Source organism: Miscanthus floridulus, chromosome 15 (genome assembly GCF_019320115.1).
Source record: "Miscanthus floridulus cultivar M001 chromosome 15, ASM1932011v1, whole genome shotgun sequence".
In the NCBI taxonomy this organism is placed as follows: domain Eukaryota; kingdom Viridiplantae; phylum Streptophyta; class Magnoliopsida; order Poales; family Poaceae; genus Miscanthus; species Miscanthus floridulus.
Window position 1 is genome coordinate 28,836,567 of NC_089594.1, and position 144,179 is coordinate 28,980,745.

At 45.5% G+C, this 144,179-nt stretch overlaps 3 protein-coding genes and 6 pseudogenes across 5 annotated transcripts; 3 read left to right on the forward strand and 6 right to left on the reverse strand.

Moving 5' to 3' along the window:
• Positions 1 to 41,390: 41,390 nt before the first annotated feature.
• LOC136507274 (putative F-box/LRR-repeat protein At5g41630) lies at positions 41,391 to 43,284 on the reverse strand (annotated as a pseudogene).
• A 228-nt stretch (positions 43,285 to 43,512) lies between these two features.
• Positions 43,513 to 52,463, forward strand: LOC136509329 (uncharacterized; annotated as a pseudogene).
• Positions 52,464 to 60,988: 8,525 nt separating this feature from the next.
• Positions 60,989 to 67,437, forward strand: LOC136508461 (protein-tyrosine-phosphatase PTP1-like). 3 transcript variants are annotated; one of them, XR_010771983.1, is made up of 10 exons: positions 60,989 to 61,467; positions 62,199 to 62,280; positions 62,401 to 62,477; positions 62,594 to 62,731; positions 64,957 to 65,082; positions 65,641 to 65,783; positions 65,858 to 65,999; positions 66,370 to 66,439; positions 66,551 to 67,125; positions 67,215 to 67,430. XR_010771983.1 is itself a non-coding variant. In XM_066503140.1 (9 exons), the coding sequence occupies exons 1-8, from the start codon at positions 61,009 to 61,011 to the stop codon at positions 66,436 to 66,438; spliced, it is 1,236 nt and encodes a 411-aa protein (XP_066359237.1). In that variant the 5' UTR covers positions 60,989 to 61,008; the 3' UTR covers position 66,439; positions 66,557 to 67,437. The 3 variants fall into 3 exon arrangements, 2 of the variants coding, with proteins under 2 accessions (XP_066359237.1, XP_066359236.1); XM_066503140.1 differs by having other exon boundaries at positions 66,557 to 67,437; XM_066503139.1 differs by having other exon boundaries at positions 66,551 to 67,432.
• A 1,781-nt stretch (positions 67,438 to 69,218) lies between these two features.
• LOC136507275 (uncharacterized) lies at positions 69,219 to 71,081 on the reverse strand (annotated as a pseudogene).
• A 20,119-nt stretch (positions 71,082 to 91,200) lies between these two features.
• Positions 91,201 to 93,214, reverse strand: LOC136507276 (F-box protein At3g26010-like; annotated as a pseudogene).
• A 6,987-nt stretch (positions 93,215 to 100,201) lies between these two features.
• On the reverse strand, positions 100,202 to 102,188 carry LOC136508276 (uncharacterized; annotated as a pseudogene).
• A 136-nt stretch (positions 102,189 to 102,324) lies between these two features.
• Positions 102,325 to 108,792, reverse strand: LOC136508277 (uncharacterized). The gene is made up of 6 exons (XM_066502929.1): positions 108,451 to 108,792; positions 103,927 to 104,080; positions 103,194 to 103,330; positions 102,945 to 103,094; positions 102,809 to 102,868; positions 102,325 to 102,616 (listed from the first exon to the last, which is right to left on the reverse strand). The coding sequence occupies exons 2-6, from the start codon at positions 104,078 to 104,080 to the stop codon at positions 102,440 to 102,442; spliced, it is 678 nt and encodes a 225-aa protein (XP_066359026.1). The 5' UTR covers positions 108,451 to 108,792; the 3' UTR covers positions 102,325 to 102,439.
• Positions 104,719 to 107,724, forward strand: LOC136508279 (uncharacterized; annotated as a pseudogene).
• A 22,613-nt stretch (positions 108,793 to 131,405) lies between the features above and the next one.
• Positions 131,406 to 132,331, reverse strand: LOC136508920 (dirigent protein 22-like). Its single transcript, XM_066503699.1, has one exon. It carries the CDS (start codon positions 132,167 to 132,169, stop codon positions 131,633 to 131,635), a length of 537 nt encoding a protein of 178 aa, XP_066359796.1. The 5' UTR covers positions 132,170 to 132,331; the 3' UTR covers positions 131,406 to 131,632.
• Positions 132,332 to 144,179: the final 11,848 nt, after the last annotated feature.

The window sequence follows — 144,179 nt, forward strand, 5'->3', positions numbered from 1 at the left end:
TTATTCACTACCCCAGATCTGGACATCACTGTCGGTTCAAAAACCCCCTTCACTGCCGGATTTTGAACCGACAGTGGCATACCGGCAGTGATGAGGGGTTGACATCATTGTCGGTTCTTAAAAACCGACACTGATCTGTAGGACACAGTGTCGGTTTCTGGCTCCACCCGACAGTGTATAGTTGAACAACACTGCCGGTTTGTAGTCCCAACCGACAGTGATGGCTGCTTCAAGAGTGTCGGTTCTTGGCTCAAGCCAGCAGTGTTGAGCAAGCCTACACTGTCAGTTCATGGCTCAAGCCGGCAGTGTTGATCTAGACAACACTGTCGGTTGATGGCTCAAGCCGACAGTGTTGAACAAGACAACACTGTCGGTTCATGGCTCAAGCCGGCAGTGTTTTGCAAGACAACACTGTCGGTTTGTTGATAACCGGTAGTGTTTTGCAAGACAACACTGTCGGTTCGTGGCTAACCGGCAGTGATGGCCCATTCGCATTTTATTGTTTTATAATTGATTTTAATTTATATTTTTTCGTGGAATCGGGTTTTGCTTTATATACGCTACGTAGACAACAGGTCCATCAATATTAAACATTACAAATGTTACGGTTACAGTTCAAATGTTCTTATCCAGATCTCGGTCCCATAAAAAAAATTGTTCTCAGACTTCACAGATTGTGCAATGCTTCTCGGACTTCTTGCAATAATCTGGCAAGCCGCTCTGGGCCATACTGGTCCTTGTATCTCACGGATTGTGCAATGGAAAATACTCCATCATTTTCCAATACCTCGGCTAAGATGAATTTTACGAGCTCCGATTGCAGTGCGACGATCTCCATGTTTAACAACCTTTGGTGGTTATATTTCTTGCGCTGTCGTTCAAAAAAGATGATATCCAAAGAGGAACATTAAATCATTTTGTTGAATTATTAACAGACATAAATGAAATGGGGATTATACACACCAACTTATTGGCTTCTTCCGATTTCGCATCGATGTAGCGAAGCATTGCCCACATTACATAAAACTCGTATTCATTGTTTCCCGCCGGCTGTGACAGATACTTCCCCTCCATTTCGACAACCTTGAATGGGACCGGCGTCCCACCGATATGTCTTCTTTGGACACTGAGCAACATTAAAGGGAGAAACATTAGAAAGCGGTATGTGTGATTAGAAAATAATATGTTATTAGGATTGCTTACTAATTCGGCACTGCCACCGGTGCATCCAGATGATGACATGATTTTTTCTTCGAGACCCACACCTCGATCAGATTTTTGGCAAGATTGACACAAATGAAGACGAAATGGTTGCTACAATCACACAATCCTAATTATCGAATAATCTTAACGAAAAAAGAAGCATAAAATTAAAATCCGAGAACACATACTCGCAGTTGTAGGCTAGAAGTATGTGGGTTTTCTTCTTCATCATGAATTCGTCGAAAACAGCAATCAATCTCTGTTTTAGGTCTTCCACGTCACATCCATAGAAGCCTAGACATGTACTCTCATTGACTCGCAGGGGGTCCAAGAAACCTATGTAATCCCATTTGCTTTTTAGAATGCAAAATTTTGCTATACACCTACATAAAATCATGGGAAGTGCTCAAAAGTTAACAATTTATCTTGAGAGAGTAGTTAATTGTAATATCGTGCGTGTAGGGTACTTACATAGTCCACAGCGTCAACATTTGAACATCGAGAGAGCGTTTCTAGTATAGCTGAAACAAGCACTCCCACTCGACATTGAACTTATCTTCTTTAGGATAATGGAAAACATGTGGCGAACAGATAATAACCTCAAAACCAAAGTCGTCCGTCTCTGTTGCTTGAGCCATGTAATATTCATGCAACTGGCGTATATATGTTGTCAGATTTTTATACTCCTCATCGGGAACCAAAAGATTACCACTTTCATACTTCATTGCCGGTGTTGTCATCCCTTGTACATCATAATAGATGGTCGTGGCCTCTTCCATGGTTAATCATGAGTTGTCTTCGACGTACTTCTGTATGTTTCTTAAATCTTTATTGTGTATTTCTTCGTCTCTTGTTATAGCGTATTTATTCTGTGTTTGCCTTTCGAATTCAGACTTCAACAAATACGAAGGCAGTGAGGCACAGAGATTAAAGAAACTAACACAATCTTCCTTTGAGATGTGTGGTGTAATTTTTTATTTCATCAAGGTGGTAACGCTGCCACTGAACGGCCTTTTTCTTTTCTGTTGGTCCACTTTGGGAGCATTAGCGACCGAATCCAAGGACCTTTTCTACGACTGCGAGGATGTCCTTGATCTTGTTTTGGGCTGAGGTGGAGGAGGAGGAGGATGACGACGAGAATTCTGTTTCCCGGCGCTGATGAAGATGGAAGAGGAGGGGGAAGAGGAGGAGGAGTCTCTTTTCTCAGGGCTGATGAAGATGGAGTCAGATGAGGAGGAATAGAAGGAGACCTCTATCTTCTTAGGGGTGATGGCTCTGGAAGAGGAGGGGAGTGATCTCTGTTGGGAGATGGTGAGTGATCATCACGGGTGGGCGAAGACTCACAGTCGTCCTCATCATCAGAGGACAATTGATGGTCAATCTTAATGAAGCGCTTGCGCTAGGCCACTTGAGAGCCCTTGTTTTGACTAAGTTTCGGCCTGTCTTCTGCTACGAGGTACTCAATGGGTATCTTGTTAAACTTCTTATCAAGTATTCGGTCAATGGTGATGCGAGCGTACCCTAGTGGAATTGGGGGCCATTAATTGTCCCATCTCCCATAGGCTAGGCCTGGCCGAGCGCCACCTTGTCCTTTGTCCATTCCTGACGGATGTACAACCTGAGATTGATGGGTTCAGTGATGTCGTCCACCGGATGAGGCACATTCGCCTCTTCTTCGTCGAGCGGGGTCGATCCATAGCTGTTGCGACCCCTAAACTGTGGGCTAAAGGCAGTAGGAGTAGGGTTTTGTGGTACTACTAACCCCTTGGACAACAAATTTTGCTTGACTTATGCTTCAACGGTCGCCTCAATCCGTGCTTCCATTCTATCTTCCATCTCTTTTAGTCTCCTCAAATACTCTGCCTCCTATTCCGCTCTAACCCTCGAGCGGCTCCGGTAAGTGTTAGATTTTTGGGGGAATGCTAGTTTCCCAGGAACAACACCGGTTCCTCTAGTGCGACCAGGGTGCTCCTTGGTTCCGAGTGCTTAGGTGAGCATGTCTTTCTCCCTATTAGAAGTGCGAGTCCCTTGCCTCACCTCCTTAGTTACCTAGGAGATCCTCTGGATGAGTTCGCTCATGGGTTGATTTGAGGAGCTAAAGCTCACATCCTCGGCGTGTCGTACATTTCTCCCCATACAGTATAATATCGATTTGGGCTCCCAATTGGTGATCTCAACCTCAACGCCGTCCTCAGCAAGGCGATCCATCTTTTGAAGTTCTGCTTCAAATTCTAGCATCTTTTTGGCGTAGCCACGAGAGCCGAGATGATGAGGATTCATCGCTTTCTATGAATTCTCCTTATTCTTCCTACTTAGTTCTATGTACTCCTCGGATAACCTGTATTCCTTGAAATCCTGCCAGAAGTCCTTCTGCTTGCTAAACTGTCCATCATCGAAATCTGGTTCTTTATTTTGGAGGACAAAATTCTTGTACAATGTCCCCTTGAAATTCTTGAAGCATGTCCCCATGATTTCTTTTGCTTTTTTCTTAACTAACTCCCTGTCATACTCGGCTAGAAAAGTGAAATACTCTGGGATCTTGACATCCCATATGTAATCCTTCTCACTTTCGGGAACCCTCCATCGGTCATCATCTTTCCCAATCCACTTCCTATACTTAATCGTGATGAAGTCCCTAACAAGTAACCCAATGATAGTCTTGTATTTGGTCAAAGCTATAGGCGGTGAGAGTGGGTCCCCGATTTCATCAAACTCAGTAATGTGCCAGTGTGCATTCCTACCAACAGGAATCTTTGACACGCCTCGCTTGGATCTGGCCTTCCTGCTACCTGAACCCTCTAGCTCCTCAACCGGTGGAGGCTCCTGCTAGAGACACCAAGTAATCTATGACCCTCTCAATTGATTAGCGTGTGTGGCTACATAGTCACATGATACCAAAGTTACCTGGCCATCTTGGTCATTTTGACCTAGATCGAGCAGGTCGGATGGGGTCCATGGCTGCTCATTCTCATCGACCTGATTGACACCATCACCGTCACAGCATGTATATACAAGGATAGCTAAACCAAGGAGTAATAGCATGTAACTCAATCGAATAGGAATCGGCTGCTATTGGGAAGACAACAACCGTGGGGCATTTCATCAAACACTAAGCTGGCAGTGAGCCACACACTCACCGTGGGGGTGGGAAAGCAGCTGTCCGTGCGCTCCTAAAGGCCTCGGTGGTGCTCTAGTGTGGGGTGGTGGATGTCGTGGGGAGTGCTCCGACGTGGGGCGGTGCACGGGCGTCGGCATCGAAGAACAGGAGCACGGGGCTAGGAACGGCGGCGCGGGGGGCGTTGGACGGGTGCTCCGGCGTGGGGCGGTGCACGGGTGTCAACGTCAAAGAAGAGGAGCACGGGGCTAGGAACGGCGGCGTGGGGGTGGTGGACGGGTGCTCCGGTGTGGGGCGGTGCACGGGCATCGGCGTCGAAGAAGAGGAGCGCGGGGCTAGGAACGGTTGGCACGGGGTTGAAATTTGGATAATTTCAATCCCCGTCGAGCTTTTATACCAGACCTCATCACTGTCGGTTCTAATTATAAACCGACGGTGATGGGGGTACATCACTGCCGGTTGTAAGTCTAAACTAATAGTGATATAGAAATATCACTGCCGGGCCATTCTTTAAACCGGTAGTGATTGCCGTGTAGCAGTTCCAGCATAAGTAAGTTATCTTTTCCACTTCTTTCGAATATCTCCTACTGGCTCAACGGTTAAGATCCCACAACTTAGCCCTCGATACCCATGTTCGAATCCCGGGCGGCCCAATATTTTTGGTTTAATTTTATAATTTACTAAGCAGTCTAAAGGTCAAAAAAAACTTGGCACACATCATATACTAGCACAGTGGTTAAGTCTCTAAACTCTGTAGCTCGAGACCTGAGCTCAAACCCAAGGGCTAGCACAAATTTTTTTAATTTTTTGTATATCACTGCCGGTTTTCAAAATAAACCGACAGTGATAACCAGTATCACTGTCGGTTTCTCCTCATCACTGCGGGTTTTTTAAACCGACAGTGATGTTTATATATATTAAAAAATTCTTTTATATATTGAATAAATAGAAGCATATGTATTCCTATGTCAAAATGGCTTAAAATTTTTTTGGCAAGCTTGTACACCCAAATTAAGATCTCACAAAGAATCTTAGGTTTTTCTAATCATTTTTTTATTTATTATATTTTTCTGTGTGCTGAATGAGACAAAAGAGGGTGAATTTCATCTTGGACCCTATAGATTTTTTTCATCCACCTCCACAAAATTCTTATCCCTAGGGCACATTAGAGCCTATGTAAAAGTTTGGCACCATTCCGGATCTTTTCGTAGGTAGACTCAGTTCAACCTATAATTAATCGGTGTCGTCGCGCGGAAATTCAATTAAACCTCAGAAAGTAGCAAACCATCTCCGAAAAATCCCAAACTATGTGTTTCCTTCGCACATGGCACGTGCAAGCCTAAGAAAAAGTTTGAGACCAATACGACACTGGAATGCGTATGAACCACAGAAACCTTGATAACCTATGTGTATAGTCATGGTTCGATGAAAGGACATATGTACCTCTATGAAGCATGTATACTCCTCCTATTTTGAAATGACTTGAATTTTTTTATAAGCATGTACACCCAAATTAAGACCCCACATAAGATCTAAGGTTTTTCTGATCATTTTTTTATTTATTATATTTTTCTCTGTGCCAAATGAGACAAAAGAGGATGAATTTAATCTTGGACCCAATAGATTTTTTCATCCACCTCCACAAAATTCTTATCCCTAGGGCACATTAGAGCCTGTGTAAAAGTTTGGCACCATTCTAGATCTTTTCATGGGTAGACTCAGTTCAACCTATAATTAAACGGTGTCGTCGCGCGGAAATTCAATTAAACCTCAAAAAGTAGCAAACCATCTCCGAAAAATCCCAAACTTGTTGTTTCCTTCACACGTGGCACATGCAAGCCTAAGAATAATTTTGAGACCAATATGACACCGGAATGCGTATGAACCACAGAAACGTTCGGCCTCTATCTTCCCGTCTCACGGATATGGTTCCAATGATTTGCACCCCTCAAAGGGATGGAAAAATTGAGTTCACACGTCCATAGCTGACCACTTGCATTAGATGGCGTGTTCTCGATGATGTCCGAGATAAAGAACCAGCTAAGTGTTGTTCGCAACCAATCTATTGGGGATATAGTCTGCAACATATATATATGCAACAATGATATTAAATTAATTACACTTATTTGTTAGCATCAAAAAACAAAAGATGTTGGAAAATATTTTATACAACATCTGGAACAAGGAACCGTGGAATGGCCACATTAGGAGCGAATGGCTCATCGCCAGGGTGGAAACCTAGTTCTTGTGGTGGGGGAGGTCTGTTGTTCATACCACCTGATCGATAAAATGCCAAAAAAAAGAACATAAAATATATGCACAAAAAATTCTTGGAGCAACATAATTAAATATAGATCGAATGCAAGGAATAAGAATATATATAAATGTAGAATGCAAAGAAACATGAATATAAATATAGATTAAATGAATATAGATAGAATATTGAAGAAGACAACATATCAATACCATTGAAAAATGCAGGAGTCATGACCAAATCACGTAGAGAAAGAGTGGATTTCTTGAGAAGTGAGAGTGAAACGTGAGAAATGAGACTGTGAGAGTTCGTGGGTGGGTGGGATCGATGTATGTGGCCAGCGGTTTGTTTTATATATGGGGGTATGGACATCACTTCCGGTTTTTAAGTAGAACCGACAGTGAAAGTTAATATCACTACCGGTTTTTAAATAAAACCGACAGTAAAAGTTAATATCACTACCGGTTTGTAAGTAGATCCGACAGTGAAGGTGCATATATGTAAATGATATATTTATTTAGATAGTACAGTGGAAAAGTTTTAACAACAATGATATATTTATTTAGATAGTACAATGGAAAAGTTTTAACAACAATGATATATTTATTTAGATAGTAATGAAATACATCAAAAAATAACATAAATATTTGAAATAAATTACATATACTATAACAAAGACCTTACACTAAAATTCCATATATGATAACAAAGACCTATTTGCGTATAGGTCAATGTTATCATTGCCAGGTGAATCATCAAACCGGCAGTGATGTGGGTGTAGCAGTAAAGGGTTAAGTAGGATAACTTTTCCAATTATTTCGAATACCACCCACTGGCTCAATAGTTAAGACTCCATAGCTTAGCTCCCGAGACCCATGTTCAAGTCCTAGGCGGCCCAAAATTTTTGTTTCAATTTTATAAATTATTAAATGACTTTGGGAAATTGCTCATCACTATCGGTTGTAATTCTAAACCAACAGTGATGAGGAACCATCACTGCTGGGCCATTCCTCAAACCAGCAGTGATGTGGTTGTACCAGTTAGGGGTTAAGTAGTATAACTTTTCCCTTCCTTTTGAATTTCTCCGACTGCCTCAACGGTTAAGACTCCGCAACTTAGCCCCCGAGACCCGTGTTCGAGTCCCAGGCGGCCCAAATTTTTTGTTTCAATTTTATAAATTACTTTGGAAAATTATTCATCACTACTAGTTCTAATAATAAACCGACAGTGATGAGGAACCATCACTGCCGGACTATTCCTCAAACCGGTAGTCATGGGGGTGTACCAGTTAGGGGTTAAGTAGTATAACTTTTCTCTTCCTTTTGAATTCCTTCGACTGCCTCAATGGTTAAGACTCCGCAACTTAGCCCCCGAGACCCGTGTTCGAGTCCCAGGCAGCCCAAATTTTTTGTTTCAATTTTATAAATTATTAAATGAATTTTCTCTGTGCACCTTCTTTCTTTGTGGCCTTCTTAGCATTCCTCTTCATCTCGGCCTGATCTAGAGACTGGAACAGTACACGCATCAAGTAAAAGGATCACTCAACAGTCAACATACAAGCCATAGGCATTCCCATTCACATCTCTAGGAGCACATACATCAATGATCAATGAAGGTTGGAGGAGGAATGGAGCTACTACACCTTTGCTCAATGTCGACTGTGGGCTAGGCTCCTTCGACTATTGCGAGCAGGGACTACAAACTGGTTGGGGACTAGTGGCACTAAGGTGTTGTGGATCCCTCACTACTAGTAGTAGCTCAGAAGAGAATGGCCGCCCTAATGTCCTTCTATTGGAAGTCTAGACATATATATTTATATTTATATTTAGCTGGTGTTTAAATTCAGAGAGTAAAGTTTAGAAATGTTACGTCCGGTGTCTAATCGAGTGTTTGAATAGTAATAAGGTCAGTCTCAATGGTAGTTTTAAATAACTTTCATTCTCATTAATTGCTATGATACGTCGGCATATTTGCTGAGTTGACAGAGTATTAACAAGGAGGAGAGAGGAGATGAGAGCTTCATCAGGATCAAACATCCTTCATAGTTATGTGCATAATGATTACATAGTTAACAATAATCTAACTATCTTTACATGCATCAACAATGAGGGCCTCATTGTGATCAAGCCATACATAAGCAGGTTCGTCAAAATCTTGAACGATAGGTAGGGGTACGTTTGCCCCAAATGGAGGCATTCCCTGATAGCCCCTATAGTCTTCTTCATCCGTCACACCATCGACACCGGTAATCTTCCTTTTTCCTTCTAGGACTACTTTTAGCCTTCCTTTTGTCTTGTTGTCCCTTGCATAGAAGACTTGCATAACATCTCTTGCAAGGACGAAGGGGCGTCTCTGTATGCGGTCTTAGTGAGATCAACGGTAGTGAACCCTTCGCTATCAGTATTGATTTCCTTGAGCTAGACCCACTGGCAGCGAAAAAGAGCTGCCTTCAACGATAGGTAGGCGCACACTTTTCTTCCTTCTTCAATGTCCATGACGCAACCGAAAGTTCGAACTGGCCATTCTCGAGCTCCGCGGGATGTAGCTCCTTCCTGATTCCCAAGAGTTGCATGTCTAGGCGTGTGGCCAGGGAATCCTTCAATGTCCCCCCGGTGTCCATCAAGGTGTTAAGAGTGTTAGCGCACACATTTTTAGTGACATGCATGGGATCAAGACAGTGGTGTACACTCACAAATGGCTAGTAAGGTAGTTTCCAAAAAACCAATTTTTCTTCCAAACGCTCCCATCAGGCACTGCTACTGCATTGTCCCCCTTCCCAAGGACAACATCTAGTTTGTTGAGTTCTCAAAGTATCACAGGCCCATCTCGATATTTTGGAGCTAAGCGTTTCTCAGTAGTATCGTTGAAATCTTTTCTGTTCCTGCGGTAAGGGTGATCCTTAGGTAGGAACCTACAGTGTCCCATATAACTATCTTTGAGTTATTTGGTAGATTTACCGCATCGGTGTCGTCCAAGTACTCGACACATCCAGTATAGCCTTTTGTCTTCTCTCCGGACAACGAACCTTGACCTGGTAGGTCGGTGATTGTAGCGATAAGTACTCCCTTGATCGCAACAGCTTGGCTGACTTTGCACATGCAAACAGCCTATGCACCCAGGGAGCTATAGGGAAATACCAAATGACCTTTACGGGACCTCCTCTGGTCTTGGTACCCTCATATGATGGCCCTTCCTTGTACCGTGGAGCTTCACACTTGGGGCACTTGTCCAAGTCTTTGTATTTTTCTCTACGGTACAATATGCAATCATTGGAACACGTGTGGATTTTTTCAACCTCGAGGCCGATGGGGTAGATTATTTGCTTGGCCAAGTATGTCTTTTCTAGCAACTCATTTTTTTTGGGAGCATTTTCCTTATTATCCCTAACAACTGATCGAAGCCTTTTATCACTCAATCCGTTTGTCGATTTCAACTCTAACAGCATGATGTTGGCTTCCAGTTTGCTCATTGGACAATCCCTATACAATGGTGTTTTGCCATCTTGTCTCATTTTCTCTAGCTTTCTCAGCTGTCTTTCACTAAGACATCCGGTCTCTACATTATGTAGCAGCTGAGAAATGCCATCGTTATCCTCAGTGTCGTCAACTAGCGTGTTCCTAAACACATTATTAACTATGGCCATAGGTTCTGTGTTGACACTGGGTTCCTCGCCAGCATCGTGGATGGCTACGTCAGGCATGTCCACATCATCATCGTTTTCTTGCAAAACATTCACACCAACCTCGCCATGCATAGTCCATATCGTATAGTTTGGCATGAACCCCGTGATAATCAAGTGCGATCGTATAGACTCAATTTCATGAAAGTTCCTTTGATTTTTGCAATCTTTGCATGAGCAGAGGACATGGTTCCCATTCCCAGCATGGGCTTTGGCATCGGTGATAAACTGGCTAACGCCATGCATGTACCGCTTATCCGTTCAGGACAGATGCATCCACTCTTGATCCATCTCTACACAAAAAAAAATACTAAGACAGTAATTACAAAGAATTAATAAGAAATCGAGCTTCATGAACAACAATTGTAGCTTGAAAGTACCATTTTTGGAAAACATTATTGTACACTAATTATTGGAAAATTGAAATTGGTAGCCCCGGCCCTGTAAATTGAAAATCGTAGTAAAAAACATTTATTGCACAATATTGAACAACAACTATTCTACTCTACTTCTAAGAACTAATTATAGCATCACATACTAACAATGATGATCTTGACCACCATGGAATAATTAGCTAGGAATTTAAATTTGTTCATAGACACCAACCGTTTGGATGATGGATTCACCACAATTTGAGCCTTGCACAAATGTCCTATTGGAAAAGTGCTCTCTAGAATGGAGAAAGAATTAGAATGAGAATCAAGCAATGTAGCCATCAAAACAAAGCTAATTAAGCAACAAAATCAAAGGAGTGGATGTTTGTTACTAACCTTAAAGCAAAAAGATCAAGCCATTCTTCAAAATCCAAGCGCTAGCTTCATGGTGAAGAGCAGCCGCAACAATGGAGGAAAGAGCCCAAACGCGCGCCTCTATTCTCAGGATGGAAGAGAGGAGGAAGAAGAGGATGGTTGTAGCCTTTTATGTTGTAGGCTTATCACCATCGGTTCTTAGCTCGAACCGACAGTGATAGAGCCAAATCACTACCGGTTTGTGGCTTGAACCGACAGTGATAAGTGCCTGCAAAAACACTGTCGGTTCAAGCCACAAACCGATAGTGATGTGGTGCTTCACTGCCGGTTTTAGCCCAGCCCCCAATCATTTTTGCATTTTCAAGCTTATAACCGGCAGTGAAGGTACATCAGTGCCGGTTCTCACAAATCTGGCAGTGATGAGGCCAGCAGTGATGTCCAAATCTGGTGTAGTGACCTCCACATGCCGACGAGCCGCTATTCGCTTAAGTAGTAAGGTGACATTGCGCTAAAAGTGTATGTTGCAAGCATAAGTGTTTTAGGTGTTTCATCTAGATATTGCATGTGTTTTATCTGAATGTTGGAAAAGTAGATCGAAATGTTGTACATGTTGCAATGGCTACACATATGTTGCAAGTGTATGTTCTAATAGTTGTTTCGGCTATTTTCAGATGTATGTTAGAAGTGTATGTTTTCTAAATGTTTTAGCTGTTTCACATGTATGTTGCAATTGTTTTATCCAACTATTACAAGTGTTTAATCTAGATGTTGCAAAAGGAGATCTGAATGTTGTATATGTTGCAATGACAATATTATTATGTTTTAAACATATACTGCATATGTTGCAATAGTGGACCGATGTTGCAGAGGAGATGAGATAAGACCAGAGCCACGAGCGCTTGGACCTAGCGACGGCCTCGAACGTCGGGTGACATTGAAGTTGCTCTCCATCTTGGCGTAGTAGTCACCATGGCCTCCTCCGCCTCTAGCACAGCCAGCGATGTGAGCATCTTGGCGATGGACCACCCTTGTCTTCCTCAGCGGCCAGGAAGAGGGAGGCATCGTCGGCCAGCCACGATGATGGCACTCGCATGAATCCCTCGAGGTCCGGTGCGGCTGTCTAGGTCCTTTCGATTCCAAGTGCTTAAGTTGGGCGTAGGGCAGCGTTGGAGTAGCAGGGGCCAATGTTGGCCTACGAATGGGGATGGCACGAGCGGTCTCAGAAGCAGCGTCCAAATGTGCGTCCTATGGCCGAATGTCCTGGGGCTGGCCCTTCCGGTATTATTTTGTTACCCTTGTAATACATGGCTATGAGTTTAGCAAATCTACTACCACCTAAAAAAGGAGAGGCGGTTTCATGCACTTTGTGTGCATGCTCGGCCCCTGGCCCCTGGCCCCTGGCCTAGAGGCTACGATCGTGTGTGTGCTCGCTTCAATCGCTCACCCATGCTATGGAGTCTGTCATCTAATCGTATGCTAGCTGGAATTAAATATGCAAGCGTGCACATGCACACCGCAAGGAGAGGCTATTAGATTAATAGGATCCACTAGCCATAGATCCAGTGGGTCAAACTAAAATTTGGGATATGGAGTAAACCCTAGAACTTGATCTAGTGTGAGGAAACAGAGAGAGAGAGGTTGCGGAGGTGCAAATCATCGGCCGCCTTCGTAGAAGACGAGCTTGCCATGGGGTGCTTGTCGTGCAGAGGCGGCGGTGGCCGGTGGTGGTCTTCTCGTCGCTGGCAACGCCCCCTCACTAGATCGGCTTAGGGTTTAGGGACTATAGGTGGAGGCTCAGGTGAACCTCATGCCTTGTGCCTTGGCCGCCACCTCCCTTTTTATGGCGCTATGTGACGGGGGCCCACCAAGCATGGAGCGGTTGGGCGCCCCCGGTCAGGGCGTGGATCAAAGGGCCCAATTGGCCATTGGGCTAATTGGTGGAGATCAATCTAACATTCTCCCCTTGATCTCACCTTATGACATAAACTTAACTTACTTGCTTTATCTTGTTCCCATTCCATCACAGATCAGTGCATAGAGCGTGCCTCATCATCACGGTCTGTTGCCATTAGATTAAATAGCTACAATCCATCTCTCCATTTTGAAATAGATTCTCAACTAGGCCCTCATTGTCTAGGAATCATAGGCTTTCCCTCAAACCCATGTCGGCTAAGTGTTCTCTGAACACGCTGGGTGGAATGCCATTTGTAAGCAGATCCACGAGCATCTTTTCTGTTCTTATATGGTCAAGACTAATTATATGACCCCAGACTTTGTCTTTCACAACATAATACTTTATGTCAATGTGTTTGGTAGCACCACTTGACTTATTGTTGTGAGCATAACATACTGCTGGATTATTATCACAGTATAACTTGAGTGATTTCTGTATGTCGTCTACCACTTTCAACCTGGGCATGAATTTCTTCAGCCTATTCACCTGCCTTATGGCCTCATAACATACTACAAACTCGGTATACATTATGGACGATGTAGTGACAGTTTGCTTTGAGCTTTTTCACAATATAGCTCCTCCTGCGAGAGTGAATATATATCCTGACGTGGACTTTCTGTCATCTCCCGCATAATCAGAATCTATATACCCCTCTATGTGCAGGGAATCAGATCTTCTATACGTTAGCATGAGACCCTTCATACCTTACATGTAACACAAAACTTTCTTTACTAATTTCCAGTGTTCTACTCCTATATTACTCTGATATCTGTCAAGTAACTCGGTAACAAATGCTAAGTCAGGGCGAGTACACACTTGAGCATACTATAAACTTCCGACAGCTGAACTATATAGAATCGCTTTCATTTGATCGATCTCATATTGGTTCCTAGGACATTGAAATTCCCCATATCTATCGCCCTTGACTATGGGAGCAGGTGAAGACCTACAATTTTGCATACTGTATTTCTTTAGAACTTTTGCTAAGTATGCCTTTTGTGATAATCCTAAAACCCCCTTTCTCTATCTCGATGAATCTCTATTCCTAGGATGAATGAAGCTTCACCAAGATCATCAAACTTTGAGGACAAGAACTTCTTTGTTTCTAGTAGTAGATTAGCATTACTGCTAGCGAGCAAGATGTCATCCACATACAAGACTAGGAAAATGTATTTTCCATTCTTGAACTTTGCATAAACGCAATTGTCCTCTACATTTTCTTGAAACCCAAACTTTCTTATTGTACTATCAAACTTCAAATACCACTGTCTTGAAGCTTTTTTTAATCCATAAATGGATTTCTTTAGGCGACATCCCATACGTTCTTTTCCTTCCACAACAAAACCTTTTGGTTGTGCCATATAAACATTTTCCTCCAGATCCCCGTTTAGGAACGCCATCTTTACATCCATCTAATGTAATTCTAAATTGTAATGTGCTACAAGCTCCATTATGAATCTAAAAGAATCCTTACATGAGACTGGAGAAAATGTCTCATTATAATCTATACCTTCTCTTTGTGTGAAGCCTTTCGCCACAAGTCATGCTTTGAATCTTTCTATATTCCCTTTGGAGTCATGTTTGGTATTATAGACCCATTTACAGCCTACTGTCTTGGCTCCTTTAGGAATTGTGTCGACAGAATATCATCGATAGTCCTTCGAGGGGTATCCCACAAAGGTAGATTGATCAGCAGGGGAGCATGAGATCAAGAATAAGAAGGCAATAGAGACACACGAGTTAGATAGGTTCAGGCCATCAGTATGACGTAATACCCTACTCCTGTGGTCTATTGGTTTGTATTAGCTATCATATGAGTTTGGAGGGGGTCCCTACCCACCTTATATAGTCCGGGGAGTAGGGTTACAAGTCGGTTAGATCTGAGAGATAACCGAAAAGTAATAACTGATTACAGAAATCTTGAGATCATACATATCCTAACAGATCTTGTAGTATCTTCAGGATATCTTCCAGATGCCCCATAGAAGGCGCCGACCAGAGTTGTGCCCCGCAAGTCTTCATCTTGTAGGTTGGGCCACCCCTGAGGGCGCAGCCCATGTGGTCTGCCATGGGTATCCGGGGTCATACCCCCCACAGCTAGTCCCCGAGCACCTTGTACTCGTTGTGCAACGCCATCTTGAGCTTGTCCAAGCAGGTGCGAACAAAGTCGAGTAGTCAAACTCATGGTCCGACCACCGTGATGAGTTGTCAAGCAGTTGTGAGCAGTTGCCGAGCAGCATGTGCTGTTACCGAGCAGCACAAACCATAGCCGAGCAGCATAATCCAAACACAGCTTGCCATAAGGGTGTAAGGAGCTCAACTTCAGAATCAAAAATTCCTTCGCAGTGGACCAAGTGTGCCCGCTTAGAGTCCGACCACGACAGAAAGAATTAGTCTTGTTCAGCTTCGAGAGGCACAGAGTCTTCTAGAAAAAAGCAAGCACATTCACCGCGAGGTGAAGTGTGCCCACTTAGTCCCCGAGCCTGACAGTAGATGATGTAGTCATTTGGTGCCAGGGTCCAAAGTAGAAGAATAGAGGACTAGATGAGCAGACAGCCAGTCCCTGGGCGTAGACCCAAAAAGCACATTCACTGCAAGGTGAAGTGTGCCCACTTAGTCCCCGAGCCTGACAGTAGGTGATGGAGTCACATGGTGCTAGGGTCAGAAACAAAGAAATAGTGAAAGACCAACCGACTAGGCAGCCAGTCCCTAAGCCACAAGCAGAGGTATCGGAGGAATCCAACCATGGAGAAAGAACCAGAGAAATGGTTGTACAGTAACGGTTACTGAGCCTCAATAAATGGCGGAGAAGTCGGGTATTATTCGACGAGTAACAACCAATGGCGGCGATAAATGAGCAACATGGGCTGCAGTTATGCGAAAGACCTGGCTACGGCCCATTAATCCGTGTCAGAGAATTCAGAAGGGCACAAACTACGAGCACGGTTTCCCAAAAACCCTCGAATGCGAGAGGGTGGGGAAAGTGCTTTATAACTGCGCCGCCGCATCCTGCATTCATACCTTTGCCACTCTGTCAGTCCGTCTTCATCCTCATTCCTCGTGTTTCTAGATTTGCTTCCACATTTACTAATGCCGCCAAACCCCAATCACATCGTAGAGATGGCATCGAAGAAAGGAGCTACCAAATCAAAGAAAACAACCCAAAGAAGGCGAGCATCGGCGCCCGACGGGACAAAGAGTGGGTGCCGTCGTGAATGGGAGAGGCAGAACTTAACAGATTGGTGGAGGCTGGTGTTCTTCCTAACCGTGCTACCGCCGGATGGCGGCCGGCCCTCGGTGAGTCCTTCCCAACACTTCATACCGATGAACTGGTGGTATTCGAGGATTATTTCTGGCGCAGGTTGGGATTTCCTGTTCACCCATTTTTGAGGGATCTGTTGGAGCTTTGGGTGGTCAGTCTGTGCAACCTCCATCCCAATACCATTCTGCACATCTCAATCTTTATCCATTTCTGTGAGGCATATCTCGGAATCCTCCCCCATTTCAATCTCTTCCGTTACCTATTCTGGCTAAAAAAGAGAGGCGGCGGTGGTTCCAAAGTGGTCGGCAAGGTGTACCTTCAGCTGCGCGATGGGATGGCAGGCGAGTACCTTACTGTGCCACTGAACACATCATTGAAGGGGTGGAATGCCAGGTGGTTCTACATGAAATAGAGCCACCTAGCCGTCCGCTGCGACGCCGACCACATCTCGAAGAACAAGAGGAGCTGGTCGGAAATGCCAAACAGTGTTGACATGGAGCAAGTGAAGGAACTTCTTGCCTTGATAAAGGGTGTGAGAACCAATAGTGGATTGGTAGCGGCTAGCTTTATAGTACGCCGCGTGCAGCCCTGTAAGGAGAGAGTGCATCCAGCCTTCGAGTTCAAGGGGGAAACCAACAGTACCCGGGAGAGGCCGGAGATGTTGTCAAGGAACGTTTGTGAAGAGCGGGCTATAGAACTATTCGCTCCATTTTCCTCTTTCAACATGTCAGGGTATATGAGGCCCTTTAACTACAAAAATCTACCTCCTCAGGTAAATATCTCAGTTGTGTATTCCTGATGCATTTTATCCTTCTTCATTGCCGAGCAGCAGACTAATTTACCTATGCGAAGATCCACTCATAGGATAGGGCGGTGTACTTTTCAAGTGTACCGAAGGGCAATTGGCCACCTGCTGTGGATGCACGACCAGCAACCCAACCTAAAGGAAGTGCCATCGACGTCTCGTCGGACTCTAGAGGTGCAGATGTTGGTCGGATGGAGAGTTCTCCCCCGGTGTCAGAGAAAGCCCGAGGGAAGAGGGCAGCGGCAGACGAGCTAGCCCTGAAGAGGAGGAAGACGGTGGGTTCTGCTTCCATCAAACCGGGCGCCATCTCGCTTAGCGATGATTAGACCAGTCGAACGTGGAGGACCGCTGTGTTTGACTGGTTGGATGACGGTGAAGTTTCGATGGATCCTCCACTGAGCACGAAGGAGCCTCCGCGTAGCACTCTCATGGGGAATCAATCAAGGGCATGCGAAGAAGTCCCTGAGCCGTAGATGAGGGAAGTCCCCGAGCAGCGGATGAGGGAAGTTCCCGCACAGCAGATGATAGGAGTCCCTACGGGGCAAGCGACGGGAGTCCCCGAGCAATAGGCGGAGGCAAACCCAGAGCTGCAGGTGGAGAGGGCCCTAGAGCCGCAGACAAAAAAGAGGTCAATTGTGGAGGAGCCGAGACATCCCCCACAGAGCATGGGAGTCGACCCCACTCATGTGCCTAGGGGCTCGGGCAGGCACTGTTGGTTTAAGATATTGAACCGACAGACCAAACCGTAAGTAGTCTTGTCTTGGAGTTACTTTGCTGGAGTTTCTTAACTTTTATGGTGACTGACGAGCTAACTTGATGCAGAGCAAACCGTATGATGGATCTAGTCCCACCCATCCAGTCTGACGAGCAGCCGAAGGCTGGCTCCGGGACGGAGGGAATGCCAGTGGACCCCATCCTAAAGTCCCCGGGTACTCATCAGCACGCGGGGGAGCCAATCACCCCCGTTGGCAGACTTGACGATGGTGAACAGTTATCGTCAACGGCGAACGAGTCGGTGACAGCACCCTTGACAACGACAGGCGCTGCTGGGTCCTCTCTAGTAGAAGCTATAGTTACTAGCATCACACCGGAATCTAGGGCGGAGAATCTTGCGGTGCCGAAGGAGCAGATAATGCTCCCCGAGGCGTCGGAGGGAATGGTCGGGCCTGCTATCCGGCCACCGAGTCTCTAGGTGGTGCCTCTAGCTATAGCAGAGGAGGACGAGGTGGAGGAGATCGAGTGTGAGGAGCCTCGACCCCAAGCTGTCTGAATCCTCTGAAAGCACGGTGATGACATAGTAATTGTCGAAGAGGAGGACACCACCAGGGAGTTCAGGAGACTAGAAACTACCCTTGCTAGGGTGATGAAGCAGATCAAGGTTAGTACTACGTCTGGAATGCTCCTTTTTGATGTTGGGAATTGGATTTCGACATTGTCATTGTGCATTTACAGGAGATAACATGGACTACCGAGCAGCGCCATCAGTTGATAAACAGGATGGAGCCCCTCATCGAGGAGAACAAAAAACTCAAAGAGGCAGTGAACCTCTCAGAGAGAAACATCTAGAGGGCCAGGCATGAACGAGACCTAGCAGAGTCCAACATGCGGGACTTGGAATACCAGAGGGGGGTGCTGTCCGAGCGGCTAGCGGTGGCGTCTAAGCAGCTGTGGAGCCAGTCTGAGTAGCTGTAGAGCCAGTCCGAGCAGTTGGCTGCTATCTCCGGACAACTATGGAGTGCCTTCGAGCAGTTGGAACAGAAATCCGAGTAGCTTAGAAGTGTATCCGAGCAGAAAGCAGGTAGAGTATATCAGCGAATGCACTTGGTATTGCTGAACAGCCATGTTTTTAGTGATAACTATTGTGCTTGTAGAGCAAGATGCGGAGCTCAGCCAACTGTGCCAAGCCGTCGAACAACTTCGATAGGAGAAGGCAAAGGAGTCTGAGTGAGTAGACCAACTGGCTGAGGAGCTGAAAGGTGAATACCTCCTGGTCGAAATTACTGTTGAAGTTGTTTCCTTGTATGATGGAACATTGTAACGCTTGCAGGCTACCGTCATAAAGCCAAGGCATAGTTTGAGGTGCTGGTGCAGGAGGCCAGGACCCAAAGGGATAACTTCAACGCTGTAGTCGCCGCAATTAAGCCGGTGCTTGACTGCATTGACATGGTACCGGGTATTCAGCTCGATGGCAGGCGGCAACATTTGGACACCATCATCTAGAGGTGCAAGACAGTGTGGGAGAACTTCAAGAGCTTCAACCATGATGCTATACTATCCATCGCTACTCATGTCCTTATAGTTGTTCAGTCCCATTATCCGGCTATCGACCTTTAGGCGATAGGGGGCGGGTTCGCCAAAGGGCTGAGCGATGCAGAGACCCAGCAGCTAGAGGATCAGGTAGAAGACTCGGCGAAGAAGTTGGCCGGTGATATAAACCTGTTTGGCGAGACGGACGGCAACGACGGAGCACAATGATCTGCTTGGTGAATATCATCTGTAATTTCTAGACAGTGTAGTTAGAACGCGCGAAAGCTCAAAAACACTTATATACATGATAAATGTTATAAAGTACATGTGCATGCAGTTAGATTGTATTTCGGTGAAAAAAATCTTTGTAGTTGCGACCATAAGGTATTTATATGGAGTATAAGTAGAGTCCGAGCAGTTAGTTCGCTACTGACCCCCTTGGCCTCAGCTAGCCCATAGTCCATGACGTCGAGCGCGGAGCCCGTGCACGTGTAGGAGGAACAGGCATGACCAAGGAACCATAGCCGACCACCCATAACACAGAGCGCGGAGCCCATGGCATGTGTAGGGAAAGATCAGAGACTGGGTCTTTTCCATAAAGAAAAGAGCGAAACGTGTGCTGCTCGGCGGTTATCAAAATAACTTGGAGATATATATAGTATAAGCGGCGTCCGAGCAATTAGTTCTGTGCTGAGCTCTCGGCCTTGGCTAGCCCATAGTCCATAACATTGGGCGTAGAGCCCATGGACGTGTAGGATGAACAGACGTGACCAAGGAACCACAGCCGACCACCCATAACGCACAGCACGGAGCCCGTAGCACGTGTAGGGAGGGATCGGAGACTGGGTCTTCTCCGAAGAGAACAGAAAAGAAAGTATGCTGCTCACTGATCGGTGAAATATCTTGGAGATTTGGAGCAAGGTGTTCAACAACTTGGAGAAAACTTATTTGGCAATTTTAGGCAAAAATGTGTCGGCGAATAGGAGAAATTGTTCGGCGATATTGGAGAAAAACCCGTCGGCGATAATGTTGGAGATTTGGAGAAATGTGGTCGGCGCAGTTATGGCGATTTCGTATTGGAGTTCGCAATGGAGTAGCATGGAGCTTGGCAACCACAAGTGGAGATTAAACCATAATGGAGAAAAAGTGGAGACAATTAATGGAGACCAAAACTTTGTTCATCATAAAGTGGATAGTACATATTTGGGGTGTTTCAAGGTTAGAAACGTATGAGGTGCTCGATGTGCCACGAGTTGGAAACATCGATGCCTTCTAAGTCACACAGGTGATAAGACCTTGGTCAGGTGACCTCTTTGACGATGTAAGGCCCTTCCCAAGGGGAGGAGAGCTTGTGCATACCTTTGGTTTTTTGTTTTCTACGGAGAACGAGGTCGCCGACAGCAAATGAACGACCTTTGATGTTGCGGTTGTAGTACCTCCACAAGCCTTCTAGATATTTGGCTGTGTGGACACAGGTGATTAGGCATTCTTCCTTGGCCCTGTCAATGTCTTCTGTCCGAACAGCTACAGCCTGCTCTTCATCATAGTTTTCCACCCTAGGTGCTCGGAAAGCAATGTCCGCTGGTAGTATGCCTTCTAAGCCATAAACCAAGAAGTATAGAGACACACCGGTGCTACGACTAGCTTGAGGACATAGTCCCTAGACTATAGCTGGTAGCTCCTTGAGCCATCTGCCTGGGTGCCTTTCTTCTTTCTGATATAGTCTCTTTTTGAGGGCATCAAGGATCATGTTGTTCACCCATTTGACCTGGTCGTTGGCTCTAGGGTGAGCAACGGAGACGTATTTGACGGAGATGCAACGGTCTTTGCAGAAGTCACAAAAGTGATGGTCAGTAAATGTAGTTCCGAGGTCGGTGATGATGTTGTTCGGAAGACCGAATCTGTGGATGATATCTTCAAAGAGCTCGACTGCTTTTTTTGTAGTAGCCGAGACGAGTGGTTTATACTCAATCCACATGGAGAACTTATCAATGGCGATGTATACATACCGAAAACCACCTGGCGCTAGCTTGAAAGGCCCAATCATATCTAGTCCCTAGCATGCGAAGGCCTAGGAAGCTAGGATGGTTGGCAGCTCTTCTGCTGGCACGTGTATTTGCTTGGCAAAAAATTGGCATCCTTCACAACGTCGTATGAGGTCTTCTGCATCGGAGATGGCTGTGGGCCAGTAGAAACCAGCTCAAAAGGCCTTGCTGACCAGTGTTCTCGAGGACACGTGGTTGCCGCAGGAACCAGAGTGAATTTCGAGAAATAGCTTCACTCCGTCTTCATGGGTGATGCATTTCTACAGTATCCCTTCCTTGGCACTTTTCCTCATCAAATTGTCGTCTACCAGCACGTAATGCTTGCTACGACAAATTAGGCATTCGGTTTCAGTCTTGTTGGCGGGTACTTTGTCACTGGTGAGGTACTTGATGAATTATTCCCTCCAATCGACGGCCAGTGAAGGTACCGATAGTACCAACTGCTCGGCGGGGGGAACTTCCTTAATTTCCTTATCTTCCTTAATGGACGGCGCCAAGAGATCTTGAACGAAGACCCCTGGTGGGATCGTGGCACGAGAAGAGCCCAACTTGGATAAATGGTCAGCGAGTTGATATTGGTCGCGTACCACATGGTGGTACTCGATGCCGTAAAATTTTCCTTCAACTTTCCTGATTTCGGCGCAATATGCATCCATCTTCTCACTAGAGCAAGGCCAATCTTTGTTAAGCTGGTTGATGACCAGCGTGGAGTCCCCATATACCATGAGGCATTTGACGCTAAGCTCAACGGCTATACAGAGTCCGTGGAGACATGCTTCATATTCGGCGGCGTTGTTGGAGGCTAGAAAGTTTATTCGGAGAACATATCGGAGCTTATCCTTGGTCGGTGTAATGAATAGGATGCCCACACTAGCACCGTTGATGTTAAGGGTGCCGTCGAAGTACATCACCCAGTGCTCAAGGTAGGTGGCGGTGATGGGCTCTTGGATCTTGGTCCACTCAGCGATGAAGTCAGCAAGCGTCTGAGACTTGATCGTAGGCCTGCTTCTAAATTCAATTGAGTAAGTGCCAAGCTCGACAACCCACTTAATGATACGGTCGTTGGCTTCTTTGTTATGAAGGATGTCCCCCAGAGGGAACTCGGTGACCATGGTGATCTTGTAATACTCGAAGTAGTGGCAGAGCTTACACGATGTAATCAAGATGGCGTATAGAAGCTTTTGGGCATTTGGATAATGAGTTTTGGGCTCGTTAAGGACCTCGTTGATGAAGTATATCGGATGTTGCACCTTATAGGCGTGCCCGACCTCCTCACGTTCGACCACGATGGCTGTGCTGATGACGCGGGAAGTAGCGGCGATGTAGATCAAGAGAGTTTCGTCTAGCCGTGGTGCTGTCATGATCAGAGGCTTTGTTAGAAACAGCTTGAGCTACTCAAAAGCTGTATCTACCTCTTCTGACCAGGAAAAGCGCTTGGAGGCCTTGAGGAGTTTGAAGAATGGTAGCCCTTTGTCGCCGAGGCATGATATGAAGCGGCTTAAAATAGCCATGCAGCCTATAAGTTTCTGTATATCCTTGACGCATATTGGTCGTTTCATGTTGGTGATGGCGGAGACTTTGTTAGGGTTGGGTTCGATGCACTTTGAAGGGTTCAACTTCCATCGGTATTTTTTAAGGTTAGCGAACGTTTCTTCGAGGTTGGCAATAAGATTATCGGTGGTCCTAGACTTGACGACCACATCATTGATGTAAGCTTCGATGTTGCGGCCGATCTGTTGATCGAGGCACATCTAGATGGCCCTTTGATAGGTCACCCTGGCATTCTTGAGACCGAAGGACATGGTGGTGTAGCAGTATGCACCGAAGGGCATGATGAATGACGTCTTGATCTAGTCTTCTTCCTTGAGGGAGATCTGGTGATAGCTGGAGTAACAGTCAAGGAAGGAGAGCAGTTCATAGTCGGTAGTGGAGTCTACAACCTCGTCTATCCGAGGCAAACCGAAGGGGTCTTTAGGGCAGTATTTGTTAAGATCAGTGTAATCAACGCACATTCTCCATTCTTTATTCTTTTTTCGAACGACAATAGGATTAGCTAACCACTCAGGATGATACACTTCTTTCATAAATCCGGTAGCTAAGAGCCATTTTATTTCTACCCTAATAGCCTCCTTCTTATCTGGCGCAAATCGGCGGAGTTTCTGCTTGATCGGTTTGGCAGTCAGCGAGACATTTAAGGAGTGCTCGATCTTCTCCCGTGGTACCCCCGGCATGTCTGTAGGTTTCCAAGCAAACACATCAGTGTTGGCACGTAGGAAGGAGATGAGCGCACTTTCCTATTTGGGATCAAGGTGAGCCCCAATCTCCACGGTCATGGAGGGGTCGTCGAGGCCGAGGCCGACCTCTTTTATTTCCTTGGACTTGGCGGAGGCACGGGGGGCTCTAGCTCTAGGATCTCCATGTCATCGGTGGACAATGTCTTGGCTTAGGTGACCACGCTAGCCATCTGGATGGAGAGGTCGGTCGCTTCGTCGAGAGCAAGACTTTCTGTCTCGTAGGCATAGGCGATGGAGAGGTTGGCCCGCAGGCCTAGAACTCCTGCAGGCAAAGGCATCTTCAGCACCAGATACATGTAACGTGGTATAGCCATGAACTTGGCCAAAGCTGGCTGACCAAGTATGGCATGGTAGGTGGTGTTGAAGTCGGCGATGTAGAAGTTGATGTGTTCGACGCGGTAGTTGCTTGCCGTGCCGAACTGTACTGGTAGGGTGATCTCTCCAAGCGGTTTGGAGGCCCTGCCAGGTACCACACCCCAAAAGGAGGAGTCAGAGGGTGTGAGATCTAATAACCCGAGGCCTAGCTTCTTTAGGGCTCCGGCAAAGAGGAGATTCAGAGCGCTCCCACCGTCAACGAGCACCTTTCTAAAAAGCACCTTTTGAATGGTTGCGTCGAGGACGAGGGGGAAACGCCTTGTGTAGGGGATGTCCGCCCACTAGTACCTTGGACCATGGGTGATAACTGGGGTTGGCGGTGGCATCGTTCGTAGTGACAGAGAGCACCCGCCGTGCAGCGAGCTTCCGTTCTCTTCTGCTCTCGGTGGAGGCAAGGCCCCCGAAGATGGTGGCAACCACCTTGTCGTGGTCCTAGAAGGCATTGTTGTTGCCCCTGGGTGGTCGGCGGTCTTTGGCTCTGTCGTTGGTGTCGTCTTCTAGCTTTTTGTCCTAAAACTCCTTAGCCAAGCCGAGGCAGTTCTTCATCTTGTGTTTGGCGTTCTTGTGAAGAGGACATAGGCCGTCGAGGATTTTTTGGTACTGTTCGTTGTAGTTGCGCTTGGCGCGAGGTTGACTAATGGCAGCGACGATGTGGTCTGGCCGGTGGTGGCAATTTTGCCTAGGCTTTGGTCCTTCTGTTTGATCACAGCCGCTGTCATGATGGTAACTACGGTCGTCGAAGCGGCGGTCGTTGTGGCGTCGGTCGTCAGTGCGATCGTCGTAGCGCCGAGGTGGGCGATGGGTGCCCACATCCTTGTTGAAGCACACCTCGGCTTCCTCAGCATCGGCATACTGGTTGGTAGTAGTGATCATCTCGCCAATGCCTATAGGTGGCTTACAGTTGAACTTGGAGCGATGCTCGCGATGGTGGAGTTCTCGGATGAAGGCAATGATGACCTTAGCTTCTGTGATGTTGGGAATACAATTCCTCATCTCTGAAAAGCATCGAATGTAGCTGCAGAAGAGCTCGGACGGCTTCTAGTTGATGTGGTTGAGATCATGCTTGGTGCTCGGCCGAGTACACGTGGCCATATAGTTGTCGGTGAAGACTTTTTTAGCTCTTCCTAGGATTCGATGGAGTCCAGGGAAAGGCTAGTAAACCAGCTCATGGCGGGTGGCGTGAGCATGACGGGGAGATAGTTCGCCATGACACTGGTGTCTCCTCCAATGGCGCAGACAGCAGTGGGGTAAGCCTGTAGCCACTATGTTGGATTCATCCTTCCCTCATAGGGCTCGACCCTAGTGATTTTGAAACCACAGGGCTATTGAAGTGTTCGGAGCGCCCTTGTAAATGATGGGGGCCCTTCGGGGCTGTGGTCGGCGTTAGCTGTAGCATTGCCTATGTCGATTTGCTCGAGAGCTAAGTCTAGGTCTCCGTACTCCTGCTCGTACTCTTGGCGGCGGCGTACTTCATCTTCATGGCGACCGAAGCGACGTTGCTCGATACGCCGTCGTGCATCCTGGAGGTTACTGAGGTGCACTCGAGTGTCTAGTTTGACCTCCTGGTCGTGTTGGCGATGGAGTTCAGCGCGGTGTCCCCTAGCTCCCCCCTAGAGAGGCAGTGACTAGTCGGCGAAACAACTTTGACTAGGGCGGCGATTGGATCTCGGCGCAGCTAATCGACAAATCGTGCTCGTGGAGCATGAAGGTCTCTGATCCTCGTGAATCTCGTTAACCTAACAGTGTGCCGCTTTAAGCATGGCATCAACCTTGGCGAGCTTGGGTGTCTATGGGAGGTGGGCGAGCTCATTGGCGGCCACTACCAGAGTGGCGCTTGGAGTCTTAAAAACATCATGGCCGTCAACGCGGAGAAACTCTTCATCGAGGTCACGGTGGAGTGGCAGTGGCCTTCCTTGTGAGTCAAGCTGATTATTTCGAGCAGCCTTGACCCTCGCAATAGCTGCCTCGTTTTCTTGGCGCTGCGCGTGGTTGACATTTCGCTTCTCACGAGCGACATGTTCCTCCTCAGTTTCACCATTCCAAGGAGGGCTGTCGACGTTGACGTTGAAGATTGTGCCACCCCAGAAGGGTGGGAGAAGGACTTGCTCGATGAAGGTTTCAGTGAGGGTCTCCATAGAGCCCTGAGACTTGGAGCCCAGATTTTCCTCCGAGATGGTCTAGAGGGATGCCCTGGGGCACCAGCCTATGTGTAGCATATTGACGGCTGGCGAAGGCTAGACGGCGAGCTGGTCGACTAGCGGATGGGCGTCTCCCACCTGGTCGGTGAATTTTCCCCTCAGGGCGTCTTGGTAAGTAGCGGCGATGTTGGTGAGCCCGAAGGGCAGAGCCACAACTCCTGGAGTTTTCCGAGTAGCCTCCGATAGATTTTGATCGAAGGGTGGTCGGCGCTGAACCAAAGTGTCTAGGGTTGATTCAGTGACAGAGAGGCAATCGACGAGCTTCAGACCGATCCGATCGATGGATTCGATCAGATCATCATTGTTGACCTGCCTCCTCTAGTAGCGAGGAAGCAGGCGGCAGGTCATTGATGAAGGCAACCTCGGAAGTAGTTCCAAGATTGGATCTGTAGTTGCGGGTGTAGGGGTGCTCGGTGCAGAACCAATCTACACTAGCTCGAGGAGCTCTCTGACTCTATCAGCATTGATGACCCACGAGATGGATCCAACCATGAAGATCTGGCCGGGCTGCGGAAGGGACGAAAAGCCTACAAAAAAACCATCTTGTTCGATAAGGAAACAGCATGCACACCCCTACCATGTGTGCCAACTATTGATAGAATATCATCGGCAGTCCTCCGAGGGGTATCCCACGAAGGTAGATTGATCGGGAGGGGAGCGTGAGATCAAGAACAAGAAGGCAATAGAGACACACGAGTTAGACAGGTTTAGGCCATCAGTATGACGTAATACCCTACTCTTGTGGTCTGTTGGTTTGTATTAGCTATCATATGATATTGAATGAGTTTGGAGGGGGTCCCTGCCCGCCTTATATAGTCCGGAGAGTAGGGTTACAAGTCGGTTAGATCTGAGAGATAACCAAAAAGTAATAACTGATTATAGGAATCTTGAGATCATATATATCCTAACAGATCTTGTAGTATCTTCAGGATATCTTCCAGATGCCTTGCAGAAGGCACCGACCAGAGTCATGCCTCGCAAGGCTTTGTCTTGTGGGCTGGGCTACCCCTGAGGGCGTAGCCCATGTGGTCTGCCATGGGTATCCGGGGTCATACCCCCCACAAATTATTTCTAAGTCCCAAACACCGTTGGTTTTCATTGATTTCATTTCATATTCCATGGCTTCAAGCCACTTTGATGGGTGAGTGCTTCTCATGGCTTCTTCAAATGAGGTGGGATCACCCTCCATTTGAAATTCCCCTCCATTTGAAATTCCTCACATTCATAAACTTCGTAATCTTTAGGAATGGCTGATCTCCTGACTCTTTGAGACCTTCTAGGGGCCTTGTTAGATGACGCTTATTCTATATGAGATTGTTGTTGCTCTTCCTCGTCTGTGACAACGGGTTCTAAGGGATCCTAAAAGACAGGTTCCTCATGTTCATTCATTATTGCCATAGGAGAACTAACAACAGGTGATGTTGCTACAGTATCTTATACTGTTGGTACAGCAACAACAGGTAGCGTGAAGAATAGTTCCTAAACCATCGGAGTGGGCACATATACCCATTTCTCTTCAAAATTAATTTCTCGCGCTACCATGCTCCCCCTAATCATATCATCCTCCAAGAACACTGCATGTCTTGTTTCTACAAACTTCATTTGTCTATCAGGATAATAGAAACGGTAACCTTTTGAGTTTTCTAGATAGCAAATGAAATGTCAACTGACTGTCTTCGAGTCTAGCTTCCCTATGTTTGGGTTAAAGACTTTTGCCTCAGCTTGACAACCCCACACACGTAAATAGTTAAGTGAGAATTCCTTTTCTGTCCACAACTCATACGGTGTTTTGGGCACCAACTTGCTAGGCACTCGATTAAGAATATGAATGGCGGTTTTTAACGCCTCTATCCATAAACTTATCGGTAGGGTAGAGTAACTTATCATGCTTCTCACCATATCCATTAAGGTACGGTTGCGTCTTTTAGCTACTCCATTCTGCTGAGGCTCGCCCGGTGTAGAATACTGGGTAACTATGTCATTTTCCTGTAAGAACCTTGCAAAGGGTCCAGGAACTTGGCTATATGGGGTGTGTCAACCATAGTACACTCCCCCATGGTCGAACCTTACTACCTTACACTTTAAGTTGTGCTGATTTTCTACTTCAACCTTAAATATCTTAAATTTATCCAATGCTTCCGATCTTTCCTTAATTGGATAAATATAGCCAAAACAAGAATAATCACCTATGAATGTTATAAATGAATCATAACCATCCACACTTTTCACAGGAAAAGGACCACAGAAGTCTGTGTGAATTATTTCCAAAATTCATGCGCTTCGTTTGGCATCTTTCTTTATTTTCTTAACGTATTTTCCTTTTATGCAATCAATGCATTGTTCTAAATCTGAAAATTCTAAAGGCGGAAGAATTGATTTCTTAATCAGTCGCTCTATTCTTCCCCTCGAAATATGGCCTAAACGACAGTGCCATAATTTCAAAGATACATCATGCACTCTCTTTCGCTTATTTGTTACATTCATAGATGAGGAAGCATTCTCATTCTCAGTGATCACAGCATTCACATTCTCAGAAAGTGATAATAAATAAAGCTTGTCTTGTCGAAAGGCAAGACCAACACACTTATTATTAATCACAATCTGACATTTGTCATTCCAAAATGGCAATCATATCCATCATCATCTAATCTTGAAACACTTATCAAGTTTCTATGCAAAGAGGGTACATAAAGAATATCTAAAAGTTGAAGTCTAAAACCATCATCTAATTCTAGAGAGAGATCTCCAATGGCTTCAACTTCAGCTTCCACTCTATTTGCAACTTTAATTCTTCTTTCTCCTGTTTGAAGGGTTCTCCTCGTACGGAATCTCTGTAATGAATTTGCAATATGAAAAGTTGCACTTGAATCAATCCACCAAGTAGATTTTGCATAACTTAAATACAAGGATTCATCTATGAATATAATGAAATCCTCACCTCTCTTCATAAGGCTTTTCAAGAAGTCTGGACAGTCCCTCTAGTAATGTCCACACTGCTTGCACCATTTGTACTGATCTTTTTCAACTTGGGCATTACTGTTCTTCTTTATGGTGCTCAGTCTAAGGGGATTTCCCTTGAGGTTTGGCATTCTTATTGAAATTCTTCTTCTTGTTGTCCTTCACAAGGTTAGCAGAGTCATCCTGTGAGCTTTTTAGCCTCTCCTCTTCTTGAATACACATTGCAATGAGTTTCTCCATATCCCATTTATCGGGCTGCATGTTGTAGTTCACAACAAAAGTTTCATATTGTTTGGGCAAGGAAGCAAAAACTAAATGAATTAGGAACTCATCCTTGAGCCCCAAATCCATTGGCTTCAGCTTTGAAGCCATGTTGCTCATCTTTAGTATGTGCTCTCTATTACCGCCACCAGTTTATTTCTCATTGAACAATTTCTTGATCAAAGTACTGGCGTAAGCCTTTGAAGAGCTAGTGAACCGACTCTCCATTTTCTTAAGATACTCTGTGGCGGTATCATAATCTAGGATAGACCCCCTTATAGCATCTAAAATTGTGGACTTAGCCACCATCAAGCACTTGAGGTTTGAAATATCCCATTTCTTGCATTTGAGATCATATTTCATCCACACTTCTGCACAATCTCGCTGTCGAGCAGTGAAATCAGCATCAGACTGATTTTCTTCCCTCACCGGGTCCACTGGTGAAAGGTCCTAATGGCTAGAGGGGGGGTGAATAGCCTAATAAAATTTCTACAACAACACTTAACAAAAGGTTAGACAATTATGAGGCGAAGCAAGTGTTGCGCTAGCCTACTCAAAATGCAAGCCACCTACCACAATTCTAGTTTAGATAGTGTCGATTCACACAAGAGCTATGAAACTACCCTATGTTAGTGTGCTCTCAAAGGCTAACTAAAGAGCCACACCAACCAAGCAAGCAAGCTCTCACAACTAGCTACACTAAAGAGCTTGTCAACTAGTTTGCGGTAAAGTAGAGAGAGTGATCAAGAAAGTTATACCGCCATGTAGATGAAGGTACCAATCAATCACAAGGATGAATAACAATGAAGACCAATCACCTTGAAATCAAAGATGAACACAATGATTTTTACCGAGGTTCACTTGCTTGCCGGCCAGCTAGTCCTCATTGTGGCGATTCACTCACTTGGAGGTTCACACGCTAATTGGCTTCACACGCCAAACCCTCAATGGGGTGCCGCACAACCAACACAAGATGAGGATCACACAAGCCACGAGCAATCCACTAGAGTACCTTTTGGCGCTACGTCGGGGAAAGGTCAAGAACCCCTCACAATCACCACGATCGGAGCCGGAGACAATCACCACCTCCGCTCGACGATCCTTGCTGCTCCAAGCCATCTAGGTGGTGGCAACCACCAAGAGTAACAAGCAAAATCCACAGTGAAACACGAACACTAAGTGCCTCTAGATGCAATCACTCAAGCAATGCACTTGGATCACTCCCAATCTCACTAAGATGATAAATCAATGATGGAGATGAGTGGGAGGGCTTTGGCTTAGCTCACAAGATTTCTATGTCAATGAAAATGGCCAAAGATATGAGCCATAGTGGGCCATGGGGCTTAAATAGAAGCCCCCACGAAATAGAGCCGTTGTACCCCTTCACTAGGCACACTGCGCTCTGAACGGATGCTCCGGTCATACTGACCGGACCCTAGACTCAGCGTCCGGTCCACTAATTTTTGCCACGTGTCACTCTGAGTTAAAACTAAAACGTCAGATCACAACGGCTAAGTGCTAACCGGACGCTCCGGCAAAACTGACCGGACGCTGGAGCCTCAGCGTCCGGTCGAGTACAGTAAGGGTCCAAAATCAGTTTTCCTTGACCGGACGCATCCGGTCCACCTCGACCAGACATAGCCCAGCGTCCGATGGAGTACCCTAGCCACTGTACCGCTAGGTCAGCGTGACCGGACGCAGGTAGACAGCGTCTAGTGCATTCAGATCCAGCGTCTGGTCACTTGATCGGTGCTGGCATCTCCTCTGTCTTCTTCACCCTTGCTCAAATGTGCTATCTACCAAGCGTATCACCTTGTGCACATGTGTCATATTTTCACAAATGTTTTCAAGGGTGTTAGCACTCCACTAGATCATAAATGCATATGCAATGAGTTAGAGCATCTAGTGGCACTTTGATAACCGCATTCCGATATGAGTTTCACTCCTCTTAATAGTACAGCTATCAATCCTAAATGTGATCACACTCTCTAAGTGTCTTGATCACCAAAACAAAGTAGCTCCTACAAATTATACCTTTACCTTGAGCTTTTTGTTTTTCTCTTTCTTCTTTTTAAGTTTAAGCCCTTGATCATCGCCATGCCATCACCATTGTCATGTTATGATCTTCATTAGCTTCTCCACTTGAAGTGTGCTACCTATCTCATGATCACTTTATAAACTAGGTTAGCACTTAGGGTTTCATCAATTCACTAAAACCAAACTAGAGCTTTCAATCTCCCCCTTTTTGGTAATTGATGACAACACTTATACAAAGATATGAATTGAAATTCAATTGAATCCATGTTGCTTGTCCAAGTATATTTACCATGTGTAAAAGGTTATGGACAAGTTTCATGAACCCCAAATGGTAGCAATTGCTCCCCCTACATATGTGCTAAGAATTTGGATTATAGCTTGCACATATGCATAGATAGGAAATATAGGAGTCACTGTCTACCAAATGATGCTAAGGTATAAAAGATGGACCTTTGAAGCGTGATACCAATCGGAGTGCACCAATATACCATCCTTAGCACCATGGTTAGCTCAATACCACTTGGAAACATACTTTGGAAAGATATCACTTGTAAAGACATTCTTGGAAATGAAAGTTATCTAGTGATTTCATTTCATCATTTAATCTTACAACTAACATACATCACACAAGCATGGATGTTTAAATTTAATACTTGTGCCATGCAAGCAAACATATGAAATGCACATTCAAATGCACCATACAAGTTCATGAGCTTGCTCCCCCTACTTGTGTGCTCAAAAATTTTAGTTGATCCCTTTCCTTTGTCACATCTCTCCCCCTATGTCATATATCAAGATATCTTTATGTTTCTTTCCCTTTTTCACTATCTTTGCTACTATCTTTGTTTCTCTCCCCCTTTATCATCAATGACCACAAAGGTTCTAAATATAGATAGTATTACTTGTAGGGTCGAGATTATCAATGTCAATCAATGAGGTGAGGATCATTTTCCCAAATTTGGTCCAATCTAGATTATTTGCCAAAGATTTTTAACTCGGTTTGATCCAAGGACAAGCTTCTTCACACCTCCAAATAAGGGTTATCTTGTACCATGTTGAGTTAAACACTTAGAGCTCATTTTCTAGATTAAACACTAGGTTTACAAACCCATAAACATGTCATATGCTATCACTAGATCAAGTCAAGCATAGAAGCAATAGTGATATCATATAAACATCAAAATCATTTGATTTTCATGAATGAGCCTAATAAAATAGAACCACTAGAAAGGTCCTAATAAAATTGAAAATATGACTAGATGCACTAAACATGTCCTTAGCAAGGATGTATGCCATGCCAATCAACTTTTACCTTAGATCACTCGAAGGAGAGGCATGTCATGTAAATGGGGGGTGCATCAACACATATTTGAGAAATCCAATATGTTCAACTCATTCCTTAGCTTGCAAAACCTTTTCTCATCCAATGGCTTGGTGAATATGTTGGCAAGTTGATCTTCGGTGCCTACACTCTCAATGCAAATGTCCCCTTTTTGTTGGTGATCTCTTATGAAATGGTGGCGGACATCAATGTGCTTTATTCTTGCATGTTGAACCAGATTGTTGGTTAGCTTGATTGCACTCTCATTGTCACATAGCAATGGTACTTTCTTGAACTTGATTCCAAAGTCACTCAAAGTGGCCTTCATCCAAAGTATTTGTGCACAACAACTACCAGCGGATATGTATTCGGCTTCGGCGGTTGATAATGCAACACTATTTTGCTTCTTTGATGACCATGAAATGAGTGATCTTCCCAACAATTGACATGTGCCCGAGGTGCTCTTCCTTTCAACCTTGCATCCCGCATAGTCCGAGTCGGAATAACCAACTAGCTCAAACTTTGCTCCTTTGGGATACCACAAACCAACATTTGGTGTATGCTTCAAGTACCTCAATATTCTCTTTGTAGCTTTCAAATGACTTTCTCTTGGTGAGGCTTGAAATCTTGCACACATGCACACACTAAACATGACATCCGGCCTTGATGCGGTCACATAGAGTAGGCTTCCAATCATGGACCGATACAACTTTTGATCCACCATATTTCCACTTGCATCACTATCCAAGTTGCCATTGGTTCCCATTGGTGTGCTAATGACTTTGCTATCAATCATGCTAAACTTCTTGATCATGTCCTTGATATACTTGCCTTGACTTACAAAAGTACCATTCTTCAATTGCTTGATTTGAAGACCAAGGAAGTAACTCAACTCTCTGATCATGGACACTTCAAACTCATTAGCCATCATCTTTCCAAACTCATCACAAAAATCTTGATTGGTTGATCCAAATATGATATCATCAACATAGATTTGCAATACAAATAGATCTTTTCTAATCTTCTTGATGAAAAGAGTGGTGTCAACCTTGCCCATTGTGAACCCTTTAGAGAGTAGGAAATCCATCAATCTCTCATACCATGCTCTAGGTGCTTGCTTCAAGCCATACAATGCCTTCTTCAACTTGTACACATGGTTGGGCTTCTTATCATCTTCAAAACCGGGAGGTTGCTCAACATATACTTCTTCATTGATGTAGCCATTGAGAAATGCACTCTTAACATCAATTTGATAGAGCTTGATGTTGTGGGCACAAGCATAGGCTAGCAAGATTCTTATTGCTTCCAATCTAGCAACCGGGGCATATGTTTCTCCAAAGTCAAGACCTTCAACTTGTGTATAGCCTTGTGCTACTAATCTTGCTTTGTTCCTTACTACTATCCCATCTTGATCTTGCTTGTTTCTAAAGACCCATTTGGTTCCAATCACATTGTCCCTTTGGTCTCTCTACTAGTTCTCATACTTGATTTCTTGTGAAGTTATTCAATTCTTCATGCATAGCATTCACCCAATCAACATCCTTCAAAGCTTCATCTATCTTCTTTGGTTCAATGGATGACACAAATGAGAAGTGTTCACAAAAAGATGCCAATCTTGATCTTGTTTGTACACCTCTTGAAATATCACCAATAATAGTGTCCAATGGATGATCCCTTGCAACATTGGTTGGTTGGAGGATTGGAACTTGATTGCTTGCACTTGCTTGATCATTGGGTTGAGATGATGTACTAGCCGCTTGATCTTGTTCATTATCATGAGATCCACTTGCACTAACTTGATTTGTATCATCTTGCACATTTGAGTTGGAGAGCACTTGCACTTGATCATCTTCATCATCATTCACTTGCCTAGGCCTCAATTCACCAATATCCATGTTCTTCATGGCATTTGAAAGTTGAATGCCTCTAACATCTTCTAAGTTCTCATTCTCTACTTGTGAACCCTTGGTTTCATCAAATTCAACATCATGAACCTCCTCAAGAGTACCACTATCCAAATTCCAAACTCTATATGCTTTGCTTGTAGTGGAGTAACCAAGTAGGAATCCTTCATCATATTTCTTGTCAAACTTGCCCAATCTTATGCCTTTCTTCAAGATATAACATTTGCAACCAAAGACCCAAAAATATGCAATGTTGGGCTTTCTACCATTCAAGAGCTCATATGGTGTCTTCTCTTTCAATCGGTGACAATAGAGGCGGTTGCTACAATAGCAAGCCGTGTTGATAGCTTTGGCCCAAAAAGATTGACTCACATTGTACTCACTAAGCATAGACCTTGCCATATCAATGAGTGTTCTATTCTTCCTCTCAATAAGGTCATTTGATTGTGGAGTGTACTTGGCCGAGAATTGATGTCTAATTCCAAATTCATCACATAACTCATCAATTCTAGTATTCTTGAACTCACTACCATTGTCACTTCTAACTCTCTTGATGGTTGTTTCAAACTCATTGTGAATGCCTTTGACAAACGATTTGAATGTTGCAAATACATCACTTTTGTCCACTAGAAAGAATACCCATGTGTATCTAGTGTAGTCATCCACTATCACAAATCCATATTTGTTACCACCGATGCTAGTGTATTGTGTTGGCCCAAACAAATCTATGTGCAATAACTCAAATGCTTTACTAGTGCTCATCATGCTTTTCTTAGGATGGGTGTTTCCAACTTGTTTGCCGGCTTGACAAGAGCTACAAAGCTTATCCTTTTCAAACACAACATCTTTCAAGCCTTTAACTAAGTCATGCTTAATCAATCTATTCAATTGTTTCATTCCAACATGACCAAGCCTTCTATGCCATAACCAACCCATGCTAGACTTAGTGAACAAGCATGTAGATAATCTAGCTTCACTAGCATTAAAATCAACCAAGTATAGATTCTCAAATCTAAAGCCTTTGAAGATCAAGTTAGAGCCATCTACACTTATGATCTCTACATCATCTACCCCAAATATGCATTTGAATCCAAGATCACACAATTGTGCCACGGATAGCAAATTGAAGTTCAAGCTCTCTACTAGCAACACATTGGATATGCTCATGTCATTGGATATTGTAATCTTACCAAGCCCTTTGACCTTGCCTTTGCCATTATCACCAAATGTGATATTATCATAACCATCATTGCCATTGGTGTTGATTGAGTTGAACATTCTTGCATCACCGGTCATGTGTTGAGTGCACCCACTATCAAGAACCCAATGCCTTCCTCCGGCTTTATAATTGACCTACAAAAGAAGATCAATTCTTTTTAGGTACCCAAACTTGCTTGGGTCCTTGAAGGTTAGTCACTAGGCTCTTTGGTACCCAAATGGCTTTCTTCTTTGAGCCCATCCATGGTTTACCAATGAACTTAGCCTTTACACCATTTGTACCCTTAGTAAGCATATAGCATGAATCAAGCTTAATGGAGGATACATTAGCATTTTTGCTCTTGTTTTTGCATTCTTGCTCTTTGTAACCAACTTGCTTGCAATTAGTGCAAAACCGACCATTGTTCTTCACAAAACTAGTCTTGTGAGGAGCAAAGGCCGCCTTGCCTTTCTTGGGGGTATAGCTCAATCCCTCTTTGTAGAGAGAAGCTCTTTGGCTACCCAAGCACATAAGCAAGTGGTCCTCACCACCATAAGCCTTAGCTAAGGTGTGAGTGAGCTTAGTGACCTCCTTCTTGAGGTTCTCATTCTCAACCATTAGTGAGGCATCACAAGTGAGACCATCACTACTAGATGAGGTAGAAGTGGAAGTGCTACAAGAAGGGTTAGTAGTAGCAACAATGATAGGCATAGATAGTGATGTATCAATTAAATCACAAGTTACACCTACATCACAAGTTTCAACATGCTTCTTTTTATCTTGTTCATTAAGCAAAGTGGAATGAGCTTTTTCAAGCTTTTTGTGGGCCTTGCCAAGCTTCTCATGAGCTTCCTCTAGCTTCTCATGAGTTGCTTTGAGCTCATCAAGGGCTTGCCTAAGGGCTTGTACCTCCTTATTCAAGCTCTTGCATTCCCTTCTCTTAATGTCAAAGTGTTCTTTAGCATCCTCTAGCATGTCAAATAATTCATCCTTAGTAGGTTCATCATCATCACTATCACTATCATTTTCCTTTTCATGTTCATTATCATCAATATGTTCTTCATCACTTTCATCATCACAAGATTGTACCTTAGTGGCCTTAGCCATGAAGAATGATGAAGATTCGAAGAGAGAAGGCTTCTCATTGATGGCAATGCTTACAAGAACCTTCTTCTTGGTGGTCTTATGATCATCACTATCATCATCATCATCACTTGAGGAAGCATCACTATCCCAAGTGACTACATATGAACCACCCTTCTTCTTCTTGAAGGCCATCTTGTCCTTCTTCTCTTTCTTTTCCTTCTTGTCCTTCTTCTTGTTCTTCTTGTTGTCATCATCATTGTCGCTATTGTATGGGCATTGAGCAACAAGATGATCTTTGCTTCCACACTTGAAGCACCTTCTTGACTCTTCTTTGTTCTTGGATGAAGACTTCTTTCTTCTAGCACGGTAGCCCTTCTTCACCATGAACTTGCCAAATCTCTTGACAAATAGAGCCATCTTCTCATCATCATCATCCCATGATTCATCTTCTTCACTTGATGTTTCTTGCTTAGCTTTGCCCTTGGATGATGTGGCTTTGAATGCCACGCTCTTCTTCTTCTCATCCTTCTTCTCATCTTTCTTCTCCTTCTTTTATTCCTTCTCATCATCATCTCTATAAGTGTCATCGGTCATTATATCTCCCAATACTTGGTTTGGTGTCATGGTGTCCAAACCACTCCTCACTAGAATAGTGACCAATGTACCAAATCTTGAAGGTAAGCATCTCAAGAACTTGTGGGAGAAGTCCTTATCCTTCACTTCTTCTCCAAGTGCTTTGAGATCATTGATAAGCACTTGAAGCCTATGGAACATCTCCGGCACACTCTCATCATCCTTCATCTTGAAGCTTGCAAACTTTTCTTTTAGAATGTAAGCCTTTGCGCTCTTCATGGCTTGAGTGCCCTCAAATGACTCTTCCAACTTCTTCCATGCCTCATGAGCCATCTCAATATTTTTGACTTGCTCAAATATTCTTTCATCAATTGCATCATGAATAGCACTTAGAGCAATGTCATTGTTTTGGAGAAGTACTTCTTCGACCGTGGTGGGATTCTCTGGATCTTCAATCTCAATTTTTGTTTCTACCACCTTCCAAACCTTCCTATTGATTGACTTGATATAAGTTGTCATCTTGGTCTTCCAATAGGGATAGTTAGAGCCATCAAATTGGGGGTAGCTTCTTGGTGTTGTTGATTTGAGCCATTTTAACACCGAAGGTTGTTAAGCCTCAAATAACGGTGACCTCGGCTCTGATACCACTTGAAAGGTCCTAATGGCTAGAGGGGGGTGAATAGCCTAATAAAATTTCTACAACAACACTTAACAAAAGGTTAGACAATTATGAGGTGAAGCAAGTGTTGCGCTAGCCTACTCAAAATGCAAGCCACCTACCACAATTCTAGTTTAGATAGTGTCGATTCACACAAGAGCTATGAAACTACCCTATGTTAGTGTGCTCTCAAAGGCTAACTAAAGAGCCACACCAACCAAGTAAGCAAGCTCTCACAACTAGCTACACTAAAGAGCTTGTCAACTAGTTTGCGGTAAAGTAGAGAGAGTGATCAAGAAAGTTATACCGCCGTGTAGATGAAGGTACCAATCAATCTCAAGGATGAATAATAATGAAGACCAATCACCTCGGAATCAAAGATGAACACAATGATTTTTACCGAGGTTCACTTGCTTGTCGGCCAGCTAGTCCTCGTTGTGGCGATTTACTCACTTGGAGGTTCACGCGCTAATTGGCTTCACACGCCAAACCCTTAATGGGGTGCCGCACAACCAACACAAGATGAGGATCACACAAGCCATGAGCAATCCACTAGAGTACCTTTTGGCGCTCTGCTGGGGAAAGGTCAAGAACCCCTCACAATCACCACGATCGGAGCCGGAGACAATCACCACCTCCGCTCGATGATCCTTGCTGCTCCAAGCCATCTAGGTGGCGGCAACCACCAAGAGTAACAAGCGAAATCCGCAGCGAAACACGAACACCAAGTGCCTCTAGATGCAATCACTCAAGCAATGCACTTGGATCACTCCCAATCTCACTAAGATGATAAATCAATGATGGAGATGAGTGGGAGGGCTTTGGCTTAGCTCACAAGGTTGCTATGTCAATGAAAATGGCCAAAGATATGAGCCATAGCGGGCCATGGGGCTTAAATAGAAGCCCCCATGAAATAGAGCCGTTGTACCTCTTCACTGGGCACACTGCGCTCTGACCGGATGCTCCGGTCATACTGACCGGACCCTGGACTCAGCGTCCGATCCACTGATTTTTGCCACGTGTCACTCTGAGTTAAAACTGAAACGTCAGATCACAACGGCTAAGTGCTAACCGGACGCTCCGGCAAAACTGACCGGACGCTGGAGCCTCAGCGTCCGGTCGAGTACAGTAAGGGTCCAAAATCGGTTTTCCTTGACCGGACGCGTCCGGTCCACCTCGACCAGACATAGCCTAGCGTCCGGTGGAGTACCCTAGCCACTGTACCACCAGATCAGCATGACCGGACGCAGGCAGTCAGCGTCCGGTGCATTCAGATCTAGCGTCCGGTCACTTGATCGGCGCTGGCATCTCCTCTGTCTTCTTCACCCTTGCTCAAATGTGCTATCTACCAAGTGTATCACCTTGTGCACATATGTTAGCATATTTTCACAAATGTTTTCAAGGGTGTTAGCACTCCACTAGATCCTAAATGCATATGCAATGAGTTAGAGCATCTAGTGGCACTTTGATAACCGCATTCCGATACGAGTTTCACTCCTCTTAATAGTACGGCTATCAATCCTAAATGTGATCACACTCTCTAAGTGTCTTGATCACCAAAACAAAGTAGCTCCTACAAATTATACCTTTGCCTTGAGCTTTTTGTTTTTCTCTTTCTTCTTTTCAAGTTTAAGCCCTTGATCATCGCCATGCCATCACCATTGTCATGTTATGATCTTCATTAGCTTCTCCACTTGAAGTGTGCTACCTATCTCATGATCACTTGATAAACTAGGTTAGCACTTAGGGTTTCATCAATTCACCAAAACCAAACTAGAGCTTTCAACTGGCTCAGGACATGGGGAGGTAAGCGCTATGACATTTTGAGACGGCGCAAGTGCTAGTTCATACTCCTCTCGCCATACCCTATAGTTGCCCCCTTCAAGAGGCGGCATGTGCGAGATAAAAGCCATTAGGTTGAGTCCTAAAAACCACCATCAGAGATAGTGAGCAAAGCTGATATAATAATTGCATGCCTTAATTTAACATTGGTCAAAATTTAAACATACAATATTTTTATACACTAATTCTACATCACCGTTGGACAGAAATAGAATTAATGCATGAAAAACTTATGAATAAACATTATAATCAGGGGGCGGATTTGGGCCTAGGGCAACTAGGGCCATGGCCCTAGGCGTGGCCCAAAACTCTCTTATAGTATATGTGCTTGTCTGGCCCAAGTTTAGAAGTTAGGCTTAATGTCGTAGCTTTCTGGCCCAGCATAGAAAGGAGAGAGGCACGGCATCTAGTGATTCGCGAGCGCGGCGTCCGTCTGACTCCCCGACGGCCCGACCCTGTTCCTACTCTCCGTGCTCCGAACTCTGCTGGGCGCCGCCGGACCTCCGCCCTGCAGGGCTCACGGTGTAGCTGCAGTGGCCAAGCGGGCACGGCGACCGGTGGCCGGTGCCGGCAGCGGCAGGGGCATGCAGGCCAGCATCTCATCTCCGCTTTTGGCTGCGTGGGCACGCAACAGCTTGCATGCCGCAACCAGGCTGCCAAGCAGGCGGTCTGTTGTGCCTAATTGCCCCTGTTCCATGCAGTTGCCGATTGCAAATTTGCAAGAGAAGAGTACCAGCTGAGTCTTGGTATTGGACTATTGGTAATTCCCATTCTCATTCTCAAATCTAAGTTATTGGTACCGGTCTCTATTCCTTGCCAAGTAGACGGCTGAATATGGTCAATTGATTACGCCAAAATTTTTGTAGAGTTGCACAGTGAAATGAAGTGATCAAGACATTAAAATCCTTTTTCTCCTGCTAGTATGACAATTGCACAAACATTAGTTACGTGTTTTTAGTCACTTTCTTATTTCCATCAATTACATTGTAGATTTAAAGTGGAACAAGTATCATCTAAAATTATGTATTTATAAGCTAGTTTTGTTATCTATCGATATTAGATCCCATGTGAGCGGTACTTTGACCCCATATGGGTGGTACACATGTTTTGATAGTGGCCCTAGGCTTCAAAATTGATGAGCTCCGCCACTGATTATAATATTGCTATTATCAACGTTGGTCAGAAAAATAACAATATTATAATTTATTGAATAAAATTTAACTGTTTTTAAATTAAATTCTCCTATTGATTCGAATTTAATTAGAAGATAATAAACTTTACCCTTTGCAGCGGAAACATAAAAAAAATCTTTATCTACTTTTTAGAAGCATTTTACTATACTCATCTACCCTCTAAAAAAATTATCCCGTTGATTCAAATTTTGATAGAGATTTAAATTGGACAAAAAAAATCATCAAAATTTACTTCTAAAAATAAATAAAACAATAACACAGTTTTTACCGTTCATTTGGCCCAGCCTGTTGAAACAGTGCTTGGCCCAGTGGCAAAATGTCGCCCGCGCGCCCGCACTCGCTCCCCACGGCCAAGCCATAACCTGGGCCTGGGCCGAAAATCAGGACCTCATCCTTGAACCCCAAATCCATTAGCCTTCGATCTCGCGCATCAGCTGAATCTGGGTCCACATGGGGCCCTCGGCGAACCCGCACCACAGCTTGTCGATCACCGGCGCGTTGGAGAGCAGGAACTTGGCCAGCGCCCTCTGCGCGGTGCCTCCCTGGTAATGCACCAGGTTGATCTCCCTCACTTGGTTCCTCAGGCAAGGGATCATGGCGCTCGGCGTCGCGAGAACCGAGTGCGGATTGTAGCTGAGATGGTGCGCGCCAAGTAGCTCCTCCTCGCTGAAGCGAATGTAGTCGGGGCGGTCACCAAAGTCGTGCTCCTGGGGATGGAAGGCTAGTGACAGCGTCTCCAGGTTCGGGGCGTGCTACAGGACCGTGCTCATCGCGGCGATGGCGCCGGTGTTGTCGTCGGGAAGGCATCCCCTCATCTCGAGGTGGAGGAGGCTCGAGAAGGAAGGCAATCCTTTGTCGAGGCCTGAGCCGAGGCGAGCGGACTCGAGCTGCAGGTGCTCGGCGTTCACAAACAGCTGCAGAAGCTGCCTCAGGTTCATGAGCTCCTCCTCTGATGTGGCCTCTTCTTCGCAGATGTCGACCTTGCAGTAGGCGACCCTCATGGAGCCGCCGCCGTGCATGGTCAGGAACGAGCCGTCGGTCACGGCGCCCCTGTACTCGAACGCTTGTAACTCCGACGAGTCGACGGCGACGGCCGTCAGGTTGTGACAGCAGCGGAGGACCAGCCTGCGGAGGCGAGCGCCGCCGACGATGGAGAGCGCGGTCACCGTGCTGCAGGCCTCGAGCGTCAGGTCCGCGAGGCGCGGGCAGCCGGCGACGAGCCGCTCCACGTCGCTCCCGGGGTCGGAGACGTGGAACAGGAGCAGAGTCACCAGGGACGGCAGGCTGACGGTGTCGGGCGGGGCGAGCCGGCAGGAGCTGAGGGAGAGCGACCGCAGGTGGGCGCAGGAGAAGATCATTCTCGTCGCTGTGTAGTCTGGCAGGACCCACGCCACCGGTTCGGCTCGTCGTCGTCATCAGAGGAATCAGAGGAGAGGACGGCGCTGTCATCGTTGGACTCGGATCCCGCCGCGTCGATCGTTGACCTCGGTCTCTCATCAACCATGTCGTCGTCGTGCACGGACATATGGTCGTCGTTCTTGTGTTGCTGTTGGCGGCCGCAGCAGAGTGCGTAAGGGTGGTCGCAGAGCAGGCGGCGGCACCAGAGGCGGAGGTCGAGTTCGAGGCCCTCGACGGCGCCCTGCTGCACGGCCTACGAGACCCACTGGTCCACCGTCACGGAATCGCCGCGGAGACCGCGGTAGCGTTCCACGGCGACGCGGAGGGCTCGCAGGGGTACCGCGCCGCGTCGTCGTTGGCAGGCGATGATCGCGGCGCTGACGATGCTGTAGAAGGGCGGCGGCGCGTTGGGGTCCGGGGGAGGGCGCCACCCCGGGGAGGAGCAGCCGCGGTCGTCGTAGTCGGGGATCGGGCCTCTGGCTCCTCGTGGGAGACGGTGTGGACGGCGCCGAAAACGTGGCGCCACCGCGACGACAGCAGCGCCGGGCGCGCCGCCTCCTCAGCCGGGAGGAAGGAGAGGATGTGGCCGAGCGCGCGGTCCTTCAGCTTGCTCAGGCGGTCGCCGTCGCCGTCGCCGACGCCGGAGCACGACGTTGCGTGGGAGCTGTCCATCATGCCCGCTTCAATCGGTCGAGATTGATTTTAGGGACTTTTATTTATGGTTCATCGATCAGGATCGGTACATTTACTTCTGTCAATCGGAGTCCATAAAAGACGGATGCACAAAATGCGGCATCGACTTGGAGGGGTCCGATCCTCCGATGGCCAAGATCCATAAAAGACGGATCGTCGTAAGGTGAGATCGCATCACAAATTTACAACACCGCCGAGCGCCCGCCGACGATGACGACAGGTGGGGAGGACCGCTTGTCCGAGCTCTCCGACGACCTTCTCCGGCGCATCCTCTACTTCGTCCCCTCCAAGGAGGCTGCTTCCACCAGCGTGCTCTCGCGGCGGTGGGGCTCGCTGTGGCGGTCGTCTGGCGCCGTCAACCTCGCCGTGCAAGTCCACGGTTACCAAGATTTAAGGTATGGCGACTCCTACCAAGAGGCCGAGGAGGCCTTCTTCTCGAAGCAAGAGGCCTTCGTCCACGGCGCCAAGGCTGCGCTCGACGCCGCCGAGGCCCCCATCACAAGGCTCACCTTGCGTGTCAAAGATTTAAGGTATGGCGACTCCTACCAAGAGGCCGAGGAGGCCTTCTTCTCGAAGCAAGAGGCCTTCGTCCACGGCGCCAAGGCTGCGCTCGACGCCGCCGAGGCCCCCATCACAAGGCTCACCTTGCGTGTCAAGTCCAATGACCACGACGGCAGGAGCACCATCGACCAGTTCCTCCAGTTCCTCTGCCGCGGCAGGGACTGGCAAGACATCGACGTGGTCGGCGCTGTGGTCTCCCACCAAGCGGCGCGCCGCGTTGAGGAGCTCCGCGTCGCCGCCGTCGACGTCTTCGACATCTTCCTTTACTATGAGGAAGAGAACCACAGGCAAGCAGGGATCTATGGGCTCGCCTCCCTCCCGTCGTCGGACACCCTCCGCGTGCTGGACCTCACCAGGTGTGACCTCACCCTGATGGCCGTCTTCCCACTCCCACGGCTGGCGACGTTGCGGCTAAGGTACTGCTCCGTTTATCCCAATGTTGTCCAGGCCCTGCTGGACGACGCGACGGAGCTCACCACCGTGAAGCTGGAGTCTGTCTTCTTCGTGTTGCCTCCGGACTCCCAGCAGAAAACGCGATCTCACTGGCACCACCATGATGACCTCAACGGGGCAGAGCCACAACCGCCGGTGCTATGCCTGAGCTTCCAGGCTGCGACGACCACGCTCGTGCTGGCGCTGTGCGGCGTGCCGGTACAAGATTCAGGAGATCGCCGCGGCCGGAGCAGAGGGGCCATCGAGATCGATGCGCCGAGGCTGCAATCCTTCAAATACAAGGGTCTCATGCGACGATTCATTGTACGATCGGCGGCGGCACCTGGCGTTGGACGGGTGGACCTGCACTTCCTCCGGCAAGACCCCGACGACCCCTACCGCCAGTATGACAGTGACGACGACAACGAGAAAGAAACAACACGCATGCTCTTCTGGCGGTTCCTGCACAACTTCACCAATGCAAGGACCCTCATGTTAGTTGACGCCAACGGCCAATTAGGCTCTTGGATCCGCGCCCTGATCAGGGGCGTCCAACCCTAATATGGTTGGTGGGCCCTGTCGCATAGCGTCATAAATAGGAGGTGGGGGCCGGGACGCCGAGCACGAGGTTCGTCTGAGCCGCCTAGTACCCCACCTACAGTCCTAAACCCTAACCGATCACAGAGGGGGAGCTGCCAGCGACGGGAAGCACCGCCACCGTCTCTGCATCTACACCAAAGGGTTGCTACGACGCTGGGCTGCCCTGCAACCTCTACACTGACCCCTAGACGACACTGCTACTGCACGGCCGCCCTTCGACTCAGCACCGCCACCGGGTTATCGCCAAGCACTGCGATGACGAGCTCATCTTCATCCAAGGCGGCCGATGGTTTGCACCCCTTCGCCCCTCTCTCTCTCATTCTATCTCAAATCCAGTACTAGTAGATGTTTCTAGGACTCACAGTTTATTCAAAGTGCAAGTAGACATGCTAGATTTATGCCTAGAGATCATATTTTAAGTTTAACAATGGTATCAGATGCCTAACTAGGTGTAGATCTAGCCTATCGGATAAGAAAATCGAGTAGAAGCATTTAGAAGGAGGTGATAGATTCGTTTTTGGATCTAAACATAGGGTCACCGAACCCTAACCCTAATTGGGTGAAGCATAGAGAAGAGAAAGGGGTCTCGGCACGCGAAGCCGAACCCAAACTCGCGAATCATACTCGGGGAAGAAGAATAGTTAGTGAAACCCTAACCCTAACCAAACCCTAATCCCCAAATCGGACAAATCTGAGAAGAACAAAGCAAGATGCCAAATTAGACAAGGAAAGGGGAAAGGGGAAGGACTTTAGAAGATGGCTTACCTCGCCGCTGCACCGCGTTGCTGTTTTCACCGGCGCGCGGGAAGACGGCCGAGTCGTTGCTCGTCAGGTGAGTGCGAGCTCCGGCCAAGGGCGTCGCCACTAGTCTGCTCGACGGCGGCGCGCTCACCCACATGGGGAGCACGCGCGCCGGCGAGGGGGCCAGCAACGGTGCCATAGTCTCTCCTTTCGCTCGATCGCCGCTACTGCTCGTTGGACCAAGAGAGAAGGTGGAGAAGAGGCCGGTCAGATCTAGGGTTTTTGGGATTTTGAGAGCTCCTCACCGGAATCAGGGCACCGCCGCCTAGACCGCTCGATGGCGGCGCGCACACCGGCGAGGGGACCAGCGACGGTGCCATCACCGCTCGCTCGATCGCTCGCTGCTGCTGCGCTGAGAGCTGTTGCGCTGAGAGAGAGAAAGGGAAGACTCGAAATGAATTAGGGTTTGGGGGCGCCGGACGGCGAGGGGTTTTTCATCTCCCGAAGTCGACGCCTCGCCGTCGGATGCGATCTGATGGTCACCAATCACTGGACCTAAATCAGCCCAGGCGGAAAGTCGAAATCCCGGCCCAGGCCCAGGTTGCGGCCTGGGCACGGGGGAGGCGCCACGAGCGCACGCGTGCACGAGTTGGGCCTAGGCTGTGCTGGCCGCGCGCGATGCTGGGCCTCAATGTACAGTAACAGTTTTAGTATTTGTTTTATTATTTTCAGAAGCATATTTTTATGAATTTTGTCCAGTTTAAATCTCTGTCAAAATTTAAACCAACGGAATAATTTTTCCAGAGAGTAGATTAGTACACTAAATACTTCTGAAAAGTAGATAAATATTTTTTATGTTTCCACTGCAATGTAATAGTTTATTATCTTATAATTAAATTAGAACCAACGGGAGAATTTAATTTGAAGAGTAGTCAATTTTTAATCAGTAAATTATAATATTATTATTTTTCTGACCAATGTTGATAATAGCAATATTATAATGTTTAATCATAAGTTTTTCATGCATTAATTCTATTTCTACCCAATGGTGATATAGAATTAGTGTATAAGAATATTGTATGTTTTAATTTTGACCAACGTTAAATTAAAGCATGCAATTATAATGTCATATTTTCTCACTATCTCTGACGGTGTTTTTCAGGACTCAACCCAATAACATTCATCTCGCACATACCACCTCTAGAAGGAGGCAATTACAGAGTATGACGAGAGAAGTATGAGCTCACACTTGCACTATCCGAGAATGACTTAGCGCTCACCTCTCCGTGTCCTACTGAGCCAGTGGACCCGGTGAGGGAAGAAAGCGAATCTGATGCTGATTTCACTGCTCGGCAACGAGATCATGCAGAAGTATGAATGAAGTATGATCTCGAGCGTAAGAAGTGGGACATCTCAAACTGTAAGTGCTTGATGGTGGCCAAGTTCACAATCTCAGATGCTATAAGGGGGTCTATCCCAGACTATGAAACCGCCACGGAGTACCTAAAGAAGGTGGAGAGTCAGTTCACTGGCTCTTCAAAGGCTTATGCTAGTACATTGATCAAGAAATTGTTCAATGAAAAATATACTGGTGATGGTATCAGAGAGCACATTTTGAAGATGAGCAACATGGCTTCGAAGGTGAAGCCAATAGATTTGGGGCTCAAGGATGAGTTCCTGATCCATTTGGTTTTTGCTTCCTTGCCAAAGAAATATGAAACCTTTATTGTTAACTACAATATGTAGCCCAATAAGTGGGACACAGAGAAGCTCATCGCAATGTGTGTTCAAGAAGAGGAAAGGCCAAAGTCCTTACAGGATGACTCTACTAACCTTGTGAAGGACAAGAAAAAGAACTTCAATAAGAATGCCAAACCTCAAGGGAAAGCCCCTCAAACTGAGCACCATCCGAAGAACAACAACACTCAAGTTGAAAAGGATCAGTGCAAATAGTGTAGAAAGCATGGACACTATCAGAGAGATTGTCCAGACTTCTTGAAGAACCTGCTGAAGAGAGGTGAGGATTTCACTATATTCATAGATGAATTCTTATATTTAAATTATACAAAATCTACTTGGTGGATTGATTCAGGTGCAACTGTTCATATTGTAAATTCATTACAGGGATTTCATACTAGAAGGACCCTGCAAAGAGGAGAAAGAAGAATTAAAGTAGTAAATGGAGTTGAAGCTCAAGTTGAAGCCATTGGAGATCTTTCTGTAGAATTAGTTGATGGTTTTCTACTTAAGCTTTCAGATGTTCTATTTGTACCCTCTTTGCGAAGAAACTTAATAAGTGTTTCATGTTTAGATGACGATGGATATGATTGCCATTTTGGTAATGGCAAATGTCAGATTATTTATAATAATAAATGTGTTGGTCTTGCCTTCCGACAAGACAAACTTTATTTATTATCACTTTCTGAGAATGTGAATGATATAAGTACTGAGAATAAGAATGCTTCCTCGTCTATGAATGCAACAAATAAGCGGAAGAGAGTGCATGATGTATCTTCAAAATTATGGCACTGTCATTTAGGCCATATTTCGAGGGGAAGAATAGAGCGATTGATTAAGGAATCAATTCTTCCGCCTTTAGAATTTTTAGATTTAGAACAATGCATAGATTGCATAAAAAGAAAGTATGTTAAAAAAATAAAGAAAGATGTCAAACGAAGCGCAAGAATTTTAGAAATAGTTCACACAAACATCTGTGGTCCTTTTTCTGTGAAGAGTGTGGGTGGTTATGATTTATTTATAACATTCACAGATGACTATTCTCATTTTGGCTATATTTATCCAATTAAAGAAAGATCGGAAGCATTGGATAAATTTAAAATATTCAAGATTAAAGTAGAGAATCAACACAACTTAAAGATTAAGGTAGTAAGGTCTGACCATGGGGGAGAGTACTATGGTCAACACACCCTATATGGCCAAGTTCTTGGACCCTTTGCAAGGTTCTTACAAGAAAATAGCATAGTAGCCCAGTATTCTACACCGGGCGAGCCTCAGTAGAATGGAGTAGCTGAAAGACGCAACCGTACCTTAATGGATATGGTGAGAAGCATGATAAGTTATTCTACCTTATCGATAAGTTTATGGATGGAGGCATTAAAAACTGACATTTATATTCTTAATCGAGTATCAAGTAAGTCGGTGCCCAAAACACCGTATGAGTTGTGGATAGGAAAGGAACCCTCACTAAACTATTTACGTGTGTGGGGTTGTCCTGCTGAGGCAAAAGTATTTAACCCAAACATAGGAAAGCTGGACTCCAAGACAGTCAGCTGCCATTTCATTGGCTATCCAGAAAAGTCTAAATTATCACTTCTATTGTCCTGACAGACAAACAAAGTTTGTAGAAACAAGACATGCTATCTTCTTGAAGGATGATATGATTAGGGGGAGCATGGTAGCGTGAAAAATTAGTTTTGAATAGAAGTAGGTATACGTGCCCACTCCTATGGTTCAGGAACCATTTTTCACGCTACTTGTTGTTGCTGTACCAATAGTGCAAGACAATGTAGTAACAACACCTGTTGTTAGTTCTTCTGTAGCAACAATGAATGAGCATGACGAACATGTCCTTCAGGATCCCCAAGAACCCGTTGCCACACATGAGGAAGAGCAACAACAGCCTCATATAGAATAAGTGTCATCTAACGAGGCCCCTAAAAGGTCTCAAAGAGTTAGGAGATCAGCCATTTCTAATGATTATGAAGTTTATGAAAGTGAGAAATTTCAAATGGAGGGTGACTCCACCTCATTTGAAGAAGCCATGAGAAGCGCTCACTCATCCAAGTGGCTTGAAGCCATGGAAGATGAAATGAAATCAATGAAAACCAATGGAGTTTGGAAATTAGAAACAATTCCTAAAGGAACCAAGACAGTAGGTTGTAAATGGATCTACAAAACTAAATATGATTTCAAAGGGAATATAGAAAGGTTTAAAGCGTGACTTATGGCGAAAGGTTTCACACAAAGAGAAGGCATAGATTACAATGAGATATTTTCTCCAGTCTCATATAAGGATTCTTTTAGAATCATAATGGCGCTTGTAGCACATTACGACTTAGAATTACATCAGATGGATGTAAAGACGACGTTCCTAAACGGGAATTTGGAGGAAAACGTTTACATGGCACAACCGAAAGGTTTTGTTATGGAAGGAAAAGAACGTATGGGATGCCGCCTAAAAAATCCATTTATGGATTAAAGCAAGCTTCAAGACAGTGGTATTTGAAGTTTGATAGTACAATAAGAAAGTTTGGGTTTCAAGAAAACATAGAGGACAATTGCGTTTACGCAAAGTTTAAGAATGGAAAATATATTTTCCTAGTCTTGTATGTGGATGACATCTTGCTTGCTATCAGTGATGTTAATCTACTACTAGAAACAAAGAAATTCTTGTCCTCAAAGTTTGATATGAAGGATCTCGGTGAAGCTTTGTTCGTCCTAGGAATAGAGATTCACCGAGATAGAGAAAGGGGATTTTAGGATTATCACAAAAGGCATACTTAGAAAAAGTTCTAAAGAAATACAGTATGTAAAATTATAAGTCATCACTTGCTCCCATAGTCAAGGGCGACATATATGGGGAATTTCAATGTCCTAGGAATAAATATGAGATCGATCAAATGAAAGCGGTTTCATATAGTTTAACTGTCGGAAGTTTATAGTATGCTCAAGTGTGTACTCGCCCTGACTTAACATATGTTACCGGGTTGCTTGGCAGATATCAGAGTAATCCAGGAATAGAACACTGTAAATTAGTAAAGAAAGTTTTACGTTACCTGCAAAGTACGAAGGGTCTCATGCTAACGTACAAAAGATCTGATTCCCTGCATATAGAGGGGTATACAGATTCTGATTATACGGGAGATAAAAGAAAGTCCACGTCAGGATATATATTCACTCTCGCATGAGGAGCTATATCGTGGAAAAGCTCAAAGTAAACCGTCACTATATCGTCCACAATGTATGCTGAGTTTGTAGCATGTTATGAGGCCACAGGGCAGGTGAATTGGCTAAAGAAATTCATGCTCGGGTTAAAAGTGGTAGACAACATACATAAACCACTTAAGTTATACTACGATAATAATCCAGCAGTATGTTATGCTCACAACAATAAGTCAAGTGGTGCTGCCAAACACATTGACATAAAGTATTATGTTGTGAAACATAAAGTCCGGGATCATATAATTAGTCTTGAGCATATAAGAACAAAAAATATGCTCACGGATCCTCTTACAAAAGGCTTACCACCCAGTGTGTTCAAAGAACACGTAGCCGACATGGGTTTAAGGAAAAGCCTATGATTCCTGGACAATAAGGGCATAGTTAAGAATTTGTTTCAAAACACAGAGGTGTATTGTAGTTGTTTAATCTAATGGCAAGGGACCGTGATGATGAGGCACGCTCTATACACTGATCTATGATGGAATGGGAACAAGAGAAAGTAAGAAAGTTAAGTTTAAGTTATAAGTGAGATCAAGGGGGAGAATGTTAGTTGATCTCTACGGCTAATTGGGTCCTTAGATCTGCGCCCTGATCGGGGGGCGTCCAACCCTAATATGGTTGGTGGGCCTCCGTCGCACAGCGTCATAAATAGGAGGTGGGGGGCAGGGCGTCGAGCACGAGGTTCGCCTGTGCCGCCTAGCACCCCACCTACAGTCTAAACCCTAACCGATCACAGAGGGGGAGCTGCCAGCGACGGGAAGCGCCGCCACCGCCTCTGCATCTACACTGAAGGGCTGCTACGATGCCGGGCTGCCCTGCGACCTCTACACCGACCCCTGGACGACGCCGCTACTGCACCGCCGCCCTTCGACTCATCACCGCCACCGGGTTATCACCAAGCACTGCGATGGTGAGCCCATCTTCATTCAAGGCGGACGATGGTTTGCACCTCTTCACCCCTCTCTCTCTCTCATTCTATCTCTAATCTAGTACTAGTAGATGTTTCTAGGACTCACGGTTTATTCAAAGTGCAAGTAGACGTGCTAGATTTATGATTTATGCCTAAAGGTCCTGTTTTAAGTTTAACACCTCAAGCTCAAGGTGGGAAATGACATCAAGGACATTGCGGCCATTGGCGAAGCCAAGCGCGCCAGTCTCCTATGTGCGTTCCCCAGCGCCTCGAGCTAGAAGGGGTCCATGGTCCCAAGAGCAAGACGGCGGCCGTGGCCATTGCCAACATGCTGCATTGCTGCCCTGTTCTTAGTGAAATCATGCTGAAGTTGAGCACTGCGACAGCTTGCCTTGACAAGGATTCACGGTATGGACGTGACTTCTTGGAAAGGAAAGATAGATCGAATTACACCAAGTCCATGGATCGATTCGTGCGCCGCCGGAAATCAAAGACAACCATGTCCACGGAGGATAGCAGTTTTGGTGACAGTAAATATGATGATGTTCCTGGTATCACTGGTCTCAGTGGGCGCTCGTTCGCCTGCTTGCAACGCACTCTAAGAAGAGTTGGCCTGCAGTTCCGACTGGACAACAACTCCATCTCCAGCTGCCTTGGACTGCGGCTTATCAAATTCTTCGCTGACCATGCCAGGGTTCTTGAAGAAATATTTGTTGACACTGGCAACCGGAGACTAGACGAGCACCTCAACTTCAATGTGGAAACACAGATCGCACTCGCCCCTAAACCTATCTCAGCCACAGCTATGCAGCACAAGAATCTGGCAGAAAGTTCGTCGGAATTTTCTAGAATTTCTAGTGCGTCCCTTGATTCCACAACAGACCTTGCCAAGAGTACAGTCGGCTTTACGGTGTTACCCCTTCAAAGGCAGGAAAGGATGGACTGCAAGTCTTAATCCATTGCAAACTAAGATAACTAGATAAGAGATGTCACACAATGATCCATCATCCAAGATATCATCAATAAACTGCTTGTTTTGTATTTGTTTTTTTGTAAGAGGCTTTTGGAAATAATGAAATACATCTTTTTGCTTGATTTGTCCTTGTCCTACAATTTATTTGCAAGATTGTGTTGACAATGTGCACGCATGTAGAGGACAGCTTGTACAGACTGCTTATATCATTTGCCAATGTTCATCTTCGAAGTCATCAAGAACACAACAAAAGAAAACTTAAACGAAGCCTTTAGCTAGAACACTGCTTTGTGATAATTATTATATGAGTTACCATTATGGTAGTTCTAAGAAAGATACTGTAAATTTTGGGAAAAAACAAAACATAGGGTTTGATGATCACCATCATGGAAAATCACTGCTATATTATTTTTGATTAATGATAAATCTATATTACACCTTCCATCCCAAGATATAATGATTCCTAGCTATTAGATTTTATTCCAAATATAAGTATTGTCCAGATATTGGTGCTTCATTAAGGCCTTGAGGAGACACCGATTAGTTGAATATCCATGCATTAATTGCATTTGTGTAATTTTGGTGATTGATTGAGGGGTACAATATGCATGCGTTAGATGTGCCAATGTATCTTGGTGATTGGTCATTTCTCTTCTTCCTTAAGATGTTCTAAAAATGTTTGAAAATCCTTACTAATGTCCCAAATGGAGGAGTAATTAATTAATCCACCTGGAGTGACCCTCTAATGCAGGATGGTGCTTGTGCATGCTCTCCAAACAGAGCATTGTGTCATTCTTAGGTTAGGCAGTTGGGACTGATCAAGGACATCTTATTAGGTTCGATTGTTGTCCCAACGCCACAGCCTCTGGTGTGGATGTAGTTACATTCTCTGCGTTAGCTGAGCAGTCCCAAACACATATCCCCGATGATGCTTAGCAGCAACACTAAATTTGACCCATGTGTTTCGCTCCGGTGGGTGGTCCTCTCCAACTTGGGTGCTCGATGTCCTTCCCCCATCGATGTCGTTGACTCTTCTAGGTCACCAGTGGCGGCGATTGCTCGATGCTTTTACTCATCCACGTCGGTGACTCTTCCACGACACCAGCAGCGGCTTCATCCATAGTTGCTCTGACGTCCATCCTTGTCGACTTCCTTCACCAATCAATGGCAGGTGGCGGTGCATCCGTGGCTGTGTCACGGGCAGTGGCGCATCTGCGAGCGGGGCGAGGCATGTGAGAGTAGGGTGAGCAGATGGCAGCGCATCAACGGCTGTGTCAACGAACGATGGTGCATCCACGAGCGAGACGTGAGATAAATCGCCATGATATAATTAAAGCAGTCATTAATCAATCTGGCACATGCGTTTTTGTTCACTGGACGACGGAGTCGGCACAGACTCCGGGGGAGTGGCCACAGAGCCTGACGCGCGTTAGTAAGGCGAGGGGGACAAGAGCGTAGATGATTCCTTTTAGCGTTTTTTAGGTGTAGAGATATATCATGTAGATGTAGTTTATAGAAATTTAACAAAAATGATTTTACTTTTTTTTACTCTTTCTTTCCTAAAATATAAGGTATTGAAGCACTCAAAAATTATTCTAAATTATAAGGTATTCGAGGTGAATTAACTCCCAAAAACTACCAATAACATGCGCACCTGCAATTAGTGTTTACCATCAAACTCAAAATATGGTAAGCACGAGATCTCTCTACGGTTAAAGGAGGATTACATTTGTCATTTATTTGCGTCTTAATTTATCCTAAAATTGCTAGGATACTTATTTGATTCATGATCTTTATCATCTATACCGTGTAGGTTTAGCCTAACAAAATTGGTTTTACTTTTTTCAATTAATACTTGTGTGATTAGATTTAGCCTTAAAAAATTGGTTTCACTTTTTTCAATTAATAATTTATGATTTATTATTATGCATTTTGATTTTTACCATTTTTACAAAATAATAAAAAGCTAACAAAGAAAACCCTAAACTATTTTCAAATCTATTCAGGCTTTCTCTATTTTTTTGTGATTTATTATTATACATTTTGCAAGATTAAATTGATTATAGATGACGTCGAACTCTGAACAACCTAAGCAGCGCCTAGCAGCCGGTTCCCTTTGATATTTTATTTAGGAGTTGACGGTACTCTTGGACTGGGCTGCAACGGCCCAACAAAGCCACGTACTCCGTTGAAGACACGGTTTGACGTACGTAGGGGCCAGCAGGGCGATGCGAGCGCGGTGGAGGGGAGCGCGCGCACGAAAACGGTCCTTATTTTTTAGGTGGTACTATTTCGTGGAGGGTTCAGAGCATCTCTGAGAGTTTCTTAAATCTCCTCTTAATTCTAAGTTTTTAGAAAGATTCATAAAAAATTCATCTCCAATAACTTCTAATATAATCATCTAATATTGAGTTGAAAAAAATTCTCCTCATCCGCGTAACTTTACGCGCCGCAACCTCGTGCTTCAAGCGCCGTAGTGAGGACGTCGTATACGTCTGTCGGTCTGTCGGTCTGTGCCACGCTAGCTTTTTCATTCCTCCTCCGTCCTCCACACAGGAACAAGGACAGAGGCAAGATTCAGCGATGGGCGGCAGCGCGGGCGCGGGCAATCCTCCTCCTGTTCATCCACCACAGCCGCTGCCCTTCCGTGTGGACCGGGCGCTGCAAGCTCAGGGCTTCGAGTTCACCCGCGTCACCGCTGAGGAGGTGGTCGGCCGCCTCCCCGTCACCGAGACCTGCTGCCCAGGTAGGGTAGGAATAGGATACGCACGCGCGCGCGCCGCCGCCGACGATATTTTTGTTTTCATCTCATCCTTATCGACGCGATCGATGTAGCCGTTTGACTGGCTCAACGGCGGTGTCGGTGCTGATGACGGAGACGACGGCCAGCATCGGCTGCTACGACGCGTCGGGGTACCGGAGGCTGGCCGGGGTGCAGCTGTCCATCAACCACGTCGGCCCCGCGCGCCTTGGCGACCTCGTCCAGGCGCGGCCCACGCCCATCTAGCTCGGCCGCAAAATCCAGGTACTCACTCTGACGACTCTACCCCATCTGAAAAGCAAAAGCATGCAACGCCTTGCAGATGGAGCCAAATTTCTGTGAGGTTCATCAAAGCAACATCCTAGCGTCATGATTACTGTTGGCTTCTACTGTACTACCTGCCAACGGTAGCAAAGGTCGAAACGACGACGGCCTCACCACGACGATGGCGGCGGCGGCAGGGAGCTAGCGGACTAAGGGTTCAGCGTGCCTGTAGTTTCCCGTGATGGAAAAAAAAAAGCCGCAACATAATTCATATGGGTCCCAAATTTGATTTTTTAGATGTCATTTATTAGAAACACTTGGAGATAACCTTCTTTTTTCCTCCCCAAATCTTTTTAGGAGTTGCCAAACTATAAGTTTTTAGCAGAAAAAAATAGGGAACTCTTGGAGATGCTCTTAGTATGGGCCCGACCACGGGTTTAATTGATTTTAATTAATTTCGCCATTCCGACACAGCCCAGCTGCTGGGATTTTTTTTATTTTTAATCTTTTTTTATTTAATATTTTAATAATAATCACTCCTAAACTTTTTTGCTAATTTAACCCTTTTGGTCACGCCAGCGGTGGCGCGACCAGATAACGTTGTCGCGACAACATCCGCTATGTTAGACGGCGTTTCTGATGTGAAATACGTGGTCACGTCACTCTCACTGGCGTGACAGTGACAGTACATTTCTGTTGCGCCACCGGGAGTGACGTGACAAGAAAAAATCTTTGAAAAATCATAACTCTTTAATACGACGTCGGATGAAGATGAAATTTATATGAAAATTATAGCTCTCAATAAGATCTACAACTTTGTAGTTTTGAGTTTTTTTCATTTAAGGATGTTAAGATGCTCAAAAAAATAATATAACATTTCAGGAGCATAATAACCGCGTACTACTACTTGTCGCATTAGAAAAATAATATATTTTTATATTTTATCAAATGAAGATACTTTTTACATAAAAGTTGTAGCTCTTAATGAGATCTACAACTTTGTAGTTTTGAGTTTTAACATTTAGAGTCGTTAAGATGCTCAAAAAGTTAATATAAAATTTCAAGAGTATAATAACCGCGTATTAGGACTTATCGCATTAGAAAAATAATATTTTTTTATATTGTCAAATGAAGATAATTTTTACATGAAAGTTGTAGCTCTCAATGAAATCGTAGTTTTGAGTTTTAATATTTGGAGTCGTTAAGATGCTCAAAAAATAATATAAAATTTTAGTAGTATAATAATCACGTACTAGCGCTTGTCGCCCTAAAAAATAATATTATTTTTGTATCGTGTCAAATGAAGGTACTTTTTATATTAAAATTAGAGCTCTTAATGAGATCTACACCTTTCATTTAAAAAGTATTTTTATGTGACATCAAATATGAAATATACGATTTTTCTAAAAGATAAGCTTTGATGAACGATTAATATGCTGCTAAAACTTTATATTAGTTACTAGAGTATGTTAACGATCTCAAATATGAAAATTCAAAACTATAAACATGTAAGTCTCACTGAGAGCTACAAATTTGATGTAAAATGTATCTTCATTTGACACCGTACAAAAAGATGTTTTTTTAAATGCGGCAAGCGTTGGTACGCGATTATTATGGTGTTGAAATTTTATATTATTTTTTAAGCATCTTTATGTTCTTAAACGAAAAAACTCAAAACTACAAAGTTGCAGATCTCGTCGAGATCTACAATTTTCATATAAAAATTATCTTCATCCAACGTCATATTGAAGAGTTATGATTTTTCGAAAATTCAGTCTTGTCACGCCACTCCCGGTGGCGCGACAAAACAATACTGTCACGCCACCGGGAGTGGCGCGAAAAGCTTTTCCACGTCGGAAACGCCGTCCAACATGGCAGATGTTGCCTCGCCATATGCGTTGGCGCGACAACGTTGTTTGGTAGCGCCAGCGGGACTGGCACAACCAAAAGGGTTAAATCTGATTTTTTTGAGTGGTTATTATTAAAATATTGAATAAAAAATAATTAAAAAATAAAAATTCTCCCAGCTACTGCCCACTCAGGTCCAGACGAGGCCTTCTGTTGGAGTCCGATTGTTTTCTTCGATCCTCAATAGTCGCGCCTCTTTTCTCATAGGAAAACGGACAATGGCGAGTTCGGATGGCGGTAGCGCACGGAGTCTCCTCGGCCTGGCGATGCCTCGATGCTCTCCTAGTGCGGACGGCGGCAGCGGCGCACAGGATGGACAATGGCATCCAGTGGCGGTACTTGCTGAATTGGGTGGGAAAATGCTATAGAAAGAACACTGATTGATCGCATAAATTTGCCAATAATGCTTGGCTTTGCACTGAAACATCATAAAGTACACTGACTATTGTAGCCTAACTTTGATTGTTCATGGTAGCAGATAACCCATATGGATGTAACAAATGCAAGTAGTGCAATTGAAGGAACTTTGCAATCTAGGAGATCAGTACATAATGGTTGAGTTGTTTTCTGTTTGTGATGGTCTTATAAACCTTCAACTATTAGGTACTATGCACATTTATTAAATGACTTGAAATGCAGCAAGTTTTCACGGGTCAAATTACTGTCGGGGCTTGTAATGGCGGTGGTGAAGTTGCAGCTGAGGAGGAATTACTCTTCCATCTTGGGACTGCTGATGATAGCAGTTCGACTGATGAAAACACTTCATTGAATTTAAGTTTATCATCAAAGAGAGAGCATATTGCTGGTGATGTACAGAGCAATGCACTTGTAAAGCACCCCCATATGACTCTGTTTTTATTTTATCAATATCAATATCAAGAGGCCCGTCTCTGTAAATGGATTTTATGAGAAGGGCAGTTTTTGACCGTCTCCGTAAATCCATTTGATAGATGATCAATTTGTGACCCCATCCGAAAATAAACTGACTGCCTTCGAAAATCCATTTTGAAAGTCCAAAAATAAAATATCCGCCTCCGAAAATCCTCTAGTATTTTAGGAGACAAGTAAATTTTGTGATTGTCTCCGTTGATAAAACAGTTTGTCTCGCAAAACCTTTTTTTATAGTGTGTAAATGTGATATGACCCTGATGAACTTTATGGTTGGATTCGTCCCTGCACATGAGGACACACCTAGTACGAGAGGCTGGAAAGGGGAGCTTATCGAAAAGTAGAAAGGGGACACGGTGTGCCAGTAGAGCGAGACCAACAACGACACAACCTGAGTGAAGTGATCCCGCAACCAAGCTACCATTGCTAGCACGACAGCCCTGCATTAGGAATCGGCCATGTAGAGCCTATTAGCAATTAAAAAAACAATATATTTTTTCTCCCCACTTGCCACTCCCAAATGGACCACTGGGGAGTAAAATTACTGTTTTTGCTTCTTTAAAATTGCTAATGGGCTCTACATGACCAATTCCCAACACTACGACAAAGGACCTATTTAGTAGGGATCTAGATTCTTATAGAAACATTTCAGATCTAAATTCTCATAAGAAATGTTTCACATGATGAATCTAAATCATTTTGATGAAACTATTTGACTAGCAGACTAGATTCTAAATCTAGAAAACAATGTTTTTATGATAAAATATATAAATAAAGAATTTGCTTCCAAAAACATTTAAAACTTTTTGTGGGCAAAGAATAGCTTGAATACAACCCATTTTCACTTGTTGCACTTAAAAAAGGATAAGTAGAAGAAATATAGTCACGATTATATGGGAGAGACTAGAAACATAATCTAGCGAAACCAGGATTCGGCTGTTTCTCTCACCCAGGCAAAAAAACACGAATCCATGTGAAACGTTTCAAGGTAGAAACGATTCCGGTCGAACTGTTCCTGCTATCCAAACGCTGCCAAAATATATGGAATGTGGAGTCAACGTTGATGTGATATTTTTGGGTATTGATCGACTGCTCAAAGTAGTCGTCGAGACTCGACAAGTTTTGGTACTTAGTTATGCGGCTCTAGCAATAGACAATCTTTTGGTGCAAACCTTAGACTTGAATTGTACATCTTATTCCCGTAACCCTCGAAATTGTTTAGATTACCTCCGTATCTAGGTTAGAAGTACTTTTCGATGTAGTTTTAACCTTTTCAAGTTAAAAATTTTGGTAAATACATGACAAGATTTTTAAACCATGAAAAAACATCTCTAAGATTCTAAAAAATCCAAAAAAAAACCCACATATAAGATATTAGGACACAACAAACAAAAATAAAATATTTAGAGTTTGTGTAAATATCTCTAAAAGATTCCGAAAAATAAGATTCAACTCTAGGAAAATAGAAAAAATATCCAATTTTCTTTGAAATTTCCTCAAAACATTTTAAGTGATGTCTAAATGCATTTTAAAACTTTCCACAACAAAAATATGACTTGTAACCATCAAGAATGCAACATATACCAATGCGACCATGTTGGTTGCATATCATGTTTTTGTTGTGAAAACTTTTCAAAATGTTTTTGAACATCGATTAAGATGCTTCTAGAATTTTATAGATTTTTTGAGATATTTTTCCTATTTTCCTAGAGCTGACTTAATTTTTCAAAACCTTTAAAGATACTTGCACAAGCTCTAAGTATTTTATTTTGGGTTGCTATTCCTCATCTATTTGTAGAATTTTTTCTTGAATTTTTAAAAACTTAGAGACATTTTTTGTGGTCTAAAAATTTTATCATATATAACCATTTTAAAAAAAATAAAAAATAATGAAACCATCTTGAAAACCACTAAGAAGCCATTTAAATGGTTTTGAGAAATGAAAGGGTAAACTATTTGGTTTTAAAGTTTAAATAAAAAATCATGCTACATCAACAATTCTTTTTTTTAGAATTACACGGTACAACGCAAAACCTATCCTACGACAGATTCACGAAGTCACCGGAGGTGCCTCGATGTCGAGGCGAACGCCGTTTACCACTAACAGCGTCATTAAATTCTGGAATTAAATTTAGAAAAATGCTAACACTCGTCCCGGGTGAACAGATCCCACCTAAAAAAAACTCAATCTACGACCATCAGCAACTCTCACGCGCTCTAGTCACGTTCTCACCACTCACGAGAGGCCCAAGTCGTGAGAATTCGTGTGTCCTCTGTCCTCTGTCCTCTGGAATGAACATTGGCCGTGCACGGCCTACGGGCCATTAATTAAGCTTAGCAATAAAACAATTCCGCCATTTTCCTTTCTGTAATTAAAACATTAAGGCCTCGTTCGTTTTAGTCGGATTGGATCCCGGCCAGGATTACTTCCAGGTCTGGTTTGAGTGATTCCACCCGTGTCACTCAATCCGAGCGAGTGGCCAGGCTCCGTTCCGGAGGGGACGAGGTGGAGAATAAATTCGGGCCGTGAGCAGAGGGGGGGAAACCGAACCGAGCCTGTTTCTATTCCGGACCAGATCTAACCGAACAGCGAATCCAAGTCATGTCTGACTCCGTTCCCGGCCGTTCCAATCCGCCCGGATTGGGCTGCATTCCGGGCTAAACCGGCCGAACCGAACAAGGCCTAAGGGAGGAGGATTTTGTTCAATGTCTACTCATTATTCCATTTATTTAGACCCAGGTGCACGACCACGACGCTACGCCACCACGGTCCACGCCGACGTCTCCGGCGGACCTTCGCGCGCCCTCCGCTCCCCTCTACCAACGTTGCCGCGACCCCACCTCCGGAGCATATCCTCGGGTAGCGCTCTGGCTTCCCGCGCCGGCGGACGTCCTGGTGGCGGAGGCGGCGGCCTCCGTGGCATGTTGATGAGGGCCGCCGCCGCCCTTCCTCGCCGATCGCCCCGGCCCCCGGAGCCGGGGTCCTCCTCCTCCCGGGCTCCTGCCCCCGGAGCCGCCTTCGACCCCTTCGACGTCGATACCGACCCGCCACGGCGGCATGAGCTCTCGCCCGAGCAGATCGGGCTATGCAGGGACGCGCTCGCGCACTTCGAGGACAAGGGGAAGCGCTGGGATGACTTGTCCAATGAGTTCAGAAGCCTCTCGGTATGGATGACTGTTGTTCGATTCTGCTTGTTTTGCTTGCACGGCTGTTGCTATTGGGTTGCTTTAATGTGAAGCATTGGGGATCTGATCAGAGTGTGTTGGTATAGATGCCGTGTATGGGATGCTACAATAAGTTAAATGTCTTGGCTAAACTCAACTGCAATATAAAATTTTAATCACGAGTAGTTTTTTTTATATATAAAAAAAGTAGAATGTCACTGGTATCAGGTTCGAGATTGATTTCTATAGCTATCTAGAAGAAAACGTTGCCAACTTTTCTTTACTCTAGGGTATTCATAAATGTAAGGTGTATGTTTTCAGGGAAAAGTCCTCATAAGTACATTTTGATTTTTATTAGTTTCTCTTGCTATATGTTATCATTTTCTATAAGACCTTTGAGTACAAATCTATTGACACAGCGTTTTTACACTAAACACACAAAATTTGTCAAATTGTTGGTCAAAAGATGCAAGCTCTGACTATTTTTGAATCAAAATATGCCTTACATGATGGACAGAAGGGGTACGATTTCTTGATTTAGGAACCTATAAATATTTTCCTCCCAGCCATCTATGACAGATATATTTATTCATATATTTATTCATATGCCTTTCATTAACCTTCTTGTTATATAATATGCTTTGAATTTTTTTAGCAGGCTGCTGAATGTTTCTAGTCCTGATGAAATCTATGCATTCTAAGTATTTAATGTTTCATGGCCACTTTTGCAGGATATTAGACATATGAAAACGATCAGTGTAGCTCATTATCCTGTTAATAGAGAAAAGAACCGATATATTGATGTCTTACCATGTGAGGTTCTCTGCCTGCATTTGTTACCATTGTGATTATTACTCGTGTGCAACAAGCAAGATTCCCTAGAACTAAAACCATTACAAAAGTTGAATTTGATTCCTTTCTTCTTGTGTTTAGTTGATGATACCAGAGTACAGCTAAAATCCTCAGCACGACCTCCAAACAACGATTACATCAACGCAAGCTTTATAAAGGTAAAACTTGTGTATCATTTTTTTATGCTTCTCAGGTTGTAGTTTATTCCTGAATCCTGTTTGGGATAATTCAGGAATCAGGAGTAGCTTAAAGTTATGGTGTATGAAACTTGCAGGCTACTGAGGACAACAGAGTTGCACCATTTATTTCTACACAAGGTCCACTAGTGAGGACATTTGGAGATTTTTGGGAAATGATCTATGAATATCAGTGCCCTGCAATTGTCATGCTCACTCAATTCGACAGTATTAAGGTAATAAGTGCTTGCATCACATTACCTCTTTCACAACTTCCTTTAATTGACATGTTGAACAAATAAAGTATTTGTTGTATTAAGGTAATAAAATCTGTCAACTGTCATGGTGGAACTCATAAATGTATAACCTTGTGTGCTCACTGGAGGAGCCAGGGCCTGGGCTGCCCAGTCTTGGTTCCAAGCCAAAAAGGCAATGCAAATCCTCTAGACATTGTGCAAATGTCAAAGGTTCAAAATTCAAATGACTTAATCTTGTATTAACACTTGATAAGCCTGGGCCAAGCGTGTTTCTGGCTCGACCCCTGTGTGTGCTTAAATATAACTGGGATGTGGAACAATAGGGCCATGCAAATTTAATGATAAGTGTGGTAGAATTCCCATCGCAAATTCCAAGTCGTAAATTTAACCATTAGATGTACACCTAACTAATTCTCTAAGCTGAACAACACCTCTAGCCTTAGCACAGTTTCATTGCATATTTAAGCACTGCTATATGAACAGTACTATAATAAGCATGCATACCATATGAGATCTTAAGTATAAGTTGCCTTTAAAAGATGATAAAGGAAGAAAACTTAATGCAAGTTTAGAATTCTTTTGGAAGAAAAACATTAGATGCAAGCTCATGAATTATTTGTTTTTCTTTTCTCCTTTTAGTTTAGTATCCTGTTTCATGCTGTTCTTTGGATTTTGTGCTTCTGTTGAGCTAACATTGTGTTGTTGTTTTGCTTTTCTCCTTTTAGTTTGGTATCCTGTTTCATGCTGTTCTTTGGATATTGTGCTTCTGTTGAGCTAACGTTGTGTTGTAACCAGTTCCTTGTGTACTTTTAGACCTGATACTTATTTTGATGATGGGATTTCATGGTCTTTCATTCAAAAGAAAATATAATATAGAAATTGAAAAACAATGGAGGCATGAGTTCTTGGATGATCCAGATTTTCCTAAGTGCTCTCATCACTCACAAATAGTGAATCTAAGTGGTGCAGTCCTCCTCGATTGATTATACTCCCACCATTCGTTTTTATTGTACATATTACACTCGAAAACATATTCGATATAGATCTTCGCAAGTGCGGAGCTGTTTTTCTTTCTCGAGCAACAGCGCATGGCCATTCGCAGGGCTGTGGCCAAGTAAATGGTTGTCGCATGACATTGTCCTTTCACCTCCTTTGCCCTCAGCTCCATCGTTCGTTCGCCTTCCTTCTACAACTGCCGGCCCTGCTGATCAAAACCCAAGAAGCTAACTGACTTTTAACAGAAGCTTCTTTGTGCCAGATAATGATACAAAGTTAATGCACTGGTGGAAGGATGACGTTCCTTGGTCTCGTGTCTTCCCCAAATACACAAAAACTAGATGAACGGAGGGAGTAATGTTTTGTAGTGAGTAGTAGGACATTACAGATCGTAGATGAATGAAGGTAGTAATGTTTTGTAGTGAGTATTATAATATCCTATAAGTTGATTGCAGTGTTATCAAGTTGTCTGATTAATCATGATTAAGCTGACTGATCGGTCCCATGATTCCGATTATATCCACTGACGACTCCGATTCTCTGCCTTGCTCTAGCTCCGCTGCTGCTGCTGCTGCTGCTGCTGCTCCAGCTCTACTGCTGCTGCTGTTCTTGCCTCATGTTCTACTGCTGCTGCTCTCTGCTTAGTGCTTACGTACACCTGCGTGGTTGTGTGATGTATGTGCATATGTGGATATGTGGCCAACTGGCCATCAAATCTCACAAGAATCTGTGCCCTAGTGCTTTTAGATTCTTCATGCTTGCTTGGTACTATATAGTATATCGGTCCTGGAAGATACAGGACAGCTATATGGATGACTAGGCTTGACTAATCGAGCTGGTCTACGACTAATCGTGATTACTCATCTGGTCGGTCCCATGGTGACAAGGGTCGACTAGACAATTTGATAACATTGGTTGATTGTTGACACTGGTGATCAAGTAACATGATCCTTACTTTTTCAGGAACAAAATAGCTGACAGGTGATTTTTATAAAGCTTCTCTAGACTCGTACAAGTATCTGATGTGATTAGGTGTTGTTTGGTATTGGAGTCCTAGGTCGTTGGTTTTGCTAGAGTAATAGGTAATGATGATGAACTTTCTACCGTAGGAAGATCCACTGGTTTTCACTTGTGCTATACACATATATGCTTTGAAACACAAATATTTCATCTGGCCTTTTGATGAAATTATGTTTAATTAATGACAGTGTGATGAATATCTTCCACGGGGAAGTGGACGACGAACATATGGGAATTATGATATCAAGGTTACGAAGACAAGAACAGATAGCCACCATTTACAGTTGCGTGATGTCAAGGTGCAAAATAATCAGGTAAAGAAATTTGAAAGGCATCCATGTGTGTGTTACTTCATTGTTCCTCGTATTCATCTCACTAAGGACTTCTTTCTATTAAAGAAAAAAGGCACACATGGACGTCAGTTTTCTTGTTTGGTTTCTTCAATCTGTTAGTCTTTTCAGCAATAGATAAATTTATTCCAAAACTTAGTATTCGTTCTCTCTTAGGAGTCTGATCATGTTAAGTTTTGTTGTATTAGATCTCCTAGGTGGCACATGACATCCTTTCTTTTTATTTATGAATTCTCTGCTCCGTTGTTGAAATATAATTGTATTGTTAACCCAAGGTTCTTACAAAGATATCAGTTATTCATGGATTTATTATAACATTGTTTAGTGATGGTTTAAATGATTAAATTTTGTGATAATGAAGATCACAGTTTGGTCACATGTGACAAAGGATGTGGCCATCATCACTGGTAGATGTCATACTTATTGTACCTTTTGAGTGGTGGTCGAAAATCTGTATTGCTCATTAGCCTCTATAGGTATTTCATGACTAAGGTTATTCTGATTGTAAATTTCATAATGTAGTCAGGCAAGGTTCATTCTGTACTCCATTTAGCATATCTTGATTGGCCCGACCATGGAGTGCCAACTAATACCGATGCTGTACGGCAAATCTGGAAACGACTGCATCACATTCCAACGGAACATCCTATAGTTATCCATTGCAGGTTTCCTTCATCTCAGCTATGTCACCTACGCGTGCATTTTATTCTATTAACACTGTTATTGTATCTTTCTGCAGTGCAGGTATCGGAAGAACTGGTGCTTACATCACAATCCATAGTACAATTGAGCGAATTCTCCTTGGAGATAAAAGCTCTTACGGTCTTGTCGAAACTGTAAAGAATTTTAGATCCCAACGACCTGGAATGGTCCAAACAGAGGTAAGTTGTGCTTTATTTTAATTTTATTTTTAGTCATGTGACGTATTGTTGGCGCTCTTGTTGTGTTCCGTCTCTAGCCTACTGCCTACCCCAAGTCCCCAACTGCTTGAGACTAAAAAGGCTTGCTATTGTTTGTTGATTGTGCGGTCTGTTTCACCTAAAAGATATCACATGTGCAGCATAATTTCAGCACATGAAACATAGCCTTGAAAAATTGTCTCACATAACAATTTACAAAACAGTTATCAGTAGTTTCAAATGAACCTTTTCATAATGTTACAGTACAAGTGATGTTCTATGGTTTCAAGGTAAATGTGTGCATGGGCTACAAACTATTTTGATGTTTTAAAATAGCATATTTCTACTCCAGGAACAATACAAGTTCTGCTACCGGGCAATTGCTGACGAGCTGAAAGACCTGCTAAATTCAGATCATTGAGGTGGGTCACCCGAGACGGACAGCAAAATATCTTTAGCTACCATTTATTACGTCTTTGTAGACATTTATATGCAATGGTTAAGCAACTCATAAGCCTCACTTTATTTTTTAGCTGTAGGAAGATCTGCAGTGCTGTTGGTTGGTTATTCCGGTCACAGTTGATCAAATACACGTATTTGCACATGTGCCATTTTTTGTGTGCATCTCATCATGATAATGGATCGGCTGCATCAAGATCACGATGGCACCGCTGTTCCAATATGAACTCCACTATATTGTTACCACCACCTACTCGAGTATAAAGAACCAGAAGAAGTTCAGAGTTTATGACAGCTCGGCATCTTTAATTTCAAAGCAGTGTATCATTCTTCCACATGCCTATACGGAACTATGTTAGACGACGGTAATATATTGTTGCTCCTACCAACTTTGAGCTAATTGATCGGTTACATCTATTACGTCAAAATCTCTCGGTAGAGACGTGAGATAAGCGACGAGCATTTGTTGTGCGTCATGATAATAAATCCAGTGAAGGGCGGGCCTGGTGCAAGCGGTAGACTCTTACCGGCTGTGATCGAAAGGTTCTGGGTTCGAGTTGTAGTCTCCTCGCATTGCACAGGCGAGGGTAAGGCTTCTCACTAACACTCTTCCTCACATCCTGCATAGAGCGGGAGCTCTCTGTACTGAGTATGTCTTTTTTTCATGATAATAAATCCAGTGACAGCCGGAAAGCTGCAATCACTTTTGTAAGGCTCTTCCCCTGTGTTACTGTGTAGGAAAGGGGAGGCAACAGAACCAAGCGTGGCAGCAATGACAGGTTCAGCTTCAGGCTTCGTTTGGCAGTGAGGGGGTCCAACCTCATGTGAGAAGGAAAATCCCCGTCTGCCCACCTGATCCTGTCGCATATCTATTATTCAGCTTGGATAGATTACGGATGACATTGTTGGAACAAGCTCATTATTATACTAAAAATTGATCTAGAGTGCTACATTCATATCTAAAGTTTGAAAAAAAATGACCAAAACATAGCAACCAAACAATCTTTTTGTGAAATAAGAAATGGTATCAAAACTGATAACTTCTGGAAAATTTCAGAGAGAAAAAAGCATGCGCATACTTGAACATAGGACAGTGCATGATTTAAACTTGCAGAGACTCGTCTCATCCACAATTTAACAGAGCATTTTACACAGTTACAAACTAGGTTCATAGCAAAATTAAATTTCTTTGTTGGTCTTCCCGACATGCTAATACATATTGCAGCCTTGCTTCCTTCTCCTGGACAATATTGCTCCTTAGATCTGTTGCAAAGCAAGCATCAAGGGAAACTTAGTTGTCTATACTATACACAAACAAAAAGAAAGAAAATCATGTTCGCTTGAACTTATCAGTGTGACAAAAACGGCACTATTCAGCTTACCCAAAAAAACAGCACTATTCAGCTTGTTTTTACTAAGTTGTCTATACTAAGTTGAGCCGGCTTATCAGCCGTAAAAACGGCACTATTCAGCTTGTTTTTTCAGCCGCAGTGTTTTTCTCTCACAACATTTCAGCCGGAACAGAGTTTTTCAGCCAAATTCAGCCAGCCGAACGGGGCCTTATCAGGCATGAAATAATGTTTTTCTCTCACAATAAATCAGTTTCAACCGGTTTATCAGCCGCAGAAACCATCAGCCGATCTTCTCAACCTTAGAGTGAACAAAGCACTACAATTATTAAGATTTACTCGGTACAATACTGAAAACTAATTGATACAGCACTTCGTCCCAGACTTCTTAAACCCTAAAGGTGCTACTACGCACTACCAGTGGCCACACGACAACGACTACAGACAGCAGATGTGATCCACTAATCCAAGATCAATTCAGATCAAGTTTGAGGGGGCCGCGGATCCTGGAGAAGATGGTGCACCGCATATCAGTATGAACTAACAAGGCCAAAAAATAGGACCAATGCAACAGAAAAGAAATTGCAATAAGCAATGGCCCCGTTCGCTGGTCTGAAATTTAGCTAAAACTGGCTGAAAAATACTGTTCCGACTGAATTGTTGTGAGAGAAAAACACTGTTCCGGCTAAAAAAAGAAGCCGAACAAGCTATTTTTAAGATAAGCAAACAGGGCCAATGTGATGTGCTGATTTAACAAATCAAATCTTGACTAAGCGTATATATATTGGTGCTATATACTAGTGTAACTGTTTTCTCAGGCTTGTCAGTGGAAAATATAATTAAATATATCCAACTAATCGGCTTAAGAGTAGGTCTAAAAATAGTACTGACAAAAGACTTCGGCTCTGTTCACTTATCTTATAATCCGTCTTTCTCACCTTATTTTTTCAGTTGAAACAATGTTTTTCTCTTATAATAAATTAGCCGAAACAGTATTTCGATTTATTTTTTCAGCGAAGCGAACGGGTTCTTCAAACAAAAACTTCAAAACTCACAGTTCAGAGTCCAGGAAATGATGCGCTCATTTTGGAAGTCGGAAAGCTTGACCCGATTCGAACTGATTCAAGTATGTGGCAGTGCAAGATGCATGTGACAAAGTCAAAGAGACGCTAGCTTCAAATATTCAAAGCAAAGATGAATGCACGATTGTTGCTTTGCTACTACGGTACTACCAAGGGGAAAAAATAAAATCCATAGGAAAATTGACATCTATAACAGAAGTTCCTCTGTATACTACGAGGTGCAGTCAACCAAAAGAGAAAATTAACAAACACCCTTTATCTCCGATAATGATGCAATTAAGACGTCCGGACGGACATACGCCTCCCACCGCTCACTCCCGCACGCGCCGCTCGCCCAGCGACCCTATCTGCTTGTCCCATCCACGCGCCCAATGCGCTTTGCGCCGTTTCCTCTCTACGTCGCCGTGCCCATCTGCCCACCTCACTTCGCCTCGCCGCCACCGGTCCCCCGTAGTGCTGCACCCCATCCCCTGCGGCCTCCTCCACACTGCCTCCTCCGTGCTGCATTCCCCACCGGGCCCAATCTGCCTCACCTGCCTCCACCGCGCTGCCGGAAAACAAAAATTCGATCTCATAAACCAGGATCTACTAAAGTCATCAGTGAAGGTTATGAAGTATTGGAATCCGCCTCTTGCTGTTGTACTCATTGGTCCGCACACATCAGTATGTATGAGTTCCAGCAAGTCTGCCGCCCTCTCAGAAAACCTGTGAAAGGCGTCTTGGTCATCTTGCCCAGCAGGCAAGCCTCACATGTCTCGTATGATTCAAAATCAAACGAAGTTAAAAGCCCATCAGAATGGAGCCTCTTCATGCGATTCTCACTTATATGACCTAAATGACAATGCCACATATAGGCAGGACTTAACTCATTAAGCCGAGGCTTTTTAGCACTTATATTATAGACAAGAGCATCTTCAAGATTTAAAATAAATAACACATTCACAATGGATGTAGAAGCCACAAACATGCCATTTTTAGAGATCACACAACTATTGTCTTTACTCGCAAATGAATAACTATTCTTCATCAAACATGAAGGTGACACAATGTTTCGACTTAAACTAGGAACAAAATAACAATTATTCAACTCCATAATAAATCCTGACGGGAGGTGGAGTTGCATCGTCCCGATGTTCAACGCAGCAACTCTTGCATTATTGCCCATGCGGAAATCAACTTCTCCCTTTTCCACGCTTCTACTTCTTATCATTCCCTGCATCGTATTACAAATATGAGCAACCGATCCTGTATCAAATACCCAAGAATTAATATAAGAATTAGCAAGGAAAATGTCCGTAACATAAACAACAAGTGTACAAGCTGCGGGAGTACCTTTACTGCCGCGATCCTTTATGGATTCCAGGTACAACTTGCAGTTCCTCTTCCAGTGACCTTTTCCATGACAATGAAAGCACTCAGCATCAGCAGGTGGTCCAGCCTTGGCCGCAGGTGGGTTTGGCTTAGAGATCTCATCTTTAGCCTTGCCCTTTTTCTTCTTCCAAGAATTGCCCTTCTTAAACTTAGGCTTATTTTGGACCGCCATCACATGGCTACTGCCAGCACCTTTATTGATATCAGCCTCTGCTGTTTTAAGCATACCACATAATTCATTCAAGCCCTTCTCCGCCCCATGCATATGGTAGTTTCGCGACGAAATTTCCATAGCTGGGCGGAAGAGACGCGAGAATAAAATCATTAGCTAATTCAGGGCCAATTGGGAAGCCCAGCTTCTCCAACCTCTGAGTGTAACCAACCATTTTGATCACATGTGGCCCAACTGCTGCGCCCTCTGCTAGCTTGGTTTCAGCAAAAGCCTTTGAGACATTGAACCTTACAGTCCTGGCTTGAGTCTGGAACATATCATTGAGCGCCACGATCATATCGTGCGCTGCATGGTTATTGTCAAACTGCAACTGCAGATCTGGTTCCATACAAGCAAGCATAAGGCAACTCACTTCAAGATCAGCATCACATGCTCTCTTGTAAGCGTTTTTCTCTACAGCAGGTGCATTATCAGCAGGCTCTTCTGGTAATGGGGTGTCTAGAATTTCTTCCTTTTTCTCAGCCCTGAGAATAATTCTCAAGTTGTGGATCCAATCCGCATAGTTTGTTCCATTCAACTTATCTTTCTCAAGAATTGAACGCAAAGTAAATGGTTGATTGCTAGGCGCCATTTATCTACAACAAAAGTAATGCAAAATACTAAGACAATGTATCCAAGACAGAGTAAACAATATTAAACCTTTAATAGAATCTACTCCCACTAAAATCAATATCCCTCTCTTGAAACTTAGTGATTCAAGACCCACAACTAACAAGTCTACTAGTGAGCTTTAGCATCACCGCTAGAAGACATGGTAGATTGGTAAGCAACTCTTTGCTAATCATATCACATATGACTCTTGTTGTTGAGTAGCATCTCTATGCTTTGGTGCCCAACTACTCATGCTCCAAGGTCCCTAACCGTTAGCTACTGATTTTATTCTCGCATCTCTTCCACCCAGCTATGGAAATTTCATCGCGAACTACCATATGCATGGGGTGGAGAAGGGCTTGAATGAATTATGTGGCATGCTTAAAACAACACTGTAGGGTTATGAGGATGCTACGCTAGCCGGAAAATAAAAATTTGACCTCATAAACTAGGATCTACTGCTAGTTATAGATCATGGGATTACCACTAGACGCGTAGGTGCAGCGGAAGCGACTCGATGTAGTCAAACGCGTTGTAGCAGTGCCGTGCAGTTGCAAGGTCGTCCATACGTCTGTCCTCTTCGTGCGGTTCGTCCTTGTGCTCCAGATGCAACATCTTCGAGGTATCCACACGTACAGGGAGGAAGCGTCGTGCCTCCGGACTGCTAGGTCCGCGAGGAGCAGCAGGCGCGGGCGTAGGATGGGCAGTGGTGGATGCCAAAAAGGCGTGGATACCTAGCTCCGTTGCCCACCCCACTTATTTATAGGCATCCCTAATGAGCTCCCGAGTTGGAAGCCCATTAGTAACCCTAAGCCTTGTCTAACTCGGATCCAATCCGAATTAGGCTTCCAGCCCCTTAAGCGTGCGACCCTGTGGGTTCACACACACATAGACATGGCCCGAGTACTCCTACTTGGCCATTAGTTAATAGCAGCCTCTAGCAAGGCATGTCAACTCCTATGCGTATGCAAAGATCATATCAGACGAACCACCACAAAACCACATACTTGTTATTCCCTTGCCTCACGATATTTGGTCCAACTCATAGGTTAACACTTAACCCAAGCATAGCCATGCATTTCTTGATCTAATCATTAGAGTGATCCAATAATATCTCTCTCATATAGAGAGGAGCAAATTCCTTCTTGATTGTCTATGTCTCATAGCATGTTTCCTGACAAACCCAAAAAACCACCTTTATAACTACCCTGTTATGGAGTAGCGTTTGATAGTCCCTGAGTAGGTCGTTTCACATCTTGAATACATACAACAATCTCAGGTCTAAGGACATAACGTACATGATGTGAATAGAGATAATAACAACATCTCATGTTGGGTCAGTCCAGCCCCATGTCATACATGTGCCCACATTATTCGTTTGACATCTCCATGTCTATGACTTGTGAAACATAGTCATCAACTAATAATGTGCTGATCCATCATTCATGTGTGTCCTCACACGAACTCTGACTAGGGACAACATTAGAATAACCATACAAGTAAAAGAGTTTCACAAATAATTCACATAATTGCTAATCGATACAGGTTGTCTTTAATGGAAATTCAATGAACTCATAATATATCAAGGATACAAGGCAATATAATCATCTCTATGATTATCTCTAGGGCATACTCCCAACAATCTCCCACTTGCACTAGAGTTAATCTCGACGATATCTAATGCCCATAGCTCTCATGTGCGCCTCATGCTTAGGCTGTGGAAGAGCCTTTGTCAAAGGATCTGCAACATTCAAATCTATGTGTATCTTGCACATCTTGATCTCATCTCGTCTAACAAACTCTCGAATGAGGTGAAATTTCTGCAGTACATGTTTGTTCTTTTGGTGATTCCTTGGCTACTTAGCCTGCGCAATTGCCCCATTGTTGTCACAATGTAGATTCAATGGGCTGGACGCATTCGGAAACACACCAAGTTCAATGAGGAACCTCCTCATCCAAACACCTTCCTTCGTAGCTCCAGAAGCTGCAATGTACTCGGCCTCTGCTGTAGAATCGGTCACCGTCTCTTGCTTGGAACTTTTCCAACTTACGGCACCACCATTTATTGTGAACACAAAACCTGATTGAGAATGTGAATCATCCATGTCAGTTTGGAAGCTAGCATCGGTGTAACCATTTACAACGAGCTCCTCCTCACCTCCATAGATTAGGAACACATCTTTAGTCCTTCTCAAGTACTTAAGAATGTTTTTAACAAGTGTCCAGTGACTCTCTCCTAGATTAGCTTGGTACCTGCTCGCAACACTTAGAGCATATGAGACATCTGGGCGAGTACATATCATGGCGTACATGATGGAACCAACTGTCGAGGCATATGGAACCTTACTCATGCACTTTCGCTCATCAGCTGTCGAAGGACACTGTTTATCACTAAAGCGCATACCATGTGACATAGGCAAGAACCCTTTCTTGGACTGTTCCATGTTGAATCATTTCAACACCTTGTCAATGTACATATCTTGGCTTAATCGTATAAGCCTCTTCGATCTATCTATATAGATCTTGATGCCCAAAATGTATGCTGCTTCTCCTAAATCCTTCATAGAAAAATTATTATTCAGTGAAGTCTTTATAGATTGCAACATAGGAATGTCATTCCCAATCAATAATATGTCATCCACATACAAGATCAGAAATACAACAGCGCTCCCACTTTCCTTCTTGTAAACACAAGGTTCTTCTTCATTCTGACGGAAGCCAAACCCTTTGACCACTTCATCAAAACGAATGTTCCAACTCCGAGATGCTTGCTTTAACCCATAAATGGATTTCTAAAGCTTGCAAATTTTTCCAGCATTGTTTGGATCAACAAAACCTTCAGGCTATATCATATACACGTCCTCATCCAAATTTCCATTTAGAAAGGCTGTTTTAACATCCATCTGCCATATCTCATAATCGAAATAAGCAGCTATTGCTAGAATGATCTGGATAAATTTAAGCATCGCTACCGGTGAGAAAGTCTCGTCGTAGTCAATTCCTTGAACTTGCCAAAAACCCTTTGCAACAAGTTGAGCCCTATATAGATGTGAATGTTTCCATCCATATCCTTTTTCTTTTTATAGATCCATTTGCACTCTATGGGTCTAACCCCATCAGGCGGGTCAACCAAGTTCCAAACTTGATTGTTTCCCATGGAATCTATCTCGGATCTCATGGCACTTTGCCATTTCTCAGAATCTGGGTCCATCATTGCTTCCACATAAGTCGCAGGTTCGTCATCGTCTAATAATAACAAATCCCCACACAACTCATGGATTCTTGCTGACCTTCGTGGTTGTGGCGGTGTTTCTATTGCCACGGGTATCTCAACTTGTTCTGCTACATTAGCATCACTCGTAGAGTCCTTCCCAACTAGCTCATCTTGAACTTCTTCAAGATACACCTTCTGTCCACTTTTCTCTCTTTTGAGAAACTCTTTCTCTAAGAAAACATCATTCCGAGCAACAAACACTTTGCCCTCTGATCGGTTGTAGAAGTAATACCCTAAAGTTTTCTTCGGATATCCCACGAAAAAGCATTTGTCTTTTTCTAAAAATTTGGGGTTGTGAAGTTTATGTCAAATGACTTATGACAGATAAACTAACACCTAGCAGCCCGTTCGCCGCGACCTCCTCCACCGAGCTGGCGAGCCACGGCTGCCGCCATTGAGCCGGCGAGCCTCCACGATGGATGCTCCAGCAAGCAGGCGAAGGGGGCGAGATTCATGTGACGCTACAGCCATCGACAAGTTGCCTGTGTCGCTATCGCACATCGAGGTCCATGTGTCGCTGTTGACCTCCGCGCCGACGTGCCTCCATTCGTCTAAACAAAGCCTATATTGCAAGAGTATGTTTCAAGTGTTTCAGATGTTTAATCTCGATGTTGCAAATGTTTCATCTTAATGTTGCAAAAGTAGATCGAAATGTTGCACTTGTTGCAGTGGCTATACACATATGTTTTTAAGTGTATGTTCCAAATGTTTTATCTCATTTTCTAGACGTATGTTTGCAAGTGTTTCATGTGGATGTTGCATGTGTTTTCTCACATATGAAATGTTTTGAGTTATTTTTTGCATGTGTTTGTTTCAAATGCTTCAACTGTTTTGTACGTATATTAAGTGTTTCATCGGGATGTTTCAAAAGTAGATCTGGTGTTGCAGCTAGTGTTTCAGAAGCATGTTTCATGTGTTTCATCTGCTTTTCAGATGTTTGTTGCAAGTGTTGCATCTGGATGTTTCAAAAGTAGATCGGGTGTTGCATCTGTGTCTTCGCTTTTCTGCTACCTCACCTTTGCCTCGGTGTCTCCTCCTCCTCCCGACGCCGGCTGGGCATCCGTTGTCCCCTCCCCCTCTTCTGGATGCTGGCGTAGCCACCTGCTGCAGTTGCTGGCCGCGTGCATGCGTGTGAGAAGCATAGCGGGTGTGAGTGGGGACTTCCCATGTGCAGTCGGACGGGTCTGGCCCCACGTAGGCGGGCGTGGGATGCAGGTGCCTGGCGGGAGACGGAGTCCAGATGTAGGCGTCAGGGCGCTAGCACTGCCGTTGTATCTCACCTGTTTATCTTATCACCGGAGATTTATTGGGACCAAACTTAAATTAGTTACCCTGGACGACTTACACCTGACGCCTTCACCTATCCTGGCACGAAATGTCGATCACTGTAGTTAATTTAGTTTTAGAAGAAACGTTCAGATCATGCTTACAACAAAAGCAAGACTATACAGAAAAAAACAGTGTAAATTAAATTGCAGATAAAGCTTGCCTCAGTTTTTCCCTTCTCCAAACCCCACTCATGTGGGAGCCTTCGGCATTGGGTCCGTGCCCCCTCCCCTCCCCCTCCTCCTCCGAGAAAGGGTCATTACTAATAAATAAAATAAAATAGAATGCCCTAGCAAAGAGATTGACCATGCAATGAAATGATTAACTAATTAATTACTTAAAACCAAAAAAAATATGATCAGTTTGCGCGAGGAAACTACTTGTTCTGTTAGAACTACAAGTGAAAAGAGTAAACTATAAACTACAGGGAATTTGGCATGCTGCAATTTAATTTACATTGTGCAAACTGAAGAGAGTAATAAACTGCAGAGGATAGGGAATTTATTAATGTAACTTCCACTAATTCAGATAAAACCACCAAACAAAGTTTCCTTTTTCTTAGCAGAATTAATTTCTATTAGAAAAGATGATGCAAGGCTCGGTAATTTGAGAACATCTGCCTCTCCACTAACCTTCGGTAAGGTGGGTTGCACACAAGTGATGGGCAATAAACAAATTGTATTGAAAAAACAAAACGTCTAGCACCGGAACGTCCGGATGGAGCTAGCGTCCAGACAGCCACGCCTATTGCGTCTGCTTTATGTGGGGCTCACGCCGCTCCATGTCCCGCGCCCAAATTGTGGCGCCCCCTCCACACCCACGCGCATGCAGAAGGGCCCAGCAGCTGCAGCACGTGGTTGCTGCAGATGGGTCCCACTGCAACATGTGCATCACCAAAATCTACTTTACAACATCTATATGAAATACTTGCAACATGCGCTCGAAACAATTGAAACACTTGCAACATACTTCTAAAACACCAGGAAAACACGTTTATAGCCATTGTAGACACATATGCAACATCTAGATAAACAATTGCAACATACGTATGAAACACCCAAAACACTTGAAAACATACCGTTGCAACATGCATGTATATGCAAACATCCAGATCTACTTTTGCAGTATCCATATGAAACAATTGCAATATACGTCTGAAATAGATGAAACATTTGGGACATACACTTGAAAACACCATTGCAACATGTGTAACATCACGATCTAATTTTACAACATTGATATAAAACACTTGCAACATATCTCTGAAACATTTGAAACACTAGAAGTAGACGCTTGCAACATGCAGTTTCAGCGCAAACATCTCCTTGCCGCTTGGGAGGATGGATCCTCGTTAGCGTGTGGAGTTCTATCTAGGCCGTCGCGGGCTGCACGCGAGCGAGTTCTGCCCTGGCCATGGCGAACTGGGTAGGTAGGCACGAGGACGTGCATGGGCAAGCTCCGCTTGAGCTGTCATGAGCTGCACGTGGGTGAGCTCCACCCCCAGCCACAGCGAGCTAGGCAGGCGGACGCGGAGGTCTTCTTGGCCGCCGACTAGGCATCTGGCCCCATGGTGGAGGCGACAAATGGTCTCCCTTACCGTGAGTAGGCGGTGCAGCACGACCGGTGGAGCTCATGCATACGCGGCTAGCGGCGGCACTCAATGCTCGTGCATATGCGGACGGCGGCAGTGCTCGTGCGTACGCAACCGAAGGGTGGACGGTGCGGTGGAGTCGATGTGAATGGGAAAGATAAGATGTCCCTCTCTTTTCTTTTCTTTTTGAGAAACCGTGTATGCTGATGAGGGAAGCAAGCCTGTGGGCCGGTCCATAGCCTAGCTAGCCGCGTCCGGATTGACCGACACGGTGAAAGCTCTAGTTTGGTTTTGGTGAATTGATGAAACCCTAAGTGCTAACCTAGTTTATCAAGTGATCATGAGATAGGTAGCACACTCCAAGTTGCGAAGCAAACAAAGATCATAGCATGATGATGATGACACCATGATGATGATCAAATGCTTGGACTTGGAAAGAAGAAAGAGAAAAACAAAAAAGCTTAAGGCAAAGGTATAAACCATAGGAGCTATTTTGTTTTGGTGATCAAGACACTTGGAGTGTGTGATCACATTTAGGTTTGATAGCCGTACTATTAAGAGGGGTGAAACTCATGTCGTAATGCGGTTATCAAAGTGCCACTAGATGCTCTAACTCATTGCATATGCATTTAGGATCTAGTGGAGTGCTAACACCCTTGAAAATGTTTGTGAAAATATGCTAACACTTGTGCACAAGGTGATACACTTGGTGGTGTTGGCACATCTACAAAGGATTCGGCGCTTTCGAGAAAATGGAATGCCTATTTTCTATTGCGCTGGATGCAAATTCTTTTGGTTGGCACATTGGAGCAAGGGTGAAGAAGTTAGAAGTGAAAAATAAGTTGATCGCGAAGACGCTGGCGTCGGTCAACTGACTGGACACTGGGTCTGAAAGCACCGGACCCTGGTAGCATGCGTCCGGTCAAACTGACGGGTCTACACAGTACCGAGGGTATTGCACCGGACGCTGGTCTATGTCCGGTCAAGGTGGACCGAATGCGTCTGGTCGAAGAAATACGCCTCGGGGAGCTTACTAGAAACGATCGGATGCTGAGGCTTCTGCGTCCGGTCAGTTTTGCCGGTGCATCCGGTCAGCTTCGTAGTCGTTGAAATCTGACGAACAGCGTTTGAAGCCGATGACATGTGGCGCACATCGCACGACCGGACGCTGAGGTCCAGCGTCCGGTCAATATGACCGGAGCGTCCGGTCGGCCCGTGTTCAGTACAGTAAAGGGGTACAACGGCTCTATTTCATGGGGGCTTCTATTTAAGCCCCATGGCCGGCTCAAGCTCACTCTCTTGCACATTTTCATTGACATAGCAACCTTATGAGCTTAGCAAAAGTCCTCCCACTCATCTCCATCATTGATTCATCATCTTTGTGAGATTGAGAGAGAATCCAAGTGCATTGCTTGAGTGATTGCATCTAGGGGCACTTGGTATTCGTGTTGCGCTGCGAATTTCGCTTGTTACTCTTGGTGGTTGCCACCACCTAGATGGTTGGAGCAGCGGTGGAGGATTGGCACGAGTTGGTGATTATTTGTGGCCATCTCCACCACCTAGATAAAAAGAAGCATGTTGAAACTTGTGATGTAGGTGTAACTTGTGATTTAATTGATACATCACTATCTATACCTATCATTGTTGCTCCTACTAATCCTTCTTGTAGCACTTCCACTTCTACCTTATCTAGTAGTGATGGTCTCACTTGTGATGCCTCACTAGTGGTTGAGAATGAGAACCTCAAGAAGGAGGTCACTAAGCTCACTCACACCTTAACTAAAGCTTATGGTGGTGAGGACCGCTTGCTTATGTGCTTGGGTAGCTAAAGAGCTTCTCTCTACAAAGAGAGATTGGGCTATACCCCTAAGAAAGGCAAGGCGGCCTTTGCTCCTCACAAGGCTAGTTTTATGAAGAACAATGGTCGATTTTGCACTAGTTGTAAGCAAGTGGATCACAAAAAGCAAGAATGCAAAAACAAGAGCAAAAATGCTAATTTATCCTCCATTAAGCTTGATTCACGCTATATGCTTACTAAGGGCACAAATGGTGTGAAGGCTAAGTTCATTGGTAAACCATGGATGGGCTCAAAGAAGAAAGTTATTTGAGTACCAAAGAGCTTAGTGACTAACCTTCAAGGACCCAAGCAAGTTTGGGTACCTAAAAAAATTGATCTTCTTTTGTAGGTTAATTACAAAGCCAGAGGAAGGCATTGGGTTCTTGATAGTAGGTGCACTCAACACATGACCAGTGATGCAAGAATGTTCAACTCAATCAACACCAATGGCAATGATGGTTATGATAGTATCACATTTGGTGACAATGGCAAAGGCAAGGTCAAAGAGCTTGGTAAGATTATAATATCTAATGACATGAGCATATCCAATGTGTTGCTAGTAGAAAGCTTGAACTTCAATTTGCTATCCGTGGCTCAATTGTGTGATCTTGGATTCAAATGCATATTTGGAGTAGATGATATAGAGATCATAAGTGTAGATGGCTCTAACTTGATCTTCAAAGGCTTTAGATATGAGAATCTATACTTGGTTGATTTCAATGCTAGTGAAGCTAAATTATCTACATGCGTGTTCACTAAGTCTAGCATGGGCTGGTTATGGCATAGAAGGCTTGGTCATGTTGGAATGAAATAATTGAATAGATTGATTAAGCATGACTTAGTTAAAGGCTTGAAAGATGTTGTGTTTGAAAAGGATAAGCTTTGTAGCTCTTGTCAAGTCGGCAAACAAGTTGGAAACACCCATCCTAAGAAAAGCATGATGAGCACTAGTAAAGCATTTGAGTTATTGCACATGGATTTGTTTGGGCCAACACAATACACTAGCATCGGTGGTAACAAATATGGTTTTGTGATAGTGGATGACTACACTAGATACACATGGGTATTCTTTCTAGTGGATAAAAGTGATGTGTTTGCAATATTCAAATTATTTGTCAAGGGCATTCACAATGAGTTTGAAACAACCATCAAGAGAGTTAGAAGTGACAATGGTAGTGAGTTCAAGAATACTAGAATTGATGAGTTGTGTGATGAATTTGGAATTAGACATCAATTCTTGGCCAAATACACACCTCAATCAAATAGCCTTGTTCAGAGAAAGAATAGAACACTCATTGATATGGCAAGGTCTATGCTTAGTGAGTACAATGTGAGTCAATCTTTTTGGGCCAAAGCTATCAACATGGCTTGTTATTGTAGCAACCGCCTCTATTGTCACCAATTGAAAGAGAAGACACCATATGAGCTATTGAATGGTAGAAAGCCCAACATTGCATATTTTTAGGTCTTTGGTTGTAAATGCTATATCTTGAAGAAAGGTACTAGATTGGGCAAGTTTGACAAGAAATGTGATGAAGGATTTCTACTTGGTTATTCCAATACAAGCAAAGCATATAGAGTTTGGAATTTGGATAGTTGTACTCTTGAGGAGGTTCATGATATTGAATTTGATGAAACCAAGGGTTCACAAGTAGAAGATGAGAACTTGAAAGATGTTAGAGGCATTCAACTTTCAAATGCCATGAAGAACATAGATATTGGTGAATTGAGGCCTAGGCAAGTGAATGATGATGAAGATGATCAAGTGCAAGTGCTCTCTAACTCAAATGTGCAAGATGATACAAATCAAGTTAGTGCAAGTGGCTCTCATGATAATGAACAAGATCAAGTGGCTAGTACATCATCTCAACCCAATAATCAAGCAAATGCAAGTAATCAAGTTTCAATCCTCCAACCAACCAATGTTACAAGAGATCATCCTTTGGACATTATAATTGGTGATATTTCAAGAGGTGTACAAACAAGATCAAGATTGGCATCATTTTATGAACACTTCTCATTTGTGTCATCCATTGAACCAAAGAAGATAGATGAATCTTTGAAGGATGTTGATTGGGTGAATAATATGCATGAAGAATTAAATAACTTTACAAGAAATCAAGTATGGAAATTAGTAGAGAGACCAAAGGGACACAATGTGATTAGAACCGAATGGGTCTTTAGAAACAAGCAAGATCAAGATGGGATAGTAGTAAGGAACAAAGCAAGATTAGTAGCACAAGGCTATACACAAGTTGAAGGTCTTGACTTTGGAGAAACATATGCCCTGATTGCTAGATTGGAAGCAATAAGAATCTTGCTAGCCTATGCTTGTACTCACAACATCAAGCTCTATCAAATGGATGTCAAGAGTGCATTTCTCAATGGCTACATCAATGAAGAAGTATATGTTGAGCAACCTCCCAGTTTTGAAGATGATAAGAAGCCCAACCATGTGTACAAGTTGAAGAAGGCATTATATGGCTTGAAGCAAGCACCTAGAGCATGGTATGAGAGATTGAGGGACTTCCTCCTCTCTAAAGGGTTCACAATAGGCAAGGTTGACATCACTCTTTTCATCAAGAAGATTGGAAAAGATCTATTTGTGTTGCAAATATATGTTGATGATATCATATTTGGATCAACCAATCAAGAATTTTGTGATGAGTTTGAAAAGATGATGGCTAATGAGTTTGAGATGTCCATGATTAAAGAGTTGAGTTACTTCCTTGGTCTTTAAATTAAGCAATCAAAGAATGGTATATTTGTGAGTCAAGGCAAGTATATCAAGGACATGATCAAGAAGTTTGGCATGATTGATAGCAAAGTCATTAGCACACCAATGGGAACAAATGACAACTTGGATAGTGATGCAAGTGGCAATATGATGGATCAAAAATTATATCGGTCTATGATTGGAAGCCTACTCTATGTGACCGCATCAAGGCCGGATGTCATGTTTAGTGTATGCATGTGTGCAAGATTTCAAGCCTCACCAAGAGAAAATCATTTGAAGGCTACAAAGAGGATATTGAGGTACTTGAAGCATACACCAAATGTTGGTTTATGGTATCCCAAAGGAGCAAAGTTTGAGCTAGTAGGTTACTCCGACTTGGATTATACGGGATGCAAGGTTGAAAGGAAGAGCACCTCGGGTACATGTCAATTGTTGGGAAGATCACTTGTTTCATGGTCATCAAAGAAGCAAAATAGTATTGCATTATCAACCGCCGAAGCCAAATACATATCCGCCGGTAGTTGTTGTGCACAAATACTTTGGATGAAGGCCACTTTGAGTGACTTTGGAATCAAGTTCAAGAAAGTGTCATTGCTATGTGATAATGAGAGTGCAATCAAGCTAACCAACAATCTGGTTCAACATGCAAGAACAAAGCACATTGATGTCCGCCAGAGATCACCAACAAAAAGGGGACATTTGCATTGAGAGTGTAGGCACCGAAGATCAACTTACCGACATATTCACCAAGCCATTGGATGAGAAAAGGTTTTGCAAGCTAAGGAATGAGTTGAACATATTGGATTTCTCAAATATGTGTTGATGCACCCCCCACTAATATGACATGTCTTTCCTTCGAGCAATCCAAGGTAAAAGTTGATTGGCATGACATACATCCTTGCTAAGGACATGTTTAGTACATCTAGTCATATTTTCAATCTAATTAGGACCTTTCAAGTGGTTCTATTTTATTAGGCTGATTCATAAAAATCAAATGATTTTGATGTCTATATGGTATCACTATTGCTTCTATGCTTGACTTGATCTAGTGATGACATATGACATGTTTAAGGGCTTATAAACCTAGTGTTTAATCTAGAAAATAAACTATAAGTGTTTAACTCAACATGGTACAAGATAACCCTTATTTGGAGGTGTGAAGAAGCTTGTCCTTGGATCAAACCAAGTTAAATCTCTTTGGCAAATAATCTAGATTGGACCAAATTTAGGAAAATAACCCTCACCCCATTGATTGACATTAATAATCTTGACCCTACAAGTAATACTATCTATATTTAAAACCTTTGTGGTCATTGATGACAAAGGGGGAGAGAAACAAAGATAGTAGCAAAGATAGTGAAAAAGGGGAAGAAATATCATAAAGAAAAAACATATGATATCTTGATATATGACATAGGGGGAGAGATATGACGAAGGAAAGGGATCAACTAAAATTTTGAGCATACAAGTAGAGGGAGCAAGCTCATGAACTTGTATGGTGCATTTGAATGTGCATTTCATATGTTTGCTTGCATGGCACAGTATTAAATTTAAACATCCATGCTTGTGTGATGTATGTTAGTTATAAGATTGAATGATGAATTGAAATCACTAGATAACTTTCTTTTCAAGTATTGTTTCCAAGTGGTATTAAGCTAACCATGGTGCTAAGGATGGTATATTGGTGCACTCCGATTGGTATCACGCTTCGAAGGTCCATCTCTTATACCTTAGCATCATGTGGTAGACATTGACTCCTATATTTCCTATCTAAGCATATGTGCAAGCTACAATCCAAACTCTTAGCACATATGTAGGGGGAGCAATTGCTACCATTTGGGGTTCATGAAACTTGTCCATATCCTTTTACACATGGTAAATATGCTTGGGCAAGCAACATGGATTCAATTGAATTTCAATTCATATCTTTGTGAAAGAGTTGTCATCAATTATCAAAAAGGAGGAGATTAAAAGCTCTAGTTTGGTTTTAATGAATTGATGAAACCCTAAGTGCTAACCTAGTTTATCAAGTGATCATAAGATAGGTAGCACACTCCAAGTTGCGAAGCAAACAAAGATCATAGCATGATGATGATGACACCATGATGATGATCAAGTGCTTGGACTTGGAAAGAAGAAAGAGAAAAACAAAAAAGCTCAAGGCAAAGGTATAAACCATAGGAGCTATTTTGTTTTGGTGATCAAGACACTTGGAGTGTGTGATCACATTTAGGTTTGATAGCCGTACTATTAAGAGGGGTGAAACTCATGTCGTAATGCAGTTATCAAAGTGCCACTAGATGCTCTAACTCATTGCATATGCATTTAGGATCTAGTAGAGTGCTAACACCCTTGAAAATGTTTATGAAAATATGCTAACACTTGCGCACAAGGTGATACACTTGGTGGTTGGCACATTTGATCAAGGGTGGTCAAGTTTGGGAGCAAGGGTAAGAAACTCCACCGGCGGAGTGCGAACAGTCCGACGGTGCCACCGGCGCCCTAGACAGAAAAGACGGAGGTCACTAGAAGTGACCGAACGCTGGCCTCGGTTGGACCGGCATGTCTGGTCAGGTGTAGCAGCGAAGACGTTGGCGTCGGTCAAATGACCGAACGTTGGGTCGCTCTACGACCGGACGCTGAAGGGCTGCGTCCGATCGTGTTGTCGGTCGGCACAGTGATTAGGGTTAAGCACCGGATGCTCGGCAGTGTCCGGTCAAGCATGACCGGACGCGTCCGGTCGGCAAAAACACGTTTTGGACCCTTACTATAAACGACCGGACGCTGAGGGTCCAGCGTCCGGTCAGCTCTGTCGGAGCGTCCGGTCAACATTTTGACCGTTGAGATCAAACGTTCACAGTTGAACGCAAGAGACACGTGGCCACCATCGGGCGACCGGACGCTGAGGAGCTGCGTCTGGTCAGCCCGTGTTATGCCCAGTGAAGGGGTATAATGGCTCTATTTCGTGGAGGCTTCTATTTAAGCCCCATGGCCGGCTGTAGCTCACATCTTTGGCCATTTTCATTGACATAGAAACCTTGTGAGCTTAGCCAAAGCCCCCCCCACTCATCTCCATCATTGATTCATCATCATAGTGAGATTGGGAGAGAATCCAAGTGCATTGCTTGAGTATTTGCATCTAGAGGCACTTGGTGTTCGTGTTTCGCTGTGGATTTCACTTGTTACTCTTGGTGGTTGCCGCCACCTAGACGGCTTGGAGCAGCGAGGATCGTTGAGCGAAGGGTGGTGATTGTCTCCGGCTCCGATCGTGGTGATTGTGAGGGGTTCTTGACCTTTTCCCTGCGGAGCGCCAAAAGGTACTCTAGTGGATTGCTCGTGGCTTGTGTGATCCTCATCTTGTGTTGGTTGTGCGGCACCCTATTAAGGGTTTGGCGTGTGAAGACAATTAGCGCGTGAACCTCCAAGTGAGTGTATCGCCACAACGAGGACTAGCTTGCCGACAAGCAAGTGAACCTCGATAAAAAAATCATTATGTTCATCATTGATTCCGAGGTGTTTGGTCCTCATTGTTATTCATCCTTGTGATTGATTGGTTCATTCGTCTACACGGCTGTATAACCTTCTTGATCACTCTCTTTACTTTATCGCAAACTAGTTGACAAGCTTTTTAGTGTAGTTAGTTGTGAGAGCTTGCTTGCTTGGTTAGTGTGGCTCTTTAGTTAGCCTTTGAGAGCACACTAACATAGAGTAGTGTCATAGCTATTGTGTGAATAGATACTATCTAAACTAGAATTGTGATAGGTGGCTTGTATTTTGAGTAGGCTAGCGCAACACTTGCTTCGCCTCATAATCGTCTAACCTTTTTGTTAAGTGTTGTTGTAGAAATTTTTATTAGGCTATTCACCCCCCTCTAGCCATTAGGACCTTTCACACAGAACAGACGCCCATGATAGAGCATTAGTGGAAAAAAACCCCCAACAATTGTATCAACACCAATCACTGTATAGAACGAACTTCTCGTCAGGGTGTTTAGTAAGCCTTGTAGATTGGAACACCTCCCTTACCCAATTCAATTTATATCAAATTAACTCTCTTCATTTTTCAAACAAACTCTCTTTCTCGACCAACTTCGCCCTATATTTTTATTTTGTCAACCCAACCAATTCAACTCACCAACTTTTTGAATCCTCAGGTTTGTTGTGAGAATCCATAGGTTTATAAATTTGCATAAAAGATATAGGTCCACATTAAAATTCAGACCCCCCTAGATCTAAAATCTTATGTTCACACTAGAATTTTATTAAAGTTAGCTAAAATTTATTGCAAACAATTCAATGCAACAATGAGCTATTTCAGGCTAATTAGCACTGCCAGATTAACATGAGCCCCACATTAAAGCCAAACACTTAAACTAAACCCCTGCGTTGACACCTTAAAACTTATTGGAAGTTAACATAAATTTTGTTGGATACTATTCAATATGATATGGATCTATTTTGTGCCAATTAGCATGGTACAATCTGCATGTGGATCCTGCATCAAAAGTTGATGTTCACACCTTAGAATGTTAACAAAATTGATTGAAATTTGTAGGATATGAATCAAAATGGCATGAAGCTACTCTGTGCCAACTAGCATAGCAAGATCTACCTGTGGATCCCACGTTAAAAGTCGAAACCTAAAACTAAAAGTCTATGTTTACACCATAAAATTTTACGAAATTGAATAAAATTTATTTGATATGATTCAAAATGATAGGAAGCTATTTTGTACCAATTAACATGGCAAGATCTACTTGTGGGCCTAAAAAAAGCGACTTAAAACTAAAATCTCGCGTCAAATGTTAAAATTTTAACAAAACGGACTAAAATTTGCTAAATATAATTTAATGCAATAGGAAGCTACGTAGTGCCAATTCTCATAGCTAGATGAACATGTGGGTCCCACATCAAGGTAATCTTTTTGTTAGGAACATCAAGGTAATCTATTAGCTTTAACATCTACTTCCTCCGTCCTGTCATAGTCTAGCATTCAAAATTTATCCTCGAATATAATGCATTCTAGAGGACAAAAAAACCAGTTATGTATTAAATACTTTTTATTTATTAGCCAATCACCATTAATTATGTTGATGATAGCGTATGATTAAGAAATAGAATGAGGTTACGTGCGTCTTTTATGTTCTCTCTTAATATGTCTTAAAATTCTTAGAATGCACTATATCACAGGACATAGAGAGCAGTACATTCAATGACTCAACCCATTTTAAACTAATAGATATGTATACTATACAATATATAGAAACCCCAAACCCATTCCAATCCATTCAAAGTGTACACATTTAAGAACTCAACCCATTAAACCTATTTCAACTCAACCCATTAGTAGGCATAGGTGATGGCATTAAAATGCAAATCTACTTATATTGCAAGTGCAGAATTATGTCATAATATTTTTTTTCCTTGGCAACATTTCAAGATTTATATCGAACTCAAAGAATAAATGAGACAGGTGAGCTTAGATTAGATAATAAACAACAGCCCCGTTCGCATGCCCTTAAACCCGGCTTGATCCGCTTCTTTTTTTTATCCGGAACAGTGTTTTCCTCTCATAAATTCTTCTAGATTCCTCCGAGCGAACGGGGCATTCTTTGCCTACAGTAGCTTCTTTACAGTGTTGTTGATCTGTTGTTGGGACTTTCACACATGGTCCAAGGAACGAGCGGTGGCAAGCGCCACTAGTTACACGTCAAGTCGGTGTGGGTAAAGATTGCAACACATTTTAATGTGTTAGAGCATCTCTAACAGATGGAGTAAAATTAATCCTCTTTCCCTAAAACCAGCAATAAAGGAGATTGAAGAAAAAAAAAAAAACATTGTCCACCAGATCTCCTTTCCCTAAAGTTTTTTCTCAATCCCTCGAATTCCCACCTCAATCCTCAAATGAAGGGGAACAACCACCAGTTTTCTCAAACCCCTTTCTTTCTCCTCATCTCACTGATGTCGCGGGTCCACTGTCGTCGCCGCGAGCACGCTGGTCACCACGCCGCCACCGCGCCAGGCGAATGAGCGCACGGGCCGGCCGCGCTGGGTAGGCGAGCCCGCAGCGCCGCCGCTATGCCGGTCGAGCTTGGTTGGGGCGCTTTGCCGCCCTTGACCGATGAGCGGACGAGCGAGCAAGCTGGCCACGCCGCGCCTTGGCCGGCGTGCGAGCAAGCTAAGCGGTGGTTCCGTCATGCCCGTGAGCCGAGACAGAGGATGGAGGGAGAGGAAAGAGAAAAAAGGAAGAGGAAAGGAGGGAGGTGCCACTGACATAGAGTCCCACATATGTAACGGGGATGAGTTTTCTCAGCATGCTACATCAGGTCTCCCCTATAAACTCCAAATCAGTTTTCTCAATCCCCTATAGGAGATTTTAAGGGAAAGAGAAAAGGGAAGCTAAGCCTTACCGTACTTGAACAACTCTCGCTCAATTTAAAATGTCCCCTCCTCATGCAGCAACCTCCAAGCTTTTACGCCCACAATACATGCCAATGCAAGCATAATATACTAGTAGTAGGTCCAAATAGGAATGAAAACTTTAAGCTACTATCTATCCAACACAAGCATATTCTTGTTGCCCCTATAACTCTTTCTCTCCTCTCCACTTTTTCTCTCTTAGGCCTTTAGTTCCAAAAAAGTTTTTCCAAAAAGTAATACAGTAGCAATCACGTTGAATCTTGCGATACGTGCATAGAGCATTAAATGTAGACGAAAAAAAAACTAATTGCACAGTTTAGTTGAAAATCGCGAGACGAACGTTTTGAGCCTAATTAGTCCATGATTGAATACTAATTGCCAAATAAAAACAAAAATACTACAATAACAAAATTCATAAATTTTGTCTAACTAAACAAGACCTTACGGTAAGGCTATCGTAGCTTCTGCAGGTACTACTGCCACCTACCACCTACAGAATATTCACTTTTTTATCTGAGCCTAGTTGGTCTGACAAGGCATACATCAAAGCTATTGTATTAGGGGTGCTCTTAGACCGTCTCCAACAATGAGACCTAAATCCAACACCCATTCTCTAATTTAGGTCATATACAGTAAAAAGACCCTGGTACCTAAAATCTAGATTCTCCAACAGGCCACGCAAGTTCGTGGCGCCTCACACCTCCGGCGCCTGCGTGGTGGCGAGCCCCATGTCGAAGACGGAGCAGCCGGCCCTGGCGAGCCCCGCGAAGAGCGCCGCGCCGAGCCGCGGGCCTGACAGACACCCGCAGCTGCTGGGGCTCCTGCAACTCGGCCCAGAGCCGGATCTCCTCGCGCAGCCACTCCCCGAAGCTCTCGGCGATGACCTCGACCGCCAGCGGCGTCAGGTCCACGGCACGGCCTTTCTCGCCCTCCAGCGCCGCGCCAGCGGCTCCTCGCAGCAGCCCTGCCTGGCCGCGTCGGCCGCGCGCGCCGCGGACCTGCCTGGAAGCGCCGATGGCTCCCCGCCTCGGGCTCGCCGAGCCGAGCCGGTCGCGCCCCGTCGCGAGCCGCGCCTCGCCGCGGGCCCACCACAACAGCGCCAGACATTTGTGTAGTCTCCCTCGCGAGACGCTTATTTGCCTTTCAATTGGGCTGGTACGCAAAATGCGTCCTTTGTTTGGGTGTTCCGTTGGAGCTCGTTTCTTGCTATCCAAAACACTATGCAGCACCTATTTTAGGTTTGGGTGGTATCGTTGGAGACAGTCTTACACCCTTTGATCTTGTCCTACTCCCTAAAAAAGGCCTATGCCCACTCTCTCCCTTTAAAAAGCTCAACATCTCACTATCGATAAAGGTGTTGTTACCTCCATTAATATAATGGTTAGCTTACACAGCTTATTATGCTACCTGCGCAATCGCTTACTGCGTTCACTCGCCATCTTCCCACTAATGATTATTCTAGTCACCGCGACTAGGATTACAACTATGCATATAGGCCTAGAAACTAGATGAAAAATTAAAGAGTAAGAACACACAACAAGAATGATCAAGCTACATGCTCTTTACTTTATCTAGTTGTTTGGCTGCAGTAGTTGTGAGTTAGAAATGAGTCAATCTTGCCTCAGGTTCCCAAAGATTCTCTGAAATCTGGTAGAGCTCTTGTATCATTTCAAATCTTTGAAATCAGGTAGAGATCTTGTATCATTCCCTTTATAAGACTTAAGTTTTAATATATTTATCTTCTCTATTTATCTTTGAGCCAATTTACCTTCTGCAATTCACTTTATCCTAATTGCTTCTGGAAGCGACGGAGAAGAAAGTTAATATTAAGGAAGGGATAGATGGGCCCACCAGCAAGAATTTGCTACAAACAGGTCTCCATTCCTCGTATTTTTGGCATGTTTCCTAGCGATGATTCTCTAGGTAGAAAATCATATCATGGCAGTCAATGGTCAATCCAGAGCGAATAAAACCAAGGGCCTGTTTGGTAGAGCACCACTTGATTCTGATTCTCTATGGTTGATTCTCTGAGAGAAGTGATTCTGTGGCTGAAAGTGATTCTCTTTGATTCTTTAGCATAAACTCTTGAAATCATGACGGAGAATCACTTGACAGAATCAGGAAAAGCTACTTTTTTCAGCTCTCAGCCTCCTAGTTCATTTCAGAGAATCATTTCACGGAATCAGCAGAGAATCACTTCTCTCTGAAAAACTATTTGGCAGAGCTCCTGCTCGATTCAGCAGAGAATCAGCTCTGGGCCCAATAAGTTGTCAAGTACTGGCAGGTTTCTGCAACAAAATACTCTGATAGTAACTTGTAGCCACTCTTTCAAGTGAAAAATGCGGGCATGAATATTGTTGACCATCACAAGGAATGGAATTATGTTCACATGGCTCACTGCCTCACTGATTGCAACACAAGATGTTTCACTGTTAGAACACATGATAACACAGCCAGAAACATCTAAATCTATTGATATCATTTCAAATCTATTGATAACACAACCGGAAAGCCTAATTGCGAAAATCAAGGAGGAAGCAAGAACCTGAGGCTCAAGGAGATTATCTCGAGAGACTAGTCCTCTAGTGGAGCTCTTTGACTTTATGATTTTTCCCTCCGTATTGAGCTTCTATTTCATGTTTAAACTCACTCTTCTCCTCTATGCCGGGTAGAACTCCTACTGGTCGTTTCAAAAAGAAAAAAAAAAAAGGAAATTTGGCCAAGCATCGCAGTTGACAGCACTAGATATGTGCACATAAAAAAAACAAAAATAAAACATGTTTGCATTGCTACAAGGTCAGTCCTACTAAATGTTCCTGGTGCACTCAGAATAGTTACTTGGAAATTATTCAGCCCTACTGCATAAAAATCAACATAAAAAGGCAGACAAATGACAGAAGTCAACACTTGTTCACAGATAACTTGCTTTCTAAATTCATTACATCCTTATCAGTAACAATAAAAACGTGTACAGTTCCAGAAAAGTATAATTATCAGCAAAAAATATATTGCTGGCATGATTCAAAGGCAAAAAGTCCTCATCCACTACATCGCTAATCTTGAAATAGTGCGTTTTAGAAACACATGCCTGTCTGAGGATCATAATTCAGTCTTGATGCATCTTTGATATTGCCTGATGCAGCTGATAACTGAGAAAAACATTGTAGTGCTCATAAGTCATAAAAATCGCAGATAGAAGAATGGTATACTCATTTCCATCTTTAAGGACAAAATATCACTCGATCCCCAAACCAGCCAATCACAACAAAGAATGGCTCCTCCAACACGAAACTCAATTGATCAATCAAGCTAGAAACCACTTGGAATGTCAGCTTACATGGATTCATATCTAAGCAGCATGATCTGAAGACAAAATTATTTGCCAATCTTAAACGGTCTTCATATCTAAGGCTTCTAAGCAACATGGTATGAAGACAAAAATATGTGCCATTTATCTACTGATTGGCACAAAGACATGGAGAATCAGTTTAGTCCAGTATACCCTTCTAAAGAAACCAATGACAAATCTGAGCAATCCTAGTTGACACTAGGTGATGTTAATGCCCTTGTGTATAATGGAACATATGGTAGAAACGGGAGATGCACATTGCACCTTAAATCAAGTTCAATCTTGACCACTTCTCCAAGAGTACAGATAACATGCACATCCTTGTGTTTCATATCATAGACCATCAGTGTTTTCTGCTTCCAATCATAGAAGAAAACCAAATTGGCATTTGGATGAAATGCAGCTATGCAGTAGTCCCATCCCCCTCGTGGTCCAAATAGGTTCGGCTTGTCGATGCTTTGCTTGAGGATCCATGTCCACTCCTCTCTGTCCTGATCCTCAAGAACATAGATTGACAGGTCATGATCCTGCCAACCATTATCGTACACATAAAGCAGGCGCCCCTGAGAGTGGCTGATGGTAGAGGAACGGCCATAGCTTGCATTGTGCCGCATGCCAATAGAAAAGAGGCCACCATAACTTACATTGTGCGGCACATGGGAGATCCTCCATGCCTGCACCTCTGTGTCCACCGAGATGACAGCAGCATTGGAGACGTTGCAGAAATGTAGGAAGCCACCGAAAAAGGTCATCTGTCCGGAGAAGCGGATGTCCCAATGAACCCACATGTCATTGTTTTCCTTGAAAACCCATCTGCCAGTTTCGGATGAGTAGATATCCACTGCCACGACAAAGAACAAGCCCTTGTGGAAGTAGCACTCCTGCACCAGCTGAAACACATGGAAATTTGTGGAGACTGCTGGATCAAAGCCTAGCGCTGCGGAGCAGGTATCCGGTGGACCGTACAGCCCCTGGGTGTGCCTCGGTTGGGGCACTGCAACCCACTACCCGGTGGCCGGATTGCACACGACGTAGAAGGGCGGTGGTGAAGGTCGTTCCCTTGTGTCCTGGCACCGCGAGAGGAGCAGCCCGTTGCAAGAGTCCAGCAGATCCATGTCCCAGCAGGTGGGGAGCAGGAAGGAGAGAGCCGTATCGACCCCAGGCGGAGACGTGGGCAGGCCGACGAATCCACGGGGCCAGGGCGGGTGGCTGCCGCGGTGACGGGAGAAGAAGAGCCCCGACAGCGTCTGCGCGAACCTGCCGCGGTGGTCCGGATCGGAGATGAGGGTCCGCCAGGCCCGCGACACGCACTTGCAGCGGCAAAGCGACTTGGCCGGCAGCCGCGCGAGGATCTCGGCGGCTCTCACCTTCCTCCATCCCCAGCAGCTAGGCGCGGCCGAACCTGCGATTGGGTTGAGGACCCGATTGGATTCACTGCGCTTATTTTTCTCTGGGGTTTCGGGGGATCGAGACTCACTTGATTGCTTGCTCAGCTCTCGGACGGCCCGGAAGAGGAATAAACCCCGCTGCTGCAGATCGTCGCCGGCGTCGCCAATCAACAGGCCCCGCAGCAGGATGTGTGTTCACTCGTGCGCCGCTGCCCGCTGGCTGCGGTCCGACTGTGCGAGAATGCGAGCATGGGAGGCGGACGGGCCGTGGATGAAAGAGAAACCACGGCAAGGGTGCCTTGCGTTCAGTCTTTGTCTTTGCCTACTGCTCAGAAAACTTTCCGAAACAAAAATGCAGGTGCCATGGGAACTGCTTGATGATGCTGGACATAACAAGAGCAGCAGGGGCCAGGGAAGCCTGATTGATAGTACAAAATAGGATAACAAACCACCTCTATTCTCAGTTTCAGCACAATCTTTTTCTAATATACTGTCAGGTTCCTTCAACAAGACCCCTGTAGTAATCACTCTTCAAAAAATGTTGGCACTATATCGTCTCCACAATTGCCATATTGTTTCCTACAACCGAAGATGTGTATTTGTCCACTGAGTTAGCACAATAAATTCAGTTATGCTATAATTGACTCGAACGAGAAAATTTTAATCCATGAACACCATTTCAAAAAATAAACGAATTTAAACATCCATTGCAGTTAATCAACCAGACATGATGATACACAACAAAATGGAAATTACACTATATGTTTGCATTCCCACATATGCAGTTCCACGATTGCTCTTGGTATTGCATGTTCCAAATGGAATCAGGCTAGTAAGCTAGTTACTAAAACTGAAATCAATCAGCATTGAATAAATTCTGCATATAAAAGGTGGAGAATACAAGAAACCATTCCTTCTTAATAGGCATGGCTACATAATAAATCTCATTAAAATATAAGGTTCAGCTGAATTCAAAGGCAATCAGTGCTCCTGTCACAACACTTCAAATGGTGCTTCAAAACTCGCTGTTCGGTGTTCGCTTATCTTAATCCTTCAGAACCCGAATTTCATGAAAATTCTACTTCAATCTTTAACAGTTAATGCACACATCCTTAAAATATTGCTTGATGCAGCCAGCTGACCAAAAAATGTTGATCCTACAGATTTCATCATGCCAGTCAATGGTTAATTAGCGAAAGCCATCAGTAAGTGGTTTCTTCAATGAGATTCCCTGAAGTAACCACACTTTCAAATGCCAACCATATCCATAATTGGCCATTGCTGTTTGTTAAAGCCAAAACGCTAGCATGCCTCACTGTTTGCAAAACAACCAGACAATGGTATCACCACCAGACCCATATAGATCCATCAATATCATTTCAAATAGCTAAGAAATTTGACCAAGATCTGCGGTTAGCAACAAAAAAATGCAGGTACATCATAATAAAACCACACATTGCATTACCACAAATATAATAACAAGTTGCTCCAAGTGCACTCAGAATAGTTACTAAATTAGGAATTATACAGCACCAAACAAGTGGAATAACAAAGGCAGATAAACAAGAAAACATAAAGACTCTTAACAGGTAGTCTACTTTCCAATTCAGTACATCCAGAATTACTAGTAACGTCTAAGACTTGTACCCATCCAACATAGTAAATAGAAGATACGATATATTGCCAGCATGGTTCAAAGGCACGAAGGCCTCATCTGCCATGCTGCTGAAACCAATGCTTGAAATTTCAATCTTCTTGTCAAGAAGCTTCGGAAGCACATGTCTGCGAAGATGATGCATGCATCACTGATATTGCCTGATGTAGCCAGCTAATTGACCAAAGCATTGATAGCAGCTCATATAAATTGTGGATGGCAGATTGACACAAACATATTTCCATCTCAACAGCACCGAAACCCTCTTGAATCACCAAACAAAGCTAATCGCAACAACAAGTGGTTCCTCCATCATGAAACTCCCTAAAATAATTTAGTTTACCAGCTCCTTCTGAAGAAATCAATGCCAAATTTGGACCTTGTATTGAATGTCGTGAGCATTTCTAGCTGAGACTAGATGATGGTAATGCCCCTGTCAGTAGTTAGCCTAGTGTTCTTGTTTTTCATGTTACCTGCTATAAGATATTTACTATTCTCTGTAATGTGTTTCCTTGGCAACCAAGTTGATCATGGTGCCTTGGCAACCAAGTAGGAATCATAGCATCTGCTTTATGCAGTTAGAATATGCTAAGAAGTAGGTACACCACTTGCCTATATATGCAGTGGTTAGCATCTTTGTATCCCTAAGTCATTTTTGCAATACAATCCAAGCGGCCTGTTGGCCAAGCTGCCCTCTGGCAGCCAACAATTGGTATCTAGAGCCGGTTGAGAGATAGGGAAGAGCATGGCCACCTCCGCAGAGAGAGCAGCAGCAGCAGCCGCCGCCGCCGAGCACCGGGCGCAGCGTCTGGCCGCGGCAGAGGCCGCAGCCGCGCAGGCGCAGCAGGCCGCGGAGGCCGCAGCAGCAGCAGCTCGGAACGCAGCCGCCACGGCCGCGGCTCTGCGTCGAGAGTTGGTGGAGGAGGATCCGCCGCGTGATCGCCGCCCGTTTCCGCGGAGGAGTCCGGAGCGCGAGCGCAGGCAGACGCGGTCGCCCGATCGGGATCAGGATCGCCGCCGCGGACGGGCCAGGGGCCGCTCGCCGGTGATCCAGACCGTGTACAAGGACTCTGGCGCAAGTTCCACCTGGCCGATGCTCAACAAGACAAATTACCATGAGTGGGCCTCGATCATGAAGCTGAAGCTCCAGGCGCGGCAACTCTGGGATGCGATCGAGTACCAGGACCTGCCATACCATGAGGACAGGCGCACGGTGGAGGCGATCATCGCCGCCGTGCCACAGGAGATGCAGATGCCGCTGTCCGAGAAGGGATCGGCCAAGGAGGCCTGGGACTCCATCGCCGCCGCGCGAATCGGAGTCGATCGAGTGCGCCGCGCCACGCTCCAGCGACTCCGCAGCGACTGGGAGAAGCTCGCCTTTCGTCCAGGAGAGCAGATCGAGGACTTCACCCTTCGCTTGATGGCCCTGAAGCAGCAGCTTCTTCTCCACGGCGACAACGACATCGATGAAGAGCGCGCGGTGGAGAGACTCCTGCGCGCCGTGCCGCCAAAGTACGCTCAGCTCCGGATCGCCATCGAGACGCTTCTGGACTTCCAGGACCTCACCATCGAGGAGGTGTCTGGACGCTTGAAGACGGTGGACGACATGGAGGCGTTGGACGCGGAACCGGCCGCCATCGGTGGACTGCTGCTGACAAGGGAGCAGTGGCGTGCCAAGGAGAAGGAGGAGGCTGCCGTTTCCGCGTCGGGCAAGGAACCACGACGTCGTCCACGCGGCGGCAAGAAGCAGCGCGGGAAGGGAAATCGCGGTGGCGACGATCGCGGGGTAAACGACGACACCTGCCTCAACTGTGGTGATCGCGGCCACTGGGCGCGCGACTGCCGCCAGCCGCGCCGTGGTGGTGGTGACCGCGGTGGTGGCGGTGGCAACCAACGCGGAGGAGGCTACCGTGTTGGAGGTGATCGAGGAGGAAGGCGCGGTGGAGGGCGTGGCGGAGCTGCTCACGTCGCAGAAGCAGAGGACGATGATGGTGCTCTGTTTTTCGCCCACGGCTTCCTCAAGCTTGACGAGAAGGACGAAGCCGTCTGCTCCAAGGCCACGGTCTCCCTCGACATCAACGAGCCGCGCGCGCGAGTCTTCCTCAACACCAGCGCCAACGAGGAGGCGCTCGACGGATGGTACCTCGACAGCGGGGCCACGCATCACATGACCGGCCGCCGGGAGCTCTTCGCCGAGCTCGACACCACGGCGCGCGGCACGGTGCGGTTCGGCGACTCGTCTCGAGTGGAAATCAAGGGGACCGGCTCCATCGTCTTCCAGGCCAAAAACGGAGATCAGCGCGTCCTCCACGGCGTCTTCTACATCCCAGCGCTCCGGAACTCGATCATGAGTTTGGGGCAGCTCGACGAAGGAGGCTCCAGGGTGGAGATTGATCATGGAGTGCTCCGCATCTGGGACCGGCGTAGTCGTCTTCTCGCCAAGGTACATCGCGGGCCCAGTCGGTTGTACGTCCTGCACTTGGAGGCCGCGCGGCCGGTATGTCTTGCCGCCACGAAAGAGGACGAGTCATGGAGGTGGCATGAGCGCTACGGGCATCTCAGCTTCGAGGCACTGCACCAGCTCGGCAAGAAGGAGATGGTGAGGGGGATGCCGGTGATCAAGCATGCGGAGCAAGTCTGCGACACCTGCGTCACTACCAAGCTCCGCCGCAAGCCATTTCCGCAGCAGGCGCAGTACCGCGCGCAGGCGCCCTTGGACCTCGTCCACGGCGACCTATGTGGGCCGGTGACGCCGGCGACGCCAGGAGGGCGCCGCTACTTCTTGCTGATGGTGGACGACGCCACCCGCTTCATGTGGGCGGTGCTTCTGCCGACCAAGGATGCTGCTGCGGATGCCGTGAAGCGGGTGAAGGCCGAAGCAGAGAAGGAGACCGGCCGTGAGCTCAAGGTACTGCGGACCGACAATGGAGGAGAGTTCACCGTCGGCGAGCTAGCGCAGTACTTCGCCGCCGAAGGAGTCAAGCGGCACTACTCTGCACCACACTCACCGCAGCAAAACGGTGTTGTGGAACGGCGCAATCAGACGGTCGTGGCGACCGCGCGCGCGCTTCTGAAGCAGAGGTCCATGCCGGCCAAATTCTGGGGGGAGGCGGTAATGACGGCGGTGCATCTGCTCAACCGCGCGCCAACAAGAAGCTTGCAAGGCAAGACCCCCCATGAAGCCTGGCATGGACGAGCGCCGGCGGTGAGCTACCTGCGTACATTCGGCTGCGTCGCCTACACAAGGGAGCTCGGACACCTGCGCAAGCTCGACGACCGCGGCAAGGCTGGGGTCTTCATCGGCTACGCCGAGGGCGCCAAGGCCTATCGGGTCCTCGATCCGGTGACGGGACGCGTGAAGGTGAGCCGCGACGTGGTGTTTGATGAAGGGCGCGGCTGGGATTGGTCCAATTCGGCCGCCGGGACGTCTGCTTCCGCCTCCAGTGACTTCGACATCGAGTTCTGGGGAGTCGACACAGACGGAGCCCCGCCGCACACGCCGTCACCAGCTCCAGGGGAGCATGATCCACAAGCTTCCTCTACTTCACCAGCTTCCTCTGCTTCACCAGCAGCAGAAACAGAGCAGGCGGACCCAGTTGAGTTCGCGTCACCGCTCGAGGACGACGACGATCGCCTTGATGCCTCCTACGGTGGCGAGCAGCTGCGGTACCGTACCATGCCCAACATCATCGGGGACGCACCCACACCGCTGCCGGCTTCACGTCTCTTCGCCGAGCTTCATCTCACGCACGCCGGCGAGCCAGCCAACTTCACGGAGGCTGAAGGCGATCCTGCCTGGCAGGCCGCCATGGAGCAGGAGATCAAGGCAGTTGAGCAGAACTGCACTTGGGAACTTGTGGAGCTTCCTCCCGGTCATCGGCCCATCACTCTGAAGTGGGTCTACAAGCTCAAGAAGGACGAGCGGGGCGCGGTGACCAAGTACAAGGCGCGTTTGGTGGCGCGGGGCTTCGTCCAGCAGGAAGGGATCGACTTCGACGACGCGTTTGCTCCCGTGGCGCGCATGGAATCCGTCCGAGTTCTCCTCGCGCTGGCAGCCCAAGAAGGATGGCGCGTCCACCACATGGACGTCAAATCTGCTTTCCTCAACGGCGACCTCAAGGAGGAGGTGTATGTGAAGCAGCCGTCTGGCTTCACCGTCGCCGGGAAGGAGAAGATGGTGTACCGTCTGCGCAAGGCTCTGTATGGCCTGCGGCAGGCTCCTCGAGCTTGGAACGCCAAGCTGGATGCCACCCTCAAGGAGATGGGTTTCCAGCAAAGCGACCATGAAGCTGCGATGTACAGGCGAGGAACAGGGGAGGAGCTGCTGCTGATCGGTGTCTATGTTGATGATTTGATCATCACCGGTGCCAGCACTCAAGCCATAGAAGGTTTCAAGGCTCAGATGAAGAAGGTCTTCGACATGAGCGACCTCGGCCTTCTGTCTTTCTACCTGGGAGTCGAAGTACATCAAGATTCAGCTGGGATCACTCTGAGGCAGACCCATTATGCCAAGAGGATCCTTGAGCTAGGAGGCATGGATGCCTGCAACCCTGCCCATACACCAATGGAGGAACGGCTGAGGTTGAGCAGGCAGAGCACGGCTGAAGAAGTTGATCCTACCCAATACAGAAGATTGGTGGGCAGCCTGCGATACTTGGTCCACACAAGACCTGACTTAGCCTTCTCAGTTGGCTTTGTCAGTCGGTTCATGGAAAGACCAACAGCAGAGCACCAAGCTGCCATCAAGCGCATCCTGAGATATGTGGCTGGTACTCTGGAATTCGGACTTCACTACACTAAAGCTCCAGGGAGAGCAAGGTTTGTTGGATACTGCGACAGTGACTTGGCTGGGGACATTGACACCAGCAAAAGCACTAGTGGCACTCTGTTCTTCCTGGGAAGCAATCTTGTATGCTGGCAGTCTGTGAAGCAGAAGGTGGTAGCTCTATCTAGTTGTGAAGCTGAGTACATTGCCACTACCACAGCTGCAAAACAAGCTATTTGGCTATCCAGGTTGCTAGCAGACCTCCTTGGAAGGAATGTGGAAGTGGTTGAACTGAAGGTTGACAGTAAGTCTGCACTTGCTCTAGCCAAGAATCCAGTCTTTCATGAGCGCAGTAAACACATCAGAATCAAGTACCATTTCATTAGAAACTGCTTGGAAGATGGAAGTATCAAGGCTGATCACATATCCACCACTAATCAGCTGGCTGACATTCTAACCAAGTCTCTTGGAAGATCAAAATTTGAAGAGATGAGGGGAAGAATTGGGCTCAAGCATATCACTTCCAAGGACCACAAGGCTAAAGGGGAGAATTGTCAGTAGTTAGCCTAGTGTTCTTGTTTTTCATGTTACCTGCTATAAGATATTTACTATTCTCTGTAATGTGTTTCCTTGGCAACCAAGTTGATCATGGTGCCTTGGCAACCAAGTAGGAATCATAGCATCTGCTTTATGCAGTTAGAATATGCTAAGAAGTAGGTACACCACTTGCCTATATATGCAGTGGTTAGCATCTTTGTATCCCTAAGTCATTTTTGCAATACAATCCAAGCGGCCTGTTGGCCAAGCTGCCCTCTGGCAGCCAACAGCCCCTGAGTACAACAGAACATATGGGAAAAATTTACGATGCACATCTTCTGTTGGTAGAAACTCAAAATAGGGCACTTCTAGAGTACAGATAACATGCACATCCCTGTGTTTCATATCATAGGACACCAGTCTTTTCTTTAACCAATCATAGAAGAAGATCAAATCGCTGTCTGGATGAAACGCAGCTGTGTAGTAGTCCCATACCCTTCCTGGCATTCTTGGTCCAAATAGATCTGGCTTGTTGATGCTTTGTTTAAAGATCCATATCCACTCCTCACTGTCATGATCCTCAAGAACATAGATTGACATGGCATCACTTGAGTCGAGATTGCTATCAACATAAAGTAAGCGGCCCTGAGAATGACAGACAGAACCAGAGCCACAACCATTTTCCCTCACTCGGGAGATCCTCCATGTCTGGCCCACTGTGTTCACCGACACGACTAAATTGCATATCATGCAGAAATGCAGGAAGCCTTTGAAATAGGTCATTTGGCCCATGTATTGGACATCTTGTATGTATGGGGCTTCTCTGAGAACCCATCTTCCCGTTTGGGACGAGTATATCTCCACTGCCCAGACGATGAATTCATAATGATCCAACTCCTGCACCAGCTGAAACACATGGAAATGCAGGGAGATGGACGGACCGAAGCCTAGTGCTGCTGTGCTGGTGTCTATGGGCGTGTTTGGGACCGCGTTTCTTGCAGCGGAGGTGAAAACAATCCGAGAATCGCGCCAAACGCTCCCACGGTGCGATGATTGTTTTCCTCGCACACGGCATCGAAACTGCACAAATGAACTAGCGCCTGCATTTTCGGCACCGCGCCGCGATACACGTACCGCACCGCGCGGTGGGTAACCGCGGTCCCAAACACGCCCTATGGGTGGACTGACACCGTCTGAATAGCCAACCTGACCCGGGACGCGGCTTGGTTGGGGTAAGGTAACCCACTCCCCCCGGTGGCTGGATTGCACAAGACGTAGAAGGGTGGTGGTGAATGTCGTTGCCAATATTCCTCGCTCCGCAAGAGGAGCAACCCGTTGCAAGAGTCCAGCAGCTCACAGGTGGGGGGCAGGAAGGAGAGAGCCGTATCAACCCCGGGAGGCGGAGGCAAAACCGAGGACATAGACAAGCCGATGAAGTCCCAGATCGGGCGGCTGCCGTAGGGACGGGAGAAGAAGAGGCCCGACAGCATCTGCGCGAACCTGCGTCGGTTGGCCGGATCGGAGATGAAGGCGCGCCAGGCCCGCGAGACGCACTTGCAGAGGCAGAGCGACTTTGCCGGCAACCGCGCGAGGATCTCGACGATGAGCTCGTCCGGGACCGGGAGGACGGCCGCTGCCGCCCGGCGGCTCCCTTCCTCCATCTCGACGGAAGAGGTGCAGCAGAACCTGCGATTCATGCGGCGGCGCCTGGTTACCATCGGGACCCGAATGGATTCACTACGGTTATTTATCGCTGGGATTTGGGGGGGGCATTGAGAGTCGATTGCTTGCTCACCTCTTGTGCGGACCCCAATCAACCGTCGCCGGAGAAGATGACGGATGGGAGGGGCGGGGAGCCGGCGACCGAGCGAGCCCGGGCGGTGAGGCGGGTTCGTGTATCAGGCGTCCACTGAAACGTGTGGCCACCGTTTTGTTGGTCCACCTGTCAGATGTCTCTCCTTCTGTTTACAAGAGAGTCTCAGCTGTTGCAACTCTCATGAAATCTCTTTGCTAGCCAATACTATGCCAGCCATGACATATTAAGCTTCAAACGATTAGTAACTAGGAAGAAATGCTTCGTTAAGCGGATACCAAATTCGGACCTGCACAAGCTAACAACAGTGTTCTCATGGTAGCAAATACTATGCCAGCCATTGTCTGATTCATGACTCATGAGTAATGACCAAAGTAGCTCTTAACAGGAATCATTTTGGCTGTTGCATCTATGAACAGCACTAAATTTTAGAGAAATTTGCAAATACTGTGAGTGTTTGTGAAGCCTATATGCAAGACTATATGCAAGTAACTTGCATTTCCATGCCCGCATATATGAATATGAAATGTGAGTGTTTGTGAAGCCTTTCTTTTTTAAGGCCACCACAAAGTGTACATAGATTGTCATCGTATTCTGAAACTCTGAGTTGGAAAATACGTTATCCCAATGTCAGATATGGTCAAGCCTTCACATCAAACGACCTTCATAGCATGCTCGAGGATACTTATGCTGTAGCTGGCGCCACTGCACAAAGAACTGGTCAGCTATCCGTAGCTTGTACAACAGTAAACCGCTCAATGATAGCTTCTTCACCCTTGCAATGCTTTCAATGTAGAAAATGGAGGACCATCCCAAACCAATCACCTACAGAAAGACAGCAATCCTAAACCAGTTAGATACTAGAAAATACGGCATCAACTTGAAACTTGGGGCGAAGAAATTAGCAATCGCAAGCATGATCAATGGCAATATTATCCATTTATTCTCCAAGATCAATCGCACAAGGCTCATACTGCATCAAGTAAGCAAGCATAGAAGCTAGGGTGTGAGGGCTACCTTCAGAAGGAATGCTGAGATGCATAGAGGAAAGCATGTCCCTGGACCATTACAAAATATCTGGAGGAGTATTACAAAGCTTTAGTATTTAAACTCATGCTGCAAATAGCTACCATAGTTTGAACTAGGTACACACCACTTGTGGTCTAATTCTTATTACTAGCCACATAGCATGCAATGTGGCTAGCAATGTTGTTGCGATGGATGTAATATAAGATTGGCCTACTTCACGACTACGGTATATCTGCAAGAAATGAGCATTCTCGGCAGTCTTCATTCCATCACCCTGAAACGGCACTAAATATAATCATATTCCATATTCTAAATAGTTTAGCAAGTTCCCAGCATATAATTGGCTCAATGCAACATAATAATTGACCTCCACCTGAATAAGTGACTGTTCATAGACCTGTGCCTTTTGAAGACTCATGTTGTCAGTAAGTGCAGCCACATAGTATCTAGGTGTGAACCTATCCTTCTGAAGCGTTGTTACAATATTCATCATTTCTGCAGTATGCCCTCCTAACAACCAAAACACAAAATAATACATGTTTCATCAAGCTACATATCTTACAACTTCGACACTTGATAACTCAAAGAAACGACCAAATGTTCTAGCAAGAGTGTGAACAAGAGTCCAGTAAAATAGTAATAATGCTAGTGATGTGCTATTTGATAGTAATCCAATGTGAATAGAATTTCCCAATGGGAAAAAGAAAAGCCAAGAGAAAAGCATAAATATACTTTTTACAAAGAGATACAAGTGTGCTTTGTAATTGTAAATTGTAAAATGATAAGATCCCGGCAGTTTTAATACCACTATTAAACAAGCCAATACATGATTTTGTCCCACGATCTCTTTGTGACAGTCTATCATGATTAAGTCAGTGAAAAGGCAAATCCATATATGGAGACCAAGGGTTGTGCTTTCAGCTTTCATTACCATAGAAGAAAATAAACTCGCATATGAACTTGCAGTTACCAACAATTATTCAGTATAACCACATCTTGGTACTCACACATGCTCTTAAACCTTAGTACTGTTTAATATACCAGGCAACCGTATCCAAGACTTGTCCATAAGGTATTTGACAGGAAAGACCGCAATACGTACTCACCGGAGCCAAGGACTATGAGACAACGCAATCCAGTGGCGCGCGGCTTCGACGCTGGTTGGCCACTGTGCCACAGCACATAGAAGAAGCGGACTGTGAGCACAGACATAAGTACTGGAAAGGCGTAGAAGGCGGCCGCCACGGCGTCGAGACCCATCTGCGTTGAAGTAGCAGAGCGTGAAACACGAAGTTTACACATCTATCTACAATATTACTTCTTGTTTGGCCTATGCCTTCTAACGGACATGAAAGTATTGAGTGTTTCAACTTCATCCACTTCGAAACCCACTCTGTATTGTACGTACTCTAGCACAAAGTTCAAAAAGGCGACGCCTTGACTCCACATAGGCGCGACTAGTTGCTAGTCGATAGGTGCCTGCCTGGCCTATGGGGGTAGGCGGACATCTAGGCACTAGGCGCGATTAGGCGGCGCGGAGGCGGACGCAGAGGGCGAGCGCGCGAAAAATTGCCGCAGCGGGCGAGCGCGCGAAGACTTCCCGTGCGGAGGCGGACGCCGCGGGAGAGCGCGCGCAGCTGGCTTCGGCCGCGCGAAAACAGACGGGAAGGATAAGAGGGAGAGGACGCACTTCCTGCCTGCCATTTGCTCCTCCCCGCTAGGCGCTCCCCTCCCCGCCGGACGCGCTCCTCCCGCCAGAGGACCTCCTCTCCGCAGGTCCCGCCGGTCGTGCTCGTCCCCGCCTGGAAGCCCGTCCCCACCAGCGCACCCCTCCCGCCCCAGCCCCCAAGGTCAGTCCCCCTGCTCTCTCCCCTGCATACTAAATCTGAATGATTGAAGTGATTCAAGTGAATACTGAATGAATGGATGGATACTGAATATATTCTATGAATAATGAATGAATGGATGGATACTGAATCTGTCTTTTGTGATTGCCTGAATATATTCTTTGATTGCCTGAATGTATTATTGATTGACTGAATGTATTATCGATTTCGATTGACTGAATGTCTGAATGTATAGGTCACTGAAATCTGAATGTTTGCTCACTGAACTGTATGCTCTGAACTCTTGAATGTAGGATGTCGACAACAGAAGCTTTACCTGCACCTGAAACTGAAACTGAGGGAGCGAATCTCCTGAGAAGGAATTCGGATGATGTGGGATGGGAATATGGGGTTCTTGTTGATGCTAACAACAAGGACAAGGTGAAGTGCAAACTCTGTGACAAGGTGATGCAAGGCCGGATTTATTGGTTGAAGTAGCATGTGGCCCATGAAGGAAAGAATGTGACGAAATGTAAGGCCAGAACACCGGAGGCTCCGGAGGCTAAAGAGAAGTGCAAGAAAGCACTAAATGATGCAAAAAGGATGAGGGAGGAGACGACTGTTCGTGAGCTAAAACTTAGAGAGGAAGTGAATGTTTCTCAGGTTGGAGGTGGAGAGTCAGAGGAAGTCACTTGTATTGGAAGTTCTGAGCCTCACAAATTAGGACCCATTGACAAATGGACATGTGCTATTGATCCTAAAGCAACCAAATCTGAATCTTTGACTCAACAGAACCTGAACAAGGAACTTTGGAAAGAAAGAACACATGAGGTGCATAAATATATTGCAAGATGGGTCTATACACATGGTAATTTCCTATTCTGTATTTATATTTCAGAATTCAGTAGATGCTATTATGGCTGTACTGAACACTAATCAACCTTCTTTTTTTGTAACATTGGCAGCAATACCATTCAATGCATGTGACAATGATGAGTTCAAGCAAAAGTGTGAAGCAATTGGACAATCTAGGGCTAGACTTGAACCTCCAACTCAGTATGATCCGCGAGAGAGATTGCTGGAAGAAGAATATGCAAGAACCAAGAGTTTGCTGCAAGAACATGAAGCCGAGAAGATGAAGAATGGGTGCTCTATTATGACTGATGCTTGGTCAGATAGGAAGAGAAGCATAATGAACCTGTGCACTAATTGTGCTGATGGAACCAGTTTTATCAGCTCAAAAGAGATGTCAGATATGTCACACACAAGTGAAGTCATCTTTGAACTAGTGGACAAAGCAATTGAAGACATTGGTCCAGATAATGTGATGCAAGTAGTGACAGACAATGCCTCTAATAATATGGGAGCAAAGAAGCTATTGGTTGAGAAGAGACCACAGATATTCTGGACCTCTTGTGCAACTCACACAATCAACTTGATGCTCCAAGGAATTGGCAACATGGCTCGGTTCAAGAAGATGATTAACCAAGCAAAGGCATTCACCATATTTGTCTATGGGCACACAAGAACATTGGAGTGCTTGAGATACTTCACAGAGGGGAAAGAGATAATAAGGCCAGGAGTGACTAGGTTTGCTTCAACCTTTCTCACTTTGAACAACATACAAGAGAAGGACCAATTAAGAAAGATGGTGGTTCATAGTAGGTGGGACTCATTGAAGGATGTGAAATCAAAGAAAGAAAAAGATGACACAACAATTATATTGAATCCAACCTTTTGGAAGGATGTCAAGCTAACATTGACTGTTTTTGAGCCATTGGCAAAAGTTCTCCGTTTGGTTGATGGGGATGTGAAGCCATCCATGGGTTTCGTTTATGGAGAACTACTAAAGGCAAAGAGAGAGATCAAAGAGGCCTTCGGCAATGAGTCCCGGTTCAAGGAGGTAATTGTTGTTATTGACAAGAAGATGAAAGGAAGACTTGATTCTCCATTGCATTTGACAGCTTATTTGCTGAATCTACACTATAGTTATAGTAACCCATCAATCTTTGATGAGCCCACAATAACAGAAGGATTTATCAGTTGTGTGGAGACTTTTTATTATCATGATAAGGATAAGCAAGATCAGGCTGCCAACATTGAACTAAAAAAGTTTTAGAATAGAGAAGGACCATTTAACAAGAAGCTTGCAAGGACTTTTGAAAACTTTAATTACAACCCAGGTAGAGGTACTTATTATTACATGGTTGTTTGCTGTTTTCATCTAATAATAAATTTGTTGTAACTACTAACTAATAGAGGTGTTTTTCATTTATTTCAGCATCATGGTGGCTGCTGTATGGAACTGAAACACCAGCTTTACAGAAGATGGCTACAAGGATCCTATCTTTGACATCAAGCTCTTCTAGTTGTGAAAGAAATTAGAGCGGGTTTGAAGGGTTTAGTACCTATCCGGTGTTAACATTTCAGCAGCATTACAATTAAATTGCAGACCTGAAAATGCTCTTATTTTTAATTTATAGGTACACACTAAGAAGAGAAATAGGCTTACTACAGCCCGCCTCAACAAATTGGTCTATATTCAATTCAACTCTAAGCTGATTAATAAGAAAGAAAAGATCAAGTCAAAGAAGATCAGTGATGTTCTCTTATCTAATGATACAACTGAAGCTCAAGGTTTTCTACATGAGAATGGAGATGATTGTGCATTAGTTGTCTATAGAGACGAGGAAGATGAGATGGAAGGTACAGGGATACGTTGGTCTGTTATTGGAGATGCAGTGGGAGCAGAAGAACAACTTGAGCTTTGTAAAAGTGCAAGAGTGAGACAACTTTATGAAGGAGAAGAATTTGACTACGAAGAAGAACAGTTTGATGAAGATGATGATGATTATGTGGAACCTTATTGAAGAAGAAAGATGATATGGTAGTGGGGCCTTTTTATCATGTCATGGTTTATCTTTTATGATGCATTCATGTATGTCTTAAACTTATGAACTGCTGCTGTGTGACTGTGTTTTTCTTCTTTTGTGAGAACTATGTGCTCTCTGAACAAGACCTTTATTTATGAATTGTGTTGTGCACTTGTACTGCTGTCATGTCCATTTGTTTGTGCTTTAAAATTTGTAATTACTAGCTGCTGATATGGTCTGTTCATGGATGGGAGATGGCTGAAATCATTCAGATAAGTGTCAACTTGCTATTTTCTATTTTTTTGATGAACTGCTTGCTGTCTATTGAGTATTTACAAGTTGTCAATCCTTGTTGTAGGAACTAGGAACGAGCTGTCTATTGATTATTGAGCCTAAGCCAGTAAGCCACTAAGGTATGTCTACTGCCCTCTCTTTTATATACTGTATTCAGCTACTCTATGCTTCTATTTAACTAATTTATTCAGCATTTTCTGCTATATATATATATATAATACATATATGTTGTGTGCTAAATTGGCAAAACACCTAGAACAACACATTGAAATGCCTAGGCTGGTCTAGGCTAGTCTTGGCGCTAGGCTATGGTCAGCGCCTAGAAAGCGCCTAGCGCCTTCTTGAACTTTGCTCTAGCACATGGACAAATTATATCTCAGTGATCCAAAGAATAAACTCTGCGTTGCTACTGCACTGCTGTACATCAACTCTAGGCACCAGTACCAAATTCAACAAAATTCATTTTACTGACCTTAATATACTCCGTACTGTGCTGTTGTACATCAATGTTTGATGTTTCTATTTCACTATCTCAGTACATATAGTGGAACAAAACTACAATCACTGAATCGCTGTGTGCGGAACGAGACTGCAGATTGTAGACAGGAGACGCGGAGAGAGGATAGAGGAGGCTCACCGCGGCGGCTCGGCCGGCGCACGACGGTCGGAAGTCAGCGCAGACTCGTGGCCGCGCCGGCCTCAGTGGGTGCGAGCGCGACGATGCCCCTGGCTGCTGGCCTGCTGCGGACCTGCCCCGGCCGCGGGCCGCCCAGCCTCTGGCCGCTACCCTCTGTGCGCGGCGCGGCAGCAACCGCCCAAGTCAAGCCGAGAAGAGAGCTGCCGGTCCGCCGCCGCTGCCGCCGCCGCCAGCGGATTGGAACGCAGGAATGGTAATCGGGAAGCGGGATCGCGAGAAGCGCCGCGTGCGGGGTGCGGGACGGCGACGTCTTTGGTCGTGCCTCGGTCGGCCTCCTCCGCTGCGGCTGCGCTTATGGGCTGGGCCAATTGCCTGAAGTACATGGGTCGGGTTTGACTCTATTACAGGGTATGCTGAAGAATTTCCATTTTTATATTTTTATATTTGTTTTTCTTTTGAAAAATTTGAAAAATATTGCAACAAACGATGAGTATATTTATGCTCCCGTAACCAAGCTGGGGCCCGCGTCGCCTGGGCGTGGCTCGACCGCACGTGAGGACTGCTCGCGCCCCCTCCACTTTCTACACGCATGCATGCAGGACCGTGCCCGCTCGGCAGCGCCCCAATAGCTGCACAGGCGGCTGCGGCGTGTGGGTCTCATTGTAATATTTACAACACTAGATCTACTTTTACAACATCTAGATGAAACACTTGCAACATACGTTCAAACAGCTCAAATACTTGCAACATACGTCTGGAACACTTGCAAACACTAGAAAAAACTTAAAAACACGTGTGTAGCCATTGCAAACATATATAACATCAAGATAAAACACTTTCAACATACGTATGGAACACCCGAAACACTTAAACATACGCTTGCAACATGCTTGTATATGTAACTTTTAGATCTACTTTTGCAATATCCAGAAGAAACACTTGCAACATACGTTTGAAACTGATGAAACATTTGGAACATACACTTGAAACATACGTGCATAGCCATTGCAACATATATAACATCTCGATCTACTTTTGCAACATCCCGATCTATTTTCTAACATCGATATAAAAACAATTACAATATACCTTTGAAACACTTGAAATATACATTTGCAACGTGTGCTTTCATTGCAACAACTGCTTGTTGCATCGGCAAATGGAGGCTCGTCGACGCGTGGAGGTCACCGTTGTAGAGCTCGCCGGCGGCACACAGAGGGCGGGGTGGGGTTAGTAGTATATGTAACTTTCAGATCTACTTTTGCAACATCCAGATGAAACACTTGCAACATACATTTGAAACTGATGAAACATTTGGAAGATATACTTGAAACATACATGCGTAGCTATGTGCAACACCTCGATCTACTTTTATAACATTTTGATCTACTTTTGCAGCATCAATATAAAATAATTGCAACATACCTCCAAAACACCTAAAACACTTGAAACATACGTTTGCATATATGCGCTTTCAGTGCAACATCTGCTTGCTGCTTCGCATATGGAGGTTCGTTGTCACGTGGAGGTCGCCGGTGTAGAGCTCGCCGGCGGCGCACAGAGGGCGGGGTGGGGGCGACATGGATGGCGATGGCGCAAAGGCACGGGTAGGCGCAGCCGCGATGACACAAAGGGTGGGTGTGGGTGCGGTGGCAACATAGAGAACGGGTGGGGACGACAATGGTGGCGCGGAGAGGATGGGGTGGGCATGGGGTTGGGCTGCAGCGACGACATAGAGCGCGGATGTAGGTAGCGGCGGCAGCATGCAAAGGAGTGAAGCACACGCATTCTTGGGACAGGGCGTTCGTCCGTCCGGACGGCCTGTGTTTAAACATTACCGAATTCAATTAATATGGTGATATTAACTTATAGTAAGTAAACAGGTGGAATTAGCCGATTCAAACGATGGAATTTCTTATTGCTGGACAACATACTTTAAAAAGTATGATCCTCGTTTTGGAGATAAAAAATTATATGAAAATCGTACAGCTTGATATCTAAAACTTTATTTTTTTTCACAACAGCCAAAGCCGAATTTCATTACTGATGTAACAAAATTACATGGCTCCACAGTTTAACGAGTATATGAAGCGCCGCCACCTGAACATCAAAGCGACCATGGAATTGATCACCCAGGGATCCATCCCATGATCAGACACTACTACCAAACCAAAAACGGTGACATTGAAGCTACCAAAAAAACCCCGTAGACACATCAAGCTTTCAATATAGCGCACCTGCCCAGAACAGCGTGCAGGCCGTACAAACACAACACCCTCACACTTCCCTATCCATCTTCGTTTTAACAAATTGTCCTTATTGAGTATAGCTTCCTGTAGAAAGCAGCCACACGAAGACTTTGACTTTTAACAGGATTTTGGCTTTCCAGATCTTATTGAAATTATATCCAAATTCATTCTTACAGAGTTGAGTGTAGGTTGATTTCACAGTAAACACCCCTGATTTTTACCAGTCCCAGCTGGTTCTATCTTTCACCTGATTAACATTGAACCTGTGCACAATGTCTTGCAATCTTCTCAATTGACTTTGCAGCTCCTCATGCAGCCACCTCCTAAAGGTGAGGCGCCAGTTCTTTTGTCTCATGATAGCCACAGAACATTCCTGTTCCTCACTGATAGCATACAATTGGGGAAATTTGTCTGCTAACGACACCTGCCCACACCATCTATCATGCCAGAAGCTAGTAGCTCTCCCATTGCCTGTCACCATGGACCTACGACCTCTCAAGTAGATCTGTCTAGCTTTCAGCAAATCATTCCACAGAGGGGAATTTTTGTTGCTCCTCTTAACATGAGTTATGCTACCCTTTTTCAGGTATTTCTTATGAACAATATCTTGCCATTCTCAGCTTTCCACCACCACTTAAAGAGTAAGCTAATATTCATTTTCCTAAGGTTTTTGATCCCTAATAAACCCCCTTGCCTTTTTGGTTTAGTGATCCTAGTCCATTTAACCAAATGATACTTTCTCTTCAAGGTGCCTCCCTGCCATAAGAATCTCTTCCTAGGAATATCCATCTTCAGGTACATAGACATAGCATAGATTGGTGGATTACTCAAACAGGAATTAATCAACACCAGTCTACCACCCAGACTCAAAGAGCTGCCCTTCCAACCATCCAGACTTTTATACGTCTTCTATATGGGCACCCAATAAGTGTTAATTATTTACTCACACTAGTAAACTAGTGGGTTTCAATCCCGGTTGGTAACTGACTTTTAGTCCCGGTTTCTCAATCGGTCTATATGGGCACCCAATAAGTGTTAATTATTTACTCACACTAGTACACTAGTGGGTTTCAATCCCGGTTGGTAACTGACTTTTAGTCCCGGTTTCTCAATCGGGATTGATCCTGGGTCACGCAACCGGGACTAAAACCCATCATCGGGGCTAAAAAATAGTGTAAATCCTGGGAAGACCTCTCTTGCGGTATATGAGATTCGAATCCAAGACCTCATGCCTCGGGTGTAGCTTGCTTACCAACTCAAATGCACACCACATGTGACAAAGTCCTGGGCACTCTCTTTTTGAATTCACACGTGGGGACCTTTAGTGCCGGGTGGGAGACCTTTAGTCCAGGTCAGTGACACCAAACAGGACTAAAGGGTGGCTTTTAGTCCCAGTTGGTGTTACCAACCGGGATAAAAGGGCTTTTGGTGCCTGTAAAATTTAGACCCGGGACTAATGCTCACATTAGTCCCAAACCCCAATACAACCGAGACTAAAGGTGCGAACCGAAAGTCGTTTCTCTACTAGTGTCATTATCTCTAAAAGTCACAACCTTTTCGTATGACCTTGTATGAAGATAAAATCTATATAAATATTATAGTTAGAAATGGGATCTACAACTTTAGCTCATAACTTTTTTGTTTGAAGTCATATTGGTGATGAAATAATCAATACAAGTTTCATATTTCTGTAGATCTGAGTGTTATATCAATTATTTCAGCACTAAGGTGACTTCAAACAGAAAAATTATGAACTTCAAAGTTATAGGTCTTATCGAGGTCTACAATTCGTTAAAAATTTGTCTCCATACTGTTAAGAAAAAAAGAAATCCAGATGTTTGGAACAGCGGTAGAGTCAATTCCGCCAATTTTTTTTTTTCTTTTGGTGATAAGTTAACATATCGAAGTATCAATTGGCAATGGGAGTATATATAGATGTGTAACCTTTTGTTGTGATAGTTTTGTTTTCAAAAACTAATTTACTCTCCTACAATTAAAAAGAACAAAGCGTGGACACTTTTTGGTGCGATATTCCAATGTGGATCCATCGTCCTTCCTTCATGCGATCCGACGTGCGGCATGCGGCAATCGCGCCCCCATCTCCTGCGGCAATTGATCCCTCCACCATCGACCTTCTCCTGCGGCAATCGCGCCCCCATCTCGCTCCCCGTCGCACCTGCTCTCCAACCTCACCCCATGGTCCCTGCCCCCGATGCCTCCCACCATGCGCGTGACTCCCCCACTCCCCCGACGCCTCCTCTCCCACGCACGCAACTCCTCCTCCTCAATCTCTCCCCCACTGACGAGGCACCAGCCCACCAGGCGAGGGCGCCGACCAAGGACGCCAGGCCGCCCACCGCCAGCATGGCAATACAGGCCTCGCGCCACCGGCCACCAGGGTGCAGGGCCCGCGCACACTCTCTTGTGGTGATCGTACACCATCGTGGTAGCCCTACGCCAGGTGTCCAGGTTTTCGTCAGGCCCTTTGCCATGCCTTCGCCGGCGACGAGCACCCAACAGGTACGCCCACCCCTTCCCTGCTCTCCCTTCTATGCAAAGCCGAGGACCCAAACCCTAACTTAAGCTATTTGGTGTACTCAGATCTAATCTAATGTCAACAGTGTGACGCGTCTCCTCTCCCTCACACTAACACCGACGGACCGCCCCTGCCCTGTCGTGCTAGGCGCTCAGGTCTCCGCCGCCGCCGCTTCGCGCCGCCGTTGTCGCACGCCAAGAGCTCCTGTCTTCGTCGGTCACTTCACTGGATCATCGGGCCCTTCACCTACGATGAGAACCCAACAGGTATGCCCACCCTTTGCGGACCTGAGCATTTGGTATTCGAGTCTGATCTGATCTAATTGCAAGTGTATGCAAGTATTATGCCTACGAATGGAATATATGTGTGCACTTAAGACTGCTACAGGGAGAGTAGTTCTAGGAACTCTGATCTCTGTGACCATTATAGGCTTGCGCTTGTAGGCTTGTAATTGTAGTCCAGTTTGGTCATATGCAGTATGTATCTTTCTATGCTTGATGCTGCAGGCGGGCTGAACAAACAAGGCATTGTATAACCAAAAGAATATTAATGCCTGTCATTTGGCAGATGCAGCAACGGGTAGTTTATAGTTCAGATTTAATAGCATCACTGCTCTCTGCTTATTTGCCAGCCTGCCAAACCGATGGATGTCATGATTCAAGTGTTGTCTTGCATTCTCTTCTTTATTCCATGCCCATTGCACCTGCTTTTTATCTGTTTGTCACACCGTTGTCATGGTGCGTTGCTTCGCTAGGTCCTGTGCTCCGGTGCGTGGTCGTGTGCTCAAGAGTTCTTCATCCAAAGATGCAGCAATCCTTGGAATATTTTGGGTGTCCATTAGTGGTGGTTTTACTATAATCGATTGGTATGATTCTGGCACCCGTCCCTTTTTGTCCCTTTGTTTTCTGCCGATCCTGTGATCTAAGTCCTCTTATATGGTTGCTGGTGGATGAAATTATCCTCTATCCAGTTCTTGTCCACATAGACTGAAAGTTACTCTTATGAGTCTGTAAATGCCTTCCACTATGAAATGCAGCAGGGGAAATCTAAATGATCTTTACTCTCTGGGGACTAAGTATAGAGAATAATTGGACACAAGGATTGCTTGCTTAGTTTCAGGAAATAACAAAAATAAATGCTAATTTAGTTTCAGATACTAACACAAGCATTCAGTTTGGTGAGACAGAGTGATAAGCAGAGTTTCTTCTTTATGCTCAACGGGTAGTTTATAGTTCTAGATTTCTCAAGTTAATATGTATTTTTTTATCTCATTGACATGCATGGTTATGTGCAGGAATCAGCACAGGCTGCCTATGGTAGGTAAATAGGAGCATCATACTGCTTAAGTGGATCCTCGAAGTCTTGTGCTTTTGACGGGTTCCACAACAGGCTTGGCGGCGGATCTCTTGATTTTAGTATTGCTGATTAGTTCTTAGTACTACTATAACAGTTGCCTGTATCTATCGTCAATAAAATCCATTTTTCCTACCGGTCCACATTTTTAGTACTAATGGTAAACTTACACGAAAGCCTGCTACTGATAATACTGCTAGGAAAAAATAGACTGTTGCTAATTCTACTACTACTGACACTACCAATGGTAATACCACTAATACTACTACTGCTATTGGCAAGTATGGATGGCTCATTGCACTAACATTAATACTGTTTTTTTAATAGTAATTTCATTTCTCAATGCTTGATGTGCAACTAATACTTTTTGCATCTAATAATACTTCAGTTTCTAAATTTTACTTGTAAGATCACAGAAACTACTACTACAGCTGCTAATATTAATACAATGCTAAAAAGGATGAATAGTGATAGTATGACTAATACCCTGAATACTCATGCTACATTATTGCTTTTTCGAGCCGATTGACTTCCACATATTTTAGTTCAAATGTGCTACACTGAATATAGATGCATAGAGCAAATCTCATATGGTAGCCTGTAGTACATATTTCAGTTAAATCTGCTTATACTTACTATACCAGGAAATGGTGGGCATTATCACAACTAAATCTTATGGTTGTAAATTTGATACTTGATGATACATGATGCTGCCTGTTTAGTTGCATACCTATATATTTTTACTGAAATTTTTTCTGAAGGTTTTTTAAGACCACAAGACATGTCATTCAACCGCAATTGCAGTGAGTTATATTAGGATGTACTCCCTCTATCCCAAAATAGATGACAATTGTCTAGATTGTAGATTCATAACTAAAGTGTCATGTATTTTGAGACGGAGGAGTAACTTAGTTGTCTGATAGCTTGCATTTGAGTTAAAACTATACTTTGCAAGTATCATGAGGGCATGTTTCAAAAATCTGACATGTCATTGTTTTTGAATTACAGGCTACTCCCAGAGCTGGAGGATGACCATGCAGTTTCTTTGCACCCATACAACTTCCACGAAGCAGTGAGGTCCTGGGATCGTGTGACTGGGAGGTCATATAGTGTGGAGGGGATGATCAAGGAGCAGAGCTTGTTTACGAGGGGGTGGTCGAGCATGGGATGATGCTTTGATGGTGTTGAAAACTTTAGACATGTAGAGGTTCACAGGACCTGGATGGTGCTCGGGAGGTAGTAAACCTGACAGCCATCAACCTCAATGAAGAGTTGATGCTTTTCTTTGCCAAGCAAATTTAAAAACCTGTGTTATAAGGTGGACAAAACTTTATTTTGTGGTTTCCTTAGAAGATAGTTTTCCTTGTGATATGGTTTGAAGTTTACCCCAGAAAATTTCCCATGAAATGGCATTATTTACTCTACTTGTGCATTTATTTCCATGTGTATTAACATTTGCTTCTATTTTCATTGTAATCCATTTATCTTAACAATGTTTGAGGTGAGGGCACAGTTACAGTATTTAGTAGCTTTGCGATATTGTCCGAAGCTATGAGATGATTGATGGTTTGCAATGATCCTTTCATTAATTTAGTTTTCTCTCTATGTTTAATTGTTTATTCAGTCTATTTTATAGGCACGCCGGTAGATAATGGATGATAAGATTCAAGCATCCATAATTTATCTCTTTGACTTTGAGCATGAGTTTTGTTTTATTTTTTAATTGATATATTGTCCTTTTGTTTTTACCATAGCGTTAGCACGGGCATGCACGAAAAACGAAGATGTCTTTACACTGTAGAAATCTTTCAAGAAGAACATGCATAGATTATTCTTGTATTGAATATTATATATATATACAATCACCTAAATATTCTAATTAAACTACAAAAATTTGAATTAGGATACGAGGTAAGACATGCAAATAGATATTTCAAAACTACCTGTAGAGTCCAAAGAACTTAATAAATAAATCCTTCTAGAGGCTATGCAAATTCTCTCTAATATTTCATTTGGTGTAGTTAGTGTGATCATAGTACCTGCATGTATTCATGGAAAATAAATTGTATTATTAGGGCAGTACAAGGCTTCCTCCAAAGATCAGGCAACTCCTTCAACCCTAGAAATTATATCAATTGATTGCTGAAGAGAACGATGTAAGGTAGAGATGCCAATATCCTTGAGGCAGATCACATAAAGGATGAGAGTCCCTCTATGAGATTGCTCACAAGAGACTCAAACTTATATCTAATCATGGTAATGTTGAATTGCTTTGCATCAAAAGCATCGTCAATGATAAACGGAGACGTAGGTTTTAGTATGCATAGTGGAGGAAAACTCAACCTTGGCCTTCTCAGCAGCTTTTCTGAGCCTTTGCAGTGTGTCGGGTTCATAAAGCCCGAGGTCCCTCGGGGACCGGCTTCCACACCAAGGCTCGACCCAAGAGTCTAAAATGATAGGCCGGAAGGGCGGCCCAGTCACCGAATGGAAGGTCTAGTCGAAGAGGAACAACGCCCGCTCGCCGGCTACTTCAGCCCACCTCTCTGACCGGATCGTTCGCTTCGACTCCAGCCACCTCCAGACAGCCTCTCCGATCGGAAGGCCTGGCCCAAAACGCTACTTCTGACTCCAACCCCACGTTTCCGACCCGGGTTCACAGGAACCCTGCTCACCGCTCTTCTCCGATCGGCGCACTCAGAGCCGACTGGAGCCATCCGACTAGGGACGCCCGCTCGGTAGGAACCAGGAGACGTGTGGAGAAGAGCAAGGCAAGGCTCACAAGTCAAAACCACTGTACTAGGGACCATACCCTACACGGAATAGTACTCTGCAGCCACCCTGACACAAACAATATTGTAGGCACCGACATCTCCCTCTACAGTATTATAGGCGCCGCTAGAACACCCATACGGTAAGGCCCCCCACGTGCCTCTAAGCATCGATAGCGGTATGGGCACCGGGATTTACCATACCGAGTGAACATAGTGAGACTCCTCACATGCCTTTAGGCATCAAACAGTATTTGCAGGTACCGACGTCTACCATCCCTGAAAAAGGCAGCATGACCTCCCACATGCATCTGACATTCTATAGTGACATCAATAGTATTGTAGGCGCCTACCATTATCTTGTACCCACCGGCGGGGGCAACAAGGCTTGGTAGCATATGTACCCTCACCCTCTCACTTGTAAAGCCATCCCCTTTATCTATAAAAGGGGACGCGCTCCCTCCAACAAAGGAGAGCTTCTTTAGTCTTTCTGAGTAAACCAATATCGATCGAGTTCATCAGCTCACAACCATAGAACCACTGGGTTCGTACCCCAAGCACGCGCTTGAACACTTAGCTCATAGCGTAGCTCCTGTCGCTCTTGGCCCTTTCGACCAGAGCCGACCGGACCTCTTGTATACCCTATCTTTCTCCTTCTCGTTTGTAACCTCACTGTAAATTTTGAGCACCTGGGCTCAGGAATAAAGTCACTGACCGACCCAAACTAGACATAGGGCATGTTGCCTAAACCAGTATAAACCCTGTGTCATTGAGTGCTAGGCCACCTCCAATCACAACATACGGCAAAACTACAAATATTTACTAGTTGGTCAGATTCTGCACCGATAGTTGGCGCCGTCCGTGGGGAAGACGATGTACGTTCAACACTTTTTGGTCATCGAATGGCCCACTTTTCTGCCACCCTCATCGTGGCAGGCTCGAGCGATACGATTCGCTTCGGCTCACTAGAGTTTCCCGCACTCTCACCAGCTGGGGTGCGGGCTACACCCATCTTCGAGCCATCCCAGGCCTCCCTCTTCGAAAGCTTAGACTTCATTGCCGACCGGCTCGGTGTGCTACACCTCTGTGAAGAGGCTCACGTCCTAGTACCCATCGGAGGAGCACCCTCCATCAACTCCGGGATGCATGGCTTCGACGATGTAGCATCTGCGCTTCTTTCTGAGCAAACTCTCTACTCAAACCCCGCTGTAAGCAATATGCGTACTATTATTTACTCTTTGCTTACTATCTCCCACTGATCACCTGAAGGGACTGTACCGCCCACACCAGAAACACCGTACGATCGATTCCCCTATGGCCTCATGTCCTCCATGGATGCGTATGCTCGGGGGCTCCGAAGGATGCTGGCGTCATCCCCCCTCGCATCCGAATTTGTGGGAATGGTAGGCTACGCTCCTACCGAACTCCCGGATGGTGAGGGCGAGAGCGATGGTTCCAGCATCGGCAATGTAGCACCCCGCCACCAGCCGTCCTGGGAGTGCGCTATGGTGGACGCTCTGGGACAGCCACCAGAGGTTGTGGAGTCTATGTAGACTCACACCCCTCTGGACCCATGTGTGGGGGCCCTCGCGTCTATGCAAGCGCACGCTGAGGAATTACGACAACAGCAGCAGAACCATCCGCCGCCTGCGCCGGCGCAGTCGGTACAGCACATTGCACCCCATGCGCATGGCTCGGCGGGTGGCGTTTGTGGTCGCGCCTATCAGGTCCAACATGACATTGTGAACGAGGGGAACGATCTCCCCCAATTCGCCTGGGCGGGCCAGAACATCGCTGATGCGGTAATGCTTCTGCGTGGTGTTCTCGTCGACCTCTAGGAGTGGGCAGTCTACCAGAACCTCTGGGTTCTAGTAGAAGCCGCGGCCGTCCAATAGGCGGAAAGCTCCGTGTCGCAACTTCGACCCACACCCTCTCTCCCCATTGGGGGAATATGGACGCGCCAGATGGATCGCTCTATTCGCTCGCCGCTATAGCCATCAGGTGCGGCTCGAGGGGCAGCAGCCCCGCCACGGTCCAGCCTGGCGCCTGCCCCACACCGACCACTGGTACCCGAGCGGCCCAATCTGCACCAGGACGCTCGTAGCATCATCAGCAACCGACATCGGGCCCGACACGATCATGACGTCCATCGTACGGTAGCAGGCAACACAGATCCTAGCCGAACCATCAAGGGAAGCGGTGAAACACGCCCCAGGCGCGGTCGCCGGTCAGATGACCGGAGTCCCAGCCCTGAGGGCCTAGGACCATGGGCCTTTAGCTGGCGTATCTGGAGAGCACCATTCCCGCAGCGATTCTAGCCGCCCACCAACATCGCCAAATACACCGGGGAGACAAACCCAGGCATTTGGCTCAAAGACTTCTGGCTCGCCTGTCAGGCCAAAGGAGTGGATGATGACTATTTCATCATTCAGTATCTTTCCATTTGCGTGGGGGAACATGTTTGGGCATGGATTGAATTCCTCCTGCAAGACAGCGTCCGTGACTGGGTGGATCTCAAGAGGGTCTTTGTCGGGAATTTCTAGGGGACGTATGTCCATCCTAGAAACTCCTAGGACCTTAAGAGCTATCAGCAGGAGCCCAACGAGTCCCTATGGGATTACATATGCAGGTTCTCCCAACGATGCAACTCCCTCCCTGATGTCATCGACGCAGACGTCATCAGTGCATTCCTCTCCGGGACAAACTATGAGTCCCTGATCCACAAGCTTAGCTGCCTAAAACCCTGTACCACCCGCGACCTGCTCGACGTCGCCACTAACCATGCCTCTGGTGAGGAGGCGGTCAGAGCAGTCTTTGGCGAAGGCCAAGACAAAGGCAAGGCTAAGCGCGTGGACCTAGACAAGGGCCCCTCCACACAGAGGGGCAAGAAGAACAAAAATGATCAACGCCAATCGGACAACACCATGATGGTAGCCACGGCTGATCGCATGGGCAAGCAGCCCCAACAAGGGCTGCCTGACCACTTCAACAAACTCATGGACAGCCCGTGCACCAACCATGCCTACCCCATCAAACACCTCTATAAGGACTGCAAGCTCCTCAAACGTTTCCTCTGATAGGCCGGTGGGCCAAAGGAGGGAGACGGCAAGGAGGCGGTGGCCAAGAAAGGAGGCACGGCAAGCAAGGATGGGGATGTTTTCCCCGATGTTGACGAATGTATCATGATCTTTGGTGGGTCCGACACCATCTGGTCCAAGCGATAGCACAAGGTTTGCTATAGAGAGGCATGCGCCGCTGAGATGGCCATCCCCTCCTTCCTCAGCTGGTCAAAATCTCCGATCACCTTCGATCAGAGGGATCATCCCTCCCACATCGTGAGACTGGGACGCTACCCGCTCATCATTGACCCCATCGTTCGCAAGAAGCGCCTTACCAAGGCGCTGATGGACGGAGGCAGCAGCCTCAACATTCTATACGTCGACACCCTCGATGCCATGCGCATCCTCCGATCAGAGCTCCGCCTAGCGGGCTCCCCCTTTCACGGGGTAATCCCGAGAGCGCAGGCATACCCACTTGGACAGATTGATCTACCCATCATGTTCGGCAGCCAGGCCAACTTCTGCTCGGAGAACCTCACCTTTGAGGTGGTGGACTTTCCAGGGTCCTACCACGCCATCTTGGGGTGGCCATGCTACGCAAGATTCATGGCGATCCCTAACTACACCTACCTCAAGCTGAAGATGCTGGGACCAAACAACATCATCACCGTGAGTAGCGCCTTTTTGCACACCCTCACGTGTGACCGCGAGCACTATGAGCTCGCCACCATGGTCATCAACTCGTCCGAGCTCCAGTAGCTCGGGGAGTCATCGGCTCCGGTAGTCCTAGACTACAACAAACCAACTTCCTCGATGGCCTTCTGTCCACTCGAAGAAGCCAAGGCGGTGGGAATCGACACCGCCAACCCAACCAAGACGGTCTAGATTGGGACTCAGCTCCCGACCAAATAGGAATGCGAGCTCATCGACTTCCTGCATGACAATCGCGATGTCTTCGCATGGCAGCCCTCTGACATGCCAGGGATACCATGGGAGGTCGCTGAGCACGTGTTGCGCCTTATCCCGGGCTCAAAGCCCACCAAGCAATGTATGTGTCGCTTCAACGATGAGAGGCGCAGGGCCATAGGTGAAGAGATCGCCAAGCTCCTGGCAGTAGGATTCATCAGAGAGGTATTCCACTCCGACTAGATTGCTAATCCCGTTCTTGTAAAAAAGAAGACTGGGAAGTAGAGAATGTGTGTTGATTATACTGGGCTCAACAAGGCGTGCCCAAAGGATCACTTTCCTTTGCCATGCATAGGCCAAATAGTCGACTCCACCTCGGGGTGCGAGATCCTCTCCTTTCTGGATGCCTACTCAAGCTATCACCAGATCACAATGAAAGAATCCGATCGACTCGCGACCTCGTTCATCACCCCGTATGGTTCATACTGCTACGTAACCATGCCTTTTGGCCTGAAGAACGCTGGTGCCACCTACCAAAGGGCATGCAGTAATGCTTCACCGACCAAATCGACCCGCTCGATCAGCCTGATCAAGTCGAGCGGCTGAAACCAACAATTGTCGTCTATGTTGATGACATAGTGGTCAGAACAGCCAAAGCTTGCGACCTGATCGCAAACCTAGCTGTGACATTCGTGAACCTCCGAAGGTTCAACATCAAGCTGAACCCCAAGAAATGTGTTTTCAGGGTTCCGAAGGGGAAGCTGCTCGGATACATCGTGTCCGAACGCGGCATCGAGGCCAACCCTGAAAAGATCATGGCCATCTCCAACATGGGTCCCATACGCAATGTCAAGGGCGTACAAAGGCTCACCAGCTGTCTGGCTGCCCTAAGCCGCTTTATCTCCTGGCTCGGTGAACGGGGGATGCCACTCTATAAGCTCCTCAAAAAGATGGACGCCTTCGTTTGGACTGAGGAGGCCCAGCAGGCTCTAGAAAGCCTCAAAGCATCTCCGACGTCGGCCCCAATCCTTGTTGCTTCCAAATGGGGAGAACCCCTCCTCCTCTATGTCGCGGCAAGCAACCACGTGGTTAGTGCTGCCCTGGTCATCGAAAGGGAGGAGCCGGGACACCAGCTCAAGGTACAACGACCCGTATACTTCATCGGGGAGGTACTCACCGACCCCAAGGTCCGATACCTCTAGGTGCAAAAACTCCTATACGCCGTTCTAATGGCGACTAGGAACCTCCTGCACTACTTCACCGACCATGAAGTTACGGTCGTCACTTTATACCCACTTGGAGACATCATCCGCAACCACGACGCCACGGGGTGGATCTCCAAGTGGGCACTCGAGCTCATGGGCCATGACATCAGGTATACCTCTTGTACCGCTATTAAGTCTCAAGCTCTCACGGATTTTGTCACCGAATGGATAGAGGTCCAGCTACCGACCCCGGACGTCACCCATGAGTACTGGACAATGTACTTAGACGGGTCCGTAATGGCGCTTGGCTTGAGGGCCAGAGTGGTTCTGATATCCCTAGATGGAAGTAGGCTCCACTACACCATTTGCCTCCATTTTTTAGCTTTAAACAACGTCGTGGAATATGAGGCCCTTATTAACGGACTATGCATCGCCATCAAACTCGGCGCTACGTGGCTCTATGTTCGTGGTGACTCGGAACTAGTCATCGATCAGGTCAGGAAGGAGTCTTCCTGCAAAAGCCCCCTCATGGCAGCGTACTGCCAAGAGGTGCGCAAGCTCGAGGACAAATTCCATGGGATCGAACTGCATCACGTCCCTCGAAGGGACAACGATGCCGCTGATTTCCTTACAAAATTGGCCACCAGGCGGGATCCATCCCCAAGTGGGGTCTTCATCAACGACGCCCATGAGCCATCCGCTCGCATCCTAGAAAGTCCAATCTAGACACACCCTGATGCCTAGCCAACACTCGGGGGCTCTGACCCCGACGCCAAGCTAGCGCTCGGGGGCTCCGATCTGAGTACCTCTATGACGACGTCACCCGCGAACATTGTCGTATTGACACTTGATCAAACCGACTAGTGAGTATCGCTACTTGCCTACCTCCTCAAGGAGGTTCTCCCACCTAAAAGGACTAAAGCTTGATGGATCACTCGATGCGCCAAGACCTTCGTCGCGCTCGGTGATGAACTCTACAAACAGAGTCCGTCAGGGGTACTCATGAAGTGTATCCCCACCAACCAGGGGAAGCAGCTCCTCCTCGAGGTCCACGCTAGAATTTGTGGACATCACACGGCCCCACGGTTGCTGGTCGGAAAAGCCTTTCGTCAAGGTTTTTACTGGCCCACCATGCTACGAGATGCAGAGGAGGTCATCCGCAGATGTGAAGGATGCTAGTTCTATGCTTGGCAAACACATCTATCGGTACAGGAACTCCAAACCATCCCCATCACCTGCCCATTCACGGTCTAGGGCCTCGACATGATGGGACCCCTCAAAAAGGGCCCAGGCGGTTTCACTCACCTACTCATAGCAGTCGACAAATTCACCAAGTGGATAGAGGCCAAGCCCATCACAAACATCCACTTAGAAGAGGCGGTCAAATTCTTCCTCGACATTATCTACCGGTTTGGCGTTCCTAACTGTATCATCACTGACCATGGAACCAACTTCACTGGAAAGAAGTTCCTAGACTTTAGTGATGGATACGGCATTAGGATTGACTGGGCCTCGGTCGGACATCCATGAACCAACGGTCAGGTCAAGCGCGCCAATGGCATGGTCCTCCAAGGACTCAAGTCACGCATCTTCGACAGACTCAACAAATACGTCGGACGATGGGTGGCAGAGGTCCCAGCAATCCTCTAGAGCCTAAGAATGACCCTGAACCGATCCACAGGGTTCATGCCTTTCTTCCTGGCTTATAGAGCTGAGGCAGTGCTGCCCTCTAACCTTGACCATGGCGCCCCAAGAGTGAAGGCTTTCGTCCGCGACGGAGCCACAGAGGCTCAGCAAGACGCAGTCGACCTACTCAAGGAAGCCCGCGAGATGGCCGTCATCCGCTCCGCTCGCTATCAGCAAACCCTCCGCATTTACCATGAAAGGAAGATCAGAGGGATGATACTCGAAGTTGGCGATCTCGTACTCCGGAGGACCCAATCAACGAAGGAGAAATACAAACTTTCTCCACCGTGGGAAGGACCCTATATGGTGACCGAAGTAATCCGACCGGGCACCTACCGTCTGAAGGACGACAACAGCAACGCTCTCACCAACACTTGGAACATTGAACAGCTACGTCGTTTTCCCCTAAAATTTGGTATTACCACTTTTTTAGTCAACACTTACTCCTGAAAAGCACCTCGGCCCAAACAGTTTTAGCCCAGGTCACTCAGGGGCTACATAAGGGTATAATACCGAATATTACCTCTATTTTTATTGTCACATGGTAAACAAATTTATCCCCAAATGGAAGCACATTTCTTTTTCTAGCCTACGTAACTTTGTTCTCACTCCTAACCGAACGCACCCCACCACGACCTACGACTACGAGCAGCCGAGCCCCACGGGCCATGCCCAGGTTCTTAAAAAAGTTGCAGCTTACAGAACTAACGGGCAGGTGCAAAAAAGAAAGGACAAAAACAATAGCTATGCCAGGATAAAAACAAGGAACGAATAGTGATTCTGTCATAGAGAACTGGACTGATGTGTTCATTAATACAAAAACTGTTCACATAGGAGCTCACCCACGAACGACGAGCGCGGGTCTCGATCGGACATTTCCGACTTAAGCTCTCCGAACCCCATCACTCAAGCCATCAAGGTGAGCATGTGTTCATTAATACAAAAATTGTTCACACAGGGGATCACCCACGAACGACGAGCACGGGTCCCGGTCGAACATTTTTGACTAAAGCTCTCTGAACCCCGTCACTCAAGCCATCAAGGTGAGCACTACCAACCCCCTCTATTTCCTTACAATCATTTCATACATCCATACGCGCATTCATTCCATACGCCCGAACCTCCTGGACGATTCGGGCCCTGAACCGCCCGAGGGCTCGGGAACTAAGCATCGCACATGTAGCGAAATACATCACAATGTTCCGTGTTGCATCATGAAGCGGCGGTTGCCTCATTCGACATGAGCAACCAACAGAGCCAGGGGAGAAAAACATAGATGAGCCCCGTCCGGCCCTCGCCCGGTCTGGCAGACCAGGTCATCTCAACCTTCTCGTTCGATCCTGAACCTCTCGCCAAACCCATAGAATCTCCATCGAGGGGAGGCCGTTAGGCCACCCGGGTCGGTCTCCAGAATGACCTAGGCATCTGACGAGTTGCAGGTAAAGAAGTAGTGGAATGTCACAAGAGGGCTATGCCGACCCCATCACGAACGATGGACCCAGATTCCACTCGATCACACTCGTTAGTGAACTCACTGAGCGGGTCACTCGAGCCCGAGCGATCGGGACAAGCAACAAAACTCAGCCCCTTCGGTTGTGAGAAACCGAGGATAGGGTAACACACACAACTCACACCGACCCCTACTAAGGCCCAATAGGGCTCGAGGGCTCAAGACAAAAAGCCTAGGACTGCGACCCCGAACTTGCCCCTTCCGACTGTGCTCCAAAAACCTGGGTATGCGATCCCGATCTCGCCCCATCCGGCTACGCTTCTGACTGCGCTCCAAACACTCAGGTCTGTGACCCTAATTTCACCCCATGACTCCGACTCACCCGATCCCATGGCGCACATCGACGCCAGGATCAATGAGCTCTATCTCATCCAAATCCCTTGACTGACTCCCTCGCTCGATCCCACGGCGTGCATCGATGCCAGGATCAGTGAGCTCTGTCTCGTCCAAATCTAACTGCCTCACCCGATCCCATGGCGCGCATCGATGCCATGATTAGTGAGCTCTGTCTCGTCCAAATCTAACTACCTCGCTCGATCCCATGGTACGCATCGACACCAGGATCAGTGAGCTCTGTCTCATCCAAATCTAACCGCCTCACTCGATCCCACGGCGCGCATCGATGCCAGGACCAGTGAGCTCTGTCTTGTCCAAATCTAACTACCTCATCCGATCCCACGGCACGCATTGACGCCAGGATCAGTGAGCTCTGTCTCATCCAAAACCCTTGACTGGCTCCCTCGCTCGATCCACGACGCGCACCAATGCTAGGATCCACGAGCTCCCTCTCACCCAATCTCTCAAAATGACTAAAAAATCACCTCGGCTGCACAACGACGCCTTGGTCAATAAAACTCCATCTCAAACAAAAAAACTCCCCCACTGACAACATAGGAACCCCCCCCCCCAAACGGTTCTGCCCGAACCGCCTGGGGACTCGGGGGCTACACACGCGGGTGCGCTCACGCGCACTAGCCGGCAAGACAAAAATCCCCTGGACAATTCTACCCGAATCATCCGGGGGCTCGGGGGCTCCTGTCGGGTTCATAAAACCTAGGGTCCTTAGGGGACCGGCTTCCACGCCAAGGCTCGACCCAAGAGTCTAAAACGATAGGCCGGAAGGGTGGCCCAGTCACCGATCGGAAAGTCTAGCCGAAGAGGAACATCACCCGCTCGCTAGCTACTTCGGCCCACCTCTTCGACCGGAGCGTTCGCTTCGACTCCAGCCACCTTCAGATGGTCTCTCCGATCGAAAGGCCTAGCCCAAAACGCTACTTCCGACTTCGCAGGAACCCTGCTCATCGCTCTTCTCTGACCGACGCATTCAGAGCCGACTGGAGCCATCCGACCAGGGACGCCCGCTCGGTAGGAACCAGGAGACGTGCGAAGAAGAGCAAGGCAAGGCTCACAAGTCAAAACCACTGTACCAGGGACCATACCCTGCACGAAACAATACTCTGCAGCCACCCTGACACAAATAGTATTATAGGCGCCAACATCTCCCTCTACAGTATTGTAGGCGCCGCTAGAACACCCATACGGTAAGGCTCCCCACGTGCCTCTAGGCATCGATAACGGTATGGGCACCGGGATTTACTGTACTGGATGAACATAGTGAGACTCCTCATATGCCTTTAGACATCAAATAGTATTTGCAGGTACCGACGTCTACCATCCCTGAAAAAGGCAGCATGACCTTCCGCATACATCTGACATTCTACAGTGACATCAATAGTATTGTAGGCGCCTACCATTATCTTGTACCCGCCGATGAGGGCAACAAGGCTCGGTAGGCGTAGGCAACAAGGCTTGGTAGCATACGTACCTTCATCCTCTTACTTGTAAAGCCATCCCCTTTATCTATAAAAGGGGATACGCTCCCTCCAACAAAGGAGAAATTCTTTAGTCTTTTTGTGTAAACCAACATCGATCGAGTTCATCAGCTCACAACCACAGAACCACCGGGTTCGTACCCCAAGCACGCGCTTGAACAGTTAGCTCATAGCGTAGCTCCTGTCGCTCTTGGCCCTTCCAATTGGAGCCGATCGGATCTCTTGTACACCCAATCTTTCTCCTTCTCGTTTGTAACCCCACTGCAAACTTTGAGCACCTGGGCTCAGGAATAAAGTCACTGACCGACCCAAACTGGACGTAGGGCACGATGCCTGAACTAGTATAAACCCTGTGTCATTGAGTGCTAGGCCACCTCCGATCACAACGTACGGTAAAACTATAAATATTTACTAGTTGATCATATTCTGCACCGATACAGTGCTAACTTGTTCTTACTCAGATAGTCAAGAGGTACACCATAAAATTATGCACCACTAAGAAAAGTGTCACAATTGATTGCCTTACCTGAAAAATATGTCGAAATTAAGAATTACAACACCTAATTCAATATCTTGAAACAGAAGTGGATACCTTATTCTACAATATATGTCTGTGCAGAATAGTTCTAAAACCACACATATTTATACGGTGAGTATAACATACTTTGTTTTATGGTTTTGTGAGAGATTTTTTTAAGGCACGCAGTATTATCCAAGTAACAGGCACTAATATTTATATATATACTCGAACCTGTGTGTACATGATTATTTGGAGATGTAGCGAAACTTATTCATGGATTTATTGACGCAGGAAAGAAATGGATATCAGAGAATTCTTTCTCACGGAAAAGTCTATACAGTAGAGTTTGTGAGCCTGCAACGTCGCGCTCTTCGTGACTGTGTTAATTTCACGAACTTTGCTTTTTGAATTAAATGTCACTTTAATATCGGTATTTAATTTTATAGTATTGTTATTTTATCATGCGATCCGTGTGTTTTTAATACAAAAGATTTAGTTGTCTCGCAGCAACGCACGGACACGCTACCTGATAAAAATAAAAAAATTCTGGCGATCCACAATTGCCTCTGTCGTCTTGTCGCGTTGGCAGAGGTGCACAGTGTGCCAGTGGGTGGCAGATCCATCCGGTTGTGCTCAACGGTGATAGTGATATAGTGAGAAGTTAAAAATGTACTCCCATCGCAAAAAAAATGTACTCCCACCGTTCAAAAATAGCACTATATCTTGTTGTTAATGGTTAATTTTTTTAAAACTTAACTAAATATATAAAAATGTATTAATATTGATAATGCTTAATAAAATAAATATAATTAGATCATACTGAAATATGTTTTTATAAAAATAAATTATAATAAAAACATTGGTAATGTTTTTTTATAAATCTAGTCAAACTTACAAATGAGATGTGTAATTATTTTAGGAAGAGGGAGTAAAAAAACCGGTAAACTTAGGAGAAGGCGAAGCTCAGAAACATGTGCGGTGAGACGGTGAGTCTCAGGGCTTGTTCCTCCTCTCTTTCTTGGTCTGCCACGTTAAACCATGCATGATGTCTGACATCGACTTAGCTACCCGTTAAGGATGCCCTAATAGCAAATTATTAGTGGTGGTCCATGTCCAAGTTAACCGCCAACGAAACCCTACTCTTCCATGGATTGTCATCTCCTACATTACTTAACTAGATTAAGATGTTCTGATGTCACATGGTACCCATGGATATACTCTCAGACCTTGTTTGGATGTTATCGAATTCACTTGAATCCACGTGTGTTGAAGTGGGTTGTGGTAGAATTTAGTTGAAGTCCATTTCAATTCACCCCAACACATGTGGATTGACTACCTCTAACAAGCCCTCAATGTATGTATTGGATTTTTTAGACCACGGTGTACAGAATTTAGAGGTGTATAGGCTTAAACACACCAAAGCATGACTCTTAAGTCCAGGTCTTCCTTGTTTACTCCAATTTTGGAGCCATCGAACGTTCAGTCCATAAAGTTCATGCCGTTCACACCTACGGAGTACGTGGTTGTCACGGAAGATCGCGCAGAAGCATCCATTTTGTTGTCCTTGTCCATCACAAGCCTTTTGTGACCCCTGATGAAACGACACCGTACCAGAATTGACAGGACAACATGCATGCATCCAACGCGTGGGGCCCAGCCTGCCCTGCAAGTGAAGCAAAGTGTTGTGGTCCTCTCTTCTCTCTCTGGACAAAAAAAGAAAAAGAAAAAAAAAGTGGCGGACAGGGGGAATGGGACCCTCTGCTCATACATAAACACAAACTATGACATCTGGCTACTTTCTAGCATACGCATCTTAGGGGGTGTTTGATTTCTGCTCTTAAACTTTAGTCGCTGTCTTATTGGATGTTTGACACACATATGAAGTATTAAATCTAAACTAATTACAAAACTAATTGCACAGTTTGCGACTAATTTGTGAAACGAATCTTTTAAGCCTAATTAGTCCATGATTTGACAACGTGATACTACAGTAAATATGTACTAATAACGGATTAATTAGACTTAATAAATTCATCTCGTGGATTACTAACTGATTCTATAATTTATTTTTTTATTAGTATTCAAATACCCCATACGACATCCTCGTATGATACCTTCTAAATTTTAATCACCACATCAAACACCCATTAGTCTCGTCGGACGGCCATTAATTAATAGCCATACCGTCTGCAACTCTGAACGCCTGATTTTCTTGGTTTGGTGAGAAATATTGGCACCCACCCGTGCAGCTAGGTGTGTTCTCCCATACCAAGGCCTCGTTTAGATTGTAAGTTTTTTCGCTCTCTTCATCACATTAAATTTTTGGACATATGTATGGAGTATTAAATGTAGATAAAAAAAATAACGAATTACACAGTTTGATTGTAAATTATGAGATAAATCTTTTGAGCCTAGTTAGACCATAATTAAATAATAATTGTCAAATACAAATGAAAATGCTACAGTGCCAAATAGTAATTCCTAACCCAACCTAAACGAGGCCTACTGCTGCACTGTCGGCTTGTACATGGTCCGGGTTTGACGGTCTTTGGGTAAAATCCAGCCCAAACCGCAGGAGATGATATGCCAACGGTCTGTACCCACGGTTTCAACCCGTACCCGGTCACAGGAACTCCGCCCCAATCTCCGCTCCCACGGCAGCACCGCCGTCAACGCCGATCTTGCCGCCGGCAATGGCATGGCTTACGCGCTGCTCGCCAATGATGCCTCCGCCTTCGCCTGCCGTGCGCGGCAATGGTGTTCCCTGCACCACCGCTCGCCACGCCCACCTCGAGGCCGTCCGCGTGCAGTCCGCGGCGGTGCTAACGCAGGACCATCTGATGTGGCCGGCCGTCAAGTAGGATGGTGCTCGGGCTCGGGACGGGGTCCACGGCCGCCTCCGCCGTCATCGAGATTGGTGTGCTACTGGCCGCGGGCAAGCTCGAGAAGATCGTCGGCGTGCCCAGATCCAAGCGCACCTTCGAGCAGGTGCAGTAGCTTGGCATCTCGCTGCCCATGCTCAATGACCACCTGCGCATCGACCTCACCATTGACGGTGCCGGCGAGGTCCGATCTTGTCTCAACTGCATCACGAAAGGTCGCTGAGTCTCTGACTAGCACTGGTTCCATGGGCAACTAGAGATAGAGGACCGACGGAGATGCGTCAGGAAGAAGACGACGAGCTGACGGGTTGAGCGCAAACCAACCCGGACGTGCTTTCTAACGCGGTTTGCGATGGGCTGGTTCGTGGATTGGTCCGGGTTATAACCGGACCATGTACAGGGCTACCGCACTGTAGATCAAGTGGAAAATACAAAGATTTCACTGAAAGGAAAATATAGCCGATGGTATTCTTGACTACTCGTCTAATACTAAGATTTCACACAATGCAAGCAGATCAAATGAAAAGGGGCTACAAAATTAAAACTACAATTTTGATTAAAACTACAATTTTGATTCTTCTCCATGATTTCAATTCATGCATCTTCACGTATTCACGAATACATCGTCAAATTAAAGCCGATATACGTGGATCGAGACCGAGCACGCACTCGATAATCAATGCCTGATGAAGAGGTTGTACTCGACGGTGGCGTCGCCGGTCTTGAGGTCGAAGGTGTGCGTCCGTGCCTGCGCGTACCCGCGCGCCATCCGGAACACGCCGGTGCCGCCCACGACGGCCATCTCCCGGACGGCGTTGAACACCGCGTTGCGGCCCATGATGGCGACGGTGCTGCCGTTGTACTTGCCGGCCTCGAACACGAAGTTCATGTTCATCATGAGCGACACCTCGTCCTTGCCGGCGCCGATGTAGGTGCCCTGAGCGCGGCCCAGGGGCTTGGAGGACTTGAGGTCGGGGCCCTCGGTGAGCGGGTCGTCGATCACCACCACGGCGCCGAAGCTCGTCTTGGAGGTGTTGGTCAACGCCGCGCGCGCCACCGGCACCGCTGTCGGGCTCGGCCCGCTCACCACGTCGTGCCAGTACAGCTTGATGTGCGTGCTCTTCTCGCCGCCGCTGCTGGACGCCGCCGACGCGGCAGGTGCGGTGGTGGCTACCAGGATTGGCAGTAGTAGGAGGAGCACGGCGGCGGCCATGGCGTCCGGTTGAGGCTGAGACGTGTTCTTGGTGCGCGCTGTGCTCTGTTGTGGTGTGGAGGTGTGGTGTGTGCTGATGGCGTCTGCGGAGGCGACTATTATGCGCGCGCGAGATGGAGTGGCAGGTGCTAGAGAAGCTTTGGGAAGTTGACAGGGCGGGGAGAATTATGTGCTTGGCGTGTTAGGGTGGTTGCTTTCTCGCTGAAATATTTGGTGAGATGCCATTCAGACGAGGTGTGCATAAATGTTATATTAGTCATGAGTGTAGTCAATTGTTTAATGAAGTGTTGATCGAACTAATCGACCAACCCCCTCCCTAGTTATTGATACTCATATAAATATACTACTACATAATCCAACTTCACATTAGGACAAAAGTGCTTAACCGAGGCGGGCATCACTCTTGTCTTTGTCTCTTCATCGGTGTAAATTATGGAAAACATAGACAGTCTATAATGCATGATGTGCCAGTTAATAATAAAAAACAAATAAAAATTTAGACCCGTCGTCTGAGTTTGAACTGTAGTGTTTTTTTTTATTGTAGCTCTTATCTCATAACATAATGATCTAGATTTCGAGTTTTAAATTCTGGTAGTATAATATTGCTAGTTGCTATAAATTTAGATCCTTAAACTAAATTAGAAGTCTTGTACTTATTGTACCTATATAATGGTATAGGTGGGTAATCTTGAGGCCAATTTAGAGGTTAGCACACATTGTTTTTACAATGACAGTGTCGGGTAACTTAAAAAAAAACAGAACACCTACTAAGGCTATTATTATGAATGCAGATTATAGTGGACTGGATTATAATCTTCATAATTTTTGCAAGAATTTCTAGAATCTATTTCATTGTCTTCTAGCGAATATCATGAAGGTTAACATGGAAACTCTGATTGGGATCTCCAACTAGTTATAGTAATTAAGATAGTCAACGGATGTAAATACATGAGTAATTGAGTACAGATCAAGCGGATGAAAAAAAAACTGAGTTTCAATATACAGTTTGCAAAAATCTGAGTACATATACATGCATAGACCTTGTAATGTAAAATGAGAATTGCTCCATATATATACATATACACATGTGGCCGTGTGGGCATAATGAGCCAGGAACACAGCGATACTTGCTTGGACACTTGTGTCCTCGAAACGTGAAGTCACAGGCAGGCAGGCAGGCAGGCAGCACCGACCCTGGCCACCACATGTTTTTTTTTCTCCTGTTTTTCAGCGTGTTGCTGGGGGGTTGCTTGGTTTGGTGGCCGCGCAGGTCGCTGGAGACTGGCTGGTCGCAGGTTATTAGTGGTTGGTTACTAGCTAGACCATGCTGTACTGATCACAGGCCACAACAGGCCTTGTAGGAACGTGGCAGAGACGACCGGCGGCGTCGTCGTCAATCAACCGTCCCGGGCGTTATATCGCCGTGCAACAACTTGGCCTGGTCTGGTCTCACTCCAAGAACCACGGTAGGCGTACTCCGTGCTCAGCAGATCCAGCCAGCTTGATGGTAAAACACGGCAGAGATTTTACATCATGTGTATCATGTCTCCTGTGAAACATCTATGTGGACCGTGTCGGTGTCGTGGCATTGACTGACGTCGAGGCCAAAGTTGAAGAGAGACAAGGCATGGGGAAAATGGATTGAAATTCGAGCTGTTAAAAGTTTGTTGAAAAAGAAGAACAAAAAAAAGCAAGGCATGGAGAAGACACGGCAGAGATTTTTTTACATCATTTGGAGCTGAAGCTGCAAGTCAACAGGCATGCAGGCGTGTAGCACGGATATGCGGGATCCTGTTTGTTTTTGTGCCTGTCAAATCAAGTAACCGTTCGCTTTGGCACGTCCAAACTCCAAAATGCAGCAATAGCTGCTAGTAGTACATGGAGTTGTTGACTTAGAGCATCTCCACCGGTCTCCCCATCCACACCCAACGAGAAAAACCTATAGTTTGAGGGATTTACAAGCTCCAGCAGTCCTCCAATTCAATCCCCAATGAGAAAAAAAATTCTCATCCCCCTCAAAACCAGCCCTCCATCCCTCAAAAAAAGGGGAACAATCCCTCCCCGCAAATCACCCCGCATACCTTGCAATTTTGGCGGGCGTGAAGTTTCACGAGCAACTGTCGTCGAGGTGGACGAGCCGCCGCCGTACACCGCCGTCGGGGATGGTTCGGCGAGGATGGCCACGGTGCTGGACGAGCCGCCGCTGGATCTGACGCCGGCGTCCGCGCGGAGGAGCCCACGCTCGGTGGAGGCGTTCTTCCTCGAGCTCGAGCCGGCGTCCGCCGCGAGGAGCCGTGCGCAAGACTGGAGAGGAAGTGGCGGCCGGCGGGGGAGAGGAAGCGGCGAGGGAGAGAGAGATGACCACGTGGGATACAACGAACGGAGGAAGAAATTTATCCTTTTCGCTGATAGGTGGGGTCCATCTCTTTTGGGGATTGGATTTTCTCATTCTACTGGAGAATAGACCTTCAAAACCTCCAAAACATATTTTGTATGTCCACCAATAACTAATTTTTGGGTTGAGGTTTTCTCCTACTGCCGGAGATAACTGATCGAGAGCAAACAAATCAAACCTGCTGGCTGCTGTAGTGGGTTGGACTGACCAAGATACGACCGACCACAGCGAATATGTCTTCCTTCCAACACGCATGTTCGATGCTTGCCGGCCAATCAATCCAACACCATCTACCCGGCGTGCTTGCGTTGTTCCCACGTCATTTGGGAGCTAAGCATGGAGTAATAGTTACGCCCTCATGCATATATTAACAATCCATTCGAAACAACCGAGCTCGAATTAAGCGCAAGCATGCTGAGTATAGGAATACATACACGTGTAAAACATAGGATTAAAAAACAGAGGAATTTAGTGAGTATAGTTGTTTGGATGGCCAACAAAAAAAACACAGGGTTCACTATGTCAAAAAGCATTTCTAGGGGCGGTTTGCCCAGCCGCCCCTACGTAAGGGTCTCTACAAATCATGCATTTATAGGGGAGGTTCCCAGCCCCTACAAATCGATTTGTAGGGGCGGCTGTAGTACCAGCCGCCCCTACAAACAGGTATTTATAGGGGCGGTTCAATCTAGAACTACCCCTACAGTTTGTTTTTGCCAGACGTCCCACAACCACCGTTCTGAACCGCGTTCGCGTTGCCGAACGCCCCGCGACCAACGTTCCGAACCGCGTTCGCGTTGCCGAACACCCCGCGACCGCGACTACAAGCATAAGAGTATTCTATAAACTACAATTACAAGTCCAATTCACATGAATATATACAATCCATCATTAAATATACAAATTCCATACACATTGTTATCAACGTCCTAGAGCTAGCCTTTCAGTCTCACGAAGGTATTGGTACTGAGGATTTGTACCTAACTCAGACTCTCGATCATGGTAGGCGCCTCTGACGTGTACAATCTGGTCCAATATGAAGTTGCAAAGGTCGCCGACGAGCTCTAAGAGTTGGTCATCCTTGTATGGGTCTCTTTTCATTCCTTTCTCTTCTCTCCACTACAAGAAAACAAGTTTCGGTTTAGTATTTCATACAATTTACGAAGTTTTATACTACGGGTGAAGAGGTTCAAACTTACCCTTAAGGGGTGTCTCCTGTAGGCACCGGTGTTACCCATTATAGAACATATATAGTATCCACAATGTACACTCCCAGGCTTCTGCTTGGGGCACTGTGTGTTTTGCATATGAAAATGTTAAGTAATGCTTTTGACAGCCATGTAACGGAGTACTGAAGAAGTAAGTTACACTTACCGCATATAGTGTTTTTATAGCCAGCTTTTCCTTCCTTGCTGGATCATGCCTTCCATGATGATTAGTGACATAGAACCTAAATGCCCTGTTCGAATTATTTTAGCAAATACAACTTGTTAGTATCCAAAAGTGAACGTTACAAGTATGTATACAAACATATAAGCTAATGAGGATTGTCGATATATATACGTCTTGAGAATCGATATGAAGTCTTTGTATGTCACCGTGTCCTTATCTAATGAATCAAAGACCCATGCCATGCTCCTCCCGACATCGACGGCTATACAAATCCAGTGGTTGCTGCATGAATTTAATCATAGAACTAGATAAGCCCTTTTGCATCGAATGAAATATATCGAACAAAGCTTTAAGTATAGAGTTGAGCTTACTCGAAGTTGTATGGTAGCCATATAGTAGAGTGGTGTTGGAGATTTTTGAAAGCCAAGGCAATGTATGCCGCAACCTTAAGGAACTCTTCCCTTAGCTTCACACTACGGATGCGCTCTTTCTCCCGAAGAGTCTTTGCAGCTGCTAGCTCTTTGGCATCCAGTGTCCACCGTTTAGGGTAATTAAAATTTGTTTAGGCTATAGCTTGAGGGTCTACATACCCGGCTTTCACACTTGGCATTTGTTTGACAATGTGCACTTGCATTCTACAAATCACAGCGTGGGTTAGTTACAACAAAATTCAAAGATTACATTCATATCATATCGGGAGGACAAGGACTTACAGGCACCACGTGCGAATTAGATTCATCTCCATTTCTCCCAGGTGAAAGCACGTGTGCATGTCATTGAAGTCAAAGATAATTTTCCCGGCTGGGCTTCCAAATGTGCCGGTGGGAAAGCATACTTGTATAATATCTATGCTCGTTGGGAGAACACGCAAGTACCAATCATGGAACCTTCTCATTCCAAGTGGATCACTTTTGGTATTAATCAATCATCTGGAAGGATCAAGCAACCTGGGCCCCACCCACCTATCATATCTCATCTGGGAGGCTGACCCATCCTATGTATCATCACTTGCAAGGATGACAGAATTGTTTGCCTCGATCCTACACGTAGGAGCAAAAAAAATGAGGTTGAACTGAATGAAAAGTTTTCTATGTTTTCCCTATAGAATCAGTCATATAGGAATTTTCCTCTATTTTTCCTATGGAGCATTCTTATGAACCAAACGCTACTACAACACTTCAATCCTAAGGAATCTGAATCCTGTGTTTTCCCTTTGTTTCACCTCCATTCCAAAGGGCCCCTTAGAGTGTTAGTTGTTCATCTTGCTTGGTGCCTCGATCTGTTGGTGTTGTACTGTCCAGTTTGGCTATTCAGTTTTGGAACTTATACGTGGTTGTAGTGACAAGTCAAATACTGTTAGGGAGCTCTAGATGCTGAAAATGTGAGATGTACTTTCTAATATACAAAGGACTGGCTTGAAGTGCTTAGCTTCTACCATTGTCTTTATCGAAGAGCCAGACTCACAAATTTGTGAGTTCAATTCAAATAGGGTATGCTCTTCCCAGCCGGTCACTAGGCACATTTGCCGACCGGCTCGCGGTAATGCTCTAAATCGTACGTCCACCTGGAGGCTCCATTTGCTGGGCCACGACGCCAGCCCTCTAAGGCGCAGCGCGAGGCCGCCTTCGTGGTGCACCGCTTGGCCACTGACCTGTGGCAGAACCGCCCGAAATAACACATTTACAGAGGTGCTCGTCTTCCACCAGATACTAAACACTCCGAAAGCAAGCTACAGCGGGTGGTATCCGTCGGGCACACCCCAAGAGAGAACCCAAAAGATCCATATTTTTCTTCAAGGATCCAATAATGAGAACGAGTTACAATACTTAATACATTTCATACATCCAGAGTTCTTAGAAATTCATTATTACATTGCCAAATGTCAGAGTGCGGAATATTTAATAGCGGAATTAAAATAAACATCTAGCGATAAAAAACAAGGATCCATCTGTGCCCACCAGAGGAATCCTCCACACAAAGGTACTCCTCAAGCATTATCTGCAACAGGGGTAAATAAATCCTGAGTACACAATATACTCGCAAGACTTATCCGACTATTGGAAATAATTTCCCGACTCCAAGGGATATGCAAAGCTTTATGGCTTGTTGGTTTCCTCTTTGCAGAAAGAAATACTAATAGTAAGTTCTTATTTATGTTATTATTAATAGTCGTATTAATTTATTATCTAGCCATTCTAGGTAAGCACATGTTCTACTTTCAAGCAAGAGTTGAACAATCAGTTCCACTTCATCACCTTTCAGCTTTCAGTTCTTACTACGATGCTAGAGTTAAGACAAGCCGTACTGACTCGGCGACGATTCGCGAATCAATGTACCCAGCTGGGTACCCTGAAAACACATGCCCCGTTTGTACCTCAGGCACAAGCAAGACCAACCCATCACCCTTCTATCAAGGGGTCTAGGTCCCTGCCCAAACTTGGACTTCAAGCCCCCGCTTCTAAGTCCCGGACTTAGTGCGGTGCAAGGACCTCTACCATCCCCGCCTCTAATCGGTCGGTCTGGAAAGAGCTGGAACCCACGACAAGAGAGCAACAAGTCTTTCCTATGCCCATACCCAAGTATGTGCTCAGGATAATAGATCTGTGACTTGCCTAGCGTCCATTGCAATGACCGGTCCTTAACCGACATAGACATGGATAAAGTGTAACCAAGCTATGTCCCGATAGTCGCAGGACACAACCCCTTACACCCACTAGTACCTAGACCATATCCCTGCCCAGTCACCATTTTCCTTATATTTATGCATGTAGTTTCCATAAAATGCCTGTAACATAAATGCACATCATATATATATTCAGTGATCATGAAATATGGCTTATGCTCCGGGGCTTGCCTTGGGCAGGCGGTGGGTCAACAAAGTCAGCACCAAAAGGCTCTGGGGCTCACTCCTACACGAGGATCTCCTCCTCGTACTCCTCAATGACCTCTTCATAATCATGTTCGTCCACGGGCATGAACTCTACCAACTCATGAACTACATGCATGAAATGATGATGCAACACTTAGTAATACGACAACTGTAGCTTTTAAAATAAAATACATCTATCATGTTACTGTGCTAGTCCTACCGACTAAGGTGCTAAGTCACCTACTGTTAACACTAACAAGTATGAAGCATGTCATATATTATCTTAGCAACTAAAAGTATTCTTACTCTTAATACCGATTTACTCTATATATGATAAAATAAGGGTACTAGCTACTCTATTTATTAACCTACTCTAGGGCTACAAAAATTACAGTGAGTACATAATAATCTAATGATCCTACTATAAAATTTTTATTGCTAAAGCTATCATCAATTTGTCACAAAAATTTCTACAAATATTAATCTACAAAATACTAAGCTCTCTAATTTGAATTTATGAACCTATCCTTATCATAGCTAACTATAAACTAACTACACTAACAGATAGATAGTATTTTTGTGAACCTAACAAATTTTATTTCACTATTTTTGGACATCTATAGAATTTACTATTATTTTTCAAAGTTCAGCTCAAAACTAAATTGAATAAACATTTGTTAATTCACTGGAAATTGAAAAACTAAACTTCACCGCGCGGCCCACTTCGCGGCTCGGCCCAGGCTCCTGCAACGCGCGCAAAAGCGAGCCACCAGTGCGGCCCACGCGCGAGGCGCGCAGACACGGCCCACGCAACGCGGCCCAAGGCGGAGCCCGCGTGGAAGCTGGTTCTTTTGCTAAAGAGTCCGCGTTATCTTTCCTATTCACGAAGCTCACTTGACGCTGTTTAACTAAGTCACGGTCTTCACATCTAGCACCCTGCTCTTACTTGAATTCATGTTTTCCAAGGTCCTTGGCTGGAACTACTAATGGTCGCGGCACCTTCGGCCCAAACGCTGGCAAGCATGGACCTCCTCGGCCTCAACCAACACCTCCCTAGCACTCTACGAGCGAAGCACAACCGATCAAGGTCTCACATGCCACAAATGGTGTAGCACGACGGCGTGGCCATGCGCCGCGGTGGGGTCTGGCCATGACAACATTGGCGCCGACAAAATTACCTAGCCTAACGCCTTTACCGCTACCCAATATCCATCTACAGACTATGAGCAACAACATAGAAGTCCTAATTGAATCACTACCACTCCCAATCGCGCTGCCCATGGGAATGGCATCCACACCAGTTCACCGGCGGCAGCGAACTCGTCCTGGCGACCAAGACCTCAACCAGCTCAACCACCTACCCTAGGAGCAAGAGGGCCTCACCAGAGACGCGTAGGGTAGATGGGACAAAGTCATGGGGCTCGGTAAGGTGGTTGGCCACGAGCGTGGGGTGACTCTAGTTCACAGCAAGTGCGGCGATGACATCCTCGGTGACTTGCTGCTCCACCGGTGAAGTCGCTGCATGGGCAAGGCAAACCAGTCAAGGAGACGCAAAAGCCTTGCTCAATTGAGACAAAGGAGCAAGGGGCACCATCCTAGCCAAGAGCCCACCTCGACGGCCATGGTGGACCGCCGCAAGGAGAATGCGCCGCATTACCTCACTGTAGAATGGAAGCTCACCGGAACGACTCCAATCGCTGGCTAACTAATAGGTCTAGTTGAGTGCACGGTGAATTGGAAAGAGGTGGACTACACACGACCAATTTGATGGACGACGGCGTTCGGGCTTAATGGGGTCGACGGCGGGGAAAACTCCAATTGAAGCCCCGACACCGTACGACCGCCACAGTGGCAAGCTTGGTGCGAAGCTGGACTCCAACGCGACCTCTAGAGGGGCACAATTATGAATCTGGGGCCAGCTCTATAGTTTGCCTTGGCACGGCGCCATTGCAGGTAATGTGACGGTGGCTTGGCGTGGTGCAAATTTCTAATTAGGGAAAGGACGGCAGCGCGACGGGGAAGACTCCACGGTGCGTACGAGGCTGGCATGACGACGTGCGACCACAACACCATGACATGCAAGACGACAGTGCATGGCACAGCGCGCCGCAGGGACTGGCAGCGGTTCAGGAAGGCAACAGCGTGGCGTGGTGCCGAGCGTGGACGTGATGGCGAAGTCAGGCGGTAGGCCAACGCGCATGCAGCCGCAAGGGTCAATGGTAGCAGTGATCGCACGGCAGCGACGGTCGGAGCGTAGCGTGCCATGGGCGTAGTTCGACACGATGGCGTTGGTGATGGCTCAGGTGGACACGACGGCGGGCAGAGTAGCCAGGTCCACCGACGTGGTGCTCGTGCGTGCGTGAGCGTGTGCCAGGGCGCAGTAGCAAGAGCCGTGGCCAGCAGTGCGGGCCATGCGTGCAGATGTGGGTGCATAGGCACGACGAGCGGTCTAGCACAGCACGCCGAGAGCCGGTAGGGTGACCGCGCCCAGGCGCTGGCATCGTTCAAGACATGACTTGCACGCTTTTTAGAGCTGCTTAAAAATCCAACCCGATGATCCAGTAGCTAAACCAACTATTTTATGTTTGACATGGTGTATCAAGCTACTAAAACCCACCTTAAGATCGTGCCACCACTTAACCTGATTCCCCTATAAAAATTGTCGAATTTAGCTCCGTCGAACCATTTTTTGACTTAAGAAACGACTAAGTTATTTTCTCGGATTCATGTCACTTTCAATTTCCAAGCTACCAACTATGCTATCTAGCGAACCCCATTCCTGATCACAAGTATTTCACTGCCACCTACGAAGTTTGTACTACCAACTTTATCAAAGTTTTGTCTATGCGTTCTATAGCATTCTCGTTCAATAAAAATTCATTTAGAACACTAAGTGAAACAACGCAACATAAAATGTAACATTCGTTTCATGTTTTCTGTGAACGTTTCAAGTTCCGTATATTGCTTTACACCCTATATTACACACATTTACACATAAGTATGATGCTTATGCAGTGTTTTAGCAAAAAGTTGTACAGTGTAACACCGAGGGTGTTACAAATCTACCCCCTAAAACAAAATCTCGACCCGAGATTTCATGTGCCTAGTGTGGGAAAGGAGATAGGAAATACATTTCATGTAGCAACTACCTATCAGAACCAGAGAGAAGGTGGTGGTAGCGGTTCAATATATAGCTCTCTTGTTCCCACATGGCTTCATCCTCTGAATGGTTTTGCCACTGCACTTTGTAGAACTTTACCACACTGTTCCTTGTCACTCTTTCTTTTTCATCTAGGATTTTGACAGGGTGCTCAATATAAATAAAATTAGGCTAGAGTGGAAGTCCTTCAATTTCTACAACTTCATCAGGTACCCACAAACATTTCTTGAATTGCGATACATGAAACACATTGTGTACCACAGATAAAATATCGAGAAGCTGGAGACAATAAGCAACTGGGCCACACTGCTTCAAAATTTTGTAGGGACCCACGTATCGTGGAGCTAACTTGCCATGGATACCAAACCGATGCACCCCTCTCATAGGAGACACCTTGAGGTATACATAATCCCCAACTTCAAACTCCAAGGGCCTTCTTTGCTTGTCCGTATAGGCTTTCTGTTGGCTCTGAGCTGCCTTTAAATGACTCTGAATAATGACGACTTGTTTACGAGCCTCCTTGATGAAATCTAGCCCAAAGTATCCACGGTCTCCCACTTCAACCCAGTTTAGTGGTGTCCTACATTTCTTCCCATATAGAGCTTCAAATGGTGCCATGTGGATGCTTTCTTGGTAGCTATTATTGTAAGAAAATTCAGCTAACATTAGGCATTCATCCCATTTCTCAGGAAAAGAAATGGCATAAGCTCTTGACATATCCTCGAGCACCTGGTTCACCCTTTCGGTTTGGCCATCAGTCTAGGGGTGATAGGCTGAACTGCAGAGGAGACTAGTTCCAAGACACTCCTGGAGTTGCTCCTAGAAGCAAGAGACAAAAACTGATCCCCTATCAGAGATGATAGTAAGGGGAACTTCGTGTAGGGTCACAATCCGGTCCAAGTACAACTCGGCATACTTTCTAGCAGAATATGTGGAATTCACTAGGAGAAAATGAGTTGACTTGGTAAGGCGATCCACAATGACCCAGATAGAGTTATACCCCTTGGATGTGCAGGGTAAACCCACAATGAAGTCCATGGAAATATTCTCCCATTTCCAAACAAGAATGGGCAAGGGCTACAGATATCCTGGAGTATGCATATGATCTGCCTTAACTCTACCACAAGTGTCACACTCCGCGACGTGCCAGGTGATGTCCTGCTTCAAGTTGGACCACTAGTACAAGTGGTGCAGATCATGGTACATCTTGTTGCTGCCAGGATGAATGGATAGCTTTGAATGATGGGCTTCATTTAAAATCTTCCTTTTTAGCTCCTCATTGGATGGAACCACCAGTCTATCCTTATACCTCACTACATCTTGCTCATCAATACTAAAGTGAGGGCCACGCCCTTCGGCAATCAATTTCCTGATGTGAGGAATTCCTTCAGTGTCTTGCCTTTGCTCCAGAATAATTTGCTCAAGCAACTCTGAGGTCAAGGCAATGTGAGCAAGCACTTCTGCATGGTTGAGAGACAAAGTTGTTTCCTCAACTTGATGTGACTTTTGGCTCAAAGCATCAGCCACTACATTAGCCTTTCCTAGGTGGTAATGTACCTCCAAGTTATAATCCTTAATCAACTCTAACCATCTCCTTTGCCTCATATTCAACTCAGACTGAGTGAAAATATACTTGAGGCTCTTATGATCAGTGAAAATATGTACTTTGTTACCCAACAGATAGTGTCTCCAAATCTTTAGAGCGTGGACCACAGCAACCAGCTCTAAATCATGGGTGTGGTAATTTACTTCATGCTTTTTCAGTTGGCGTGAAGCATAAGCTATCACACGCCCATCTTGCATAAGCACACATACCAACCCCATCTTCGAGGCATCACAATATACAACAAAGGGCCAGTCAATATCTGATTGGGCCAACATAGGAGTAGTCATTAGAAATGTCTTCAGAGCTTGGAAGGCTTCTTCATAGGCTAGGCTCTAGTCAAATTTGGCTTCTTTTTGGAGCAGCTTAGTCATCGGTTGAGCTATCTTGGAGAAATCTAGGATAAAACGCTGATAGTACACAGCTAGACCAAGAAACTAACGAATCTAGTGCACAGACTTGGGAGACTTCTAATTCAGTACATCTTGCACCTTGCTGGGGTCAATAGAGATACCATCATGTGTCAACACATGCCCCAAAAACAACACTCGATCTAACGAGAATTCACACTTGCTGAATTTAGCATACAACTTG

Excerpts from the sequence above, each read along its gene's own strand:
- LOC136508920 (XM_066503699.1), bottom strand. The coding sequence starts at position 132,169 with ATGGCCGCCGCCGTGCTCCTCCTACTACTGCCAATCCTGGTAGCCACC.
- LOC136508461 (XM_066503140.1), top strand. The coding sequence starts at position 61,009 with ATGTCTACTCATTATTCCATTTATTTAGACCCAGGTGCACGACCACGA. Across the intron at positions 62,281-62,400 it reads ATATATTGATGTCTTACCAT|TTGATGATACCAGAGTACAG; the intron begins GTGAGGTTCTCT and ends TCTTGTGTTTAG. Across the intron at positions 62,732-64,956 it reads CTCAATTCGACAGTATTAAG|TGTGATGAATATCTTCCACG; the intron begins GTAATAAGTGCT and ends AATTAATGACAG.
- LOC136508277 (XM_066502929.1), bottom strand. The coding sequence starts at position 104,080 with ATGGGTCTCGACGCCGTGGCGGCCGCCTTCTACGCCTTTCCAGTACTT. Across the intron at positions 103,095-103,193 it reads ATGAACAGTCACTTATTCAG|GGTGATGGAATGAAGACTGC; the intron begins GTGGAGGTCAAT and ends GTGCCGTTTCAG. Across the intron at positions 102,869-102,944 it reads TAAGAATTAGACCACAAGTG|ATATTTTGTAATGGTCCAGG; the intron begins GTGTGTACCTAG and ends ATACTCCTCCAG.